The 140,456-nt window shown below is 51.5% G+C and overlaps 3 protein-coding genes and 1 long non-coding RNA gene across 7 annotated transcripts; 2 read left to right on the forward strand and 2 right to left on the reverse strand.

Annotated features, from left to right (window-relative positions):
• Positions 1-8,484: 8,484 nt before the first annotated feature.
• On the forward strand, positions 8,485-33,446 carry DDX17 (DEAD-box helicase 17). Of its 3 annotated transcripts, none has more exons than XM_063623066.1 (13): positions 8,485-8,791; positions 15,100-15,250; positions 17,204-17,303; positions 18,126-18,259; positions 18,559-18,624; positions 20,772-20,913; positions 21,661-21,821; positions 21,905-22,077; positions 22,581-22,691; positions 22,941-23,002; positions 24,587-24,646; positions 28,570-28,806; positions 30,438-33,446. In XM_063623066.1, exons 1-13 carry the CDS (start codon positions 8,766-8,768, stop codon positions 30,941-30,943), a joined length of 1,929 nt encoding a protein of 642 aa, XP_063479136.1. In that variant the 5' UTR covers positions 8,485-8,765; the 3' UTR covers positions 30,944-33,446. The 3 variants fall into 3 exon arrangements, with proteins under 3 accessions (XP_063479136.1, XP_055107839.1, XP_055107840.1); XM_055251864.2 differs by lacking the exon at positions 8,485-8,791 and adding an exon at positions 9,032-10,435 and having other exon boundaries at positions 28,570-28,812; XM_055251865.2 differs by lacking the exon at positions 8,485-8,791 and adding an exon at positions 9,032-10,435.
• On the reverse strand, positions 33,437-49,395 carry KDELR3 (KDEL endoplasmic reticulum protein retention receptor 3). 2 transcript variants are annotated; one of them, XM_055251867.2, is made up of 5 exons: positions 49,077-49,395; positions 42,449-42,549; positions 37,420-37,578; positions 35,401-35,653; positions 33,437-34,377 (listed from the first exon to the last, which is right to left on the reverse strand). In XM_055251867.2, exons 1-5 carry the CDS (start codon positions 49,165-49,167, stop codon positions 34,337-34,339), a joined length of 645 nt encoding a protein of 214 aa, XP_055107842.1. In that variant the 5' UTR covers positions 49,168-49,395; the 3' UTR covers positions 33,437-34,336. The 2 variants fall into 2 exon arrangements, with proteins under 2 accessions (XP_055107842.1, XP_055107841.1); XM_055251866.2 differs by having other exon boundaries at positions 33,437-35,653.
• A 469-nt stretch (positions 49,396-49,864) lies between these two features.
• LOC129468563 (uncharacterized) lies at positions 49,865-53,751 on the reverse strand. Its single transcript, XR_008652699.2, has 3 exons — positions 53,622-53,751; positions 53,178-53,317; positions 49,865-49,906 (listed from the first exon to the last, which is right to left on the reverse strand). It is a non-coding gene; the product is annotated as an uncharacterized lncRNA (long non-coding RNA).
• An 8,114-nt stretch (positions 53,752-61,865) lies between these two features.
• Positions 61,866-91,899, forward strand: KCNJ4 (potassium inwardly rectifying channel subfamily J member 4). The gene is made up of 2 exons (XM_055252979.2): positions 61,866-62,348; positions 89,780-91,899. The coding sequence occupies exon 2, from the start codon at positions 89,819-89,821 to the stop codon at positions 91,154-91,156; it is 1,338 nt and encodes a 445-aa protein (XP_055108954.1). The 5' UTR covers positions 61,866-62,348; positions 89,780-89,818; the 3' UTR covers positions 91,157-91,899.
• Positions 91,900-140,456: the final 48,557 nt, after the last annotated feature.

Here is a 140,456-nt window from a genome sequence, read left to right on the forward strand (position 1 = left end):
TATGCAAATATAAAGGCACACTTTAGTCCTAGGGAAAGGAAGGCTTTGTTACTTGATTCATTGTGTATATTTTAAATTTTCTGTGTATTATGCTGTTTTAACTTTTTGTTTTGTTTTGTTTTGAGACAGAGTTTCACTCTTGTTGCCCAGGCTGGAGTGCAATGGCGCAATCTCAACTCACTGCAACCTCCTCCTCCCGGGTTCAAGCGATTCTCCTGCCTCAGCCTCCCGAGTAGCTAGGATTACAGGCGCCCACCACAATGCTCGCTAATTTTTTGTATTTTCAGTAGAGATGGGGTTTCACCATGTTAGCCAGGCTGGTCTCGAACTCCTGACCTCGGGTGATCTACCTGCCTCAGCCTCCCAAAATGCTAGGATTACAGGCGTGAGCCACCACGCCCAGCGTGTTTTAACATCTTGAAAAATCTTTCTAGCTGGGGAGAGACTGCCCCTATCAGGGATAGCCAATTCTTAGAGATAGCAAAGGAACTAGCCAGGAGCATGCCTTTGATGCGCAAACTAACTAATCTACAGCCACCCTAGCTCTATCTGGCCCTTACACTCCAGAAGAGACTATTCCTTTGCCTTAATCATACCAGGCCCTGCTACCAGGCAACTAGGGGCCACCCATCTAATTTAGAGCCTATTGAAATTTCAGCCTGGGCAACATGGTGAAACCTGGTCTCAAAAAACAAACAAAAGTTAGCCAGGTGTGGTGGTACGTCTGTAGTCCCAGCTACTCAGAGGCTGAGATGGGAGAATCACTTAAGCCCAGGAAGTTGAGGCTGCAATGAGCCGTGATGGCACCACTGTACTCCAGCCTGGGTGACAGTGAGACCCTGTCTCAAAAAAAAAGAAAAAGAAAAAGAAAAGATTATTCAACTGGCCACTCCTCAACTGTTTAACCTGCCCTGCCTCAGGAACTTCAATAAAGGCCATGGCCCAAGCTCTCCCCCATCCCAGTGTTCTGCCTCCTGACTACCCCCACATTCCCCAGTGACCTCTGCATGGCATGTGGTGACCCCCTCTTTAGGACCTGTGAGTATAATAAACTTTCTTCAAGCCTCTCCTATCTTTCCTCCTGTGGCCACATCTGACTATCCTATAAATGTACAATTTAAATAGCTTTGACAACATCCTTGATAAAAGCTGAGCATCTTCTAGAGATTCCCTGGTATGAGGAGCCCTGGAGAGGGGGTGGACCAATTTGCATAGCAGCCCAGAGCCTTCTAGTAGGGACAGAAATAAAACTCTCAAGACTTGAAATTCAGAGAATTTTTCTGGGTTAAGCAGAGTACCTCTGACAAATGACAATTTACCAAGAAGTGGGCATTCGGGTTGGAAAACAGGGCCCAAAACAAAGGCCTAGAGTTCAGTGGAGAAGCTGGTTTCAATATGGCATCTGGCTAACGCTGGAAATCTCTCTGGGTCCAGCCACTCTTACATGTCCTGCTTTGGAGAACAGTGGCTGAGTGTGAGAATGTGAACTAAAAAGCTGTAACTTGGGGCCCAACTTTGGGACAGAACTGCAGATGATGCAGGTATCTGGGCCCGCAGGAAAATCACCAGTGCCCACCGAGCTTTTCTAGGCCGGGGTTCAATTTGTTACCTGTGAGCAAAGGACCATGGCTTTCCAGTCCTCCACTCTCCATTTGAGTGTAGACATAGGTCTGGTCTATTTCTGGCCTATATAGGGGAGAGGAGCACTCAAAAAAGAGGGTTTATTGGTTAGGACTCTTTTGGTTGCAAGCCACAGAAAAATACTGTTACCAGAAAAGGGTCCTAACCCAGACCCGAGAGAGTTCTTGGACCACACCCAAGAAAGAATTTGGGGTGAGTCCATAGAGTAAAGCAAAAACAAGTTTGTTTGTTTGTTTATTTATTGATTCATTTTTGAGATGGAGTCTTCCTCTGCTACCCAGGCTGGGGTGCAGTGGCGCAATCTTGGCTCACTGCAACCTCCACTCCCAGGTTCAAACGATTCTCCTACCTCAGCCTCCCAAGCAGCTGGGATTACAGGCTCCCGCCACTACACCCAGCTAATTTTTGTATTTTTAGTAGAGACGAGGTTTCACCATGTTGGCCAGATGGTCTCGAACTCCTAACCTCAGGTGATCCACCCACCTCAGCCTCCCAAAGTGCTGGGATTACAGGCATGAGCCACCGTGCCCTGCTACTTTCTTTTTCCCTTTTTTCTTTTTGTTTTTTTTGTTTTTTTTTTTGTTTTGAGAGGGATTTCATTCTTGTTGCCCAGGCTGGAGTGCAATGGTGCAATCTCTGCTCACTGCAACCTCCGCCTCCCAGGTTCAAGTAATTCTGCTTCAGCCTCCCAAGTAGCTGGGATTACAGGCATGCCTAACCTCGCCTGGCTAATTTTTTGTATTTTTAGTAGAGATGGAGGTTTCACCATGTTGGTCAGGCTGGTCTTGAACTCCTGACCTCAGGTGATCCACCTGCCTCGGCCTCCCAAAGTGCTGCGATTACAGGCATGAGCCACTGCACCTGGCCCCGGCTACTTTCTTAACAAACTTGCCTTCAGGCTAGGCACAGTGGCTCACGCCTGTAATCCCAACACTTTGGGAGGCCAAGGTGGGCGGGTCACAAGGTCAGGAGTTCGAGACTGGCCTGGCCAACAACGTGAAAACCCATCTCTACTAAAAATACAATAATTAGCCAGGCATGGTGGCTGGCACCTGTAGTCCCAGCTACTCGGGAGGCTGAGGCAACAGCAACTGTCTCAAAAAAAAAAAAAAAAGAATAAAAGAAAAATGGCTATTCCACAGGCAGAGCAGCAGCATGGGCTGCTCGACTGAGTATACTTACGGTTACTTCTTGAGGAAGTGCTAAACAAGGGGCAGATTATTTATGAATTTTCCAGGAAAGGGGTGGGCAATTCCTGGAACTGATGGTTCCTCTCCTTTTAGACCATACAGGATAACTTCCTGACGTCATGGCATTTGTTAATGTCATGGGGCTGGTGGGAGTGTCTTTTAGCATGCTAATGCACTATAATTAGTGTATAATGAGCAATGAGGACAACCAGAGGTCACTTTCATTGCCACCTTGGTTTTGGTAGGTTTAGGGCATTATATTTACCTATCCTGTTTTATCAGCAAGGTCTTTGTGACCTGTATCTTGTGTGACCTCCTATCTCATCCTGTGATTAAGAATGCCTGGTGGCTCGGGCCGGGCGCGGTGGCTCACGCTTGTAATCCCAGCACTTTGGGAGGCCGAGGCGGGCGGATCACGAGGTCAGGAGATCGAGACCACGGTGAAACCCCGTCTCTACTAAAAATACAAAAAATTAGCCGGGCGTGGTGGCGGGCGCCTGTAGTCCCAGCTACTCGGAGAGGCTGAGGCAGGAGAATGGCGTGAACCCGGGAGGCGGAGCTTGCAGTGAGCCGAGATCGCGCCACTGCACTCCAGCCTGGGCGACAGAGCGAGACTCCGTCTCAAAAAAAAAAAAAAAAAAAAAAAGAGAATGCCTGGTGGCTCACACCTGTAATCCTGAGGTGGGCATGGGCAGATCATGAGGTCAGGAGATCTAGACGATCCTGGCCAACGTGGTGAAACCCATCTCTACTAAAAATACAAAAATTAGCTGGGCGTCATGTTGCATGCCTGTAGTCCCAGCTACTCGAGAGGCTGAGGCAGAAGAATCACTTGAACCCGGGAGGCGGAGGTTGCAGTGAGCAGAGATCACGCCACTGTACTCCAGCCTGGCAACTTCATCTCACAAAAAAAAAAAACAAAAAAAAGAATACCTAACCTCCTGGGAATGCAGGCCAGTAGGTCTCAGCCTTATTTTACCCAGCCACTATTCAAGATGGAATCCCTCTGGTTTGAACACCTCTAATAATGCTAGCAAATGCAAGACAGGGAATTCATTGGCTCACGAAACTGAAAAATCCAGAGGAAGAGCTGACTTCAGCCACAGGTGAAGCCAAGGTGTTGAACAGCAGCCTCAGGACTCGATCTTGCTGCCTCCCTCTCCTGCTCTGCTGATTTCCATGCTGCTATTGTTTTCAAACAGGCCTTCCCCACACAGTAGCCAAGTTACTGCTTCTAACTTTAGTGGGATGCATCAAGTTAGAAAACTCACTAGAACATGCCTTTTTCCTCATAGATTATTCATTCTGGGCCAGGCGCGGTGGCTCGCACCTATAATCCCAGCACTTTGGGAGGCCGAGGAAGGCAGATCACCTGAGGTCAGGAGTTCAAGGCCAGCCTGGCCAACATGGCGAAGCCCCAACAAAAAAAATTAGTCGGATTTGGTGGTGCGCACCTGTAATCCCAGCTACTCAGGAGGCTGAGGCAAGAAAATCGCTTGAACCGGATAGTCGGAGGTTGCAGTGAGCCGAGATCGTGCCACTGCACTCCAGCCTGGGCGAGAAGAGTGAAACTGTGTCTCAGAAAAAAGACAGACAGAAAGAGAAAGAGATTAGATACAAGGGATATCTTTCATCATGGTGAGGAGAAGGATTGGACCTTAGACACCAAGCTGTGGCCAGTCAGGACTCCTTCAACTGACCCTGGCTTGTTAGTGCAAATGTTTCACATTTTTTGGTTGCACAGTTTGCATTTCTCCATCATAATGACACTTGTTTTCTTTCAAAGAGTCACCTCTCCCCAGTTCAGGTAGTGCATCCTGGGACACTGAATACCAAGTGACAGTCACAGGATGACAGCAGGGGTTAGAGGCCGCTCACACCTGCAGTGACAGCAGGGGGAGCAGGGTCAGCAGGGCCTAGCAGCAGTGGCAGGGGCCTGACCAGGCTGTTCCTGCTGCTAGACTGGGGTTTCCGGCTCCTAGACTGCCGAGTGGCTCATACTCCCATCCATGCCCAGGCTGTTTCTGCAGTCTTCTGCTAATTCAACGAACCCTAATGTCCTTTTTTTTTTGAGACAGACTCTAGCTCTGTCATCCAGCCTGGAGTGCAGTGGTGTGATCTTGGCTCACTGCAACCTCCGCCTCCTGGGTTCAAGCGATTCTCCTGTCTCAGCCTCCTGAGTAGCTGGGATTACAGGTGTGCACCACCCCACCCGGCTAATTTTTTTTTTTTTTTTTTTGAAACGGAGTCTCACTCTGTCGCCCAGGCTGGAGTGCAGTGGCACGATCTCTGCTCACTGCAAGCTCGGCCTTCTGGGTTCACGCCATTCTCCTGCCTCAGCCTCCCAAGTAGCTGGGACTACAGGCGCCCGCCACCATGCCCGGCTAATTTTTTGTATTTTTAGTAGAGACGGGGTTTCACTGTGTTAGCCAGGATGGTCTCGATCTCCTGACCTCGTGATCCACCCGCCTCGGCCTCCCAAAGTGCTGGGATTACAGGCGTGAGCCACCGCGCCCAGCATTTTTGTATTTTTAGTAGAGACGGGGTTTCACTGTGTTAGCCAGGATGGTCTCGATCTCCTGACCTCGTGATCCACCCGCCTCGGCCTCCCAAAGCACTGGGATTACAGGCATGAGTCATCACGCTCAGCCCCTAATGTCCTTCTAATAAGTTTCCCTTTGCCTTAGTTAGCCAGTTAGATTCTACCACTTGCCATCTAGAACTCCAACCAAGGTACCAACAGAGTACCTCTCTCAAGTTCCGCCTTCAGAGACTGGAGACAGGAAAGCCAGGAGGGGCTTGCTTAACACTCGGGTGGGACAGCTCTCATTATTCATACTCTTCACGTGCTTTCCTACGCCAGGCTTCAATATTTTGAGAGGGAAGTTGTTAAAGGGATAGCTTAGATTTTACTTGACTGAATATAAGAGAAAACCCCCAAAATAAGTGTCTTAAACAAAATACAGGTTTATTTTTCTCTCATAGAAAAGAAATCTAAAGCTAGGCAGTCCAGAGATGCTACTACGGTGGGTCCACTTTGTCATCAGGCCCGCAGGCCTCTGTCTTTCTGCTTGACCATCTTAATTTTTGACTTCCGTCTTCAAGGCCAGCTCATTGCCTAAGTTGGCAGCTGGAACTCTAGTCAGAGAAACCAAGTTGAGAGAAGAAAGATAAAAGGCAGTCTGGGCGCAGTGGCTCACACCTGTAATCCCAGCACTTTGGGAGGCTGAGGCAGGTGGATCACTTTAGGACAGAAGTTCGAGACCAGCCTGGCCAACCTGGTGAAATCTCATCTCTACTAAAAATACAAAAATTATCCGGCTGTGGTGGCATGCGCCTGTACTCCCAGTTACTCAGGAGGTTGAGGCAGGTGAATCGCTTGAATCCAGGAGGCAGAGGTTGCAGTGAGCCAAGATTGTGCCACTGCACTCCAGCCTGGGTGACAGAGTGAGACCCTGTCTCAAAAAAAAAAAAAAAAGAAAGAAAGAAAGAAAGGAAAAAGGCAGAAGGGCAAAAAGAAAAAATAAAAAGGAAAAGCTCCGTCTAGCTGAGTCAGCTCCTGTAAAGCAGCCCTACCATACAACATTTGTGCTTATATCTCATTGGCCATACCCATGCACAAAACAGGCAGGAAAATACAGACTTTTGTTCCAGACATTGATATGCCCAGCTAAAATTTGGAGTTCTGTTATTAAGGAGGAAAAGGAGCCTTAAGCATCAGTGAAGACTATCAAAGACCCAGAAGAGGACACAGGGACACATGGAGCGGGGGAACAACACATACTGGGGCCTGTTGGGAGTCGGTGTAGGGAGAGCATCAGGAAGAATAGCTAATGGATGCTGGGCCTAATACCTAGGCGAGGGGTTGATCTGTGCAACAAACCACCATGACACACGTTTTCTTGTGTAACAAACCTGTGTATCCTGCACATGCACCCCAGAACTTAAAATAAAAGTTGATGACAAAGAGCAGGTGCGGTGGCTTATGCCTGCAATCCCAGCACTTTGAGAGGCCGAGGCAGGTGGATCACCTGAGGTTGGGAGTTTGAGACCAGCCTGGCCAACATGCTGAAATCCTGTCTCTACTAAAAATACAAAAATTAACTGGGCATGGTGGGCAACTATAATCCCAGGTACTCAGGAGGCTGAGGCAGGAGAATCACTTGAACCTTGGAGGCAGAGGCTGCAATTAACCCAGATCATGCCACTGAACTCCAGTCTGGCCAACAGAGCGAGACTTTGTCTCAAAAAAAAAAAAAGTTGATGAAAGAAACCAATAACATCAACAAAAAAGAAGAATGCAACTGCTTGCCTCTTTTATCTACCCTCCCTATACCCGCTTTTTCCTTTCTTCCCTTTAAAAATTGAGGTTCCCCAGACTCTTCTCAGAAAAAAAACATGGACCACTGATTTTTCTGTGGTTCTGTGTTCTTTTTCCCCAAGTACGTTCTTAACATTGGCAAATGAACCTCTTAAAGTGATTGAGACTCGCCTGGGTCATATTCTTTTTTTTTTTTTTTTGGCTGGAGTGCAGTGGCACAATCTCGGCTCACTGCAACCTCTGCCACCTGGGTTCAAGCAATTCTCCTGCCTCAGCCTCCCGTGTAGCTGGGATCACAGGTGCTTGCCCCTGTACTTGGCTAATATTTGTAGTTTAGATGGGGCTTCACCATCTCGGCCAGGCTGGTCTTGAACTCCTGACCTCGTGATCCACCCGCCTCGACCTGCCAAAGTGCTGAGATTACAGGCGTGAGCCACCGCACCAGGCCTGGGTCATGTTCTTTTATTTACACTATTAACCTGCCCCAATCCTCATCATCTCTTGCCTGGATGACTGTGCTCGCCTCTTTTTAATCTGTCTGCTCCTGTCCTTGCTCACTCTGAATTTATTCTTCACATTGCAGTCATAGTGGTCCTCCTATTATGTCACTTTGCTTAAAATTTTCCAGAGGTTTCCACTTGATAGAAAAGACAAAGGCCTTACAGTGGCCTACAAGCCCTTGAAGATGCGGTCCTCTTCTGTCTTTCCTCCTTGTTCTACTCCAGCCACACTCGGCCTCAGGGCCTTTGCACTTGCTCTTTACTCTATGTCAGCAAGGCTAGATACCTCAGTTTAGGTCTGTGCTCAAATGTCACTAGATCAGGGAAGCCTCCCCAGACCCCAATGCAACACTGTGTAACCTGCATACTCTCCTTCACAAGTACACATGCATTCTTTCTTTTCCATTTTTCTTTGCTTTCATTTGAGTTAGCAACTGCTTGACATAAACACTTTCTGTCTCCCTCCTAGAGTGTAAAATCTGTGAGTGCAGGAACTTATTTGTTCACCACCGTGACCCAGTGCCTACCTGGCACAGTGCCTGACCTTTTAGCCATTCGACCACGCCATACCCTTGTCCAGTGAGTCTGTGACTGTCCCTTTGTGTTTCCGGGCCAACTGACATCTCAACGGCTTTTGTTTTTTGAGACGAGTCTCGCTCTGTCGCCCAGGCTGGAGTGCAGTTGGCTCACTGCAACCTCCGCCTCCCAGTTTCAAGCGATTCTCCTGCCTCAGCCTCCCGAGTAGTTAGGATTACAGGCGCCCTCCACCACGCCTGACTAATTTTTGCATTTTTAGTAGAGACGGGGTTTCACCACGTTGGCCAGGCTGGTCTGGAACTCCTGACTTCAGGTGATCTGCCTGCCTCGGCCTCCCGAAGTGCTGGGATTACAGGCGTGAGCCAACTTGCCTGGCCTCAAGGGCCTTTTTGAAGCTCCTTCTTATGCTATGTTCCCAAAAATTTGGGAAACAAACACTCAGCACCCACACTGAGGGGCCAAATCTCCCCGCTTCTACCCATCTGTTGAATTGAGACGTTAGATGGGCCCGTCTCGAGGGTCCTAACAGCTCAACAGTTGTGTGACGCCATTTGGCCAAGCTTGTGGGGCTTTAAAATGCAGTTTGAGAGGACACAAAGCAGGTAAGGAGAGGGAAGCCAGTCTGGAAGGAATTGAGCAGAGAACGTGCGCTAGCCTGGTTAAACACTTGTCCTTAGCCTTAGCCCTTTCTGTGTCTAAAGACCATCGCTCTGAAATCTTGTTCTCCCGAGAGTGCTGGGGTCTTCTCCGGGCCTTCTGAGGAGTGCCGTTCAACGGCAGCAAAGGGCCCACGGAGTCCCCTGGGGTTCCAAGCAATTTTTTTTTTTTTTTTTTTTTGAGACAGAGTCTCGCCCCGTCGTCCAGGCTGGAGTGCAGTGGCACGATCTCGGCTCACTGCGACCTCCGACTCCCGGGTTCAAGCGATTCTCCTGCCTCAGCCTCCCAAGTAGCTGGAACTACAGGCACCCGCCACCATGCCCTGCTAATTTTTGTATTTTTCGTAGAGACAGGGTTTTGCCATTTTGGCCAGGCTGGTCTCGAACTTGGGACCTCAGGTGATCCTCCCGCCTTCGCCTCCCAAAGTGCTAGTATTACAAGCGTGAGCCACCGCGCCTGGCCTCCAAGCACATTTTGTATTAGCGACAGCTGTGCTCGGCCGGGGACGGTGAAAATATACAGTTCAGAAAATGCACCTCAGTGTGAACCAAATGTAGCTGAGCGCGCTTTAACCTGGAGGGGACATCGCCACCTCACAAACTCCCGAAAGAAAGGGACACGGCGCATCCATCATGGCTGCCGGAGACAGAACAGCTAGAGGCAACGGAAAGGAAATGGCGCCGGGGCCCGCCGCCATTCTCAGCGGGCCCAGGGCGGCGGAGCGAGAGGGCTGGCGGCGCCATATAGGAAGGCCACCCAGGGAATTTAAGACACTCCCGGCCTCTGGCACCAGAGGACTCTGAAACTTGATAACAATATGGAGGACGGTTATTGTCTCTGCAAAGCAACTTCTTCAAGCCGGCCGCGGGGTCTGTCCCGAGATCGGAATCAGGCAAAATCCTCTATTCTCTAAACAGAATGCGTTACGCATACTGCGTATCTTCGCAACAGCAGGCTGGCTAACGACGCAAAGAATGTTACGTCGCACTAGAGGCGCTTCCTCCCACCTCACCCCACGTTCTAGTTCAGGTGGCGCGAGAACTCTACGCTCGCTCCGTACTTTATTTTTCTTGTACAGACCGCAAATACGCCCATCGTCGCAACTGACGTAAAGTGCTTCCAAGAATACCCGTAGTTCCCCGCGGATCCCTCGGGCTATTCCGAGACGCTGTTTACGTATCGTGTCCGCCGTACGTAGCGTTAAGTTGGAGCCGACTCAGCGGCGGCCGCCATTTTGTGCAGTCGCTGGGAAGGAAGGAGACGCCTAAACCGCGGCGCTGCCCGGTTTGAGCGTAGCCAAACCTGCCCACCGGCTTTGTAGCCCCGATTCTCTGTGTTTTGCTCCCGTCTCCGACGAGAGAGGCGGCGACGGTGGCGTCTGCGACGGGAGACAGCGCGTCGGAGCGAGAGAGCGCTGCGCCTGCCGCCGCCCCAACAGCGGAGGCGCCGCCGCCATCGGTCGTCACCAGACCGGAGCCGCAGGCCCTCCCGAGCCCGGCCATCCGTGCCCCGCTCCCAGATCTCTATCCTTTTGGGACCATGCGCGGAGGAGGCTTTGGGGACCGGGACCGGGATCGTGACCGTGGAGGGTAAGGGTGGGGGAGGAGAGGAGAGGCCTGGCGTGGGGGTGGGGGAGTTGCTTCTTGGGGAGGCCCAGCGGACTGCGAGCCTGGGAGCCTTGCTCCCGACCCGGGAGGCGAGGCGAGGCGACTCGAGGCGAGACAGAGGTTTCGTGCGCGGGCCTCGGCCCCAGGGTAACTCGGGACCCGAGGAGGGCGGCCGCTTGGCGACGCTGGGCCTCTCCGTGCGGACGGCCGTCGTGGCGCGGCCCGGCCTCGTCCCAGCCCCGCGGGGAATCGGGAGGGGCGGCCTGGCGGCAGCAGCCCAGACCCGGGTTTAGGCGCCTCGCCTGGCTTCCCGGCTCTGGAGCCGGGCCGCTTCGGGGGGGCTGTTCGATGTCTTCAGGTCTCGGCGTTCATCTGGAAAACACGGATCTTCCTAAGAGAAGACTTCAGCCCAGGAAAGCTTTAACACGAAATGGCAGCCTTGACGTTGTCTCCCCAGAGTTCACTGTTTTAAGGCACTGGAGACGAAAAGACCAACTTACCATTTTTAGAAATAGGTTTTAATCCTCTTCAGTTATATTTTAAGTCGGAGGAAATGCATTGGGATGTAAAGCAATGGCGTTGCTTGCCATCTAAGTGACCGTGTTTAGGGGAAGGATGGTTTTTTGGGTCGTTATTTTAGTTTTAATCTTAATATTTCAGCCTTTTTTCTCTAATTGGACTGCAGCGTCAACTATTCTGCCTCGCTAGAAAGTTCTTGGTATTGTGGGCCGGGCGCGGTGCCTCAGGCCTGTAATCTCAGCACTTTGGGAGGCCGAGGCGGGCGGATCACCTGAGGTCGGGAGTTCGAGACCAGCCTGACCAACATGGAGAAACCCCGTCTCTGCTAAAAATAACAAAATTAGCCTGGCTTGGTGGCGCATGCCTGTAATCCCAGCTACTCTGGAGGCTGAGGCACGAGAATCGCTTGAACCCGGGGGAAGGAGGTTGTAGTGAGCCGAGATCGCGCGATTGCACTCCAGCCTGGGCAACAGCGAAACTCCGTCCGCCCGTCACCCCCCACTTCCAAAAAGAGTAACGTGACGCCACTTTATATGTGTGTGTGACCTTGGTCAAGATCGGTAACTTTTGTGAGCCTGTTTCCTCTGAGAAACGTGATAATAATTGCCTTTACTTTGGTGTGGTGTCAGGAATTAAGAGATAATGGATGTAATAGTCTCACTGTGGTAGGCGCTCTGTTAACGATATTTTCTGCAAACGTTTTTGTCTTTTGTGGTTCAGATGCACAACTACTGGATTTACTAATCACAAGCCTTCAGTTACCACTTTTTACAAAATTATTTTGATTTATACCTTATTAGGAAGGAAAACATTTGATCTCATTGTTTAGAGGACGAGAGGTGGAATGTTTGCTTCGTGTTTGACAGTATTGCTAAGTTTAGAAGTGAATTTCAGTTCAATGACTTAGAAAAAGAATTTAAGATTATCTAGGAAAGTTGAAAACGACACAGCAATTCCTCCCTAAGCTTTATACGCTAGACTGTAATGCCTGGAGACATCTTTGCACACGTACCCCAGGATCCTTGTACAGAAAAGTTTACACACCAGCATTCGTGCTGACAGGATATTGGAAACAATGCAAATGTTCCCGTAAATTGTGGGTATTCGTGAAATTGAATCAGCCGTGAAAAAGAGAAAAGAACTTGGATTAATGTGGATGAGTCACAGACGTGTTGAGTTAAAAAAGCACGTTGTGGTAGGGTGACACATTTAAGGATATGTGCAAATATGATAGGAAAGGGAATGGTTAACAAAATTCAAGGTAGTGGTTATTAGGGTGAAAGTTGTAAACTTGAAATAGGCACATAGAGGGGCTACAAGGTACTAATAGTGTTCTATTTCTTTACCATGGGTTTTGGTTTAATGTTTCCTTTCACCATATATATGCTTTAATAAGTTATTTGAAAGGAAAGAAGTGAATTACTGATCCATACTTTGAGTATCAGATGACATTTTTTAAAAATTGCAGACCAACTGGCCTTCTTTCATAAAATCTATGCCCCAACTCTCCCTTTCCTAAGAAATGTTCTTGATTATTTGAATTGCTGTTGTTTTAACTCAATGTTACACAGTCGAAGTGGTTATTTTGAAAAAGGAATAGGTGAGGTCAGTTCATGTATTTCACATGTGTGATGCAAAAATGATACGCATTGTACATTTGAAGTAGTATGGTTTTTAATGTTAATATATGACTTCAAAGGTGAATTTTTTTGCAAAGCCAAATTAAACTAATTACTGACCGGATAAAAACATTTGAGCAGCATAGTATACCAGAGAGTACAGTGTGCGTATTTAAAGATGGAATGGATATGCTCAAAAGTAAAAGACTTTCTTGAATTTTGAGGTCATTAATTATGTCAGCATTAATTATAAACATGGAAGACGGCATATTTTCCAAGAACCCCATGTTTCAAATTAAATGTTTAGTGTAGAATAGTATGTCTTGAATAAATAGCCAGGGAAATAAGAGGAAAAAAATACATAAATGATAATCATCAGTTTAAAGCCTTAACAGGAATCTTCTTTTCAAGTTTTATTTTTTCCTGAATCACTAAGGTTTGGGTAGCATCGCAATGTAGCAATAACAATGAAGTCTTTTGTAATTTGCAAGAGTGATAATCCAAAGACTTTTTCTACCTCTTGAAAAGTACCTTATTTAGCTACTTCATTTGCAAGTGTGGCGGGAGCGGCAATTGAGGTGGCCTTTTTGGTCTGTTCAGTATTGAGCCTTAAGCTGAGGGGCATATTAAAGATGTCGCTGACACGGGTGTCCCTATGCTATGTGCTCTTCCTGTTCTGATTCTTAATTTGTCTTACTGCCTCAGTAGTGGTATAAATGGAATTAGCCAAGTTCTGCCTGTTGAGTGTAGGTATCCAGTAAAATCTCCTGCCATCAATTTTTGTTACCTGTGTATTTAAAGGAATGTCTAGCTGGTTAAGCCAGAGTTCTAATGGCTTCGAATTGCAGGAAATTGAGGCCCTGTAGAATAATACACCTACTTGCCTATCAATGATAAAGTGGAACTTTATATAAGATGAAGTTACAAGTGGGTTAGAGTGGGAAAAGGAAACTAAATTCAGTACAATATTTTACAAGGAGTAAAGAAACTGAGTGAAAATATGCTATACAGTTTGTACGCCAAACAAAGACCTGTACTTGACAAGATGGAAATAGGGAAAATTAAGGCCATCTTAGTGTTAAGATTCTTCTAGGAAAAGTAGCTTCTGATTTCTTAAATATTAGCTTTGGCTAGTGGTCATATTTGTATTCCCCTTGAGCTTGTCTGTTGTGAAAGGTATATAAAAAGCAAGAAGTTGATCTTAAGTAATTAGTTGACTGTTAAAGCCTTAAGTAAGTCTTGTTAGTGTTTTTTTCTCTGTAAATTAATAATACCATTTGGGAACAAGAAGGAGATAGAAGGTAAAAGTAGAGACCAAAGAAGAAGGAAAGGTCATAAATCTATGTTCAGCTTTTTTTTTTTTTTTTTTTTTTAAACCGACCCTCCCTCTGTCTACCAGGCTGGAGTGCTATGGTGCCATCTCAGCTCACTGCAACCTCCACCTCCCGGGTTCCAGCGGTTATCCCGCCTCAGCCTCCCAAGTAGCTAGGGATTACAGGCATGCACCACCACGCCCGGCTACTCTTTTGTGTTTTTAGTAAGAGATGGGGTTTCACCATGTTGGCCAGGCTGGTCTCAAACTCCTGACCTCAAGTGATCCGCTGGCCTCCGCCTCCCAAAGTGCTGGGATTACAGGCTTGAGCCACTGCCCCCGGCAGGCTCAGCGCTTTTATTAGCGTAAGCTAAAAATGAAGACCAGTCTACCAGTCCTTTCCAAGACCCAGTTTTGCTTTGCAGATAAGCAGACAAGTGGAGTGCTTATCACAGTTTAATGGGGGAGCGGGCCCAAGAAGCTATTCTAAGATTGAGGGACTTGCTTGGAGTGTATTTTCCTCCTTGTCCACAATCTTGCCTTTAATTGAAACTTAAACTAATGTCATCCTTTGCCTGCATGTCTGCTACACAAAAGTAGAGACTTGTGTCTGTTTTATTTAGTAACTCCAGCACAGCACCACTTCAAACAGTAGCCGATACATACTTGGTGCCTAATAACTTGGTACCTAATAACTATTTGTTGAATGAAATGATGCTAACTTGTACTGAATGCTGGCTGTGCCAGATACTTTTATAGCACATTACACATTATTAGGTCATTTTCTCAGCAGCCTCTGAAATAGGTGGTATTATTTCTACTTTGCATAGGAAACTAAGGTGTGTAGAAGTTAAATAATTCTCTTTGAATTATACAGTAAGTGGCAGAATCAAAACTCAAACCATGTCTGGATCCAGAATCTGTGATTGTAATCCCTAGGATGTATTTCTCTCAATAAAGGGATTTTTAATTTTTCACCTATTGTAGCTATATTCATAAACAGTATTTATTGTTGTGTAGTAAAGGAAGTTTTACACAGTTCTCCATACCTTTAAATCAGATTAAATAAAATGATCTTTTTGGAGGTAGGCTGGTAGTATCCCTAGAACTCCATCCTTTTTGAATGTTCTTATGGCATGCATGATACGTTGCTTTAAAAATACTGATGAACTAACTGAAAGTTCCGTTGTTCCTAGATTTGGAGCAAGAGGCGGTGGTGGCCTTCCCCCGAAGAAATTTGGTAATCCTGGGGAGCGTTTGCGTAAAAAAAAGTGGGATTTGAGTGAGCTCCCCAAGTTTGAGAAAAATTTTTATGTGGAACATCCGGAAGTAGCAAGGCTAACACCAGTAAGTTTATGTGTATGTTTTAATGTGCAGATTATTGAACCAAGTAGATATATTGGTTAGAGTTTATTCATACGCTACTGTTGCTGTTTTACATTTTATTCTAGTATGGTGATATTTTTCTTTAAAAAATTTTTGATTAATTTGTTTTCTTCCTTTTTGTAGAAGACTGGGTTTCGCCATGTTCCCCAGGCTGGTCTTGAACTCCCTAGCTCAAGCAAACTACCCGCCTCAGCTTTTCAAAGTGCTGGGATTACAGGCGTGAGCCACTGCACCCAGCTGATTTTTTTCTTTTTTTTTGAGGTGGAGTTTCGCTCTTGTTGCCCAGGCTAGAGTGCAATGGTGTGATCTTGGCTCACTGCAACCTCCGCCTCTTGGGTTCAAGCAGTTCTACTGCCTCAGCCTCCCGAGTAGCTGGGATCACAGGCACCTGCCACTATGTCTGCCTAATTTTTTTTTTTTTTTTTTTTTTTTTTTTGAGACGGAGTCTCACTCTGTTGCCCAGGCTGGAGTGCAGTGGCGCAGTCTCGGCTCACTGCAAGCTCCACCTCCCGGGTTCATGCCATTCTCCTGCCTCAGCCTCTCCGAGTAGCTGGGACTACAGGCGCCCGCCACCGCGCCCGGCCAATTTTTTGTATTTTTAGTAGAGACGGGGTTTCACCGTGGTCTCGATCTCCTGACCTCGTGATCCGCCCGCCTCGGCCTCCCAAAGTGCTGGGGATTACAAGCGTGAGCCACCGCGCCTGGCCTGTCAGGCTGATTTTTTGTATTTTTAGTAGAGATGGAGTTTCACTGCGTTGGGCAGGCTGGTCTCGAACTCCGGACCTTGGACCTCAGGTGATCAACCTGCCTCGGCCTCTCAAAGTGCTGGGATTACAGGCGTAAGCCACCACGCCCAGCCTTTTTTTTTTATTATTATTTTGAGACGGAATCTTGCTCTGTCACCCAGGCTGAAGTGCAAGAGGCAGGGTTTCACCATGTTGGTCAGACTGGTCTCCATCTCCTGACCTCGTGATCTGCCCGCCTCAGCCTCCCAAAGTGCTGGGATTACGGGTGTGAGCCACCATGCCCGGCCTTTCTTATATTCTTAACTAAGACCCCTAATACTCATAAAAGGGGACCAGTTTAAATATGCATTTAATTTGTTCTCATTTGTTGATAATGCTTACTAATCTGTTTATTATACTTGATTGAAACTATTGTATATTAGGTCATCATGTCTTTTCAACTGTTAGTGAAAAAGATAGATTGGCGCTTTTTTTTTTTTTTTTTTTTTTGAAGTGAAGTCTCACTCTGTCCCCTAGGCTAGAGTGCTGTGGCATGATCTTGGCTCACTGCAACCTCTGCCTCCCAGGTTCAAGCAGTTCTCCCGCCTCAGCCTCCCGAGTAGCTGGGATTACAGATACATGACACCACGCCTGGCTTTTGCTTTTTTTTTTTTTTTTTTTTTAAGTAGAGACGGAGTTTCACCATGTTGGCCAGGCTGGTCTCAAACTCCTGACCTCAAGTGATCCACCCACCTCCCAAAGTGCTGGGATTACAGGTGGGAGCCACTGTGCCCAGCCAACATTGTCTATTCTTGTACCTCATTACCATTGTTTTTTGACTCTACACATGAAATGGTTGCTCTTTCAGAAGAAAGTGTAATGGAAAGAGTACTTGGGTCCAAGTTCCACTTTTTTTTCCTTCTCCTCATTCTGACCTTGGGCAAGTTACTTATCTTTTTTCTCCTATAGGAAATGGAACACTTAATCACCTACATCATTAATTAACTTATAAAATAAATAGGAGCCTTGCAAAGTTAAAGTGATACACATGAAAGTACCATGTAAACTATTAAATATTTGCCATCGTAGCTGTGGACTGGATAATTGCTCAGCTAGGTTGGAACATAAATTCTGAATGTTTAGAATAACTAGCTTATTAACCTGTCTTATTTCATTTTTTTTTCCATAGTATGAGGTCGATGAGCTACGCCGAAAGAAAGAGATTACAGTGAGGGGCGGAGATGTTTGTCCTAAACCCGTGTTTGCCTTCCATCATGCTAACTTCCCACGTAAGTGTTCTTCAGTCTAGAACCTTAATTTGTTAAATTGGGTTGAATGGGAGACAAGGGTAGTAGGTTAAACTCTTTGAGCCAGGCTTGGGGTTTTGTTGAAAGGACAAGAGATTGTTTTTATGGTCATCAGTGCTTCTGTTCTAGTATTTAGATGGAGGTTTTTTTTTCGAGGTTTTTATCTTTTTCTAGGGTTTTGCCCTCTGCCTTTTAGAAAACAGCAGAATGAAATTGCTTTCTAGCTGGATATAATGTGAATTTGGTAAACAATAAATGACTACCATGTTCCCATGTCCTGTTAGATGCTTTTGGGTAACGGTTTTTCAAATTTCTGGAACAGGTAGACTATTGTAGCAGCTTTTTTTTTTTGAGTGTGGGGAAACCGAGTCTCAACTTTGTCACCTAGGCTGAAGTGCAGTGGCGCGATCTCAGCTCACTGCCTCCTCCTCCTCCCAGGTTCATGCGATTTCTGCTTCACCCTCCCGAGTAGCTGAGATTACAAGCGCCTGCCACCACTCTGGTTAATTTTTGTATTTTTAGTAGAGACAGGGTTTCACCATGTTGACCAGGCTGGTCTCAAACTCCTGACCTCCACTGGCCTCAGCCTCCCAAAGTGCTGGGATTACAGGCGTGAGCCACCTAGCCTGGCCCTTAGCAGCTTAACAGTAAGCTGGTCGGAGATCTAGTAGATAAAGGAAAAGCACTTTGGAGAGGTGAAGCTGGGTAAATCTTATCTTCAGTGAGCTTAAAAGTTTTTTTTAAAACTCTTTTGGTTTGTGTCTTTAAACACAATAAAATGTGCAAAATAAAATTCTCTTACAGAATATGTAATGGATGTGTTGATGGATCAGCACTTTACAGAACCAACTCCAATTCAGTGCCAGGGATTTCCGTTGGCTCTTAGTGGCCGGGATATGGTGGGCATTGCTCAGACTGGCTCTGGGAAGACGTTGGCGGTATGTATGAGCAAGAGAAGATCCTTGATATTGTGGTAACTTATTTTGCTATTCTAATTGTCATACGCTCTCAGTTCTTCATAGAAGTGCCTTTCAGTAGTTACATACTATTTTAGTTATTAAATATATGGAAGCATTTTATGTTCAAATTTGTATTGCTTCCTGTATATAGCAGTGGTAAGTTCTGTTTTTCACTTTCCTATTTATGCATTAATTCAGTAATTACTAAGATAATATTAAGTATCTTAGTAAGATTGTACTTCTAAGCGTAAGGTTGTCATTCTTTCCCCCCTCCACAGTATCTCCTGCCTGCAATTGTTCATATTAACCACCAGCCATACTTGGAAAGGGGAGATGGCCCAATCGTAAGTGTGTTTCAGTTTCTTTGTAATTCTAAGAACTGCAATTTAGCGACTATTTAGGCATGGTGCTTTACATTATCCGTTTGTACTCTTAACCACACCCTCCATACGTGGAAATGGTTTCATTCTCATCTTGCTTGAAATTAAATGATTTACCCAAGATCACTCAGCAATTGAATAGCTGAGCTTACATTTGAACCAAAGTCTTACTCTTAAAGAAACTATGCATGCTATATGGGCACTTACTGTGCAGTAAATTCAAGTGTTTTCTGTTCTTGGGGGTTTTTTCTTTTTTTTTTGAGATGGAGGTTTTCTCCGTGTTGGTCAGGCTGGTCTCAAACTCCTGACCTGAGGTGATCAGCCCACCTTGCCGTCCCAAATTGCTGGGATTACGGGCATGAGCCACTGTGTCCAGCCTTCTTTCTTTCTTTCTTTTTTTCTTTTCTTTTCTTTTCTTTTCTTTTTTTTTTTTTTTTTTTTTTGAGACATATTCTCACTCTTGTTGCCCAGGCTGGAGTGCAGTGGCGAGATCTCAGCTCACTGCAACCTCTGCCTCCCAGGTTCAAGCCATTCTCCTGCCTTAGCCTCCCGAGTAGCTGGGATTACAGGCGTGCACCACCACTCCCCGCTAATGTTTGTATTTTTAGTAGAGACGGGGTTGCGCCATGTTGGCCAGGCTGGTCTGGAACTCCTGACCTCAAGTGATCTGCCTGCCTCGGCCTCCCCAAGGTGCTGGGATTACAGGTGTGAGCCACCGCGCCTGGCATTGAATGTGTACTTTTTTTTTTTTTGAGATGGAGTTTCACTCTTGGTTGCCCACGCTGGAGTACATTGGCACAATCTCGGCTCATTGCAACCTTCACCTCCTGGCTTCAAGCGATTCTTCTGTCTCAGCTTCCCAAGTAGCTGGGATTACAGGCATGCGCCACCACACCCAGCTAATTTTTGTATTTTTAGTAGAGATGGGGTTTCACCGTGTTGGCCAGACTGGTCTCGAACTCCTGACCTCAGGTGATCTGCCTCGGCCTCCCAAAATAATGGGATTACAGGTGTGAGCCACCACGCCTGGCCTACTTTTTAACTTTTTTAAGAATTAAGCTTGCATTTGTCCTATATATTTATGAACATGTACGGTATGTCTCAAGATATTCACAAAAAGAAATAATGCACTAATTATAATATATAGTATATGTCTGACAGCATTATTATTAGTTGATACCTAACGGATCAGTATATAAAGCAAGTTGCATGATTTGAATGGTATATGATACCTTGATTTTTGTATTATTTGGCTAGATTGTACACAGTCTTGTCAGATTACATGTAAATTTTCATTGTTTTTGCCTTATCTGCCTGGTGAAGTGTTTAAATTAGAGGTCAGGAATTGTCATTCTGCCAGTTTTGTGACTTCTAGTTTAAGTCAGGTTGACCATCCAAAATTTCAAATTTTAGGCCAGGCACGGCGGCTCACACTTGTAATCCCAGCACTTTGGGAGGCCAAAGTGGGCAGATCACATGAAGTCAGGAGTTCAAGACTAGCCCGGCCAACGTGGGGAAACCCCATCTCTACAAAAATACAATAATTAGCTGGGCGTGGTGGTGCATGCCTGTAGTCCCAGCTACTCAGGAGGCTGAGGCTCAGGAGAATCATTTGAACCCAGGAAGCAGAGGTTACAATGAGCCTTCATTGCACCACTGCACTCCAGCCTGGGCGACAGAGTGAGACTTTGTCTCAGAAAACAAAACAAATCGAAATTTTGAGGACCAATATGATCCTCAAAGTAAATGCTTGCTGGAGCATTTTGGTTTTTCAGGTTTAGGATGCTCAACCTGTAAATGAGAGTTGTATACTTACAACCAGGTAATATAATCTATATCTCCACTTCAACAGTATATATAAACTATAATGATTGATAATGTGTCATAGTAAAAGTGACGAGGATACCAGTATCATTCCAAATGCTAAACATGAAGTTCTAATAATTTTTTTCTACATTCCATTGTACTAATATTCCCTCCTTCCGATCTTCACCCCATCACTTTTAATGTGCTAGATTAGACAACAAAGAATTAGATTAGCTTTTTGTATTTTTTTTTTTTTTTTTTTTAAACCTTGGATGATGTCTCAAGTGTCTTTTTGTTGGTTTCAGTGTCTAGTTCTGGCTCCTACCAGAGAGCTTGCCCAGCAAGTACAGCAGGTGGCCGATGACTATGGCAAATGTTCTAGATTGAAGAGTACTTGTATTTATGGAGGTGCTCCTAAAGGTCCCCAGATTCGAGACTTGGAAAGAGGTAATAAAAGAATTGTTAGTTTATCTTACTTTACCAATTCCTGTGGATGAAATTGGAGAAAAAAGTGGGTTCTTGTGAAAAACTCAGAATTTCAGCAGCTTAGAAATTCTCAGATGTGACTAAAATAGCTATTTTGAGAGAGAAAGTTCAACATGGCTGGAAACTTTGTGAGGATTTGGTGATTGTACATAAATCCTGACATCATGCTTTTGCGGTTACTTTATTAAAATTTAGCTTCTCTGGGCCAGGGCAGTGGCTCATGCCTGTAATCCCAGCACTTTGGGAGGCCGAGGTGGGCCGATCACGAGGTCCAGAGATTGGGACCATCCTGGCTAACACGGTGAAACCCCGTCTCTACTAAAAATACGAAAAATTAGCCAGGCGTGGTGGCGGGTGCCTGTAGTCCCAGCTACTGGGGAGGCTGAGGCAGGCGAATGGCGTGAACCCGGGAAGCGGAGCTTGCAGTGAGCCGAGATCGTGCCACTGCATTCCAGCCTGGGTGACAGAGCGAGACTCCATCTCAAAAAAGAAAAAAAAAAAAATTTGGCTTCTCTGCAGCATTGAGTACAGCCACCAGGGCTGCTGCTGCTGCATTTTTGTAGAGTTGGGGTCTTGCTATGTTGACCAGGCTGGTTGTGAACTCCTGGCCTCAAGCGATCTTCCCGCCTCCGCTTCCCAAAGTGCTAGAACACAGGTGTGAGCCACTGCACCTAGCCGATTGGCTTGATCATTGGTTTTGTTTTACAGGTGTTGAGATCTGCATAGCCACTCCTGGACGTCTGATAGATTTCCTGGAGTCAGGAAAGACAAATCTTCGCCGATGTACTTACCTTGTATTGGACGAAGCTGACAGAATGCTTGATATGGGGTTTGAACCCCAGATCCGTAAAATTGTTGACCAAATCAGGGTGCGTAAAGCTAATAATAAGCAGTCTTTATGCCATTTGTCCAAGTTCCTTAGCCTGAAAGAAAGCCTTTCCTTTTTTGATAGCCTGATAGGCAGACATTGATGTGGAGTGCAACCTGGCCGAAAGAAGTAAGACAGCTCGCAGAGGATTTCCTTCGTGATTACACCCAGATCAACGTAGGCAATCTGGAGTTGAGTGCCAACCACAACATCCTCCAGATAGTGGATGTCTGCATGGAAAGTGAAAAAGACCACAAGTATGAAAGATATTTTACTCTCTGATTTGATAATGCTGATAAACCTTTTCTAATAACCCTCCAAAAGTAGTACTGCAGAAACCAGTATATTTTGAGGCCTGAAAACATTAAAAGCATTGCTAGCTTTCTGATAATCCATCTTCATATCATTTGTCAGAGCATTATGGTTAAATGCAAGGATTCTGAATTCTTGAGTTTGAAACTCAGCTCTGCTGATTACCAGCTGTATAATTTTGCACAATTTTATGTCTTGGTGCTGCAGTTTTTTCATCTGTGAAATGGGAATAATACCACTCACATGAGACTTGCTGTGAGGATGGTATGAGTTAGTATTTCTTGAGTACATAGCAGAACCTGACTCAGTACTCTATATATGTTTATTAAAAATTTTAATAGCACAATGTGCAAAGAAAGTACTGTAGCTTTGGGAGTTGATATTGCAGACATAATCTTCCACATAATAACTTTCTGTGTGATGACTGCATTGTTGGTCTTGTTTTCAGGTTGATCCAACTAATGGAAGAAATAATGGCTGAAAAGGAAAACAAAACAATAATATTTGTGGAGACAAAGAGACGCTGTGATGATCTGACTCGAAGGATGCGCAGAGATGGGTGAGTATAGCACCAAGGCAATTAACGGCTGGTTTTATAGTTAAGTGGAAATTTCTAAATTGGTATTCCAAATGTTGTATAATATTTCAATAACGCCTATCCATGCAGTTTGCTCTTTTAATGAGCACAGTCATCTATTCATGAAGCCTGACAAACCTTACAAAAATTGCATGATAGCATTTGGCTTTAAAGTTTGATTTTCTCCACTTTAAAAGATTTTAAAAATATTGGTCGCTTTTCTTCTGATAGTTGGCCAGCTATGTGTATCCATGGAGACAAGAGTCAACCAGAAAGAGATTGGGTACTTAATGGTAAGTTTAAAACTAAGCATTTTCTGTTGATTCCCCAGCCCCCGCCCATAAGTGAATGTCCATGCTGTGTTTCAGGGATAGGCAAACTTTCTGTAAAGGGCCAGATAGTAAGTATGCTTGGCTTCGTAAACCAAATGGTGGTCTCTGTTATAGCCACTCAGCGCTGCTGTTTTAGGACAAGAGCTGTAGGCTATAGGTAATATGTAAAGAAATGGCCTGGACTGGGCACTGTTGGTGGCTCATGCCTATAATCCCAACACTTTGGGAGGCCGAGGCACGTGGATCATATGAGCCCAGGAGTTCAAGACCAGTCTGGGCAACATAGTGAAATCCTGTCTCTAAAAGAAAAAGAAAACAAAACAAAACTTAGCCAAGCTTGGTGGTGCACGCCTGTAACCCCAGCGACTCTGGAGATTGAGTTGGGAGGATAGCTTGAGTCTAGGAGACAGAGGTTGGAGTGAGCCAAGATCGTGCCACTGCACTCCAGCCTGGGTGACAGAGTGGGACCCTGTCTCAGAGATAATGTGGCTATGTTCAGACAATATTTATTTGCAAAAATAGGCGTTGTGCCAGATTTGGCCCAAAGGCCAGTTTGTCTTACCCTTGTTGTATAGTTGATTGAATTACTGAGGGTACTTTTAGCGTGTGCTCATGGTTCTTTAAGGTCCACGATGCTGGCTCTTTAAACTTTTTCATAACTTTCACCACCCTCCCTTAATTAATAAAGTCTTCAATTTTTTCCTTCTGATTATAAAAATATAACTACCATTTGGGGAGAATTAAACTGTTAATGAAATATTTAAAGAAAAATGTTTCTTAATGAGTCATATTTTAGCATATTTCCTTTCAGTACTTTTCTTCAGGACTACTCTTAAGGGAAGCCATTGAGAAATGGAAGAGGCCATATTTTGTTTAAGAAATAAAATGTGGCTGGGTGCAGTGGCTCACGCCTGTAATCCCAGCACTTTGGGAGGCCGAGGCGGGCGGATCACCTGAGGTTGGGAGTTCGAGACCAGCCTGACCAACATGGAGAAACCCTGTCTCTACTAAAAATACAAAATTAGCCGGGCGTGGTAGCATATGCCTATAATCCCAACTATTTGGGAGACTGAGGCAGAAGAATCGCTTGAACCTGGGGGGCAGAGGTTGCGGTGAGCCGAGATTGCGCTATCGCACTCCAGCCTCGGCAATAAGAGTGAAACTCCACCTCAAAAAAAAGAAAGAAAAATAAATAATATGCATACCTTTTGGGGGGAAATTCAGTTCTTTTCATTCCACATCTTTTGAACTTGTTTCCTACCGACCCCCAACTTTTGGTTGTGTCTCATTTGGGAAATAACTTTAAGGGGAAAAAATTCTAGCTCATATTAATTATGTAACAAATGTATTTCATTATTAGTAGAGGTGACTCTTTATTGTCCTGCTGAATATAAGTGTAATAAAGATACTCAAAAGAATCACTGTCAGTCATTACAAGAGCTTGGGATTTTCTGACACCATTATTTGAAATTTTAACATGGTTATGTAAACAGATCAGATAGCGAGGAATGCTTATTTGATGGTGATTATTGTTTGTTTTTACAGAGTTCCGTTCTGGAAAGGCACCCATCCTTATTGCTACAGATGTAGCCTCCCGTGGGCTAGGTTTGTATAGATAGGTGTCTCTGTCAATGGTATATGTATCTTTTGGTTTAAAGATTTGTCATTTCAAATTCAAACTTCAAGTTTAGAAAGTTGTATATACATGTGGTTAGATAAATATTTGAAAGAAAAGAATACAAAGCGTGATTCTCCCCATTCCCCGCCCCCCCCATACTTTTTTTTTTAACTTTGGTATCCCCCACCCCCTTTTATTTTCAAAGTCTCTTCCTGCTCCTAACAAACAGGCTTTGGTCTGCAGCAAGGCCTAGGCATGACTGTTCAAACAGAGGGAGAGGAGACAGACAGTTGAATGCTCAGCTTCTCTCTGGTGGTGGTTTCTGGCTGGATAGAATAAGCCTGACGAAACCTAGCTATTGTAAGCTAGTTTCTTCAGTTATTATTTTCCCTGTTCCTGTCGAAGCTAGATACATACAGAGAGGTCCAGTTTTATGAAGGCTTATTAGATGGAATTGTATAAGTCTAATGCAGTATCAGAATAGCAAATGTGTGTATTGCCCAGTTTAATTTACTGAGGTCAAATTATCTTGGGCACTTGGCTATCCCCTCCTCCTACCCATGCGCTTATCTGTAGGTGTGTTATCAACTGATGATTTTCTGGAGTTTTTGACCCATTACCATTTAAGATATACAGAGAATTTTATGGTAGTTTAGCCCACTATTCTGAGCTAAACAGGTCTAACTCAGAACTTCTATATTTTAAAAAAAGATTATTTGTATTACAAGGAAATCCTTAAATTATTGACAGGTATTAATTTGCCCAGTAAGGTGAGAAGTACCATATTATTCCCTTATACTATTTAATATAAAGAGAACAGGTATTCAAACTGGAATACAAAAGTAATGAAGCCTTTTTATGCATTGCACTCATCATTCCCTCCTTCAGAGGTGGTGACCTGCAGCCATGATGGAAAGTTCTCTCTGCCCCTCTGCTCTCTGAGGTCATGTCTGGATCTGTGCCATTAAAACTTGGGCCTGTTGGGAGAGGAGGCGGAGGCCTGAAAGCAGTTTACATAAAGCTTTCAGTAATGGTTTTTAAACAGGCTTGCTATGTGCTGGTAGCTTCTTTGTGCATCTTGCCTAGACAATTAAAAATATTTGCTCCATGTCCCCTTGCATTTCTAAACCAAATTAATTGGCTACCATTAGAATAACTTAGACTCTTCATCCCACCCCCACTCATCCAAGTGAGGGGAGAGGGAAGGTACCCGAGTCTGTTTCTTGTTACTCAACATCAGTGCTTGTTTTGGGCCCCTTTGTTTGCTGCCTTGTAAAAAATCAAAAGAGGGAGAAAACCCACCAAAATGGCAGAATTCTGACCAATGTCCTACAAGATCCTGGAAAGTGAAGGCTTCTACCTCATAGACAGGGGTGCAATTTTCAGCTGAGTCACCAGGCCTTTTTTCACTTCCTGTCAAGCGATGGTCTCTTAAATGTTCCCTTCAGGTAAGTTCTTTGATTCCCATAATTTTATAATAGTTATCCTTAGGCTACCACTTCCCTTTCCACTGGGATATTTTTTATTTTTCCTTTTTTTTGTTTAAACTACACACTGTTAAACTAAAAGTATTGAATTTATTTTGTTTTGTTTTTTAACAGAAGCTTTGATATCAGCTGCAGATCACTCAATACATGGCCGAGACAAATCTACATTGGCCGGAAGCAGCTCTAGATGAGCCTCTTGGCTAGACTTAGTCCCTCCTAATTAGTGATTGGAGATTCAGGCCATGTCATAGGGCCTTTCAGACAAAAGGTTCTTATCCCAGTCAGCTAGCCAAAACATTAACTTTTGATTTCTTACCCTGCTACAGCATCTTCTAGAAAGGCAGCAAGATAATATTGTGGCAGTACACAGATAACATCAGGGTAGACTTGACTGGAGAAAACCAGATTCTGCGCTTGCTCCTATGTGCCCCCATCCAGCTGTGTGTGCACACACAGGACACCTTTCTAGTATGAAGAACTTGCATCATGTCTGCCCTCTATTGAACACCCCCAGAAATACTTCCAAGTATTAGCATGTGAACTGTTGACTCCAGCCTCTGGTGCTTTCTGCTAGGAAAGCACACTTACGCATTCAGTGTAGTAATTGAACTTGTTCTGCTGCCATGGTCATATGCAGTGGGATTGCGTAAGGAGCATTATCCTAGCTCTGAAGATACCATGGAGTAGAATTTCCCACCCCCTGTCTTACATCCACCCTGGCCCTGTAAATTCTTTTTTCCTTTGTTGCGTCAACGACCCTAGCCGGAGACTCAAGCTGCCCCCTGTGATAAGTGCCTTCTCGTCTTTCTGGTGTGATTCAGGACTTTAGGGGTCAGTAAAGACCGAGGAGCCTTTATTGTAATAAGAAACAGACATAATGCCCCTTCTTCACAAGCCCTGTAACAACAGCTAATTTTTTTTTTTTAATCTCCCCTTTCTCCCTTGAAATTAATCCAGTCTGGGCAATAGATGCAGTCTGACCCTTTGGATGTAACTTACATTTTTTTATTAATTATTTTTTTCTACAATCGCCCCAATTATCCTTGGGGGAGGCGTTGGAGGACCTGAAATTTTTACCCAAACCCAGGTTCTCCGGCGCTTGGCAACCAAATGGGGCTACAGAGAAGCATCTAAGCCAGTTCACAGAGCGAGCGTGTGTGGGGACTTCTCACTGCCACGGACCCTTGATGCATGCTCCCCGCGCTCCAGTGGTCCCGTGTCAGAAGGCGGAGTTTTCGAAAGGAGGCCGCCAAAAATAAAAGGCAAAGAGACGGGATCGGCTGCAGCGGTTTCCCAAAGGAGGAGGGAGTGTGCATCGGTCTGGTAACAAACAGAGAATGTTTTTTAATTATTTATATCACAAAAATCTGTGTTTTATCTAGGATATTTTCTGAATATTCTTTGTAAAATGCAGATTTTTTTCCACAAAACAGTAGGATTCTTTGTTATATTCTTAAAATTGTTTGTTTAAGTAGGTAAAAATATACATTCAGCTGAAAGCATTACACTAACATTTACATTTGAAGCCTTAGGAGGTTATTCAGCCCAATTCTCAGCAGTAGAGAGAATACTAAACTTGTGTCTCAAGGTTTCATGGTTTTCCCACATTCTTTGGCTATTAATTTAATTTCCCAGGTCACGTAGACAATCGTTGATAATTGAAACAAGTCCTGAGTTGAAATAACCTTGAGTTGAGCAAAAATATCCTCATTTTGGCAGAAGCTGGGCTTGGTAGTACAGTAAAATTTTAGTGTAATGTGCTCTTGTAATTGAAAGGGGATAGATAATCTGGATGTTTTTGCAAAGGAAAATAGGTGCATACTTAACAGCTTTGGCTCTACTCAGTTTCTTAAAAAGATAAGAGCAAAAAAAGTTAAATGTTTTGATTAAGTTTCCTTTAAATTGTAGTAATAAAATATATGAAGCTCCTTTTTTTACTTTGCTCTGTGACTGGTTTAAAGGTAAGTTTGTTTTGTTGTTGGTAGATTTTGCCAGGCTTCTCCCAACAGAGTAGAAGTGATTTGGCCTCGCAACTTAACAGTGGTTTACCACTTCGTTCTACGTTCCAGTTTTGTAAAGGATAGTACTGGAATTTGCGTCTGAAGACCAATCTTGGTATAACTCCTGTCAGTATATTGGTAAAATGTAGCAGAGGCAGGAGTTTGGATGTTTGGATGGGATTCCCTTAGGATTCTACAGCCAATAAAGATCCTACTTCCCATGCATGTCCCAGGAATCAGTAATCCTCTTTTACTCTGTTGGGATGAGTCTTTTTTTGTTTCTGTTCAGAGTGGTTACTAACTTCACCTTCTTTCCTCTTGCTGTCATCTGCATTCGTGCTTCCCACCTGTTGTTGGCATGTCCTTTACCTTCTCTTTCCCTGCCACATCAACCTACACACTGACTCATCATTGACGTGGAAGATGTGGAAGATGTCAAGTTTGTGATCAACTATGACTATCCAAACAGCTCAGAGGATTATGTGCACCGTATTGGCCGAACAGCCCGTAGCACCAACAAGGGTACCGCCTATACCTTCTTCACCCCAGGGAACCTAAAACAGGCCAGAGAGCTTATCAAAGTGCTGGAAGAGGCCAATCAGGCTATCAATCCAAAACTGATGCAGCTTGTGGACCACAGAGGAGGTGGCGGAGGCGGGGGTAAGGGTAAGTCCTGGAGTTTTCCAGGTACTGCCAAGGTATCTCTTTATGCCTTCTGTGCCTTGCTTTTAGTTGCTGTTTTTAACCATGCAAAGGCTGTAAGTATGTTGCTTAATTGCAAAGGACACTGCCTAATGCTTTTTATAACCTTTTTCACTAAGAAAACGTGAAGTTTGTTGTGATAGTCCTATTAAGCTAAATTGTGATTTTTTTCTAAGAGACTGGTCTGAGGTTTGGTTTTGTTTGTTTGTTTTGAGACGGAGTCTCACTCTGTCGCCCAGGCTGAAGTGCAATGGCGCGATCTCAGCTCACAGCAACCTCTGCCTCCCAGGTTCAAGTGCTTCTCCTGCCTCAGCCTCCCAAGTAGCTGGGATTACAGGCGCCCACCACCACACCCGGCTAATTTTTATATTTTTAGTAGAGATGGAGTTTCACCATATTGGCCTGGCTGGTCTCGAACTCCTGACCTCAGGTGATCCACCTGTCTCGGCCTCCCAAAGTGCTGAGATTACAGGAGTGAGCCACCACACCTAGCCGAGGCTGGTCTGAGTTTGTTTTTGTTTTTTTTTTTTTTTGAGACGGAGTCTTGCCCTGTCGCCCAGGCTGGAGTGCAGTGGCGCAATCTCGGCTCACTGCAAGCTCCGCTCGCTGGGTTCACGCCATTCTCCTGCCTCAGCCTCCCGAGTAGCTGGGAATACAGGCGCCTGCCACTACGCCTGGCTAATTTTTTTTTTTTTTTTGTATATTTAGTAGAGACGGGGTTTCACCATGTTAGCCAGGATGGTCTTGATCTCCTGACCTCGTGATCCACGCACCTCGGCCTCCCAAAGTGCTGGGATTACAGGCGTGAGCCACCACTCCCGGCCAGCTGGTCTGAGTTTTAATGTGGTTGCTTTGGTGGGGCGGGGGCAGAGACAGAGTCTCACTCTGTCGCCCAGACTGGAGTGCAGTGGCACGACGTCAGCTCACTTGAACTTCTGCCTCCGGGTTCAAGTGATTCTCCTGCCTCAGCCTCCCAAGTAGCTGGTACTACAGGTATGTGCCACCATGCCCAGCTAATTTTTGTATTTTTTGTAGAGACAGGGTTTCACCATGTTGGCTGGTCTTGTAACTACTGACCTCAAGTGACCCTCCTGCCTTGATCTCCCAAAGTGCTGGGATTACAGGAGTGAGCCACTGTGCCCCCCGTCATGGTTGCTTTTTTAATACTTTCAAAAATGCTTAGTAGTATATTAGGTTTCCAGTTTTCCATACAGAGGGATCAGTCATTTTACACTGTTTAGTGGTGGGTAGAAATTGAGACATAGCAGTTGGATCTACAGTTGCAGAATATCCTAGGATCTGGGCTTCCTGCCTCAAGGTTTCATATTGTAATACCGTGTTTCTTGATCATCCTCAAGTAAAGGGCCTAAAAGGGTGAAAAGGTCTAGTGTCCTTTACTGTGCTTTTGAATGTGCCCCATTAAAGAATCAAATTATGAGCATATTTTTACAGTACTAATTTGGAGGCTGGCCAGCATAACTAAATATCAGGGAGACATGCTTAATACTTTTGTACCCAGTAGAATTTTTATATTGTTATGTTTAGGTCATATATCTGGCATTAAAAATTTCCTTGTATCTTCCCATTAGGTGGTCGTTCTCGTTACCGGACCACTTCTTCAGCCAACAATCCCAATCTGATGTATCAGGATGAGTGTGACCGAAGGCTTCGAGGAGTCAAGGATGGTGGCCGGAGAGACTCTGCAAGCTATCGGGATCGTAGTGAAACCGATAGAGCTGGTTATGCTAATGGCAGTGGCTATGGAAGTCCAAATTCTGCCTTTGGAGCACAAGCAGGCCAATACACCTATGGTCAAGGCACCTATGGGGCAGCTGCTTATGGCACCAGTAGCTATACAGCTCAAGAATATGGTGCTGGCACTTATGGAGCTAGTAGCACCACCTCAACTGGGAGAAGTTCACAGAGCTCTAGCCAGCAGTTTAGTGGGATAGGCCGGTCTGGGCAGCAGCCACAGCCACTGATGTCACAACAGTTTGCACAGCCTCCGGGAGCTACCAATATGATAGGTTACATGGGGCAGACTGCCTACCAATACCCTCCACCACCTCCCCCTCCTCCTCCTTCACGTAAATGAAACCACTTAAGTGGTAGTGACTCCAGCAGACTTAATTACATTTTAAGGAACACTGTCTTCCTGTTTTTTTTCCTCTTCCCCTTTTCTTTTTTTTCTTTTTTCTTTTTTTAATTCCTTTTTTCTTTTCTTTTTTTAATTTTTCCCCCCAACCATCGTGATTTGTCTTTTCATGCAGATTAGTTAGAATTCACTGCCAGGTTTCTTCTGCCCACCAAAATGATCCAGTCTGTAATAACATTTTGTATAAAAAAAAAAATTATATATATATATAAATATAGCTGACTGGAAGAGATTAATTTCTTCCCCCAACTTCTTGCATGTTGAAGATATTTGAGCTATTTTTCATCTTAAAGAGTAAGGTACTAGGCCCTTTTGTGGGAGCCCATCTTTTGTTTTTCTGAGTTGGTGGGGAGGGAGGGAGGGGAGGGCTGAATTGTTTTGCAGAGGAAGATGGCATCTGTGCTTTAAATTTCTCATTACTGGGTTAGAAAACAGAGGGATTGCCCTGCACATTTTCTTTCATGCTTTTAAATGTTTCTCAAGTTGGAACAGGTTTCCTCGGGCCTGTTTTGACTGATTGCTTGAGTGCATTTGACAGTTAAAAATTACTAATTGGTTTCATCTCCCTTTACACTCTGCCTCCCCACTTCTCCCCCCATTACTGAAAAATAACCATTTTAGTGTCAGGCTAGAAATTGAATTGCTGAGTCTTGTGTATCCTTTAAATGAAAAACCACAAGTGTTTATTGCAGTGGTTAAACTGTAGCATCTCAGCATCTGGGTGGAAGCTGCCTATATTTCTTCCCAGTATAACTGGGGACCATCTGTGAAATTAATTTTCCATCCAGACAGCTGCTGTGAGCAAATGAACATAAATGCTCACTGGAAATTTACTAACCAGTTTTTACATTGACCTGCAGTGCAAAAAGCACATTTAATTATAACCAATATATTCAAAATGGACAAATTTTCTTTTCAAATGCAGCGTAGAGCTAGAATAAAAGGAACTCTTTTGCCAGCTACTCTGCCCTTTTGGCAAAGTTACCTTGAACAAAGAATCTTAAGGGTTTATTAAGAACTCTTATTTTCTTCATACCCTGTTCTCTGCAGTGCTTCTAACAGCTTCTGGGTGCAGATTTTCTTCGGCATCCTTTTGCACTCAGCTTATTACAGGTAGGTAGTGCTTAAGAAAAGTCATGGAGGACTAAAGCCTAAGTCCTTTTCACTTTTCCTCCATCTGAAGGTAGGTGAGTTCATCCTCTTCATAGTAATGCTGTTTTACCAAGACTTTATAGCAGATGGACCCAGAATTTTCTGCTATTGTGTTCACTACAACAGGATAGGGACATCAGACAGCCCCAGAAACCCCTTCCAGATCTGATATGGGACTATTAATTTTTATGCTGTTAATTGGTATTCATTCACAATGCAGTTAAAGGGGGACGGCTCCACTGCATTCTTTGGCTAAGGCCCGAATGCTTGCTGATCTGTAAGATCTATACTCGAGGTTTGTTTTCCTTTTAAAATTCTTTAGGGAGAGAGGGATGGTTTCTGAGGGGTTCTGAAAGTATGATTCAATGTGCAACATAACAGGTAGGTCTTCAGCATAAGCTGAAATATATGCATGTAAAAACTTTGACATCTCTTTTTTTTAATTTTCCACTTTCTTCTTAACTTTACTTCTCTTTTTGTCCCCCCCATCTTATAGAAGTTGAGGCCAAGGGAGGATGGTAGGCACAGAAGAAACATGGCAAACTGCTCTGTGCTTTCAAACCAAAGTGTTCCCCCCAACCGCAAATTTGTCTAAGCACTGGCCAGTCTGTTGTGGGCATTGTTTTCTACAACCAAATTCTGGGTTTTTTTTTTCCTTCTTTAAATATAGAGGTTCCACCACAAGGGATGCCCTACTCTCTCGCAGCTCTTGAAAGCATCTGTTTGAGGGAAAAGTCTCTGGGCAAGCAAGTGGTTATTTGGATTGCTTGCTTCCCTTTTTCCACCTGGGACATTGTAATCATAAAATAACAGTAAATTCCAAACCTCAAAAACTATTATGGCCTGAGCACAGTTGAAATCTAGCAGAGTTTAACTCTTCTGCCTCCATGTCTGTCACTTATAATTCAGGTTCTGCTGTTGGCTTCAGAACGTGAGCAGAAGAATCATTTTGTGCTAGTTACTGCATTCATGGTTGAAACTCAACTTAGGGAAAGGGTTTCAATGTATTAAGCAATGGGCTGCTTCTCCCCAATCCTCCCTAACAATTCGTTGTGTGGACTTCTCATCTAAAAGGTTAGTGGCTTTTGCTTGGGATCAGTGCTCTCTATTCATGTTCTTGCTGGTCTCCAAACACATTCCTGTTGCATTAAGACTTGAAAGATTTGTAGATGTGTGATGTTCAGGCACAGGATGCTGAAAGCTATGTTACTATTCTTAGTTTGTAAATTGTCCTTTTGATACCATCTTGTTTTCTTTTTGTAGGTATAAATAAAAACACTGTTGACAATAAGGTGTGAGCTTTTATTGCTTAATTCTCTGAATAGTTCAACGTAGATGTCTTAAAACAGTTTTTGTTTCAAGACAAAGGTGGGGGATATTGGATTGACTGATTACTTTAGCACCTAAAACTGAAAGGAAAAAATACAAGAATTGGAATTGAAAACCCTAGCAGGATGCCTAGTAGGTAAGGGTTTGGATATATCTGTATCTGCTCATAAGTAAAACAGTGATTCTGCAAATGATACTCACCTAAGTACCATTAGGTTATTGGTATTAAGGTATTAAGTATAAGGCAGGTGTCAGCCACTGGTTTGAAAAAATTCAAACCAGTAAAAGATGAGGCACAAAGCTCCTCCAGCCAAACCCAGTAAATTTGTTTTGCTTCTGGCCTGAAGGCAGTGTGAAGGTGAAATAAGTTTCACACTTAAAGCTAGCTGTCACCTTTATATGTTGACCACCTAAATTTGGTCATCTGCCTGGAAAGTGGAAATTCACAGGAATGTACTCTAATGTTTTAACTGGTCTTTAGTTGGAACATTCTTAAGAGGAGGGATGTCGTTCCAGATTGGGGTTGACTTGCTCATCATGAGTCTTGCCCTCAGGCCTTAGAGAGCAATCATTTATTTGGTCTATTTCGTCGGTAAGGCACCTTAAGGTTTCTTGCAGTGAGGCACCATCTTTGTGCAGTTGGCCAAGGTTTTTTATGACCTTACAATGGGTCTTTAAGGGCGATCTATTGATGAGAAGGTCTTCTGGGTGGGATCAGGTTTTGCTGAAATCCACACTAAGCATTTTTCTGGTTGTAACATTTGATCCCAAATTACAGACAAGTTGCCAAAGAACATTCAAAATAGTTTTCTTCATGTGCTTGTTGAGGTGTAGACTATCTCTGAAGGGTCCTCAGATTGGCATTGGAAGACTCAACTTCTTTCCCTTAAGGACTGGAAGAAAATGGAGATGAAATGAGAATTTACCATCTGATGAAAGGACTGCTTTATAACTTGATGGATAATCTTGGTATCATCTCTTAATGGCCGGCTCACAGTATATGTTTGATTGTTAAAGCAAAGGGGGAGTCTTCATCTCTGGTTGACTGTGGACCTACTGATTCCCGACTTGGTTATGGGCACCTTTCCCCCCAGCTGTAAACTTAGCGATTGGCCTCAAATTGTCTATTGTACATCTCATACAATCAATCAGCAGTCCCTCTCAAGTCCCAGAACTTGTGTCCACATCTCTTTCCACCTAGAGCCTTTTTCCTGAACGACTGCAACTGCCCCATAGCTAGTCACTGTACTTGGACTGCTTTTTACCCTACATAGCAGCTAGTGGATTGGGTTAATGACCCAGTACCTGCCCTTGCAATTAGAATATAGTGCAAACCCCTTACCCTGGCCTATGAGGTACTAGGTCAATCTTAACCCAACCCGTGGCCCAGGATGGCTTTGTGGCCCAACATGAATTTGTAAACTTTCTTAAAACATATGAAGTGTTTGTTTGTTTTTGCTCATAAGCTATCAGTGTATTTTATGTGTGGCCCAAGACAGTTCTTCCAATGTGGGCCAGGGAAGTCAAAAGGTTGGACACCCCTGCCCTACGTGAACTGGTCTTGGTTAACTGTTATCTCCAGGTTTATAGATTTTGACCCCACTAGCCTTTTTGTCCATCACACCAAGCTGGTTGTCGCCTTGGGGCTTGTAATAAGTTCTGGAATGTTTTTCACTATTAACCAAGTATTCTGTCAAATGTCATCTCACAGCTGTCTTGCATAGTACACATAACCTATTGGCCTGCATGTTTTTATGGCATTTGTTTCTTGAAAATATTTGTCTTCTTGCATTAGAACACAAGCACTGTGAATGGCAGAGACTTGACTGTTCACATCTGTATCTGCTGGAATACTTATTAAATGGATGAGTAACTCAGGCCAGTGTCAGCATCATTGCTGTCATCCCAGGACCTACCTTTGGTCACATACAAGTAGAAGAAGTCACAGTAGAAGATGGTTTGTACTACTCCAGACACCACTGCAATTTGGTCATAGAAATTCTCAGTCTGATACCGCCTGATCCAGTTAGCCAGGTAGAGTGCCCGGTACAGACCCAGAAAGAACAGGTAGTGAGTAGTTATGGTCTCAGCCTCTCCAGTCTTGCTGATCATGAAGAGCTGGGGCAGAATAGCCACTGATTCCAGGTAGATAGAGAAAGTCCAGAGGATCTGAGTCAAAGAGAAAGCGGCCAGAGACTGAGCAAGGCCAAGAAGAGGCCCATCTTAAAAGAACATAATTACTAAAACAATAGCTTGCCGGGGAAGGTACAGTAAGGAGGAAAAAAAGTTCTCAATAAAAATTATAATATTTTAATCAGTTTACCATCTCTAGGTAAATATAAGGTTTTTTTTCTAATTTCTGAAAGATTATACAGTACACTGCTTTTTTCACAGTGTAGCATGAGCATTTATATGGAAAACTACTTTTAATTTTTTTTTCAAAGATAGGGTCTTGCTGTTGTCACCCAGGCTAGAGTGCAGTGGCATGATCATAGCTTGCTGCAGCCTCAACCACCTGGGCTCAAGCGATCTTTCCATCTCACCTTCCCTAGTAGCTGGGACTACAGGCATGTGCCACCACACCCAGCCAAAAATAGCTTTTTTTTTTTTTTTTTTTTTTGAGATGGAGTCTGGCTCTGTCTCCCAGGCTGGAGTGCAGTGGTGCGATCTTTTTTTTTTTTTTTTTGAGACGGAGTCTCGCTCTGTCGCCCAGGCTGGAGTGCAGTGGCACAATCTCGGCTCACGGCAAGCTCCGCCTCCCGGGTGCAAGCCATTCTCCTGCCTCAGCCTCCCGAGTAGCTGGGACTACAGGCGCCCGCCACAGCGCCCGGCTAATTTTTTGTATTTTTAATAGAGACGGGGTTTCACCGTGTTAACCAGGATGGTCTTGATCTCCTGACCTCGTGATCCACCCGCCTCGGCCTCCCAAAGTGCTGGGATTACAGGCGTGAGCCACCGCGCCCGGCAGTGGTGCGATCTTGATGTTGGCTCACCGCAAGCTCCACCTCCTGGGTTCACGCCATTCTCCTGTCTCAGCCTCCCGAGTAGCTGGGACTACAGGTGCCTGCCACCACGCTCGGTTAATTTTTTTTTTTTTTTTTTTCAGTAGAGACGGGGTTTCACCGTGTTAGCCAGGATGGTCTCGATCTCCTGACCTCGTGAGCCACCGTGCCTGGCCAAAAATAACTGTTAAATGATAGTTTCATAGTATAAAATCATAATTGAAGCCACAGTTTCTTAAAATCTAGTCATGTTGCCAGGCTCACACCTATAATCCCAGAACTTTGGGAGGGGGAGGTGGGTGGATCACTTGAGGTCAGGAGTTGGAGACCCGCCTGGCCAACGTGGCGAAACCTCATCTCAACTAAAAATACAAAATTAGCTGTGTGTGGTGGCTCGTGCCTGTAATCCCAGTTACTTGGGAAGCTGAGACAGGAGAATCACCTGAACCCAGGAGGCAGAGGTTGCAGTGAGCTGAGATCCTGCCACTGCACTCCTGCCTGGGCAACAGAGCACAAAAAAAAAAAAAAAAAAAAATTAAAGTCATGTCCATAAACACCACCATCAGAATTTCCCATGATGCTTGTTGCCTGCAGATTCATGGGCCACAGTCCAAACTTACTGAGTTGAAATTTCTGGGCCTGGACTGTGCTACAGGGATACAGGGATCTGCTAATCATCTGTTGAACAGAAGATCTCAACAGCCAGAAGTAGGGCTGTGATGCCTGCTTGGTTTATGGGCATCATGACTATTGAGATGTGCTCATTTCCAACTAAAGCATTGTAAATAGCTTGTCAATTTCTTCTCAACTTATAGCTGAAGGATACATGAGTAATGGTCACAGTTGTAAGCAGAAGGCAAGCCCAGGGTCTGGAGGGAAGGATGCGGGGAGCATATTTCCCTTTGAGAATTGGTACTCAGTCCCTTCCCTTACCTCCAGCGGAGTGAAACTGTAGTTTTCAAGGAAGGAAAGGCCAATGACTGGGACCAGAAGAAACTCCAGGCGGAATGTGTCATTCTCACTGTCAAAAGTTTTACGGAATTTCCCATATATCATGTACACTGTAACATAGGCACAGAGGAGAAAAACCACCTAAAAAGGGAGAGAGACATGGGAATCTATGAAGTCATTTCCTAGCCTATTTACTAGGCTCCTAGCCTACCAAACCTAAGGGTCAGTGTTCTGCCATAATGTAACATGAAGAGGTTAAATGAGTTTGCAATTTCTCTTGGGTCCAGTTGCCTAGAATTTGAAGTCAATGACCCTTTCGTTAAATAACTCCATGCTTCTATACTGGGACTGACAGTGCTGCCATGAAGAGTCAAAGGTGCCCTTGTCGTCCCCTTCATTTGTGGAGCATTAGGTGAAACAGGATTGGTCTATTTCAGGGGATTTACCAGAGGCATTCCAGGGCTCTTGAAACAATTTTAAAACAATTTTAAAACAATTTCCTGGATATGCATCAGTGACTTCTGAGCATTCTTCCACAAGGACTAGCATTTTTTTTTTTAATGTTTCCCAGTCTGGCCTCAAATCCTGGGGTCGAGTGATCCTCCTGCTTCAGCCCCCCTAGAAGCTGGGACTACTTATGGCCTGCTAACCTCCCTTGAATTAACTGACCATTGCTCCTTCAGAAAAGCTCTCCTTCTAATCACAGTAGCTGTCCTCTAGCATATAATGATTTCATTCTGATATGGCCTCTAACCTTCCAGGCCAGCAGTTCTCAAATGAGTGGCTGGGCGTGGTGGCTCACGCCTATAATCCTAGCACCTTGGGAGGCCGACGTGGGCGGATCACCTGAGGTCAAGAGTTCGAGACCAGCCTGGCTAACATGGTGAAACCCCGTTTCTACTAAAAATACAAAAACTAGCAAGGCATGGTGGCAGGGGCCTATAATCCCAGCTACCCAGGAGGCTGAGGCAGGAGAATCGCTTGAACCTGGGAGGCAGAGGTTGCAGTGAGCCGAGATCACACCATTGCACTCCAGCCTGGGGGAAAAGAGCGAGACTTCGTCTCTAAAAAAAAAAAATAATCACAGATGCTGTCTCTTCTCTTGCCCCAAGAGCTTTTGATTTTTTGATTACATAGGTCTGGATGGGCCTGAGAGTTTGTTTTTCTTTTTTTTTTTTTTTTTTTGAGACAGAGTCTTGCTCTGTCACCCAGGCTGGAGTGCAGTGGTGCAATCTCAGCTCACTGCAACCTCCGCCTCCTGGATTCAAGCAATTCTCCTGCCTCAGCCTCCTGAGTAGCTGAGATTACAGGCATGCACTACCATGCCCGGCTAATTTTTGTATTTTTAGTTTCACCATATTGGTCAGGCTTGTCTCGAACTCCCAACCTCAGATGATCCGCCTGCCTCAGCCTCCCAAAGTGCTGGGATTACAGGCATGAGCCACCGCGCCCGGCCTTAAAGTTTGTATTTCTAACAAGTTTCCCAAGTGACACTGATGCTGCCGGAGCAGGACCACACTGGTGTAGAGCACTCCTATTTGTACTCCTATTTGGAGTTATTTCTTCGAAGCAGTCTTTTTTTCACTACAATGAGGCACACATTCTGTCGCCATAGTTCCATGTGAACATATTCATTTTAGCCCGTGATCACATGCTCTGTAAATGTCTATGTACAAGTCCATCTCCCCTCTAAGAGAGGACTCCATGGCAAGGTCCACCTCCTAATCCCCAGCTCCTAACTCAGTCCCTGGCACAAAACAAATGCTGGAATGAGTGAGTGAGGTGGTCACTTTTTCATTTCATAAATGTAGAAACTAGCCTCTTTGAGCTTCCTAGACCTCATTCAGCTATGCCAAGGGCTGAGTCTGCTGTCTCTGCCAGGAATGCCCAACGCTGACTTGGGCTGAGAAATGAACTAGGCAGGTGATGTTTGATACATGTGTGAACTTAAGTAGACGGCGATTTCCAGTCCTCAGATTCACATTCACTAAATCTGAATGAGTTCAACACCTCACAAGTAACAGCAGCCTCCACTCTACCAACTAGTAACAACATGCCTGAAATCCCAAAGGGATGTCTCTGATATGGAAGAAAAGGACAACTCACTTTAGTTAAATATTTTCTAGGTGCTATGTGTTATCTCATGTGATCTTCTCAATAGCCCTGCAAGACAGAATTCCCCCATGGAACCCTTATTCCTTAGAAATAAGACTCCTAGGCCGGGCATGGTGGCTCTCGCCTGTAATCCCAGCACTTTGGGAGGCCGAGGAGGGTGAATCATGAGGTCAGGAGTTCGAGACCAGCCTGACCAACATAGTGAAACCCCGTCTCTACTAAAAATACAAAAATTAGCCAGGCATGGTGGTGCGCACCTGTAATCCCAGCTACTCAGGAGACTTGAGGCAGGAGAATCGCTTGAACCCGGGAGGCGGAGGTTGCAATGAGCCGAGATCACGCCACTGGCACTCCAGCCTGGGCAACAGAGGGAGACTGTCTCAAAAAAAAAAAAAAAAAAAAAAAAAAAGGCTGGGCGTGGTGGCTCACGCCTGTACTCCCAACACTTTGGGAGGCTGAGGTGGGCAGATCACCAGGTCAGGAGACCATCCTGGCTAACATGGTGAAACCCCGTCTTTATTAAAAATACAAAAAAAAAAAATTAGCCAGGCATGGTGGCACACGTCTGTAATCCCAGCTACTCAGGAGGCTGAGGCAGGAGAATCGCTTGAACTTGGGAGGTGGAGGTTGCAATGAGCCGAGATCACACCACTGCACTCCAGCCTGGGTGACAGAGCTAGATTCCGTCTAATAAATAACTTGAACCCAGGATGCAGAGGCTGCAGTGAGCCAAGATCGTGCCACTGCACTCCAACCTGGGTGACAGAGTCTCTGTCTCAAAAGAAAAAAAGGGGGGGGCTGGGTGCAGTGGCTCACACCTGTAATCCCAACGCTTTGGGAGGCCGAGGTGGGCAGATCACGAGGTCAGGAGTTTGAGACCAGCCTGGCCAACATAGGGAAACCCCATCTCTATTAAAAAATACGAAAAATTCCATCCTGGCTAACACGGTGAAACCCCGTCTCTACTAAAAATACAAAAAAATTAGCCGGGCGAGGTGGTGGGCGCCTGTAGTCCCAGCTACGCGGGAGGCTGAGGCAGGAGAATGGCATGAACCCCGGGGGACGGAGCCTGCAGTGAGCCGAGATCACGCCACTGCACTCCAGCCTGGGTGAAAGAGCGAGACTCCTTCTCAAAAAAAAAAAAAAAAAAAAAACGAAAAATTAGCTGGGCATGGTGGTGGGCGCCTGTGGTCCCAGCTACTCGGGAGGCTGAGGCAAGAGAATGGCGTAAACCCAAGAGGTGGAGCTTGCAGTGAGCGGAGATTGTGCCACTGCACTCCAGCCTGGGCAACAGAGCGACACTCCGTCTCAAAAAAAAAAAAAAGACTCCTAGCTGAGCATGGTAATTCCAGAACTTTGGGAGGCTGACACAGGCAGATTGCTTGAGCCCAGGGGTTTGAGACCAGCCTGGGCAACATGGCGAAATCTTGTCTCTATTAAAAATACAAAAAACTTAGCCAGGCATGATGATGCATGCGTGTAGTCCCAGCTACTCAGGAGTCTGAGGTGGGAGGACCCCTTCAGCCCGGGAAGTTGAGGCTGCAGTGAGCCATGATCGCACCACTGCACAAGAAATAAGATTCCTATTAGATAATGTGTCCAACTAAAATCTACATTTTGGCTGGGCACAGTGGCTCACACCTGTAATCCCAGCACTTTGGGAGGTCGAGGTGGGCGGACCACTTGAGGTCAGGAGTGTGAGACCAGCCTGGCCAACATGGAGAAACCCTGTCTCTCCTAAAAATACAAAAATTAGCTGGGCGTGGTGGCAGGTGCCTGTAGTCCCAGCTACTTGGGAGGCTGAGGCACAAGGCAAGCTCCCGGCTTGAAACCAGGAGGTGGAGGCTGCAGTGAGCTAAGATTGCGCCACTGCACTCCAGCCTGGGCAACAGGCAACAGTGAGACTCCGTCTTAAAAAAAAAGAAAAAAGGTGTGTCCTTTGATCTTTACATGGCTGGTTCCTTGTTGTCACTAAGCTGTCAGCTTACATGTCATCTCTTTGAAGAAGCCCTGACCACACTCCCTGAAGTAGCTCTCTAATCCTTCTCTGTCACCTAAACAATTTTTTTCTTGAGACAGGATCTTGCTCTGTTGCCCAGACTGGAGTACAGTGGCATGATCGTGGCTTACTGCAGCCTTGATCTACCAAGATCAGGTGATTGTCCCACCTCAGCCTCCTGAGTAGCCGGGACCACAGATGAGCACCACTACGCCCAGCTAAATTTCTTAAATTTTTTGTAGAGGCGGAGTCTCACTGCATTGCCCAGGCTGGTCTCAGACTCCTGAGCTCAAGCGGTCCTGTTGCCTCGGCCTCCCAAAGTGCTGGGATTACAGGTGTGACTCTTTATTGAATGTTTAATATATGGCAGGGTTTTTTACATTTACATTTATTATCTCATTTAATGTTCCCAACCAAACCCTCTGAGCTAAGTAATGGTATTGTCTTTTTTTTTTTTTTTTTTTTTTGAGACAGAGTCTCACTCTGTCACCCAGGGTGGAGTGCAGTGGCGCGATCTCGGCTCACTGCAACCTCCGCCTCCCAAGTTCAAGCAATTCTCCTGCCTCAGCCTCCCGAGTAGCTGGGACTACAGGCATGCGCCACCATGCCCGGCTAATTTTTTGTATTTTTAGTAGAGACAAGGTTTCACCTTGTTAGCCAGGATGGTCTCCATCTGCCCGACTCGGCCTCCCAAAGTGCTGGGATTACAGGCATGAGCCACAGCGCCCAGCCCTGTCCTCATTTTTGCACGAGGACACTGACATACAAAGAGGCCCAAGATGAGGTCATACAGCCACTAAGCAGCAAAGTCAGGATTCAAACCCAGGTCGGCCTGGTTCCACAGACTGAGTCTCCAAGCAGGCCACCTCCCCCAACCATCATCACCCGGCCCCTCACCTTCATTACTGTGTTGTAGATGGAGATGAAGTTGGTGAACAGGTCCAGGTACCTGGTGGTGAAGACGAGAGCAAACAGGATCTGGCTCTTCCCAGAGATGCCTGTGGCCAAGGGTAGACGGGAGACAATTAGGACACAGACTCTCAAGCCTGCCCACCCTGAAGAAGTGCACAGCCTGGAACTGGGGAAGCCTCCAGAGTGGCCACTCCCACTCAAAGACCTCCTGTCCAGGGCACTGTCGCTCCCTAAGGGCCAGGAAACTCACCCTTCCCATCAGATCACTTGAGTCGTTGTTCCTCTCATTAAGCTCTAATCTGTCTCCCAGTCTCCAAATAAAGACACGAACACCGAGTTCCCAGTCCCCCTGCGTGTGCATGCCTGGGCTCTTGCTCTGGGGAGGATGTCGGGGGTGGTGTGAGTCGGGCTTCGTGGGGGTTGTTGAGGCTTCTCTTCTCTTCACTCCACCCCCAGAGTTCCACTGACAGTCCCCAAAGCTCAGTCTTAGTAGGAACAACTCACTGACTTTACAAGGTGTTGATTCACCAGGGAGACCAGAGCAGGCAGAGGAAGCTTCAGGGCCAGGGGAGCATTCTATTTTATTTTTCAAACTGTAAGATTTAAAAAGTCTCTTTTCTTTTTATTCTTTTTTGAAACGGAGTCTCACTCTGTCACCCAGGCTGGAGTGCAGTGGCGTGATCTCGGTTCACCACAACCTCTGCCTCCCTGGTTCAAGTGATTCTTCTGTCTCAGCCTCCCAAGTAGCTGGGATTACAGGCGTCCGCCACCACGCCTGGCTAATTTTTGAATTTTTCGTAGAGATGGAGTTTCGCCAGGTTGGTCATGGCTGGTCTCAAACTTCTGACTTCAAGTGATCTGCCCGCCTTGGCCTCCCAAAGTGCTAGCATTACAGGCATGACCCACCACGCCCAGCCAAAAAGCCTTTTTTCTAGTTACAAAAATTATGCCTATATTTACTCTTTGCAAAACAAAAATCAAACAATATATAAAGATGCAAAGACAAAAATTTCCCAAACCCCTAGTGTTCATCCTTCCAGATCTTTGTGAACATGTACACACGACACCTATATGTACACATATGATGCACATGGATGCACTGAGTTGACAAAAAAGGGTTCATACTCTCCATGCTGTTTCTTTTTTATTTTTTTCTTTTTAGAGACAGGGTCTGTCTCCCAGGCTGGGGTGCGGTGGTGCAATCATAGCTCATTGCAGCCTCGATCTCCTGGACTCATAATTCTCCTATCTCAGCCTCCCGAGTAGCTGGGAACTACAGACACAAACCATCAGACTGGCTAATTTTATTATTATTATTATTATTTTTGTAGAGACGGAGTTTCACTATGTTGCCCAGCCTGGTCTCAAACTCCTGGGCCCAAGTGATCCTCCTACCTCGTTCTCTCAGTGTTGGGATTATAGGCGTGAGTAACCGCGCCCAGTCTAACTGCTGTTTCTTGACCTACTTTGGTCTCTTTCTTTTTTTAACTTTTTATTTTGAAAGAATGTTAGATTTACAACAGAGTTGTAAAGACAGTACAGAGAATCCCACATATCCAGCTATATCTAATGTTAACATCGTATTTGGGCCGGGGGCGGTGGCTCATGCCTGTAATCCCAACACTTTGGGAGGCCGAGGCGGGCAGATCACCTGAGGTTGGGAGTTTGAGACCAAGCCTGACCAACTTGGAGAAACCCCATCTCCACTAAAAAATACAAAATTAGCTGGGCGTGGTGGTGCATGCCTGTAACCCCAGCTACTTGGGAGGCTGAGGCAGGAGAATCGCTTGAACCCAGGAGGTGGAGATTGCAGTGAGCCGAGATCGTGCCATTGCACACCAGCCTGGGCAACAAGAGCAAAACTCTGTCTCAAAACAAAAAACAAACAAAAAAAAACATCGTGTTTAATGACAGTACTTTATCAAAACAAAGAAATCAACATCAGTAGAGCACTGTTGACTGAACTCCAGGCTCTATTCTGATTTCACCAGTTTTCCCACTGCTGCCCTTTTTCCATTCCTGGATTCCATCCAGGAATCCATGCTGCATTTTGTTGTCATGCTCCTTAGGGTCCTTTGGCCACTTTTTATTTATTTATTTATTTTTTGAGACAGAGTCTCACTCTGTCACCCAGGCTGGAGTACGGTGGCGCGATCTCCGCTCACTGCAACATCTGCCTCCCGGGTTCAAGTCATTCTCCTGCCTCAGCCTCCCGAGTAGCTGGGATTACAGGCGCCCACCACCATGCCTGGCTAATTTTTGTGTTTTTAGTAGAGATGGGTTTTCACCATGTTGTCCAGGTTGGTCTTGAACTCCTGACCTCAAGTGATCTGCCCACTTTGGCCTCCCAAAGTGCTGGGATTACAGGTGTGAGCCACTGTGCCCGGCCAGCAGTCTTGGTTATCAGATGGAAGAAACAGTATATATATAGGGTTTAGTTTAACCCGTGGTTTCAGGCATCCACTAGCCTGTGGTACATATCCTCCGTGGATAAGGGGGAACTACTGTGCTGTCTGATTCAGGGTCTGGTTCCCCTGTACCCCTGAACTGTGCCTTCTCTAACCATTCCTCTGGTTCCAGACATTTGGGGTGGGAGAACATTTTTTTTTCTTTTTTTGTGAGACAGGGTCTCACTCTGTCACCCAGGCTGGAGTGCAGTGACACAATCACAGATCCTGCAGCCTCAACCTCCCCAGGCTTGGATGACCCTCCTACCTTAGCCTCTTGAGTAGCTGGGACTATAGGCACATGCTACCATGCACGGCTAATTTTTATATTTTTTCTAGAGACAAGACTTTGCCATGTTGCCCAGGCTGGTCTCAAATTCCTGGGCTCAGGTGATCCTCCTGCCTCGGCTTCCCAAAGTGCTGGGATTACATGGGTAAGCCACTGCACCCAGCCTGGGGGAACATTTTTAATGAGCAAGAAGGAACACCCCTGAAGTCCCTAACATTCTGGAGAATGTGCTGGCTTTAGGGCGACTCTGGGTATCACATTCCTCACCTGCCAAACAGTCCCTCAGGCAGAGTGGCAGGACTGAGCTGAGGAATACACAGCACTCAGTGAGAACCTGAGTCCCTCTGGGGGGTCTCGCATGCGCGCACGTGCACTTGCCGGGGTGAGGGCAACAGTAGGGCTGGCAGTGGGTAACGAACCCCACTGGGGGAGGCCATACTGACCCGAGTCCAGCTCTGGGATGGACTGATGTTCATCTCACTGAGCCCTCACACAGACTTTGACAGAGAAGCCCTCAGCCCCATGTAGGACTGCCTGGGAGGCAGCCCTGGTGGGGGATGCTTGGTCACCCGCTTGGGCCTTCCCCTACCCCTCTTTTCTCTTCATCCTCAGCCTGCCAGTCCCCTGGGTTTTACTCACATTCTCCTTAGTGCTTTGGGAACCCTGGTGATCTTTTGTTTTGTTTTGCTTGTTTGTTTGTTTGAGACAGAGTTTCGCTCTTGTTGCCCAGGCTGGAGTGCAATGGTGCAATCTCAACTCACTGCAACCTCCGCCTCCCAGGTTCAAGCGATTCTCCTGCCTCAGCCTCACGAGTAGCTGGGATTACAGGCACCCACCACCACACCCAGATAATTTTTTGTATTTTTAGTGGAGACGGGGTTTCGCCACGTGCCAGGCTGGTCTTGAACTCCTGACCTCAGGTGATCTACCTGCCTTGGCCTCCCAAAGTGCTGGGATTACAGGTGTGAGCCACCGTGCCCAGCCCCCCGGTGATCTTGAGCACAATAGTTTTCACACTTTTGAAAACAATCATTTCCAGGCCGGGCGCGGTGGCTCACGCTTGTAATCCCAGCACTTTGGGAGGCCGAGGCGGGTGGATCACGAGGTCAGGAGATCGAGACCACGGTGAAACCCCATCTCTACTAAAAATACAAAAAAATTAGCCGGGCGTGGTGGCAGGCGCCTGTAGTCCCAGCTACTCGGAGAGGCTGAGCCAGGAGAATGGCGTGAACCCGGGAGGCGGAGCTTGCAGTGAGCCGAGATTACGCCACTGCACTCCAGCCTGGGCGACAGAGCGAGACTCCGTCTCAAAAAAAAAAAAAAAAAAAAAAAAAAAGAAAACAATCATTTCCACCAGGAAGCTAGCTGCACATGGACACCGGGACACAGAGGTGCAGGAAGCTGCACCGGGACACAGAGGACAATGTGAGCCTGGACTGGCCAGAATCCCTCCGGGGTCCACCGAGCACAGGTGGACCCCATTGCCAGGGGCAGCCCTCACTCCCATTTGACAAATGAGAAAACAGAGGCCCAGGGTCACACAGCGAGTCAAGGGGAGGAGCAAGAGTGAAGCCCAAGTCTCTGGCCTTTGGGGCTGGGTCTGTTGAGGTCACACCAGGCCCTGCCTCCATCCAGGCACCTCACCTCTAACTTCTCTCTGCGCACACACAGGCCCATCCCTGCCACCCAGCTGCCCTTTTTCTGTTCCCATAGTACTCACTATGGCCTCTAACAAACCGTGTCATTTGCTCAGTTTCCTAGGACTATTGTTTACTGATGGCTTCCTACCACTAGAAAGTCAGGTCCACCACTTGGCCGGGCATGGTGGCTCACACCTGTAACCTGAGCCCAGGAGTTTGAGACCAGCCTGGCCAATATGGCGAAACCCCGTCTGTACTAAAAATACAAAAATTAGCTGAGTGTGATGGCGGGCGTCTGTAATCCCAGCTACTTGGGAGGCTGAGGCAGGAGAATAGCTTGAACCCGGGAGGCAGAGGTTGCAGTGAGCCGAGATTGCACCACTGCACTCCAGCCTAGGGGATAGAACGAAACTCTCTCTCAAAAAAAAAAAAAACAAAAAAAAACGGTGGGTGCAGTGGCCCATGCCTATAATCCCAGCACTTTGGGAGGCCGAGGTGGGCGAATCACCTGAGGTCAGGAGTTCAAGACCAGCCTGGCCAACATGGCAAAACCCCAGCTCTACTAAAAATACAAAAATTTGCCGGGCGTGGTGGCGCGTGCCTGTAATCCCAGCTACTCAGGAGGCTGAGGCAGGAGAATCACTTGAACCTGGGAGGCAGAGGTTGCAGTGAGCCAAGATGGCACCACGGTACTTCAGCTTCAGGGACAAAGAGAAACTCTGTTAAAAAATAAAAATAAAAAATAAATAAAAGAAAGTCAGCTCCACCAGGGCTGGGCCTCTGCTGTCCAGACTGTATTCCAGGTGCCCAGCAGTGTCTGGCAGACAGCGGCCAGGTACCAGTGTCCCCTCTTGGTCATTGTTGCTCACTCCGTTCAGGGCCCTCTGCAAAAATGCAGGGAGAGGTCAGAGCTGATTCTCCCCTCACCAGGGCCTGCTGCTCCAGGTCCCCCACTCAGCATTCCTGGCCACCTCCCCTGAGGAAGAACCTGAAGAGACACTGTCTCTGTACCTGTCTCTCCAGAGACCCCAAACCCAAATGGCCTCCAGGCCTAGAACCACTCCCTCCACACCGTACTGTTGCTTATGTCTGCACCAACCCCCACCCTGCCAGGCCTCCCCCTGCTCTCTGTGCCTTCTCTCTCAAAGCTTCCAAAGCAACCTGTTCAGGCCCCCTTCCAGGCCCCTTCCCGGCTCCCAAACCATGAAGGGCTCCCCAGACCCAACTCCCTGGCCTGACAGAAAAGGCCCTTTCACATCTGGACCAGCCTCCCTCCTGGACTCATCTCCCTCCAGACCACCCCAAATCTGGCTGCCCACCCTTCCCGGGGGATGCCCGGTGCTTGGTGACCTCCATGCCTCTGCATCCCCAGAGCCCTCCACAGCACACATTTCCTGGATTGACACCTGCTCATCCTCCGGGACCAGCACCGAGCTGCTCCTTCCACAGGGCCTTCGGGGCCCCCTCTCAGCCTCCTCAGCCCCACGAGGAGCCTGAGCTCACTCCTGCCTCTGCACACCCAGTGCCAGGCACAGGGAGGGCACCACGAGGACACTGGTGGACAAAGATGGCTGGAGGAGGCTCTGGCAGCCTTTTGTGGCTCTGGATCTGTTTGGCCACCACGAGTCCAGCCTCAAAGCTTCTTCAAACCCCCAGCAGGGCAGCCAGAATGCAAACAGGGTACCCCTCCAGCCTTCCCCGGCTTCCGTTTAGGGGCAGCTCCACACCCACCTAAGCCTGGCTGGTGCCCTCCTGCCACATCACAGCCACCGGTGCCACACATGCAGGCAGGGGAGGGACGAGGGCTCACTTTAGGGGGTGGGATGGGGTCTGGGAAGGGGCAGGGAAGAGAAGACCTTGAGAATCGTGGGCCGTTCCTGAGTGCATACCTGCTTCTCCCCCCAATTGATGGCAGAAGGAACAATGGGTGTAACTGGTGGGAGGGAGGGGTTGTCACCTCCCTTATACTCCTCCTCTTCCAACCAGCAGTGACACTGCCAACCTGAGGGGGCGTCTGTGCAGGAACAAACCCACCCTCCTCCCATCATCTCGAGGGGTCCTCCTCCTTTGATTTTATACTTTACATTGTTTTTGGAAGTGGAGCTCTGCAAAGTTTCAAGGACCCCCACGCCGGAGTCCCCACCCTGAGCAGACACCTGGAGCGCCCTGCCCTGCACGCAGGGGCATGAGGCTGGCCAGAGAGGGGGTCCCGCACCTCCCTGCCCAGCGCCCCTCACCCGTGCAGCACTTGGACCTCCAGATCTTCCCCAGCAGCAAGATCATGGCCAGGAGGTGGCTCAGGTCGCCGAGGATTCGGAACACGTTCATGGTCCGGCTAGTCAGTCGTGCGCCCGCGCCCAGCAAACTTCTAGGAAACTTTCTGGCGGGCAGGGCGGCTGCCACGTCCCCGGCCCCGGTCTCTAGGTGCCCCAGAGCCCTGCCTGCGCCTCACAGCTCCGCGCTCGCACCCGCGCGCCGCCGCCCACACACTCTTGGCCCGGCGGTGACGTGGCCAGGGCGGCCGCCGGCGCAGGGTGGGGAGCCAGGAAGCGGCGCGGCCCGGAGATCCCGCCTCCCGCCCATCCCAGCGCCCGGCTCCCGGACTGGGCGGCCCGGCGACGCGGGGGGCTTCTGGCCTGCGCCCGGCTGCCGTGTGCGCCGGGTGCCCGCCACGACCCATGCCGCCCATGCCCCAAGTGCCCTCTGCCTTCCCTCCGCAGAAACTGGAGGCCTGCCACCAAGCCCCAATCTCTGCCTCAGTTTCCTCATCTGTACACAGGCCCCATAACACTGGTGCCAGCGCTTGGCAGGAGCCAACACGTGGAAGTACCCTGTGGGGCGATTGCTGCTATTGTCTTCATCTTCCCGGAGCTGGAGCTCCCTCCCTGGGAGCGTGAGGTGGGGCGGGGCGAGCCGGAAGCGGAGTCCTCGGGACCTCCGTCTGTTAATTTGGATTTGCTGCAGGTGGACAATGGTAATGGCGCACCACTCAGCAGTGGAATCAGACTGACCTGGGCTGCAGCCTGGGTCGGTGGGCCTTCCTCTCTCTTGGTCTCAATTTTCTCACCTGTAAAATGGGGTTGTTGTGAGTAGGAAGGAGGTCAAGTTGGTCAGGGAGATCCAGGGCCCTCGTTCGTGCCTCCCTCTTCTTGGTGTTACCAGCATATTAAACGGACACACAGGCCAGCAGAGACCCAGGAGGGCTGGAGAGACCCAGGAGGGCTGAGCAGCAGGAAGGGTGGGGAGTGAAGGGTCCCTGGTGGGAGGGAGTCCTCCCAGAGCTGTGTGGTCTGAGCAGGTCCACCACCCTCTCTGGACATAAGTCTCTGCGTCTGAAAGAGTGGAGCATGTGAGCTGAGGGCCTTGGCCTCCCCTCCTTGACCTGAACAAGCCCTCCTCCCACTCAGCGCCCTCATCTCTCTCTAAATAACGGACCTCCTCCCACTCCCACCTCCTGCCACAGATAACCAGAGAGGCTTTTCCACGACAAATGTATTTAAATAGAGATGGGGGTCTCACTATGTTGCCCAGGCTAGTCTCGAACTCTTGTGCTCAAGCCATCTGCCTGCCTCAGCCTTCCAAAGTGCTGGGATTACAGGCATAAGCCACTATGGCCAGCCCCTTTTCTGTGACAAAAATCTGTCACATCAGTGGTCAAGACCCTTCTATGGCCCCCTATGCCCCCTACTTTCCCTACTTTGTCTTTTTTTTTTTTTTTTTTTGAGACAGAGTCTCGCTCTGTGGCCCAGGCTGAGGTGCAGTGGCACAATCTCGGCTCACTGCAATCTCTGCCTCCCGGGTTCAGGTGATTCTCATGCTTCAGCCTCCCGAGTAGCTGGGATTACAGGCACCTGCCACCACGCCAGGCTAATTTTTGTATTTTTAGTAGAGATGGGGTTTCACCATGTTGGCCAGGCTGGTCTCGAACTCGTGACCTCAGATGATTCGCCTGCCTCAGCATCCCAAAGTGCGGGGATTACAGGCATGAACCACCGAGCTCAGCCAAGGCAGTCCTTTGAGACCCCAAACGCAGTCCAAAGACCAGCAGCATTGCTACCGCTTGGGAATACAGAATCTCAGCCCCTCCCCAGGCATTCCGGGGTGAATCAGACTCTGATGTGCACACGAATCTCCTGGGGATCGTGTTTAACTGTAAAGTTCCAAAGGCACTCATCTAAACAACACTGTGAGGAAGCACTGGCCTCATTCTCATTTTACACATGGGGAAAGCGAGGCAGGGAGGGTAAATAACTTGCTTGAGGTCACACAGACACTAAGTAGTCCTGTAGCCCAGATTCCAACACACGGTCTGCCACGAAATCATTCCCTTACACTGTGGGTTGCCATGGCAGGTGATGAGCACCCCGTCACGAGAGGTGGGTGAGCAGCAGGTGGACGCTCGTTTGTCAGAGACTCAGCAGCAGGCCCTCCTGCCCTGGCAGGGAGGTGGTGATCATAATAGCCATCAAGTACTGAGCATCTGGGTGCCAGGCATGGGTCAGGCCTGTTACTCAGGTTCTTTCCATCGCCTCGCTTTGCAGGGGATGAACCTCGAGGTCCAGGGAGGTGAGGTGCCTGGACCAGGTCCCTCTGGGAGGAGGAGCCAGGCGCTCATCCCCGAGCCGCGGCAGGTTCCGAATGGCCCTTCTGTTCCCTGCTCCCCTCCAACCCTGCCCAGATGCCTCCCCCTCAGCCGGTGCCCAGAGAAGGCGGAGGCTATTTAAATCCCTCAGGTGTGGCTGCAGTTCTCTCTGCCCAACCAGCTGGCATTTCCTTCTCAGCGCCCACCTCCTCCCCAAGCCAGAGAAAAGCACGTGCAAGTGCCATTTGGCGAAAACATCTGTCCTCCTGGGAAGCAGCCCCCACTAGTGTGTGTTGGGGGGAGGTGGGGCTGGAATGAGGCTGGATCCTCCCCTTCCCTTTATTTCCTCAAGACCACAGGGAAACTGGCCAAGGCCAGGGACAGTCAGAGGAGGGACCATGGTGCTGGAGGGGAAGGAACCCAAGCTGGATAGCTCCAGGGGCTAGACCTTGTCCCAGGCCTGCCACTGTGGCCTTGAGCCTGCCACGTCCCTTCTCTGGGCCTCAGCTTTCTCATCTGCTAAATGGGAAAAATAAAGATAGATGTAGGCCAGTCACGGTGGCTCACACCTGTAATCCCAGCACGTTCGGAGGCAGAAGCAGGGGGATCACTTGAGGCCAGGAGTACAAGACCAGTCAAGGCAACACAGCAAGACTCGTCTCTACAAAAAATTAAAAAAACAGAAAATAAAAAAAAAGATTAGCCGGGCATGGTGACAGAAACCTGTGGCTCCAGCTACTTGAGACACTGAAGCAGGAGGATCTCTTGAGCCCAGGAGTTGAACGCTGCAGTGAGCTATGATCACATCACTGTATTCCAAACTAAGTGACAGAGTGAGACCTTGTCTCAAAAAGAAAAAAATAAAAAGAGCCAGGCGCAGTGGCTCATGCCTGTAACCTCAGCACTTTGGGAGGCCAGGCGGGCAAATCTCTTGAGCTCAGGAGTTTGAGACAAACCTGGGAGACCTGGTGAAACTCTATTGCTACAAAAAAAAAAAACAAAAAACAAAAATTATGGCCAGGCACAGTGGCTCACGCCTGTAATCTCAGCACTTTGGGAGGCTGAGGTGGGAGTTCGAGACCAGCCTGACCAATATGGTGAAACCCCGTCTCTACTAAAAATACAAAGATTAGCTGGACTTAGTGGCGTGTGCCTGTAATCCAAGCTACTTGGGAGGCTGAGGCAGGAGAATCGCTTGGACCCAGGAGGCAGAGGCTGCAGTGAGCGAACACCAGGCCACTGTACTCTAGCCTGGGTGACAGAGTGAGACTCCGTCTCAAAAAAAACAAAAAAAAACAAAAAAAACAAAAACACACACACACACACAAATTAGCCAGGCGTGGTAGCACATGCCTATAGTTCCAGCTTCTTGAGAGGCTGAGGTGGGAGGATCACCTGAGCCTGGGAGGTCAAGGTTGCAGTGAACTGAGATTGCGCCACTCTACTCGAACCTGGGCGTGGGTGACAGTGAGACCCTGTCTCAAAAAGAAATGAAGTATTGCAGATGCTTAGTCATTGCTCTTTGCATCCAGTTTTCCTAATGTCCCTACGAAATGGATACTATGTCCTTATTTTACAGACGAGGAAATCGAGGCTCAAATTTGTCTCTTGCTCCCCAAGGTCACATGGCTCTCCTCTCCCCAAAGTCCTAAGGCTCTGTCCTCAGTAATTAGCCCCACCTCTTTTGTGCCCACTAGGCTCCCAGGTGGAGACTTTCAAAGCTCCCCATGGAGAAAAGGGGAAACCCTTTACTCACGGAAAACATTTGGCTCTAGCCCCTGGCAGCACTCTGGCCACCTGCACGGTCATTCACGATCTGTCCCTGCTGCTGGGTGGATCCTGGCAAGTCCCTCACGTCTCTGAGCCTCAATTTCCCAACACTCAAAAATGTGCCTGCTGCAGGCGAAAGCAAAGAGGGAAATTTTCCTTTAGCTCAAAGGGCAAGGACCGTTTTCTTCTCACTAACAAAGCAAATTCTACGTTCAAAGTCAGATTTATGGAAGAGAGAATGGGGGACTTGCTCAATTATTTTTTAAAAATAGGTATATATAATCTCTCTCGCTCGCTCTCTTTTTCTGGTCCTAGCGCTTTCTTATATTTCACCACTGTTTGGAATATCCTGCAAACTGCCTCCAATTCTGTGTGGAAGGAAAGAGGGGTGTAAAGTGAAAATCACTCCACTTAATTGGCTGTCTCTCACCGGGCAGGGGCCTGGAAGGAAAGCTATGTCTCGGGCTTCCGGGGCTCCCTAGAGCTTCCTCTAGGCCGCCAAGTCTTCCTCTGGCCTAGGCGAGTGGACGCTCTCCCGTGGAAGGAATGACCTCTTCCCAGGCAGCCCCTGAGGTCCCGCCCGCCCGGAGGCGCGGACGAGTCCATTTCCTAACCGACCGCGGGGTGGGCCCAGCCTTCCTCTCCCTGCGGTTCCACCCCAGGTGTTCGGGAAGCTCTTTCCCCAGCTCAATATCTTTTGAGTGACAGGAGGCAGGGGCAGCGCGGGCCGCATTTTACTGAGACACCAAGGTTATAAACACCAAGGGTCAAAACCTCTCTTCCCGTTTTAGTTACAAGCATATTTACTGAAGACTAGCTGGGCACCAGGCGCCTTGCGGATTGAACTTAGGTGCAGCCTCCAGGAGCCTTTCCGGTGCTGTGGGAGGTGGGTGCCTGTGCACGGACTGGACCGCACAGAGGAAAAACGGCAATCACTGTCGGTTGGAGGGAGTTCCTGGGAGGATTGCCCTTAAGGAAGGCTTTAGGGGAAATGATGCTCTAGTGGGCTTTGGAGGGTGAGTAGGAGCTGGCCTCGGAGACAAAACCTTGGGGAAGAGAAGAGAGTCCCCAGTGGAAGTTACTAATTGCACAAAGGCGCGGAGATAAGACGTGGCCTGCCCCCGCTCCCCCGCCCCGGCCTGCCCAGTGCCTCTTACTTGTACCATTCTTTATTATTATTATTATTATTATTATTATTATTATTATTATTATTATTTTCAGACGGAGTCTCACTCTGTCACCCAGGCTGGAGTGCAGTGGTGCGATCTCAGTTCACTGCAACCTCCACCTTCCGGGTTCAAGCGATTCTCCTGCCTCAGCCTCCGGAGTAGCTGGGATTACAGGCGCCTGCCACCACGCCCGGCTAATTTTTGGATTTTTAGTAGAGACAGGGTTTCGCCATGTTGGTGAGGCGGGTCTCTTAACTCCTTACATCAGGTGATCCACCCGCCTCGGCCTCCCAAAGTGCTGGGATTACAGGCGTGAGCCACCACGCCCGGCCTGTAGAGGCCAAGGAAGGGAAGAAGGAAAAGATGAGCGTCAAGGTTAGACAGATGAGTTAGGCCCTCAAACTCCACCACCTAAGAGCTATCTGAATTTAGACTAGCTAATCTCTCCAAGTTATGGTGTTCACATCGTTAACCTGGGTATAAACCAAGTACTGACCTCATACAATAGTTATCTGGGTTAAAGTTAGCTAAATATCTAAAGCGATTTGCAAGATATAAACCACGTAATGCACGTCACCTCAGCTCCTTGCTTCCCTTCACAGGCAACTGAGGCCCAAAGAGGGTCTGCCAGAGCAGAGAGGGGCAAAAACAGACAACTCCAGGGTTTCAGATGGTGACCTCTCCCTCACCGGTTTATTCCTGAAAACGTGAGACTTCTAGGGCCTGGAAGTCTTCTGTGTCTTGATCACAGTGGTGGTAACACGAGTTTTATGAGTATGTCTGAAAAATTAATCGAGCTGTACCTTTTATTTTTCTTCTTAAGAAACAGGGTCTCGCTTTGTTGCTCAGGCTGGAGTAGGAGTGCAGTGACAGGAATGACAGCTCACTGCAGCCTCGAACTCCTGGGCTCAAGCCATCCTCCCGGCACGGCCTCCCGAGTAGCTGGGACTACAGGTGCACGCCATTACACTGTTATTTTTTCTAAAAGACAGAGTCTCGCTATGTTGCCCAGGCTGGTCTCGAACTCCTGGGCTCAAGGGACCCTCCCGCCTCGGCCTCCCAAAGTGCTGGATTATAGGCGCGCGCCACCGCGCCCCGCAGAGCTGTACTTTTAAGATGTTCGCTGTACTATTTGTAAGTTACACCTCAATTAAAAAGAAAAGCATAATAACCCGGGCCGCGACGCCCCCACCCCTCGCCGCTGGAGACAGGTGTCTCTCGGTGACCGAAACGCGGCTCTCAGCGCGCGGAGTCGTGCGCCGCGCCGAGGCCCTGGCGAGGTTCCTACGGCAACCGCAAGCCGCTCGCAGCGTCTCCAGAGTGACGAGGCGCGAACGAAGACCCGGAGTCCGGATTCAGGAGTCACAGAGCGAGGCTGGAGAGAGAGCGCGGCTGGCCAAACGAGGAGGGGAGCGGCTGGGCCACCGGTGCTTCGTCCTTGCGCTGGCATTCCGAGGACTTCCGGCAAACACCACTCCCCAGCCCTGACGGTGGCCACAGGCCGCTGCTTGAAAACACCCCTGGGGATTCATTCTCAGCTTTCCAGGTGGGAAGATGGAGGGCCTGGTTGCCCCCCAGTAACTCGGGGCTCATCAGGGGCAGAGCTAGGCCCTGCACCCGGTGGCCTCCTTCCAAGCTCGTGCAGTGCAGCCAAGTGCAAGGCACTGGGGCTGGGTGCTGGCACCCCCTTGGGTTCTGGGTCCAGCTCTGCTAGTAACTTACTGTGTGGTCGTGGAGTTCTCTCTCCTCTTTGAGACTCAGACATGGGGACACCTCCACCAGTATCTCAGAGTGGCTGTTACCAAGTGTGTGAAATAATGGAGGGTAAAAGCGGCTCACCAACTGGAAAGTGCCTTGCGCATGCCACAGACCATCACAGTTGCCACCCAATTGCCATCTTGTCCTCTTTATTGTCCCAGCCCCTGGGGCTCAGAAATCTCTGTGCCCAGAAGTTTCAAGTCTGCAGGTGAGAGTCTACTCCACTTTCCCCTTTGAGAAGTGGGTCCAGGGCAGCTCTCCTGAGCACCAGTCATCATCTGGTCCCCAGACTTAAAGGGGTTCACAGAGACACAACCCTGCATCCACCTGCCTGCCACCTCCTCCTTACCCTCTGCCCTGTGGTTGGATTGTAGAAGTTCCCCACTAAGTGAGGATTTCTGGAAACCCTAAGACACAGCACCCCAGACAGAGCCTACTGGGTAACACCACTGATTGCCCTTTAGATGCCACAGGCTGGGCATGTGTTTGGACAGTTGTGTGTATCTGTGAATATGTGTGTCCATGTGCTGTGAGGGTATATGTACATTGGTGTGTGTGTGTGTGTCCGTGTGCCTGGCATGCATATATTGGTGTACATGTGTATTTGGGATGGGTGTGTGAATATGCGGATATAAAAGCATGTCTTTGCGGCTCCATGGTGTGTGTGTGCAGGTGGATGTTGTGTAGTTGTGGCATATGTTTACCCGTGCATCTAATGCATCTTTGCTGATGTGTGTGTACCCCTCGGTGGGCATGCGTGGGACTGTATTCGTGGTGTGTACAGTGGATGTGGAGAACTGTGATAACCTGTAATTGTGTATCTGTGGGAGTGTGCTGGGGGGTCTTGGGTGTGGGGGTTCTGCTCCCCCCTCTCCTATCACCTGAGTGACCTTCTTCCCTAGCTGAGGACTGTGACTGAGATCACAGGCATGCATGGGACAGCTCCTGCCCTTCCACAGACCTGTGGCTGCCCAGGTCTTGGGCCAGGGTGGGCACCAGGGGCCAGGGTGGGTGGGTGAGCCTAGGACGAACACTCATGTGCCACCCCCTCCCTGCCTGGTCTCCTCCCCTCCCCACAGCAGGAGCAGCAGCGGGAAAGGTTGGCGGAGGGGGGCTATTTTGGGAGCGTCTCCTTAGCAACAGCTGCCACGGCCGTCTGTGGCGGTTTTTCTATAGGTGCTAAAATATTCCACCCTGGTGACTACTGAGTGCTGGGGGGTGGGCCAGGGTGGAGGTGGAGGGCAGGAGAGACCCCTACAGTCCTCTGTTCCCAGGGCACAGCCTGCTGGGATGGGTTCTGGGCCTCTGGCCCCGCAGTGTCCCTTTAATCACCTCTGGACCTCACCCCCTGGGAGCTCCTGGGACTTTAGAGCTCCGAGGCAGGCCAGCTGTGTCCTGATCTGATTTCTAATCTAAGTATCTGGGCTACCTCAGTTTGCCTCATCTGCAGAATGGGCTGGCTGGACTTTTTTTTTTTTTTTGAGATGGAGTCTTGCTCTGTAGCCCAGGCTGTAGTGCAGTGGTGCGATCTCAGCTCACTGCAACCTCCGCCTTCCGGGTTCAAGTGATTCTCCTGCCTCAGCCTCCCGAGTAGCTGGGAGTACAGGTGCGAACCACAATGCCTGGCTAATTTTTGTATTTTTAGTAGAGTCGGGGTTTCACCATGTTAGCCAGGCTGGCCTCGAACACCTGACCTCAAGTGATCTGCCCGCCTCGGCCTCCCAAAGTGCTGGGATTACAGGCGTGAGCCACCGCGCCCGGCCCTGGCTGAACTTTAAGACACTCTCTAGGACAAAAACCTCTGGACTCTGTGACTCTAGCATTTTGAAGTGGCCTTTTCCCTCTCCTCCCCAGCTGTCCACCTGCCTGGCCCAAGTTGCCCTCCCTTCCACTCCTCTCAGCCATCTACACAGGCTCTCAGGGCCCCTGTAGGACCCAGGAGGTGTGAACAGGACCCCAGAGTAAATCGGTTAGTGAGTCCTCTGCTAGCCTGGAATGACCTTTCCCCAGAAAGTGGAAGTTGAGCCTGGTTCAAATCCTGGCCCAGACAGTTGCTTACTGCCTGACCCCAGACAAGCCACTTCCCCTCTCTATGTGTCAGGTCAGAGTCTTCACCTGTGAGGTAAAGACAGGCATAGCCCGTACCCCACGGAGATCTTGTGAGGATCAAAGGAGAGAATGGAGAATGGAGATGGCCAGGACGTTTTACCAAAGTGTATGGTGGACAGAGGTTTTACCAGCATTCTCCTCCAAACTTCAGAGTGAACCTCCTTCCTCCAGACCATTGTTCCTGGCCACCCCGGCCCTGCCACTCATGGCATTACTGCCTGTGCCTCAGTTTCCCCATTGGTAACAGGTGCCTGGAGAATTCTTGCAAGAATCAAAGGAGACAATCCCTGTGAAGGTCTGGATAGTGCTGAGCTAGGGGTACGAGCTCAGGGGAAGCGGGTTGTCCTCATTCCATCTGGGGGGGCGCATCTGTGGTGGGTCATGACAAAGCCCACTTACCCTTGGGAGACCCAGTCCACACTGTCCCACTACAGACGAGGCCTCTGAGATCCAGAGAGGACACGCATCTTGTCCAGGGTCACACAGGTTCTGACACCCAAGCCTTTCCTCAACTCCCTCACACTGCCCCCAGGCCTCTGCACACCCATTTCCATCTCCGCCCCCACCTCACACGGGGCTAGAAGCTACTCACACATAAGGTGAACAACGTGAAATCTTCCTTTAGTCTTTGATTATCCTCAAAACAGCTGCTCGACCACGTGCGGTGGTTCACACCTGTAATCCTAGCATTTTGGGAGGCCAAGGCAGGTGGATCGCTTGAGCTCAAGAGTTTGAGACCAGCCTGGACAACATGACAAAACCCCGTCTCTACAAAAAATACAAAAATTAGCCTGGCATGGTGGCACATGCCTGTAGTCATGTGCTACTCGGGAGGCTGAGGTGGGAGGATGGCTTAAGCGCAGGAGGCAGAGTTTGCAGTGAGCCGAGATGGCGCCACTGCACTCCAGCCTGGGCAACAGAGCCAGACCCTATCTAAAAACAACAACAACAACAACAACAAACACACACACACACACACACCCCGATGCTCAAAGTGGGTATTATATTTCTCACTTTACATATGAGGAAACAAAGGCCCAGAGAGGACAGTTGAGCTGCCCAGGGTCACACAGGGCTGGAGAGGAGAGAAAGGGCTCTTTCCTGGGGCCTCCAAACCTCTCCCTGCCTGGAGCTCCTCTGCTTGCCTCTCCCTACTTCCTCCCAGTCCAGTCTCCTTGCAGGATGAACAGCTGCCCCAGGGTGCGGCCCAGGCCCGGCAAGGTAACCCTCCTTGCCCCAGAGCCCCCATCCCATCTTCAAGTTGGTGCCCAGGGACTTGGCATCAGGAGACTGATTCTGTGACAGTAGATGCTTTGGATCTACAGACATCCCTGTCTCCATTTTCCCCTCCTTCCTGCCCCTTCCTCCTCTCCCTGCACCCCACACTCCCAGGATGGCTACCAGGTCAGGCCTGTGGCCAGGCAGGTCATTTGTCTCACCCGCATCCTCCCACTTTCAATAGATGGAAAAGGTGAAAAAGACCAGGCACACATCTCTTGCCCACAGGGCACTCAGGCTGCTTGAGTCTGCCCTGCATCCACGCACTGAGCATTCATGTGATGGAACATCAGTCCTGGCTGTCTGCCTGTGAGGACACAGCAGGGTAACCAGGGAGAGGCGTGGAACAGGACGTGCGTTCTGGAGGTCTGCACAGTCGGAGAGAGCTGTGAGAAAGGATGGCCACATTTATTGAGTGCCTACCATGATCTGTGTATTTCTTGTGCATCCACCTCACTTAATCTACCCCTTGGGAATGGAGGACGGTAGGGTCCTCAATTTACAGACAGATTAAATAAAAACTTGTTCAAGGTCAAGTAGCTCCTAGGTGCTTTTGGGCCTAGGTAAGCCTGAATCCTCATCCCACTAAGCAAGAACCATACTTGTGCCCAGCTGAGGGGCTGGTACATGGTGAGTGCCTAGTGCTGGTTGAATGAATGAGTGGGTGATAAATGACTTCTGCTGGGGTCATCAGAAGGCCTTCTCAAGGAAGTGGCACTGAGGCTGGGCTTGGGGAGCAGCAGGAATTCTCTGGGCAAAAAAGGTGGAAGGGCATTTTAGTGAGGAGGAACAGTGCGTGCAGGCAGAGAGGTGTGGAGACCTGTGGCGTGTTCTGGAATCTGTGGAATCAGGGTGTGTCTGTGGATTTATGGGATGTGGGATGCTGGATAAGGTGGGGCCTGACTATACCACACTGAGGAGTTGGGACTGGATCCTTTTGAGTAGGGAGAGCCCACGAGGAAGGGAAACAGTTGTGGTGATTTGTGTGTTGCTGTTCTTATGCTGACATCCTCGAGGCTCAGGAGAGCCAGAGGGGATTTCAGATTTCATCAGTTCTCCACCTGGCTTTGGGGTGCCTCAGTCTCTCCCTCTCTGTAATGGGGCTAGTCGGTGATGGCCAGACTCCCAGGGAAGTTCTGCTGGCTAACTGCAGGTGTTCTCTCATCCTACCACCCTGGAAGAAGGAGCGCTTTCCCTCCTGTCTCCTTGGAGGGCTAGAGTGACGTGGCAGGATGGTCAGGAAGTAGCTGGCTAGACAGGTGCTGTGGGTGCTGGGGGTTCCCTGACACCCCAGAGTGTGGGGCCCAGGCCTGACAGCTTGGGGTAATGGAGAACGACAGAGAACAAGAGAGGTTTGGCCTGGCTTTGTCATCTCTGGGTGGCCTTGGCCGGTTTCTAACCCTCTCTGGTACCCAGTCTCGCCACCTGTCAAATGGGGCAATGGTGACTGAGTGATGGTGAGGGTCCCTCCAATAGGGCCCCCTCGGACTCCCGGAGTGAGGTGCTTCGGGTCCTTAACCGGCGGTACTTTGGAAGAGTACGAGGACCGCCAAGGAGAGGGGCCGGACTCCGTGGGACCCCAGAGGGACCAGCTCCCACCCACCCCCTTCCCGGCTCGGAGGAACCCTCTCCACCTGCCCCCTGGGGGGGGCACAAAACCCGGGAGCGGATCCAGGAACGGGTTCTGGGAGGAGCGCTCCTGGGGCGAGGAGGAAAACCCGGGCAGGATCCAGGGCAGGAGCGGGGCCAGCAGCCCCCCGCCCCAGCCCCTGCTCCGCGCCGCGGGCCCCGCCGGAGGGGGCTTGAGGCCAGGTTAGGCCGAGGCGCGGGCAGGGCGGGGTCCCGCAGGCAGCCGGGCCTCCGGGGCTGGGGGGCGCGCGGCCTCCGCAGTGGGGCGCGGGTCACGTGTGAGGAGGGGCGAAAGTCTCGCAAAGCGGGGCGGCGTGCCGCGAGTTGGGAGTTCTCGGCGCGCCGCGGGCGGCGGGAGCTCGGGCTCCCGGGCGAGCCGGGGACGCGGCCGAGGCGGGGGCCGGGGTCCGAGACAGAGGGGGCCGCACGGAGAGTGGGAGGGGGAGAAACGGAGAAGGACAGAGGCCGCGAGGGAGACGGACAGAGACGCGCAGGGGAGAGAGGCAGCGCGGGCAGAGGGAGGCGGGGGGAGGCCGGCGGGGGACCGCGACGGAGACGGAGACCCCGCGGGCAGAGGGCGAGCGGGGCCGCAGGAGGCAGGGAGGCCGGGAGAGGGACGGGGACGCGAGCGCGGCGGAGACCCCGGCGGCGGGAGAGGGACGCGAGAGCGGTCGGGGAGGTGGCGGCAGAGCCCGGCCGGCGGGGGCGGGGAGGGCGACCCCAGGCCGGGAGGCCGAGGGGTCGCGGGGCCAGGAGCGGAGCGCAGGGCCGGGGGCAGAGCGCGCGAGCAGGAGCGGGTGACAGCGAGGGAGCCGGGCGCAGCGGGGGACGGCGGCGGGGAGGGCGCCTGCAGCGGGGGTGGGGGGCGCGGGCGGCGGGGCGCCCCGGGCCCCCGGACCCCCGCGCTCTGAGCCCGGCCGGGCCCGACGATGCTGACGCCGAGGCGGCGCCGAGGGCGCGGCGCGGGGCAGCGCTGAAAGTTGGGCGGCCCGCGGGGAGCGGCGCGGGACGGCCGGGACGCGCGGAGACCCCAAGACCCACGCGCAGACCGAGCGGCAGCCGGGGAGGGGAGCGCGGGCCGGCCGGCCGAGTTCGCGGGCAAGAGGCGCCGGGACTCCCCTCTCCGCGCCCGGGACGCCGCCCGCCGGATCGCGCCGTGGGATGTAGCGCCCGCTCGCCGCCTCCCGGACTCTCGTCGGACCCTCCGCCCAGCGGTAAGCCGCGCTCGCCCACCCCGGGCTCTGTCCGTCAGTTTGTCCCGCCGCGTGAGTGTCTGTGTGTCCCGGGCCCGCCGCTCCGGCCCCGCCCGCTCCGCACCTGATCCGGAGCCGGGTCCCGGCTGCCCGGCGCCGCGCGTGCGGTCCCGTGACGCCCCGTCCGTCTGTCCGTCTAGGAGCGTCGCGGTCTGGGTTGTGGCCTGGAAAGGGGGAAAGAGGTGGGTGGAAGGGGTCTTGACCTCCTGCCCCGGCCATGACCTTTCCCTGCCTCCACCCACCCCAGTTGTCATGCCGGGGAGCTTCAAGGCAGGTGACTTGTGGCAAGGTGGGGGATGCCGCCTTTCTACCTCCCCAGCTGCATCCTCGTTGCAAATGGCCCTGTGATCTGAAGAACGAAATCCCACTTCTCCTGTTTTGAGCACCTACTTTGCGCCACACGACCCCAGGGCGCAGGGGCAGGGATTGGTAGAGGAGGCGCTGCACATTCACAGTGATAGAAACTGAGGCTGGGGAGGGAGGCAGAGGCTGCTTTTTCCTCCGCGTGTAGGGAGCACCCCAAGGCAAGAGAGGTCTCAATGAGCCTCCCGCAGGGAGAACTTCCCCTGCAACCTGCCAAATGTCCCCCCACCAGTGTCAGCCTCCCTGCCCCCTACCCACGCTTCTGCCCCCATCCTTCAGGATGGACAGGATGCAGGGAGTTGGGAGGTGGCAAGCTGGGTGGGGTGGAGCGGAGGGCTAGAGGCAGGGCAGCCTGGCCAGCTGACAGAGCAGGGCCTCAAGAGCAGTAGAATGTTCAGCAGCAGGTTTGGGGGAAGTGGGGGAACTCAGGGAGGGAGGCCCAGAGAAGGGCTGGAGCCGAGTGTGTGTGTGTGTGTGTGTGTGTGTGTGTGTGTGTTCTCCGCCACATCCAGTCCCATGACCTCCATGGCTTCAGGCCTTTTGGGAGCAGTTAGCAGGACTTTAGGGGCCTAAGAGCCTTGCTGTGGCCCTGGCTTGGCCTGTGATGAGGGGAGCAAAAGGTGGACCAGGGCAGCTGGGGTAAGAGATGGGTGCAGCATGGTGGGAACAGAGACTGTTGGCCACTGAGCTGACCCATATCCCAGCGAGTTGGAAGGGCTGAGCCTAGAACATTCCACTCCATTCTCATTGGGAGGAGGGACTCTTTCTGGGGTTTTCCACACTGGGCAGTGGGTTTCATATGTCCTCCATTCAGCCTCCCAGAAATTAGCTCAGCTGGCTGGGAGAGTAGCCCCCTGGGCTGATCACTCTCCTCCCAACCGTCAGCTTCCACGTCTGTGTCATGGGGACGTCACTCCCTGCCCCAGTGACCTCCAAGGCGGGCCCTGGGCTCAGCGAGCAGAGGGCTGTTCACAGGCTGGGGAAAGCGCTGGGGAGATGGGAGTAAAGACTCACTTTACCTTAAGAGAGATGAACAGCTAGTGGGTGGAGGTGGGCATGGGGCAGTGGGAATATGGCGGAAATAGCTGACCAAGGAGGAGTGTCCAGGATTAGAGGGGGAATCTGGGGTACTATTCCTCATGGCCCTTTGGGTTATCCTTGAAAAGAAAGCTCTTCTCTCAGAAAATCCTGTGGAGTGGCTGTGACCAGGCAAAGCCGGTTGAGTTTCTGCTGGGTGACCTTGGGTGGGTGGCTTGACCTCTCTGAACCTCAGTTTCTTCAACTGGAGAATAGGGATGATGATACTGACTTCATCAGGGTGTTGAGCAGTTTCCAGACTGTGTCAGGTCTGTGAAAGCTGCGTGCGCCAGCCTGGAGCATAGTAGGTTCATAGACATTTGCGAAAGACAGAATGAAGTAGCTCTGGGAGATGCTGTGAGAAGATAGCTTAGCTTAGGATGAGAAGGAAGGGGAGGAGGAACAGTGTAGGCTTACAGGGCGGGCTGGTTCTTAATGTGGATCTGGGGGAGGCGGGGGCGCGTGCTAAGGGGGGTGTGAGGAGGAGGGGGCCCCTCTGCGGGGACCACTGAGTCACGAGGACATGTAAGCGACATGACAACCAGCAACATGGTAACCAGGAAACTAGCGGCGGTGGGAAACAGAGCTAGAGCAGTGTGGGGTGGGGGTGGCGGGTAGGCCTGGCAGCGCCGGGCTCAAGGGGTCCAGGGAGCAGCCAGGCTGGCCCCTAAGAGTGAGGAGGGGAGGCCCCCAGGGCCAGGCTACCTGGGGAGGAGATGGGGGCCCTGAGGAGAGGGAGGGGAGGCGCTTCAGGGCTGTAGGGCAGGGGGCTCCTCTTGCACCACCCCAGGCTCCTCTCTGCTCCTCCACATCTCCACTTTTCATGCCTCTCCCCCTAGGATGCCAAATTTGGCTCACGCAATCTGTCGTCTCTCTTCTGAGATTGGCACCGGGACGAAAGCCGAGTGCATTACATCACCACCGCCGCCGCTCCCCCTGCACGAGGAGAGCAGGAGGGGAGGGCCAGAGGGCCAGGGGCAAGTGGCCAGCCCTCAACTTTCTTTCCTGTCTTCCTGCTCACTCTTCCCATCTCAGTCCTAGATGCTGGGGGGCTTCTGGGGGCAGCGGCTAGAGGCAGGACGTGGGTTCCAGTCTTGGGGAGATCCCAGGACCAGGGCAGAAAGTCAGGTCATGTTGCCAGCCCCCTGTCTGGGTAGAGCCTGGGGGCAGGGAGGCTTGGTTCAGGACCCTGGTCTGTCAGTGCCTTGCTCTGTGACCTTGGGCAGCCCCTTGCCTCATGCGGAGTCCACATCTGTATAGAGAACGGCTGGCCACTTAAGATCTTGGTGATTCTCCTGAAAGAAGGTGCCCTTAAGTTCTGTGGCTCTCCTGGGCCCAGAGGAGGGAGCCCTGGATTTCAAATCACCCTCTGTGACCTTGAGCAATTGGCTTCAATGCCTCATGCCTCCATCTCCCCACCTGTAAAATGGGGATGACAGACTCCTCAAAGGCAACAGCTATGAAGGCAGGAGACAGGGGTAGAGATAGGGCCTCTGACTCTGAAACTATAGACACTCAGGGGCCCGTGGATCCAGCATGCTGGGCAGGGGGTGGACAGGGTAGAGTGGGAGGGTGCCTGGATTCAGACAGAAGGTTTGGAGCTTAAATCACTGGTCTGATGCCTTCGTTTTACAAAAGTGGAAACTGAGGCCTGAGGGGGAAGTAGACCCATCAGGGTCACAGTGATGGTTTAGGGGTGGAGGAAGCAGAGCCAGGGCCATCATTTTACAAAAGTGGAAACTGAGGCGTAAGGGGGAAGTGGACCCACGAGGGTCACAGTGATGGTTTGGGGGTGGAGGAAGCAGGGCCAGGGTCTGAATCCAGAGCTCCTGGCTCCCAGCCCTACCTGGAAGCAGACAGACAGATGTCCCTGTGTAACACTGTGGCAAGCCCAGACAGGACCCAGGAGCTTTGAGGGCCCAGCTCTGAATTCAGCCACCTCCTTTCTCCCTCCCTTCTCTCCAGATCCCCTCACCCCTACTGTCCTTGGGCACTAATCCCCTCCCTCTATTGGTCTCTTTGAAGAACTCCTTTCAGTCTCATTTTAAAGCCAGTTTCAGGCAGTCCCAGGCAAGGACAGGTTGGATTTGGGGTTAAGCTGGAAGCTTATGCTCCATTCTAGAAAATTCCCAGAGCTGGAGGTGGAGCAAGATAGGGAGCAGCTGTGGATGTTTTGTGAGATAGTGAGCTCCTCAATCCTAGAGGTATTCAAGCAGAGCCAGATGAGCACCTGCCAGGTGACTCTCGCCTTACGGGTGAGGCCGAATAACATCCCCACTTCCAAAATCCTAGGAGTCTTTGGTGTTTCCCAAAGAGGAGCTGGGAAGCAGTGCCCATCGCTTCCCCGCTTCCCAGCGAGGAAACACATTTGCTCGCCAGGCACTGGGCTAGGAGCTTTTGCAAATTCCCATTTAATTCTCCATGGCAATGTTGATTTGATGTTCCCGTATTACAGATGGAAGAGCCACAGCTCAGAGAATCTATGTGATTTGTCCAAGGTCACACAGCAAGACAGCAGAGGAGCCTGGGTGTGAGTTCAAACTAGTCTGATTCTCGGGGGCTGTCTCTGGGGCTTCCCTGGGGAAAGAGTGGAAAACGTTCCTCCCCTGGGCTGGGGCTTGGCAGGAGATGGTCTAGACGCCCCAAAAGCATGACGCCCCCACAGCGTGACACCCCCTCAGGGATCCTCTGGCTCCTCTGGGGGCTCCATTCGGAAGACAGATACCACCATGCATCTTAGGGGAGAACTCATTTCATAGATGGGAAGACTGAGGCTCAGAGACAAGGAATGACCTGCCCGAAGGTGCCCAGAGAGTTAGATTAGGGCCAGGCTGCCTGTCTCCTGGCCCAGGGCTCTGTCCCCTGTGCCAGTGAGTGAGGAGGGGCCTTTGGGCTGACGGTGGTGGCATGAGGTGTGAGGTCGGGGATACAGAGGGCTGAGAGAGGGCTGGCTTCAAGCTAGGGCTGCAGGAGGAAAGTTATCGGCTCAGGGCACAGGGAGAGGGGAGCGGAAGGGAAATGGCACACGTGTTACAGAGCCCAGTGAGGTCAGTGGGACCTGGCTGGCAGGAGAGGGTCTTGGAGACAGCTTCCTTGGGTGGCTGTCTGTGTGACCTTAAGTCAGTCCCTCACCCTCTCCAAGTGATGTCCACCCATCCGTGTGAACCTGGGCTGAACGATCTATTTCCACAGAGTAGCTGTGGTAGGGCTGCTGTCAAAAAGCGCTCCTCCCAACGATGGGAGGACTCTGGGTCCTGGGCAAGGGGCAGGCACAAATCCTGGGGGTTGGCGTAACCTTTAAGCCTCCTCTTTGGACTCAGCCCTCCTTGGGGTGTGGGGGATCGCCAGGCACAGCCCTTCTTCTCCTTTTCATCTTTATTTTTCTCCTGTTCCCTCTTCCCCTCGCTACGTGGGCTGATCGCTGCTCAAACTTTTAATTCAGATGGTAATTGAAATAATAATATGGGCTGAGGCCCCTCTGCTTGTGACGCTGCAGCTGGTGGAGCTCGGCTATGAATAGACCTTGAGTCACACACGCGCGCTCCTGCAGGCGCGCACACGGGCGCTCACGTGGTGGTGGGTGGGGTGTAGCATGGGGAGGAGGGGTGGGCTCACACTCTGGCTTGCTCTGGTCTTGGCCCCCCACTCCCAAAGGTCTTGACCAATCCTGGCCCCACGGCCCAACACGGGGTCCCTGTTGTGAACCTGGAAGACTTTGGACATAGATGATTCTCATTTACAGAAGGGGAAACTGAGGCTCAGCAAGTGGAAGTGCCTGGCTGGAAACGGGCTGGATTTGAATGGATGGGTTTCGCCTGATTCTAAGACCACTGTTGTCTGTTGGGACACACAGGGTGGGAAACCGGTGGGGGGGAGTGCTGGGGTGTGGCCCCTGCCCCTCCCTTTGCACCCTTTGTCGCACCTGCTCGCAGCCCCCTCTCAGCCTGCGCATGCATGCTCAGGCACACACACAGGCACACGCGCATGCGCATGCATGAGGGCTGCTCAGATGGCTGGTGCAGTTGCTTGGTGGCTGGGGTGAGAGCAGTGTTCTCAGGGTACTGCTGCAGGAGGGAAGCTGAGTGCCAGGCTCTGCGCTGGGCTTCATATTCATGATTTCACTTAATCCTCCACCACCCTGGGAGAACCATCACCCCACTTCTCAGATGAGAATACTGAGGCTCAGAGAGAAGCAAGGATTGGTTCCAGGCCCCTGGGTAGAAACAGCCACAGATGCTTTGTCCTACAGTGCACCCAGTGCCAGCCCCTCCAGGACGCTCATTGGCCACCTGAAGGGAGGTGGGTACATGTCTGCCAGCCTAGGCCTCCCCTTTCCTTTCCTGCAACAGCTCAGCCACTCCTCCCTATGGCTGCTGGCCAGTCCCTGACCAGCCCTGGTGCCAACAGCTGGGACGTCTGGCCTTGGCAGGCAGGGGAGGGTGAGGTGCCCCAGAGAGACATTGGCAGGTCAAGAGGTCCTTAGGGGCTACCAGGAAAGGGGGTCCTTGGTGTTCCCGACCCCAGCAGGAGCTGTGGAGGGAGAAGTCAGTGTTGTCATGGTGACCTGTCAGCTGGGAGCTTTGGTCTAGGCCTGGGCAGGCCCAGTGGGGGGCCCCCAGCAGGGCAGAGGGGAGCTGGGGCATGGGAGGTACAGTTGGGCGGAGGAGCTCCCTGGGACTGGGATGGAGGAGAAGCCCCCACCAAGCTCGGCCCAGCAGCTCCTGTCTGCCCCTACATTGGCCTTCTCCCCATTACCTCTCCTGGGAGATGGAGAAACCGAGTCCGGACACCACCAGGGTTTGCCCAGGGTCACACAGCAATGGTGGCAGAGCCTCTCAACCCGGAGCTACTCCTGACTCCTCTGTGTCCTGATGGCCCCCAGGGCTGCCGGCCCCTCCTCTCTCACTGACACTCCCCAGAGCTGTGGGGTTTGGGGGAGGGGAGCAGGGTCTGGGTCTCTTTAAGCTCCCTCTCCCCAGAAAATCCGCAGATCGGAGCGAGGGGAAGGGCAGCAGTCCCTGGTCACAGCAGTAGGAAGGGTGGCCTAAGTCAGGGTCGTGGGATCGAATCCCAGCTCAGCCCCTCACTGGCTCCACATGACCTTGACTAGGCCACTGTCCATCTGGGGGCCTCTGTTTGCCCCTCTGTGTATCGGGGGCCACCCATGGGGATGGTGGGGCTTGCTCAGCCTTTTCCTGTTTTGCCTGTCCTGGGAGAAGCTCATGTGCCAGCGACCTGGGCTGCAGGGGATGGGAGGGTTCTTTTTGTTTTGTTTTGTTTTGTTTTAAAGACTGAGTTTTGCTTGTCACCCAGGCTGGAGTGCAATGGCGCGATTGCGGCTCACTGCAACCTCCGCCTCCCGGGTTCAAGCGATTCTTCTGCCTCAGCCTCCCAAGTAGTTGGGACTACAGGCATGCGCCACCACGCCCTGCTACTACTTTTTTCTTTTCTTTTCTTTTCTTTTCTTTTTTTTTTTTTTTTTTGAGACGGAGTCTCACTGTGTCTCTCAGGCTGGAGTGCAGTGGTGCAATCTCGGCTCACTGCAACCTCCGCCTCCCAGATTCAAGTGATTCTTCCGCCTCAGCCTCCCGAGTAGCCGGGACTACAGGCGCGTGCCACCACGTCTGGCTAATTTTTGTATTTTTAGTAGAGACGAGGTTTCACCATGTTGGTCAGGCTGTTCTTGAACTCCTGACCTTGTGATCTGCCCTCCTCGGCCTCCCAAAGTGCTGGGATTACAGGGGTGAGCCACTGCACCCGGACGGGAGGGTTCTTTAGCTGGGCCACAGCAGGGGGTGCGTGTGCTATGGGGAGCTGACCCCATTTTACTGATGGGGAGATTCAGGCCTAGGGGAGGGGTGTGCCCATCTTCAAGTTGGTGGCAGAGTTGGCCCCTGGGACACCTCAGTGAAGCGTTCCCCACCCCTCTGCAGCTCCTCTCCCAGCCCCCACCCTAGACTCCCCCAGGAGCCTCCCCTCTCCACATAGGCCTGAGAAGCCCAGGACCCTTTGCCCTGTGAGTGTGAAGGTACCACTCAGCCTGGGAGACAAATGGGATGGGGTCTGTAATTAGAGGCTCCTTGGGGCCATACAGGGGAGGTGGTGGGCACAGTCTGGAGGGGCCCTGGCTGGGGGTGAAATGGAGCAGGCAGAGGGGCTTTGGGCATCCTTCAAACCTCGTGCCCATGGATACCGTTCTGCAGTTATCCTGACAAATGGGCCTCAAGTCCCTCCTCACTATTCCTCACGAGGAGCTCTCCACCTCCATCTCCAGGGAAGCCCACTCGTGTCAGAAGGCTCTGCTGATTGATCCCTGCCTCCCCCTTTCCTTCACCCTGCCCTCTGGGGCCGAGAGACCCAGCCTGCTCTCAGCAAGACAGGAGCGGCCTGCCTCCCACTCCCCTACCCCAAGGCTCCTCTGGCCTCAGTTGTCCCAGGTGAGGCCCATGACTGGGAAACAGAAGATCTGGGTTCACGTCCAGCTCCACCCCTGAGCAGCTGTGGAATCTGGGGCAGCTTTTTCACCTCTCTGAGCCTTCATCCCCTGCCCCGTAAGGGTGGGTTTTTACCTCTGTTTCTTTTTTTTTTTTTTTTTTTTTTTTTTTGAGATGGAGTCTTGCTCGGTTGCCCAAGTTGGAGTGCAGTGGCACGATCTCAGCTTACTGCAACCTCCACCTCCCGGTTCAAGCAATTCTCTGGCCTCAGCCTCCCAAGTAGCTAGGATTACAGGTGTGCACCACCATGCCTGGCTAATTTTTGTATTTTTAGTACAGACAGGGTTTCACTGTGTTGGCCAGGCTGGTCTCGAACTCCTGACCTCATGTGATCCATCCACCTCGGCCTCCCAAAGTGCTGGGATTATAGGTATGAGCCACTGTGCCTGGCCCTTTGCGTCTGTTTCTGAGGGTGACTGGGAAGATCCCGTGAGCCTGTGAGTGAATGAATGTATCATAGCTCATTGATATGAACTACTTTGTGGCCCAACCACTCAAGGGCACTGCTGGGCCTGATTTCCAGACCCCCATCAGCAGCTACTGCCTTGGGGTACCACTTCTCTGGACAGCTGAGCCTCCCCCGGCCCTCCCTCCCCCAGACCCCCAGAACTGCTTTGGTGGGGCAGGGCTGGCTGAGTGCCAGCCCTGCCATGAGGCTGCAGATCCTGAGCCCACCTGACCTTGGAAAGGGCCTCTCTCTGGCTGGGCTCCAAGTCTGCCCCCAACAGACACCAGGCAGTGCCTGGGCAGCAGAGAGAGAGAACTGGGTGGGGCAGAGAGAGGACCACTTGCCAGAGCTGTCCCGGGTCCCTGAGACAACAGGCTAAAGGACAGAGGAGAATGGCCAGCTAGCCCCGGGGGGGGCCCACTTAGCAGCTGCATGAGCAGCCCAGCAGAGCTTACTCCTCACAGTCAAGTGGGCTGCCTGAGAAGGGGGTGAGCGCCCTGTCCTGGGAGATGTGTAAGCAACTGCTGAATGGCATCTGTTAGCAGGGCAGGAGGGGGCTCTAATACAAGATCAGGGGAAGAAATTGGACTCAGAACCCAAAGAGTCCCTGTTATTTGGGCTGCAGAGTGGCGGTCCTGTGAGCTGGGGGGTCTAACAGGCTTTTCCCAGTATTCCCCCATAACATCCAAAAATTCTCCCCTTGGTTGTGTGTCACAAAGCCCGGAGTCCAAGCACCGCCTGTCACAGCTTCAAGACACACGCTGGATCCCGTTTCACAGCTCCTAACCCCCACTCAGGCCAGTGCTTTAAAATTGCACACAGGTCCTGCCCCGTTAGTGGGTTGGGAAATTGATTTAGTGAGTTGCACTACTTGTTTTCCGAAAATGAAATTAAAAAGAAAATTTCAAAATACTATGCATGCAGTGAGGGTAAATATTATTTTGTGACGCTCTTACTTCAGCTTTAAATATACAGCCGGGTGCAGTGGCTCACGCCTGTAATCCCAGCACGTTGGGAGGCCGAGGCGGGAGGATGGCAAGAGCCCAGGAGGTTGCAATTGAGCTGTGATCGCATCACTGCACTCCAGCCTGGGCATTGGAGCAAGACTCTATCTCTAAAAAATAAATATAAAGTAAGTTAAAGTAACAAACAGGATGTTTGCTTTTACTATGGATTTTGGTCAAAAAACTTGAAAGCTACTGTCCTGTATAGAAATCCAGGAGGCGCCCTGATAGAGGCTCTGACGCACAGGTTCCTATTTCCCTGGATGTTTGGTTCCTAAAGACATAAGTGCCACAACTTCCCGGGTGCTGCTGTCCTGCCCTCAGAAGTAGCCTCTTGTCCCTTGCTCAGTGGATTACCCAGGTCCAGGGCCCCACACTCCCCCAGAGCCACCACCTCTCCCCAGGGCCTAGATCCCAGGCTGGGCCAAATTCCCTGCTTTCCGCTCAGCCCAGGCCCAGCCGTGCTCTGTCCTTGTGCTCTCCTGCTTGCCCTCATCTTCCTAGGACCTTCTCTTTATGCCCTTTCACACACACACATGCACACACACGCATGCACGCACACATGCGTGCACGGAGCTCAGCAAAGCCGGTTTGTGACTTACCTGCTTCCCTTCAGCATACAGTAGGTGCTCAATAAATGTTCACTCAATTATTTACAGAGCACCCTCCAAGGCAAGGCAGTGTGCTGTGTTGAGACACATCTGGCACCTGGCAGGAAGGCAGATCCTGTTCCAGCTCAGGGGACATTTAGGGTGATTAATGAATGAATGGATGGATGGGGGTCGGCTGGAGTTGGAGATTCTCTGGCCTGAGGAGCCAGTGGCGAGGTGGTCAGAAGTAAAGAGGGGCACGAAGCTCGTGGCCCCCCCATGGCAGGCATTCTGTCAGTGACAGTCCCTTGGGGCTGTGGCCCAGCATTGAGTCATGGGCAGGGGCTGACTGTTCCTCCTGCTGTCTCTGGTCCTTCTGAGGCCTCTGTCTGCCATGCCCTCTCCCACTAGGTCCTGTACACATGTCCCTGCCACCCATCTCTGGTTGAGGCCAGGACATTCCCCCCCCGCCGAGCCCCTGACACCTAGGGGACACCTGGGAAGAGAAGCCCATGCTCCGTTGGAGGGTGAGGCAGAGGCTTGAGCCCTCTGACATCCTGTCCTCTCTCCCCTCTGCTCATGGCCACTGTGCTGGTGTACAGTGACACAGAGGGTCTCCTGGTCACTGCTCAGAGGCCACCTCTGCTGGGAAGTTCTCCCTGACTACCGTGTCAAAAATAGCTTCTCCTTGGTCACAATGTGTCACATGGCCCAGTTAGACCCTTCCCGGGAATTGTGACGGGCTGGGTCATCTTGTTTGTCAGTCGTTAGATATTTATGAAACAGCTACTCTGTGCCAGGCTCTGGGAGTCGGGGTGAAGTAGGGAGGCAAGGTTCCTGCCCTTAATGATGTTGCAGATGAGACTGGTTTGACTGCTAAGGGCTGTCAGGAAGATCTGAGAGCTGGATGGGGAGGGAGGGCCTCGGGGCCTCTTGGAACAGGCAGCCTTTGAATCCAGACCTGAATGGTAGGAAGGCACAAGCGGTGGAGTCTTGGAGAAGAGAATTTCAACCAGAAAGAACAGCCAGTGCAAAGGCCCAGAGACGGGAATAAACTTGGTGCGTTAAAGGGACGGGAAGGAAGGTCTCTTCCCGTGGTTGGAGAGTGGAGGGGGTGCGGTCAGAGAGGGCAGGACCTCCCTGAGGCCAGGCGTTCATCCCGAGTGCCCTGGGGAGACCGAGAGCTCTGAGCAGGGAGTGATGTGGAGATGGACCGCGGGAGGTGGGTGGAGGCTGTGGGCTGCAATAGTGATGTGGCTCTTTGGGGTGGATGACTGGGTGAAGGGACGTGTCCGGGGCCCCGAGGTTCACCCGCTTTGGGCAAGCTCCCAAGCCCGCTGTGGGATGATGATAATAGCACCTGCCTTGCAGGTGTGGACCAGTCAGTGCATGGCCCTCAGTGAACACTAAGTGCGTGTTAGTTATTATCCCATTGTGATTGTGGTTGGGCTTAGGGAGGGCTGGAGGATGATGCCTAGGTGTCAGGCCTGAGCGACCTCTTGGGAGGAGTCACAGACTGAGACGGGGAAGGCAGAAGAGGGGAGGACGGGGACATGGCTCGGGCTTGGCAGTGCCGGGTTCGCGATGCCTCTTCACTGTCCAGCAGACACAGGGAGCAGGAGCCAAGTGGGCTTGTAGCTGCCTGGGAGGGAGGCGCAGGCTAGGTGGTATTTTAAGCCACAGGACTGGATGAGATCACAGGGAGGACTGGGGAGAAGAGAAGGGAGGTGGGATGGCAGAGCTGGGCACTGCACGGTGTGGGTCATGGAGAGGCCAGGGGCAGGAGAGCGAGGGGCGACCTGGAGAAGGACCCTCAGGCCTGGAGGACTCAAGGAGGAAAACGAGGGCCAGTCCGGAGCCTCCATCAGAGCTGCTGAGAGGGAAGGGGGCACAGAGGAGCCCTGGAGGGGGCTGAGGGGAGATTAGGAGGCGAGGAAGAGTGGAGAGTAAGTCATGCTCTTAAAGAAGGGCTGCAGGCCGGGCACGGTGGCTCACGCCAACACTGTGAGAGGCTGAGGCAGGAGGATCACTTGAGCCCAGGAGTTTAACATCAGCCTGGGTAACATAGGGAGGCCCTGTCTCCACAAAAAATTAAAAAATTAGCCAGGGACGACGGCACACACCTGAAGTCCCGGCTGTTTGGGAGGCTGGGGTGGGAGGATCGCTTGAGCCTGGGAAGTCAAGGCTACAGTGAGCCGTGATAGTGCCACTGCACTCCAGCCTGGGTGACAGAGCGAGACCCTGCCTCAAAAAATAAAAAAAGAAAGAAAGAAAGTCTTCTGCACTTTACAGTTTACAAACCCCTGCCCACACTGTTCGCCTTGGCAGCATGCCTGTACACTGGGTGTTATTCCTTCCCATTTTACGGATGTGACTCAGAGAGGTTAAGAAATTTTCCCAAAGCCACGCAGCCCATAGGTGAAGTGTTCTCAGACTTTTGGGGTCACAGTCCTTTTTTTTTTTTTTTTTTTTTTTGACAGAATCTCGCTGTGTCACCCAGGCTGGAGTGCAGTGGTGCAACCTCAGCTCACTGCAAGCTCCGTCTCCCGGGTTCACACCATTCTCCTGCCTCAGCCTCCGGAGTAGCTGGGACTACAGGTGCCCACCACCACGCCCAGCTAATTTTTTGAATTTTAATAGAGATGGGGTTTCACCATGTTAGCCAGGATGGTCTCGATCTCCTGACCTCGTGATCCACCCGCCTTGGCCTCCCAAAGTGCTGGGATTACAGGCGTGAGCCACCGCACCCGGCCACACAACCTTATGAATGCCTTCTCTGGAAAATATGCATGTGTACACATTAATTTTAAAACTTTTCATATGCATTTTCCCACAGGTAATACATTCATATGGTTCTAAAATTTAAAAAGACACAAACGGGAATACAGTGACAGTTCTTCCTCCCACCCTGTCCCCAGCCACCTGCTTTCCCTCCCCGGAGCAGCCAATGTCACCAGCTTCCTGGGTCTCCATCCACAGACAAGCAGAGACAAGCAAATATGTGTATCTATAAATTTCTTCTCTCTCCTTTTTTACACAAATGGTAGCTACTATACTCACCGCTCATCACTGTTGCCTTCTTTTGCTTAAAAATACATCTTGAAGACCTACATTGCTCCTCACAGAGCTCCCTCCTGGCTTTTTCTGTCTGTGTGCTGTGCCATTCGTGGATGGGCATTTGGGCCGCTTCCAAGCAGCGCTGCTGAAGGCAAGGCTGCTCATTCCCCACGTGTGAGTCTCGGGCTGGAGTCCCAGGAGGGCCCAGGAGGCGTCACAGGCGATACCACCCAGTGGCCTCCACTGGATAAGTGAGGGAGTGGGGCTCGAACTCAGCCCTGACTGTTCTCACTCCTCCCTGCTCCCACGCCACTTCTTTAGGGGGCACCTGCTGGGCCCAGCCGAGCATCCCAGAGAAATCCTGTGTATGTGTGAGAGGGGCACATTAGCCCCCATCCCCCAAGGTTCTGGGAGACACCCCCCACCAGCCGGCGGCCCCAACTCCTGGAGTCTTGTTTGCTGACAGCTAAGGATGAGGCAATGGGATGGGGGAGCAGCAAACACCACCCCCAGCCCCACCCATGCTGGAGTGCAGGGATGAGGGTCAGATGATGATCAGACATGGGCTGTGCCGAGGTCACCTCTGCTGCAACTTCCCTGACCCCCGCCCAGCACAACTCCCGGCCCCTCCTCAGCACCTCCCCTTCTGCCCAGCCCATGAGGAGATTTCCCCCTTTCTGGCTGGGGAGGGAGGGAAGCCAAGTGGAGGAGGGACTTGTGGCTGCCAGAGTCAGGCCTCAGGTGCTCCAGGCTGGACAGGGCCTACCGGGCAACTCTGCTGAGCGCTCCCTCTCCTGGCTGTGAGCTGGCCTCCCTCCCCTGCTGCTCTTGCCCTCTGGCTGGTCCTCCTCATCTGCTCCTCAACTTCTTCCCCAGCTGTGGGGCTGCTGGGGCCGGGTCTGAGACCCCCTCTCCTTTTCCATGCCCTTGGCCCAGCCGGTCTCGTCCACCCTCACAACTCAACCTGTCACCAGCATTCACCATCTCATGCACCCAGCTCTGCCCGCTCTCCCTCTGGAGGCTCGGGATCTGACGCCGGGTAGACATCTGCATTTGGACGTTCAAAGCCACTGCACACTAGAAACCGTCGCTCCCGAAACCTGGCCCCGTTTCAGTCTTCCACCACTACCGGCCACTCTCGACAACCCCCTTCCACTCCCAAACCCTGCGGACTTTTCACCCAGAATGCATGTGTCTCAAATCCATCTCCTTTTGAGCTCCATGGCCGCCATCCTGGTAGCTCCAAGCTACCATCATGGTCTTCTCCCCAGCCTAATATACCTCATCACAGCGACTGGCGCTGCACTCTGGACAGTGCAGGCTTCAAAGGCCGGCTGAGGCAAGGGCCAGGGTGCCACTAGGATTATATTGGGAATGTTTATCTTTTATTTTTATTTTTTATTATTATTATCTTTTGAGACACAGTCTCATTGTGTTGCCCAGGCTGGAGTGCAGTGGCAAGATCTTGGCTCACTGCAACCTCTGCCTCCTGGGTTCAAGCGATTCTCCTGCCTTAGCCTCCCGAGTAGCTGGGATTACAGGCACGTGCCACCATGCCTGGCTAATTTTTGTATTTTCAGTAGAGATGGTGTTTTACCATGTTGACCAGGCTGGTCTCAAACTCCTGACCTCGGGTGTTTGGAGAGGCCCGCGTCAGCCTCTCAAGGTGCTGGGATTACAGGGGTGAGCCACCATGCCCAGCCTACTTTTTATGTTTTAGGGAAAGAGTTTCACTATGTTGCCGAGGCTGATCTGAAACTCCTGGGCTCAGGCAATCCACCTGCCTCAGCCTCCCAAAGTGTTGGAATTACAGGCATGAGCCAATACACCTGGCTAGGAATGTTTTTTTTTTTTTTTTTTTTTTTTGAGACGGAGTCTCGCTCTGTCACCCAGGCTGGAGTGCAGTGTGCAGGGGCGCGATCTCAGCTCACTGCAAGCTCCGTCTCCCAGGCTCATGCCATTCTCCTGCCTCAGCCTCCCGAGTAGCTGGGACTACAGGCGCCCACCACCACGCCCGGCTAATTTTTTGTACTTTTTAGTAGAGACGGGGTTTCACCGTGGTCTCGATCTCCTGACCTAGTGATCCGCCCGCCTTGGCCTCCCAAAGTGCTGGGATTACAGGTGTGAGCCAATACACCTGGCTAGGAATGTTGTATTTTTTTTTTTTTTTTTTTTTTTTTGAGACAGAGTCTCGCTGTTGCCCAGGCTGGAGTGCAGTGGCACAATCTCGGCTCACTGCAGGCTCCGCCCCCCGGGGTTCACGCCATTCTCCTGCCTCAGCCTCCTGAGTAGCTGGGACTAAAGGCGCCCGCCACCTCGCCCGGCTAATTTTTTGTATTTTTAGTAGAGACGGGGTTTCACTGTGTTAGCCAGGATGGTCTCGATCTCCTGACCTCCTGATCCACCCGCCTCGGCCTCCCAAAGTGCTGGGATTACAGGCGTGAGCCACCGCGCCCGGCGGAATGTTGTATTTCTTTTTTTTTTTTTTTTTTTTTGAGACGGAGTCTCGCTCTGTCGCTCAGGCTGGAGTGCAGTGGCGCAATCTCAGCTCACTGCAAGCTCCGTCTCCTGGGTTCACACCATTCTCCTGCCTCAGCCTCCCGAGTAGCTGGGACTACAGGCGTCTGCCACCACACCCGGCTAATTTTTGTATTTTTAGTAGAGACGGGATTTCACCGTGTTAGCCAGGATGGTCTCAATCTCCTGACCTCGTGATCTGCCCGCCTCGGCCTCCCAAAGTGCTGGGATTACAGGCGTGAGCCACCACGCCCGGCCGAAATGTTGTAGTTCTTAAGCCTGGTGGTAGATACACAAGGCTTTATTTTATTTTATTTATTTGAGACGGAGTCTCACTCTGTCACCCAGGCTAGAGTGCAATGGTGCGACTTCGGCTCACTGTAACCTCTGCCTCCTGGGTTTAAGTGATTCTCCTGCCTCAGCCTCCTGAGTAGCTGAGATTACAGATGCCCACCACCGCGCCTGGCTAGTTTTTGTATTTTTAGTAGAGATGAGGTTTCACCATGTTGGCCAGGCTGGTCTTGATCTCCTGACCTCGTGATCCATCCACCTTGGCCTCCCAAAGTGCTGGAATTGCACCTCACAGGTCCAAGCAATCCTCCCACCTCAGCCTCCTGAGTAGCTGGGACTATAGGCATGCACCACCACACTAGCTAACTTAAATTTTTTGTAGAGATGGGGTTTTACCATGTTGCCCAGCATGGTCTTGGATTCATGGCCTCACGTGATGCTTCTGCCTCTGCCTCCCAAAGTGCTGGGACTATGGGTGTGAGCCACCATGTCTGGCCTAAAGGCTTTATTGTATTAGTCCTTATTCCTATTTGTCTTAAATATTTCACATGGAAATTTAAAACCAGACCAGGCAAAGCCTGACAGCCCGCCGGCCCTGAGGGTGACACCCGCAGCCCTTGCCACCTCCAGCCTCTGTGGCCTCATCCTGGTCCGCTCACTCCCAGGCTCACCTCACGGCCACAACCTGGCCTTCCTGCAGCTTCTCAACACCAGACTCAGACTTTTGGAGTATTCTTTTTTTTTCTTTTTTCAGACGAAGTCTTGGTCTGTTGCCAGGCTGGAGTGCAGTGGCGCGATCTCAGCTCATTGCAACCTCTGCCTCCCGGGTTCAAGCAATTCTCATGCCTCAGCCTCCCAGGTAGCTGGGAGTACAGGCGCCTGCCACCATGCCCAGCTAATTTTTTTGTATTTTTAGTAGAGACAGGGTTTCATCGTGTTAGCCAGGATGGCCTCAATCTCCTGACTTCATGATCCACCCACCTCGGCCTCCCAAAGTGCTAGAATTACAGGCATGAGCCATCGCACCATGTCCTTTTTCTTTCTTTTTTTGAGACAGAGTCTTGCTCTGTCACCCAGGCTGGAGTGCAGTGGCACGACCTCTACCTCTGCCTCCCAGGTTCAAGCAATTCTCCTGCCTCAGCCTCCCAAGTAGCTGGGATTACAGCCACCACACCTGGCTATTTTTTTTCTTTTTTTTTTTTTTTTGAGACAGAGTATCGCTCTGTCGCCGAGGCTAGAATGCAATGGCATGATCTCGGCTCACTGCAACCTCCCCCTCCCAGGTTCAAGTAATTCTTCTGCCTCAGCCTCCCTAGTAGCTGGGACTACAGGCGCCTGCCACCACACCTGGCTAATTTTTGTATTTTTAGTAGAGACAGGGTTTCACCAAGTTGGCCAGGCTGGTCTCAAACTCCTGACCTCAGGTGATCCACCCCCCTCGACCTCTCAAAGTGCTGGGAATACAGGCGTGAGCCACCATGCCTGGCCTAATTTTTGTATTTTTAGTAGAGACAGGGTTTCACCATGTTGGCCAGGCTGGTCTCGAACTCCTGACCTCAAGTTATCTGCCCACTTCGGCCTCCCAAAGTGCTGGGATTACAGGCATGAGCCACTGCACCCGACCTCCTGGAGTATTCTACACCCCACTTCCACAAAGATATACAGTTCTCCTGACAGACTCCCACTTACTACCCAAGTCTTGGCTCTGCCATTTTCTCGCAGAGGCCTTTGGAGATGCCCATCAAACCAGAGCCCCGCCCTCTGTCTCACTCCATGTTGTACTTTTCCTTCAAACTGCTTAACGCCACACACATCCGGCTGCCCGTGATGGCAAATGCCTACCATCCAGAGCGTCTCTCCCCAGCCCTTCCATATGCCGGCCGAGTCCAAGGCCTGCGTCTGGCCCACAGTTAGCGTGCGGTCCATAGTAACTGAGCGGAGGCCCCAGCGAGGCCTGGGGTGTTGAAGCCCCACCCGCCGCCACTGAGGGAGCTGCGGTTGTTCTGGAAAAGAGAAGCTTCAGGGATCCACTGGCCTTCACACCCCTGTGGGGAAGATGGGCACAGGTATTTGTGGAGGGTGGGAAGCTCTCCAGGGAGGGCAGAGGCCTGGCGTCAGCAGTTCAGCAAAGGGCACACCTGTGGGTTGAAACAGGTGGCCTCTGGGTCCTCCAGCCCCCAGCACCTGTGATGTGGCCCCGACCAAAGGTCCCTCTGGACATTGTGGGGAACTTGCTTGTCAGCCTGCTCCCCCGCCCCGCATTCGCCGGCCAAGTGGTTGGGAGGGCCCGGTGGGGTGCAGAGTGGGAGGAATGAGCCGGTTCACCTCCCGCTGCTCCAAGCCCCTGTGGAGCCCAAAGCTTGGTCTCCAGGGTTTGGCTGGACCTGAAATCAGGAACCTGGGTCCTGGCTCCAACTTACCCTGTGATCCAGTTTCTCCTTCCCCATAGGACTGACTTCACAGAACCTGGCACGTAGTAGGACTGGATGTGTACCGGGTGGAAGCAAGCGTGTGACAGTATTTCTTCGAGGCAGGACAGTAGCATGCCTTGTTAGCATGCTTTGATGCCCATTGCCCAGGCCCACATCCTGGCTTTACCACTTACAAGCTGTGTGACCTTGGGCAAGTTGCTGAACCTCTCTGTGCCTTGGTTTTCTTACTTCTAAAACAGGGGTAATGATAATTTCCTCTGAGATCATTGTGAGGATGATAGGAATCGATCGGTGTAAAGTATTGAGTAAATGCGTGCTCAGTGCTCAAATGCTCAGCCTGGATTTTTGCGATGTCAGAGGGTTGCCTGGTGAGGGAGGGGCTAGGTGTGCCACAGGATTTCGTGGTCCAGAAGAAGGTGGGGAAGGGGACAGCTTTCTTGAGCACCCACCATGTGGCATGCGCTTTTGGGACAATCCACATCAGGCCCTGCAGGTAGGCACTGCGATGTTCCTTTCACCAATGGAGATACCGAGGCTCAGAGAATCCAGTGACCTGCTAGAGCCAAGTGGGACTCAGCTTGGTTCCAGCCCAGCTCTGTGTGATCCCAGGCTGCTGTTCTTGCCCACTTGCTCCCTAGTGCAGTGAATGAAGACAAACTGGGCAGGGCCCTGTGGATGGGGCCCAGGCGGGCTCTGGGATGCTGCATCTGAAATTCCGGGGAGGAAATCGAGAGGGAGCAATGTTCAGCCTTGAGTAAAATGCACCTTATCGATCACTTACGCTGGGCTGGGCACGTGGCGTGCATGATCCCATTTGTCCTCATTACAGTCCTAGGAAGTCTGCTCTATTATTAGCTTCTCCTACAGATGGGGCATGCAGGGACTAGAGAGGTTAAGTGCCTCTCGCATAAGGTCACATGGGCACAAAGTTGTTTAGAGGCTCCAGAGCTGAAGCTGCTGCACCAGGCGGGGGGTTCCTGAGACTCATGAAGAGGAGGGAGTCAGGCCTCCCAGGGACAGGGGACTGCAGGGCCTGCAGAGGGCAGTGGCAGGTGGGGACCCTGCCACAGTTTCCCCTGTGGCTCAGTCTGTCTTTGGCTCCCCTTACTCTTTGAGGGGTACAGCTCAAAGAGCCATGAGCCTGGGCTCTTGAGTTCTCTTCCTCCCTGCAAAGCTCCACTTGTTGGAGTGGAAAGCCCCTCCACTGCAATCAAAGCAGACCTGAGGACCTCAGCTGGAGTGGGGCAGACGCTGTGCTCCTCAAGGGCTGGGAAATGGGACAGTGCTGTTAATTCTGTCTACTTCTTTTTTTTTTTTTTTTTTCCGAGACAGAGTCTCGCTCTGTTGCCCAGGCTGGAGTGCAGTGGCACGACCTCGGCTCACTGCAGCTCCTGCCTCCTGGGTTCAAGCGATTCTCCTGCCTCAGCCTCCCAGGTGGCTGGGATTACAGGCACCTGCCACCACGCCTGGCTAATTTTTGTATTTTCAGTAGAGACGGGGTTTCACCATGTTGGCCAGGCTGGTCTCAAACTCCTGACCTCAGGTGATCCACCCGCCTCGGCCTCCTGAAGTGCTAGGATTACAGGTGTGAGCCACCGCGCCCGGCCAATTCTGTCTATTTCTTCCAGGGAAATCCTCCACCCTTCAGGACCTGTCCTGAGTGCACTGAGTTATGCCCTGGGCTGCGTCCTCTGACCTCCACTGCCCTGTGCTGGCTCCCTCTGGTAGGACACTTGCTGGAGAGTCAGCCTCCCCATCTAAGCCCAGGAGGGCTCAGGGATGGCTGGGGCTAAGGAGACTCAGGAGCGCCCCCCATGTGTCACCTGACTCCAAGCTCTGTCTGGGTGCCTTGTTTTGTACATCTTCCCACCTCTCCTGCCAGGGAGCCATGATGGTCTCCCCATCTTGCAGACAGAGGGAAGGAACTTCTGACCAGAGCATGTTAGTGGTGGAGTCAGGAGTGGAAGGGATTCCCCAGCTCCCAGTCCAGCATTCTTGGTCATCAGCATCTGCATCTTTGTCATCACCATTATAACATCAGTTTTTGCACTTTACCTGCAATGTAATAACGCATGGTGGTTGTCATGTTCACTCAGCAGCGGCCTGGTGAGGAAGGTACCAGTATCGTCATCTCCAGTTTGCAGATGAGAAAACTGAGGTTCAAAGAGGATATGCTGGGAGGTTACAGAGCTGAGACTGAGAGCCAGGTCTTGCCACCCAAAACATATGGGTTTAACCCGCACATTTTCTCATATTGAACAGAGGCCAAGTGCTGCAGATAGACAGTGAGGCCTGAGGGCTCAGAGTAGCAGGGTCAGAGAACCTCAGGGGCTCAGGGTAGGTCTGGAGGGATGGGGAGAGCCTGGGGGTCCCAGGGTGAGCGGGGCGATATGGCAGGAGAAGGGGTCCCGAAGCCAGAGGCTGAGGACCAGGGTGAGCCAAGGACCTGGAACCAGTCAGACTCAAGTTAGATTTCCAGCTTTGTCACTGCTGCTGTGTGGCCCCCAAGCTCAGCATCACCCCTCAACCCCCCGGCATCTCTGTAGCCTGCAATTCTTCAGCTGGGGAGGAGAAATAACAACCCTTCTTGTTACTGTGGTAGGTGCTTAATAAATACTTGTTAAATACACAAAGGATAGAGTGATGCTTCAGTGAGAGAGAGGAGGCAGTGCCTGGCATGGAGTTGGCAGAAATTCTGTGAGAGGGGCTGGAGAGAGAGGATGACTGGTTCTTCAGATCCCCAAGGCTGAGCTCTGTGACCTCGAGCAAGTCACATCACCTCCCTGGTTGTCTCACCCAATAACAGTCACCTCGAAGTCTGGTGGTGGGATGACATGAGACGCATGACAACCCGGCAGGCTGGCACTGGCCACTGCTCCCTAGGCGTGAGCTCCCCGCTCCTGTCTAAAGGAGTAGAGTTTCAGGCAGGGCTGGAGCTGCTGCCTGGCTCTGGCAGGGCCTGGCGGAGGTGCCCCTGCAACGGCCATGGTGTCTCTGGTCAGTGGCACGGGTCTCGGGAGGAGATTTGCCCTCGAAGCCTTCCAGGTAGCTGGGACCTGCCGAGGCTGCTGCAAGCTGATCAGCTTTTCTTTTGCAAAGGGGGTTGTGGGCAAGGACAGATAAGTTAGTGTCCTAAAATTGTCGGGAAAACCTAAAAGTTGACAGGGTTGGGGTGGGCTTCCCGCCTCTTCTGGACCCCCAGGAGGCAGAGTCTCCAGCCCCTCCCTAATTCCTCAGGATGGGGCAGGATGGCTGGCGTCAGTGGTGAGGCCTGAGCTTCCTTACACAGCTGTTGACTTACTGTGCCACCTCGGACACGGTGCCATGCCCTGTTCTTGGCCTCGTTTTCCCCAGCTGGCTAATGAAGTCTGGACTAGAGATTTGCAGATTTTGGATGTTTACGGCACAGTAAAATTAAAAGAAAGCCGGACGCAGTGGCTCGTGCCTGTGATCCCAGCATTTTGGGAGGCTGAGGCAGGAGGATAGCTTGAGACCAGGAGTTTGAGACCAGCCTAGGAAACACAGTAAGACCCCATCTCTATAAAAAATAGTAAGAATCAATTTTTATGTTTATTTTTATGTATTTATTTTTTGAGATGGAGTTTCACTCTTGTTGCCCAGGCTGGAGTGCAATGACACGATCTCCGCTCACCACAACCTCTGCCTCCCAGGTTCAAGTGATTCTCCTGCCTCAGCCTCCCAAGTAGCTGGGATTACAGGCACACACCACCACACCTGGCTGGTTTTGTATTTTTAGTAGAAACAGGTTTCTCCATGTTGGTCAGGCTGATCTCAAATTCCTGACCTCAGGTGATCCACCCGCCTTGGCCTCCCAAAGTGCTGGGATTACAGGCGTGAGCCACCGCACTCGGCCAATAATAAATTTTTAAAAATTAAAAGTCTGGTAACTGGTGTAGCATTGTCACTTCTTCATTTTGCCAGAAAAAGACATTAACATTTAAAAAGCAGTCAGCATCTCCTATGTCCATCACTTTCTAAAAAAATGTTTGCCACTGAAAGAGTCCCAGGATATAAAGGACAGCAGTACCATTGATCTTTTTTTTTGAGATGAAGTCTTGCTCTGTTGCCCAGGCCGGAGTGCAGTGGTGTGATCTCGGCTGACTGCAACCTCTGCCTGCTGGGTTCAAGAAATTCTCATGCCTCAGCCTCCCAAGAAGCTGGGATTACAGGCGTGCGCCACCATGCCTGGCTAATTTTTTTGTATTTTTTGTAGAGATGGGGTTTTGCCATTTTGCTCAGGCTGGTCTTGAACTCCTGGCCTCAAGAGATCCACCTGCCTCTGCCTCCCAAAGTGCTGGGGTTACAGGCGTGAGCCACCACGCCTGGCCCATTGATCCTTCTTAGGCTCATTTTGCAATGGGCTAGTGGCCTGCACTGGGGGTTTCGGAAACCTCAGGCCCTACTTCACCAGTCCCTCTGGTCCTATGTCAAGCTCTGTGACCTTCAAAAAATCTGGGGAGGATGAGTAGTCCCTTAATTGGAGGAGGACCTGACTCCAGGGAGAGGAAGAACTTGTTCAAGGTCACATACCAGGGCTGTGACAGAGGGCCTCTCCACCTCCCGGGGCCTCCATCGCAGAAAACATGCTTCAAACTGCATTCTTCTAGTGCACATTCCATGCAGGCAAATTAGGCCCTGCATCCCTGCATCCACAAAAGTGGTTTAATCATAGGGATAAAGCAGACACCTAAACAACCAGGGCTCTTTTTTATTTTATTATTTTTATTTATTTATTTGAGATGGAGTCTCACCGTGTCACCCACCCTAGAGTGCGGTAGCTCAATCTTGGCTCACAGGTTCAAGCAATTCTCCTGCCTCAGCCTCCCTAGTAGCTGGGATTACAGGTGCCCGCCACCACGCCCGGCTAATTTTTTTGAATTTTTAGTAGAGACAGGCTTTCACCAAGTTGGCCAGGCTGGTCTTGAACTCCTGACCTTGTGATCTGCCTGCCTCAGCCTCCAAAAGTGTTAGGATTACAGGCGTGAGTCACCTAGCCCAGCAGGGCTCTTTTTAAAATATATATATATCTCTAGTCAGAGGAGGATGGTACTGAATTGTCAAGGCCTCTTGACCCTCTCCTGGCATCGTCAGCCTTCCCCAGGAAGCCCCATGTGACAAGGAAGAGAAAACCTGGCCATCTCCTGGTGGTTGTCACATGAGAACACAATGCCAAGCTCATACCCTTCACTTTTTGGCCAGGCCTTGCACGGGTCAGCCTCGAATTAGCAGCTGAACCTCTCTCTCCTGCTAAAATGGTCTGTGGTGGCAGCAGCGTGCACTTACTTGAGCAAGTCACTGCAGACCAAGGGTTTTCAGGGGGATGGGATGTCACAGAGGCTGCTCCATGGGGAAGGGTGCCAGGTCTGAGGAGTGCCAGGGAAGCAGCTTTCCTGCTAAGCTCCAGGATGTGCTGGGGGCACTGGGAACCCAAGACAGGGCCCAGCACATAGCAAGGGCTCAGGACACCTGCTGTGGGCTGTGGGGGAGGTGCCGGGGTGAGGGGTAAACTATGTCCCCATCGGGCTGCACTGTGGAGGCCAGTGGGCTGGTGGGGCTGGGGAGTGAGTGTTGCCGATGGGGCTGGGGATTGTGGAAGCTCAGGATTGACCCTGGGCACTCGCTAATGGGGAGGAGTGGGCACTGCTGGTGAGGGGACGCCCAATCTCTGTAGCCATCAGGGGATTGGCTCCCTTACCCCCAAGGCCCCTCCAGAGGTGGGGAAGTCCATGAAGAGATCTCCTCTGCAGCACCAGGTGAACTCGCCAGGTCAGGAGCCAATCTCACCAGGCAGAGAACTAGGGATCCCCTGGAACCCTGGGCTTGTGTTTGGCCTTGGGCAGGGCCCCCCACCCTCTCTGGAGCTCAGTGACCTCACCCGTTGAAGGCCTGGGCCGCCACACCCTTTCCCCTCTGCCTCTATCCTGCACACTTGTGGATGGTGGTCCAGTTTGGATTGGCTGGCTTCTTCTCTTCCCTTGCCCCAAAACCCACTCCAGCCCCCTGCAGGGAGGAAGTGGATGAGGAGCTCTGGGGTGGGGGTGAGGCCTTGTTCAGGGCTGGCCCATCTGGCTCCACTCTGGGACTCTTAGGAAGTCCTTCCTATCTCTGGATTTCCTTGGTCTCAGACATAAAATGAGGGTCCTGAACTCAGTGACCCTATGCTCCTCCTGTCCTGACAGTCCGCGGTGCCCCTGGAGCCATTTCAGGCAGTGGGACAGAACAGGGGGAATATGTTTAGCAAAGAAAGGCCTCCCTGAAAACTCTATAGAGCAGAAGGTGTGCCTGGCCCCAGAACCCCAAGGCTTCCTCCTGGAGCCCTGGCTGCTGGGATGCTGCGGGAGGGGGCAAAGAGGGTCTGGGCCTCCCAGCTCTAAAGGGCTGGCATCGCGTTAGAGGCCACGCCTGCATGACCTCTCAGGTCTCCAGCATGATAGCTCATTGGCCCAATTTTCTCATTTTCTTTTTTTTTTTGAGACAAAGTCTCACTTTGTTGCCCAGGCTGGAGTGCAGTGGCGCGATCTCAGCTCACTGCAACCCCCGCCTCCCAGGTTCAAGCGATCCTCCTGCCTCAGCCCCCCGGTAGCTGGGATTACAGGCACACGCCACCATGCCCTGCCTAATTTTTGTATTTTCAGTAGAGACGGGGTTTCTCCATGTTGGTCAGGCTGGTCTCAGACTCCCAACCTCAGGTGATCCACCTACCTCAGCCTCCCAAAGTGCTAGAATTACAGGCGTGAGTCACCGCACCCAGTCAGCCCCATTTTCAAGATGAGGAAACTGAGGTTCAGAGTAGTCAATAGCTCGCCCAAGTCACACAGTGGATCTAGGACTTCAACCCAGGACTGTAGGAGCCAGGGAGCTCTTTGAGAACCAGGGGAATAGGGAGAAGAACCCGGAGTCAGGGTGGGTGACCGCGGGGGAGGAGGTGGGGGCAGGGCTCACTCTCCCTGGGCCCGGAGAGGGAGTTTCTCTTGGGAAAAGGCAGGCTCTGAGGCTGTTGATCTCTAAATTATAGCGTTGGCGCGTACCGGTTGCTGCGGCAACCGAGTTGTCCTGAACCAGGGAAGTGTATAAACATTGCCACAGATGCACAATTAGATCAGGAAGAAGAATAGAACAGAAAATAGAAACTTCCAGCCTTATGTAATTCTGGGCCAAAATGTTATTGGGAACCCAGGCCCAGTCCTGGCCCTGCCAGCCGCTGGGGCCCGGGCAGCACCATGTCTTCCCTGGGGACCCAATGGCAGAGAGGAGTGGAGAGAAGGTCTGTCCTCTATGGGCCCCAGGCGCATCCCGCCACCCAGTGGGGTGAGGGGCCTCTTCTGCTGCAACAGCTGGGGATGCTTGACAGGCAAATCCTGCCTGTCAGCTCCTGGGAAGTGTGGGAAGGAAGGCAGGAGGGTGATGGCTTTACCCCAGCGCCCTGCTGTCCCCGTAGGTCCCGTGAAGTAGGGAGTTTTGGTGCCCATGTTACAGATGAAGACATGGAGGCTCAGAGAGGTGAACTGAGTTGCCCGAGGTGTGTCCTCCCCTCCCACTCCCTGTCTCCCCGCCATCGACTCATTCATGTTGGTGCCACGCAAGTTTGTATCCACTGCCAGCTTTGTGGCTGGCAGGTGGCTTTCCCTCTCTGAGCCACCTGGGACATGGGAATAGCGATGTCTACAGAGGAGTCAGAGCTGGGGCCCCCCCTTCCTCCACCCTGACTGTCATATTGGATTCTCCCCTCACCACTGCTCCTAACAAGTGCGGGCACTGGGCAGGAATTTGGGCTCAAGGACTCAAAGCAACACTGGGAGGGAAGAATCTAAGCAAGGAGCTCAGACCCAGGTGGGGCTGCGGGTCCCGGTAGAACTTTGTCTTTCTTTTTGACATGGGGTCTTGCTCTGTGGCCCAGGCTGGAGTTTAGTGGCATGATCACAGCTCACTGCAGCCTTGACCCCCTGGGCTCAATAGATCCTCCTGCCTTAGCCTCCCGACTACCTGGTGCCACAGGCGTGCACCACCGTGCCTGGCTAATTTTCTTATTTTTTGTAGAGATTGGGTCTCACTCTGTTGCCCAGGCTGGTCTCAAACTCCTGGCACAAACGATCCTTGCATCTCGGCCTCCTAAAATGCTGAGATCACAGGCATGAGCCCCTGTGTCCAGCCAGAAATTTCTCAGTGATAGAACTCTCCTGTGTCTTCTCTGTCCAGTGTGTTGGCCGTTGACCACATGTGGCTCCTGATCACTTGAAATGTGGCTCATGCAAGGAAGGAGCTGCAGTTAATATTTTATTTAGTTTTTTTTCTTTTTTTTTTTTTTTTTTGAGATGGAGTCTCGCTCTGTCACCCAGGCTAGAGTGCAGTGGCATGATCTCGGCTCACTGCAAGCTCTGCCTCCCGGGTTCATGCCATTCTCCTGCCTCAGCCTCCCAAGTAGCTGGGACTACAGGCGCCCGCCACCACGCCCGGCTAATTTTTTTGTATTTTTAGTACAGAAGGGGTTTCACTGTGTTAGCCAGGATGGTCTCGATCTCCTGACCTCGTGATCCACCCGCCTCGGCCTCCCAAAGTGCTGGGATTACAGGTGTGAGCCACCGCGCCCGGCCTGTTTAGTTTTAATTAAATGTAAAGAGCCACAGGTGGCCAGTGGCTATCATACAGGAGGAAGTCCAGCCCCCGAGAAGCCCAAAAGTGCAGAGATGGAATCCAGGGAGAGGAGCGGGCTCAGAGCCTCCGTGGCTCCCTATGCTCAGGGCAAGCAGGACAGAGGGACAGGGAGGAACCAAGATGGGCATCAGGAAGCTTCCAGAACAGTGAGCATAGGCGGGCCAGAGGGGCAGTGTTGAGGGGCAGGGACTAGGACCTGGATCCTTGTGGCTTTAGCTTCCTGGTCTGTGGACCCCAATCTCTAAGCTGGGCCAGACTGGGTGGCACTGGCTCAGACCCTGTCATCAGAACCACCTCTGCTGCCACCCTCCGCCTGCCGGGGCAGAGGAAGTCTTAGGTCCTGGTCCAGGCTCACCTGCTTCTGAGAGTCTTGGGGCTGAGTCTGAGTTGCCCCAAGGGAGCCCCTCGCTCCCCAGCATCTCACCTGTCCGGCTTCTCCTCCGCAGGCCCTGCGTCTTCCCAGGTGACCACGCCGGCTTCAGGACATGCACGGACACAGCCGCAACGGCCAGGCCCACGTGCCCCGGCGGAAACGCCGCAACCGCTTCGTCAAGAAGAACGGCCAATGCAACGTGTACTTCGCCAACCTGAGCAACAAGTCGCAGCGCTACATGGCGGACATCTTCACCACCTGCGTGGACACGCGCTGGCGCTACATGCTCATGATCTTCTCCGCGGCCTTCCTTGTCTCCTGGCTCTTTTTCGGCCTCCTCTTTTGGTGTATCGCCTTCTTCCACGGTGACCTGGAGGCCAGCCCAGGGGTGCCTGCGGCAGGGGGCCCGGCGGCGGGTGGTGGCGGAGCAGCCCCGGTGGCCCCCAAGCCCTGCATCATGCACGTGAACGGCTTCCTGGGTGCCTTCCTGTTCTCGGTGGAGACGCAGACGACCATCGGCTACGGGTTCCGGTGCGTGACGGAGGAGTGCCCGCTGGCGGTCATCGCTGTGGTGGTCCAGTCCATCGTGGGCTGCGTCATCGACTCCTTCATGATCGGCACCATCATGGCCAAGATGGCGCGGCCCAAGAAGCGGGCGCAGACGCTGCTGTTCAGCCACCACGCCGTCATTTCGGTGCGCGACGGCAAGCTCTGCCTCATGTGGCGCGTGGGCAACCTGCGCAAGAGCCACATTGTGGAGGCCCACGTGCGGGCCCAGCTCATCAAGCCCTACATGACCCAGGAGGGCGAGTACCTGCCCCTGGACCAGCGGGACCTCAACGTGGGCTATGACATCGGCCTGGACCGCATCTTCCTGGTGTCGCCCATCATCATCGTCCACGAGATCGACGAGGACAGCCCGCTTTATGGCATGGGCAAGGAGGAGCTGGAGTCGGAGGACTTCGAGATCGTGGTCATCCTGGAGGGCATGGTGGAGGCCACGGCCATGACCACCCAGGCCCGCAGCTCCTACCTGGCCAGTGAGATCCTGTGGGGCCACCGCTTTGAGCCCGTGGTCTTTGAGGAGAAGAGCCACTACAAGGTGGACTACTCGCGTTTTCACAAGACCTACGAGGTGGCCGGCACGCCCTGCTGCTCGGCGCGGGAGCTGCAGGAGAGTAAGATCACCGTGCTGCCCGCCCCGCCGCCCCCTCCCAGTGCCTTCTGCTACGAGAACGAGCTGGCCCTTATGAGCCAGGAGGAAGAGGAGATGGAGGAGGAGGCAGCTGCGGCGGCCGCGGTGGCCGCAGGCCTGGGCCTGGAGGCGGGTTCCAAGGAGGAGGCGGGCATCATCCGGATGCTGGAGTTCGGCAGCCACCTGGACCTGGAGCGCATGCAGGCTTCCCTCCCACTGGACAACATCTCCTACCGCAGGGAGTCTGCCATCTGACCTCCAGGCCCAGCCCTCACCACTGCCCACAAGAGCCTCTGCCGGGGGTGGGATGCCAGGACACCCCCTCCCACACTCAGGACAGAGCCAACCCTGGCTCCGTGGACCTTCTGGAGGAAGGTGGGGGTTTCAAAGACTGGGGGACCCCTTCCTCCTGACTCCAGCACCCAGGCCTGGGAAGAGCTCAGCCCGATCAGCCTGAGTTCCCCCAGCGCCTACTCCTGGTGGCTCTGGGTCCCCGGATCCACCACCCTTCCCCCACTGACTCTTCAAGGACGTGCCCTCTTTGCTCTCAGAACCTTGGGGAAGGTGGCTGGACTGCTGGGCGGGGGACATCTCGGGGTTTCAGGGTGGGCAGGGGGTTAGTTTGGGGAGGGGGGATGCGTTTCTTTTGCATGACTGTGGCCTGTTGCTCATGACTTTCTTTTGTAAATATCTATAAATGGAGACAGATGGAGACACCAAATTCACTTTCTGCCGTTTTTACCTGCCGGACAAGGAGATGCAGTCCCTCTCTGTGCACCCCTCCCCACCCCGCCCATCAAGCCTAGCGCCTTCCCCTGCCCAGCTGGCTGGACCCTTGAGACCCTCGCCAGCCACCTTGGCCCTTGGATGGTGTTGGGTTTGGGTGCAGAGGAGGGACTCTGAGGGGTGGGATGAGGGACCATCCCTCCCTCCCTGCAGTCCCTCGGGCCCCGGGCCCAGCCTAGATTGACAATAAAGTTTGTAACAATATATATATATATTTTGTTGTTGTTGTTGTTGTTGTTTTTTCTTGAGACGGAGTTTTGCTCTTGTTGCCCAGGCTGGAGTGCAATGGAGCAATCTCGGCTCACTGCAACCTCCGCTTCCCAGGTTCAAGTGATTCTCCTGCCTCAGCCTCCTAAGTAGCTGAGATTACAGGCATGAGCCACACCATACTCAGCTAATTTTTGTATTTTTAGTAAAGATGGGGTTTCACCATGTTGGCCAGGCTGGTCTCGAATTCCTGACCTCAGGTGATCCACCCGCCTTGGCCTCCCAAAGTGCTGGGATTACAAGTGTGAGTCACCGCGCCCAGCCATAACTATATATTTTTAATAAAGTATATGGTCCATTAAGGGTAGGCTGAAGATGGAGGGGTGAGGAGAGAAAGAGAGTGAGCAAGCACACATGTAATTGTGCCTGTGTGTGTCATGTGTGTGCATGTGTGTCATGTGTGTGCCTGTGTGTTATGTGTGTGCCTGTGTGTGCCTCTGTATGTGGCCCTTTCTGAGTGACTGACCCTTGGAGGGAACTTTATTACCTGCCATTCTCCTTCCTGCGAGTCAATAGAAGGATCTGGAGTTAGCATCAAAGAACCAAAAGCTTTGATGTCAGAGCTTTGTTACCTAGTGGCTGTGTGACTGTCAGCTCTTGGCCTCAGTTTCATCCTCTGCAGAATGGGATTAACCATCCCTCTCGCCTGCAATGATGGGCAGGACAGCCCTGTGTGGACGTCAGCCAACCCTTCCTAACTGAGGTGGAAGTGGGAAGGGCCCACCCAATCTGCACCTCCCTACATACATGCAGATCCACACACCGCTGGTAGAGCTGGCGGCAGGACACTGATGGGAAGGGCACAGGGGCCGGGAAACCTGGTCACAGACTTGACCAAGACAGGCTTGGTCTCTGCTCTCTGTGGGACCTTGGGTAAGTCCCTTCCCTTCTCTGGCTTCAGTTAGCCTATGCTATATAACCAGCCAGCACAAAACAGAGACCAACGATGCATCCTCTCTTAGGGTCCTGTGGGTGGGCTGGGGTTCCTAGCTGATTTCTCCTGGGCTTACCCAGCAGCTGTGCTCAGCTGGAACGTCAGTGGGCCTGGAAAACCCCCGATGAGCCCATGCACATGTTGGCAGCTGGTATGGCTTTCGGCGGGGGGGGGTTTGGTTCTCCTCCAATAGGCTGCATCACATTCCTTCATGGCGACTCCAGGCAGCAACCTAAGAGGGCGAAGGTAGAAGCTGCAAGGTCTCTGGAGGCCTAGCCTTGAACTTGGATAACATCACTTCCACTGCAGTCTATCGGCCAGAGGCCAGGTCACGAGGCCAGCCCAGATTCAAAGGGTGGGAAATTAGACTCCACCTTTTGGGAAAGAGGCAAAGTCACATTGCCAAGGACATGCCGAGCAGGAGGGAGCTGTGGCCATAGTTGGTCATCTATCCCAGAGCCTTGGAGTTTGAGGGTTCCTCCCACCCGAATTCTACTCTACAGGCCGACTGTGTGCCCCGGGCTGTAAGGAAGCAGAAGGCACCCTTCTGGGTCCCAGGGATCTTCCACACAAAGGTGCCAGCTGCCTCGAGAAACAGGGAACCAGCAGGCAAGCTTACCTGCTATGAAGCACAGCGAGCTGCCTTGTGAATGACCACGTCTCACCAGCCCCAGCAGCATAGCTGCCGTTTGGGTGGATCACTGTGCACCCCGTATGCTGTGCTGCTGCAGAAGGAAACTTGAGGCCTCTTTCCTGGAGACAGAGCCAAGCTCAGGATCCAAGCCTCTCAATAGATAACTCAATGTCTCTCATTTGCATAACACCTTTCACGTCCTTGGGTTCATTGAACTCTTACAAAACTCCAAGAGGAAGCCAGGACAAGGATTATGGCCTCCTTTTACTGATGAGGAAATAAATAGAGGCCCCGAGAACCAGGGGGCTGGCTGGAAACAAAGTGAGGACGGTCAGAGGCCTGGGAGCCTGCTTCTCCTTCACGCCATCCTCTCCCAGGTGGGGGCTCAATGAGGGGGAGGGGCTGCTTCCTTTCCTCCTCTGCGCCCTCCCAGATTTCCCAGAGTGCACCTGTGGCATTTGCCCCCCTCCCCCGGCCCAAAGAGCCTGTGGGGGCCGCTCAGCAAGAAAGAAATTCAGTGGCGCATCTGCCCACATTCTGGAAGGACCCCTGGTCCCCTTCTGTCAGGTGAGTACCCCAGGGTCTCAATCCTGACCCTGGAGGCTCATAAGAGATGTCCCTCTATCCAGCCCTGCAGGCCCTGGGTGGGTCTCGCCAGGTCTCCCCACTCCTCCCACCACATCCCCAGGATGCCACGGCTTCCTGGGCTACGAGCAGTAACTGAAGAGGACTCAGGCTCAGGCGCTCCCAGACTCAGAAGCCCCCACCTAGAGCGTCTTAGGGGATGTCTACCCTCCTCTAAGATGTGAGAGAGGCCTGGATGCAGGGTGGGGAAGGGGTACATGTGGGGTTACCCCCAAGAGGGCCCATCATCCACCATCCAGAGCAACATGGGGCGTTCCAAGGTCCCTCCAGGCCCTTCACCAGCTTGCGGCTTGCTCATATGCTTGTGGTAGTTGCTCTTTTGGGAGAGGCCTGGTCTCTCTGGTCACATGCAAGGTGACCTGTGGCAGGGTCACACAGAAGAGGCAAGTGAAAGCCCAAAGCCAGGACTTCTGGAGTGCCAAAGGGCAATGCCAGTGTGGGCACTGGGGGAGGGGGCCACGCGGTGCCGAGAGCCCGCAGCTGCAGGGAGGCTCCCAGGCCTGGCTGCGCTGCAAACTCCTGCTGGCTCAGCTCTGCTCGGGGCTGACTCACCTTCCCTCTCCCACCTGTTCCCCTTTCACAGCCCTCCCACCTGCCTCCCTCCTCGTGCCGCTCCTCTGATCCCTCACTCCACTCTGGCTCCTGTGGCGCTGATGGGGGGCGGGGGATTGCTGCGTCTGGGGGTGTAAGAACCTTAGATGTCACGGAGCTTGGAATTGTGCCAATGGGCAGGCTGAAGGGGCCTTAAAGTGCTGCCAAGCCCTCCTCATGCCACACCAGCTTCCCTGCAGAGCCAGGGTAGGGAGACCCCCTCTGCCCTGCCCTACCTTCTCTTCCCCATTTCTGTCACAGCCTCTGGGGGAGCAGGAGTGGTGGGCGGGATGGAGAGAATGAAGAGGGTATCATGCATGCGGAAGAAAAAAAGGAAGACAGGGAGAGAGGAAGAAAGAGAGGAAGACAAGGAAGGAGGAAGAGGAAGAAAGGGAGGAAGACAGATCGGGGCAAGAGGGCGGGTCTAATGGGAGCAGAAAACCCCGCCCTCATCTGGCCACACCTGCCTGCCTGCCTGGAATTCCACGGTTCAGGCCTAATCCTTACAGATTCACCATGGCTTCCTTCCCACCAGCTTCTGGAAGATTTATCTTCCTTCTGAACTCAAACAGCTCACAGAAGAATAGAAAAGAACTTAGGAGGCATCCGACTCAGCTATTTCACCTCATTGCGTTCACCCCTGTCTTTGTTAGATCCCATGGCTGCAATCAGATGACTGCTTCCTGCGTCTAGCTTTTCTCATTGCAGTTTTTTCCAGGTATTGACTTTTCTGGGTATTGACCGATTCTATATCTTTTCATTTTTTTTTTTTTTTTTTTTTTTTTTTGAGATGGAGTCTCGCTGTGTTGCCCAGACTGGAGTGCAATGGTGCAATCTCGGCTCACCACAACCTCTGCCTCCCGGGTTCAAGAGATTCTCCTGGCTGGGCATGGTGGCTCACACCTGTAATCCCAGCACTTTGGGAGGCTGAGGCGGGCGGATCATCTTGGGTCGGGAGTTCGAGACCAGACTGACCAACATGGAAAAACCCTGTCTCTACTAAAAATACAAAATTAGCTGGGCGTGGTGGCACATACCTGTAATCCCAGCTACTTGGGAGGCTGAGGCAGGAGAATCGCTTGAACCCAGGGGGGCAGAGGTTGAAGTGAGCCGAGATCATGCCATTGTATTCCAGCCTGGGCAACAAGAGTGAAACACCGTCTCCAAAAAAAAAAAAAAAAAAAGAGAGGTTCTCTTGCCTCAGCCTCCCGAGGAGTTGGGATTACAGGCGCACACCACCATGCCTGGATAATTTTTTGTATTTTCAGTAGAGATGGGGTTATGTTGGCCAGGCCAATCTGGAACTTCGGACCTTGTGATCCGCCCTCGGCCTCCGAAAGTGCTAGGATTACAGACGTGAGCCACTGCGCCCGGCCTTCAATTTTTAATGACTATAGAATGTTCATCAAATTATAGAGGATCAAAAATTATACACCATTATGGATCATCAAGGCAACCCCTCATCTACAGATAGAGAAACTGAGACCTGGAGCAACGCAGTGATGAACATCTTTGGTCACTATTTTTTCTTCTTGTGCCTGTTTGCATAAGCTGAGTGCAAGGTTCAAAAGCTAACAGAATTCTGGGCTCTGTTTGGCAGGCTGTAGAAATGCACCCTTCAGCCTTTGAATCTTCCTACAAGGACGATGTAGACCTGGGTCCCAGAATTGGAAAGCGAAGGAGCTTTAAATCCGATATCCTGGCCGGGCACGGTGGCTCCTGCCTGTAATCCCAGCACTTTGGGAGGCCAAGGTGTGTGAATCACAAGGTCAGGAGTTCAAGACCAGCCTGGCCAACATGGCGAAACCCTGTCTCTACTGAAAATACAAAAATTAGCCGGGGGTGGTGGCATGGGCCTGTAATCCCAGCTACTCGGGAGGCTGAGGCAGAGAATCGCTTGAACCCGGGAGGCAGAGGTTGCAGTGAGTTAAGATCACGCCACTGCACTCCAGCCTGGGTGACAGAGTGAGACTCTGTCTCAAAAATAAATAAATAAATAAATAACCAATATTCCCCTCCACAGCCACGCAAGGGGCTCCTAGTCAAGAGAGTGAGTGCAGATGAGGAAGAATGGCAGGCAATGGGCACAATAATGGGACCGGGGCATGGGGCTGAGAGCACTGGCCTCTATGTGCCTATTCACAGAGAGGAAAGATCACGGGTGTCAGAGCCAGAGGGTCCTAGATTTGAATCCTGCCTTTGCCACTTACTAGCTGTGCAACTTTGGGCAAGTTAATGGATGTCTCTGGGCCTGTTTCCTTATCTGTAAAAAAGAGCCATTCATAGCTATCTCACATGCTTGCTGTGTGCGTTAAATGAGATCCCATATGTGACCAGGCATGGCATGGTGTCAGGTACATTACTGGACCTAAATAAATACGAATTGCCCTCTGGAAGGGATTTGGATTGGCTTACAATATAAGACACACAATTTGAAAATGGACCTCTGAGCTACCTGGCAGCCATGGAAAAAGGGACACCTGATGGTTACTTCACTCTCAGTCTATGAAAACTGGAAGGCTAGAGAGAGAGCTTGGGTTTGACCACTGTGTGATCTTGGGTGTTCTCTTTTCTTTCCTGGGCCTCATTTTCCCCATCTTCAAAGTTAGGAGCTAGGCCGGGTGCAGTGGCTCACGCCTGTAATCCCAGCACTTTGGGAGGCCAAGGTGGGTGGATCACCTGAGGTCAGGAGCTTGAGACCAGCCTGACCAACATGGTAAAACCCCATCTCTACTAAAAATAGAAAAATTAGCCAGGCATGGTGTTCGTGAACACCGGTAGTCCCAGCTACTCGGGAGGCTGAGACACAAGAATCACTTGAACCTGGGAGGTGGAGGTTGCAGTGAGCTGGGATCACGCCACTGCACTCCAGCCTGGGCAACAGTGAGACTCGGTCTCAAAAAAAAAAAAGGAGCTGGGACCTGATGACCTCCAGGGTCCTGATGTGCCTGACCACCTAGGATTTTGTTCCTGTGACCTTCAGAGGCTGGCAGGAGGTCTGGGGGAGAGGTGAGGACAGACAGAATAGGCACTTAGCAAAATTGGCCAAGCCTAGCTTTGCCCCTCCCCCAATCACTGGCCACCCCTCACTCCACTTACTGCCTGGAACCTGGCAGGACCTTCCCACACAGCCTTATGGGAATCCCATAGCCAGAAGCAAGTGCCTGGATCCTGGCCCTCAGCTCACACGCCGGCCGCACCCACTACAGATTCTAAAGGGCATCTCAAGGTCGCACAGCGAATACATGTTGAGCACCTTCCATGAGTAAGGAAGGCCTGTTTTAGCAGAAAGCATTCAGCACTGAACCAAACCGACAAAGATATAGCTGGGACCCCACCCTTCAGCCCTGGGCTGAGAGTCCTGAAGCCGGCCTCTGGCCTGGGCCCTGCCACCGACGCCAGGTGGGACCATGGGCAAACCCCTGCCACTACCTGCTCAGGCTTGGAACAGCAGCCAGGGCCCCTTGGTCACGGTCGCTGGAGCTGTCCACTGCGGTTGCAGGGGCTTTGATAATGGGGCAAGTAAGCCAGAGCCCCTGCTGGGTGGAGGTTGCTTTCAGCTCTCACAGTGCCCACAGCCAGAAGGAAGCCAAGAAGAGACCCTTGGTTGTCCCCAGTTCAGAGGAAGAGAGGGGAGGGTGGGGGAATTAGAGACATCACACAGAGGAACAGCCACAGAACCCTATCCAGAGCCAGGCTCCTGACCCTCCGCCTGTCGCCAGGGTTACCTTCTGGGATGTAGCCCCTTGGGATGAGGGTCTGGATGCCAGCACCTGCCCCTCTGGCCTCCTGGGGCTCCTGCTAAGCAGGGCAGAGGCTCAGCTCACTGTCCTCCCCTTGCCATCCCTGGAACCTCCCCCAGGCCTGTCTGAGCCCCTCCTGCCTCACCTCCCCCCGGGGCCTCTGTCTACACCTGGTGCAGGGCCTAAGGGTGAGTGCACACAGGTGGGAAGGGTTCAGGGAGAGGCGACAGAGCTGTGAGGATGGAAGGGATATTACACACTGATGTGGGAGGAGGTGACAGGGATAGGTTGTGACAGAGATGGGGAGAGAGAGGAGAAACACAGAGACACCGAGAGAGTCAGAGACGAAGAACGACAGAGAGACAAGGGCTGAGGGAGGGAGGCCTGCTGAGGCCCAGGGGCCAAGAGCGAGCCCGAGGGAGGCAGAAGGGAACGCAAAACAGATCAAGTGGAGCTCCGGTAGAGGAGGCACCGGCTTGTGGGTCCGGAGACACCACGCTGAGTCACAGGTGGACAGCAACAGGTGCTGGGGCACAGACAGAGGGGAAATGATGGCCTCCCACCCACTACAAGGCCTGGCATGTCTGTGGGGAAGCGGCTAAGTGCTCAGGGACCCCAGGATGGCAAAACCCTAGGCCCGCATGCAGCCAGGCAGAGAGGAAGGTGGGCATTAGAGAAAAGGAGCTGGGGCCGAAGAAGGGATGGCCCTGGGAGAATGCCTGGGGGGCGCTGAGTGGTGGGGGAGCTGCACGGAAAAGCTAGAGGAGGCTAAGGAGATGCAGAGACCGAGACAGCCCAGCAACTACAGCAGCGGCTGGAACCCAAATCAGGGAGATGAAGGCCAGGCGCGGTGGCTCACACCTGTAATCCCAGCCCTTTGGGAGGCCAAGGTGGGTGGATCACCTGAGGTCAGGAGTTTAAAACCATCCTGGCCAACATGGTGAAACCCCGTCTGTACTAAAAATACAAAAAATTAGCCAGGTGTGGTGGCTATAATTCCAGCTACTTGGGAGGCTAAGGCAGGAGAATTGCTTGAACCCGAGAGGCGGAGGTTGCAGTGAGCCGAGATGGCGCCACTGCACTCCAGCCTGGGTGACAGAGTGAGACTCCATCTCAAAAAAAAAAAAGAAAAAAAAAGGAGATGAAGAAAATCCGGAGGCTGGAGGGGACAAAGAAGCCCCGCTGCATGCGTGTTGGGGGCAAAGGACAGGCCTGTCGCCAATGCCAGTTCCACTTGGCAGCTGTGTGCCTCGAGCTTCCTCTCTTCTTCTCTGCAGATGGGGACCCTGATGTCTGCCCTGTGGGCTGGAGCAGGCGGCGACTCTGTCCCGGCTGTGAGATCTCCTCCACCGCCCCTGACTCCTACCCTGTCAGGCCCACCCCCAGTCTCTTATCACCACTGGAGGGGAACCTGAACAATCCCCTACGGTAAGGGTCACAGTGAATGGTGCACTTTCCAGGTGACAGAGCCCTTACTCTCTGATTTCTCATTTGACATCCCCCATCTGCCCTGTGAAGGGGGTTCTGTGATTCCCCCATTGTACAGATGAGGAGGCTCTGAGGGGTGACACGTCTTGCCCAAGGCTTTTTGGCCTTAAGGTTGAAGACTCTTCAGCCTCTGCACCCTGGCAGAGGTTGGCTGGGAGGCGAGTGAGGCTGAAGGGGGGTGCATGGCATGGGTGGGGCCGTACTGGGGGCTGGGCCAGGTGAGTAGGTGAGGATGACAGACTAATGACCTGGGACCTTTTCCTGTAGGCAGTGGGGAGCTCTGGGCAGTCTGGGAGCAGAGGAGTGGGTGATGGAGGTGGCATTCAGGAGCTGCACGTGGCAGCTGAGTGGCCTGGAGCAGGGGCTGGGCAGGGGCGGGAAGCCAGCAGGCCCGGGTGGGCAGAGTGGCAGCCTGGACAGGGCCAGCCTTCTCGCAGCCTCTGCCAGTCTCCAGGTGTCTGGGGCTGCTGTGGGACATTGAATGGGAGGGGCAGGAATAGGAGGGGCCACTTTGGGGTTCCGAAACCAGTCAGGGAGGACCTGGGAAGCTGCCAGAGGCACCTCAGTGGGCAGGAGGGCGCGAGACAGATGAATGACCGGGAAATGGCAGGTGAGAGGAGGGAGGATATGGGCAATTGAGCATGGGGACGGCAAAGGTGGGGCCGTGGAGAGGACGGTCCACGCTATTCACAGCCCAGTCACTGCAGGGAAGGACTGGGTGTGGAGGGGGCCGCAAATGGCCTTGCCACCTCCTGGCAGCCAAAGACCAGCTTGGGGGTCAGGGGAATAATGAAATCAGACTTCGGCTTTGTTGCGTCATGAAGGTGGCGGCAGAAGGGCGGGGCCTGGAGCCCGCAGCCTGGGTGAGGGGCCCAACCATGACCTCCCTCTCGGGTGGTCCTGGGCCCAGCGACTTCCTGGCCCTGGGCTTCAACTATAAAAACGGGGTGATAACAACAGTCCCTCTCTCACAGGGGTGACAACCTGCAACTACATGGCATCGGGCACGTGGATCCACCGCAGCATGGAGCGGGGTCTGCATCAGGAAAGACACTGCTCCTCTTCCCCTGGCTGCAGGTAGGCCTCACCGAGAGACCTGGAGAATGGGTTTGCTGGGGAAGGCAGGCTTCGAAAGCCCCCGGTCATTGCAGCTGCCTCCCAGCCCAGCTCTCCGCCAGCCTCCCCATGGGACATGTTATAAACATCAGAGTTGGATGGGTCTTGGCCAGGCGCGGTGGCTCACTCACGCCTGTAATCCCAGCACTTTGGGCCGCCAAGGCGGGTGAATCACCTTAGGTCAGGAGTTTGAGACCAGCCTGGCCAACATAGTGAAATCCTGTCTCTACTAAAAATACAAAAGTTAGCTGGGCATGGTGGTGGGCGCCTGTAATCCCAGCTACTTGGGAGGCTGAGGCAAGAGAATCGCTTGAGCCTGGGAGGCAGAGGTTGCAGTGAGCCAAGATCGCGCCACTGCACTCCAGCCTGGGTGACAGAACGAGCGGCCCCATCTCAAAAAAAAAAAAAAAAGAGTTGGATGGGCCTTTTGGGACTGTGGCCTGATCTCCTGGAAGTACGGATGGGGACACTGAGGCCCAGAGAGGAAAGGGGCTTGCCTGCATTTGGGCAGTAATTCAGACACCCACCTGAGGCCGGAGCTTCCCAGGCCTGCCTTCTTGGCTTCAGGCCTGTCTGTGAGAAGGGGCGAGGCTGCAGCCTCCTGTGGGGTGGGACGCAGGGCCTCCCTGAGCTGTTGCGCGTGCAGAGGCACCTGGCAGGTGGTCAGGAAACAGCTGTTCCTTCTGCCTGTGGAGGTCCCGCTCATGCCCACTGCTGGGGTTAGGAGCACATCTCAGGCGTCATCCAGACCTGGCCGAATCCTGGCTCTGCCCCTTGCTACTGACTGACCTTGGAGAGGTGACTTGGCCTCTCTGAGCCTCATCTGTAAGATGGGGAAGCCCCAGCTCCCACCTCACACGGCTGCCCTGAGGACGGAGGGAGATGATGTCGGTGGGCCAGGCCCCCAGCCCCTCAGCAGCCACGGTCCTCTCCCACTCCTTGGCCCGCGCCCTCTGCCTCAGGCCGCACTCACAGGGCCCACCCCCCACCACTCCGGCATAGGGGAGGGCCTGCCCTTGTAGAGACTGGAGCAACTTCTCACTTCTGGCAGGGAAATGACTTCAGTTCGCCTCAGGCCCCCAAAATAGAGTCCTATTTTAGCTTCCAGCTCCTCCATGGGGAGGCCCAGAGTGCAGCGGGAGGGTGTTCACTGCTGAAACCTGCACCAGCCACTGTCACCCGCCCTCCTGCGCCCTGCCCTGCTCCGTCAAGCACTGCCAAGTGGTGAGCTTGGGCCTCTCCTGCCACCTGGTTACGTCCCTGTCACCCAAAACCCTCCACCAAACCCTGGGCTGCCTGTTCCTCCTGGCTAGGTTCCAATTCCAATTCCAATCCAGGGTCTTCATTCCCCCCGATCCTTAGGCCCCAAGATCATCGTGCATATCAGAATCTCAGCATCCCCCTTTGCATTATTCAAATTAGGTCACCTGGACCCACGGGCCAGTCCACCCTTCCACAGCCCCATTCCAAGGAAAGCAGAAGTTCTCCCAGGGGCAGAAGGAGGGAGACAGGACTGCTGAATTAGAACTTGAGCCAAAAAAATGTATTCGTCTAGCCCCACAGAACCTTCCCCCTTAGCTACCCATGCCTTCCCACTCCAGAGGCCTCGCACCGGCAGTTCCCCCAGCCCAGAGCGCCCTTCGTCATCTCCAGCTGGGACTGGATTGCAGACTGCCTGGGTCCAGTCATGCTCTCACCCCTTCTAGGGACGCTAAGGAAGGACATCCAAGCAGAGGGACGGCATATACAAAGTCCCCTTATAAAAGAGGGGGCTGGGCCAGGCACGGTGGCTCACGCCTGTAATCCCATAGCACCTTAGGAGGCCAAGGCAAGTGGATCACCTAAGGTCAGGTGTTTGAGACCAGCCTGGCTTCAAACACTGTCTCTACTAAAAATACAAAAATTAGCTGGGCATGGTGGCAGGCACCTGTAATCCCAGCTACTCAGAAGGCTGCGGCACAAGAATCGCTTGAACCCAAGAGGCGGAGGTTGCAGTGAGCTGAGATTACGCCATTAAACTCCAGCCTGGGCGACAGAATGAGACACCATCTCAAAATAAATAAATTTAATTTAAAAGGGGGCTGCCATCATCGGGCAGGGTGTTTCTGGCTTCCAGAGGAGCTAGGGGGCTTTCAGCCCTTTGCCACATTTTACAGACAAAAAACAAAGGCAGGCCGGGCACGGTGGCTCAGGCCTGTAATCCCAGCACTTCGGGAGGCCAAGGCAGGCAGATCACAAGGTCAGGATATCAAGACCATCGTGGCTAACACGGTGAAACCCTGTCTCTACTAAAAATACAAAAAATTAGCCAGGTGTGGTGTCAGGTGCCTGTAGTCCCAGCTACTCGGGAGGCTGAGGCAGGAGAATGGCGTGAACCCGGGAGGCAGAGCCTGCAGTGAGCTATCGCGCCACTGCACTCCAGCCTGGGCGACAGAGCGAGACTCCGTCTCAAAAAAAAAAAAAAAAAAAAAGAGTGGAGCCAAGCCTTCCTTTCTGGAGGAGGCAAGGGGTTATGAGGGACCCTTCAATGATCAGATTCTAGATCTGGTGAGTCAATGTGGGGAAGGGGTGCAGATGGACAGGAGGGTGGGAGGCAAGACTGCGGGCACAGACCTGGGGTTGCGGGCAGGTGGAAGGCTGGAGGTGCTTTGGCTGCATTCCAGAGCACAAGACCACAGTCAGCAGTTCCTCCATTAAAGGGGAAGCCAAGTGGGGCGCAGTGGTGCACACCTGAAGTCCCAGCTACTCAGGAGGCTGAGGTGGAAGGATGGCTTGAGCCAGGAGTTCGAGTCTGATTGCCCCTGTGAATAGCCACTGCCCGCCAACCTGGACAACATAGTGAGACCCTGTCTCTAGAAAAATACAAAATAGAAGGTGAAGACAAGACTCCAGCAAATCTCCCAAGGTCTGCAGGCTCCAGGCTCCCAGCCCCTAGGCCTCCAGGCAGGTTTCCCAACTGCTCTAGGCGCCAGAGTCCCAGCATCCAGCCACACTGGCCAGGCTTGAGTCCCATGCCTGTCTTGAAACCACCGTTACGGCCAGAGGACCACTCTGACTGGCTAGGCCTGAGCTGTGGGCATGGAGAGGCTTCTGATCTTAATGGGGAGACTGGGGGTCCTGGCTGTGGGCCCTGGCATCCTTTGGGGAGGGGAGGGAAGGCCAGAGGGTCTGGGAGTCCAGGAGGGGAGGGAGGAAAAAGCCATGGGTTGGGGGCGGGGGGTGTGCAGGAGAAGATTGATCCGAACCCGTCTAAGCCAAGGTCTGGTCAGAAGGCAGCACAGAACCCTGGAATCAGGGTCCCACTCTGCTGGGCCAGGTAAGGCCACACTAGACCTTGGAGGCCCAGCTACCCCATCTGTCAGATGGGGGCAACAGTCATACCAACCTCACCGGGTGTTAAGAGAGTGCAAAGAACAGTAGGCATTTAGCTCAGCACGGGCAGCTGTTATTTTTATCCTCATCTCTCAAAGTTCGCCTCTCAATCCCAGGCACGCACTGACTCTGGCTCGGCACCAGACAGTTGGCAACGCCCCTTTGCAGCCGGCATCGCAGGGAGGCACAGGTGTCCTCGTCTACAGGTGGGAGACCAGGCCGAGCAGCCCGAGGTCCCTCAGAGGTCAGAACCAGGACCTTACCCAGAACCCCTGACTCCAAACCCGGATCCTCCCATGGCCGCAGTGTTGGCCGACTTGAATTACGGGGGTTGGGTGGGGGATGGGCTTCTTCGCCTGTTTTCCCTCCTGTCGCAGAGGGACCAGAGTGACCTCATTCTCCCCTCCCCCGGGAAGTGCACCCCGGACAGGGGCGGTTACTAATTATTCTCGCTTCTCCGTGGGCCCCTGCGGGCCCCGGGGTCCCTGCTCCACAGCGCCGCCCCGTGGCCGCCTCCGGAGCTGCCGGCTGCTGCAGGCGGACTGGCGTGGCCCCGCGGAGCCCCCGCACCCGGAGCCCTTCTGGTTCCCCCGGCTTCAGTTCTTGCCCCCACACCCGCCCGCAGGCTTCACGCCTTCCTGCCGCGAGCACCCGGGGGCGCCTGACTCCCCGCACGCGTCTCCCCACGCGCACCACCGCTGCTGCCAGCAGGAGTCACCACGCCCGCCCGTTTCTCAGGTGTACAGGTCAAGGCTCTGGAGGCGAAGGGACTCCCAAGGTCACGTGGCCAGGACGGCGCGGAAGGGCCTTGGGGCAGACAGCCAGGAGTGGGAGGCGGAATTGCAGTCCAGGTATGACTTTGTTCCCTCATTTTGTTTGGAGAACCGAAGTCTGCCAAAGTGAGTTTCACAGACACGATCCAGCCCTGCGCTGCTCCCAGCGTGGCCCCCGGGCTACCCCATCAGCCTCCCGGCTGCGCTGTCCAACACAGTAGCCCCGACTCACACTGCGCACTCGAAATGTGGCTGGTGTAACTGAGGTGTGCTGTGAATGTAAGATACACACCGGATTTCAAAGACTTAGTAGTAAAGATTGCAAACTATCTTTAAATTATTGGTTACTTTTTTTTTTTTTTTTTTTTTTTTGAGGTGCTGTCTCTCTCTGTAGCCCAGGCTGGAGTACAGTGGCGCGATCTCTGCTCACTGCAACCTTGGCCTCCCAGGTTCAAGCCATTCTCCTCCCTCAGCCTCCCGAGTAGCTGGGATTACAGGCGCCCACCACCACGCCCGGCTAATTTTTTGTATTTTTAGTAGAGACGAGTTTCACCATGTTGGCCAGGCTAGTCTCCAACTCCTGGCCTCAAGCCATCCTCCTGCCTTGACCTCCCGAAGTGCTGGGATTACAGGCGTGAGCCTCCGTGTCTGGCCTTCTTTTTACCTTTTATTTATTTTTATTTTGAGATGGCGTCTCTCTCTTATTGCCCAGGCTGGAGTGCAATAGCGCTCACTGCAACCTCTGCCTCCCGGTTCAAGCGATTCTCCTGCCTCAGCCTCCTGAGTAGCTGGGATTATAGGCATGCACCACCACGCCCAGCTAATTTTTGTATTTTTAGTAGAGAGGGGGTTTCTCCATGTTGGTCAGGCTGGTCTCGAACTCCCAACCTCACGTGATCCACCCGCCTCAGCCTCCCAAAGTGCTGGGATTACAGGTGTGAGCCACCATGCCCGGCCTTCTTTTTACTTTTTAATGTAATTGCTGGAAAATTTAAATTGATGTGATGTGGATCATTTTGTGGCTTACATATTGTAGGACAGGGCTAGACTCAATTGGCAAAAGGTGCCCACTCCTGGTCCCCACCTCACACCCCTGACATCCTGTGTGAGATGGGTCCTGGGACCTGCATTTTAACAAGCTCTCTTCAAGGATTCTGCAAACTACCAAATCTCAGATTGAAGCTCCAGGAATATGTCGGGCCTGTTCACCATTATATTTCTCAGGATCTGGCATGGGGCCCGGCATATGGTGGGGTGCTCATTAAATATTTGTCAAGTGAATTGTCTCATCTAATACTCATAGTAGGTAAGTAGGGGAGAGAAGACTTTTTTTTTTTTTTCTTTTTTTGAGACGGGGTCTCACTCTGTCACCCAGACCAGAGTGCAGTTGCGCAATCATGGCTCACTGCAGCCTCAACCTCCCTGGGCTCAGATGATTCTTCCACCTCAGCCTCCAGAATAGCTGGGACTGCTGGCACACACCACCACACACAGTTAATTTTTGTATTTTTTTGTAGAGACAGAGTCTTGCTATGTTGCCCAGGTTGGTCTCAAACTCCTGAGGCTCAAGCAATCCACCTGTCTCGGCCTCCCAAAGTGCTGGGATTACAGACTTGAGTCACTGTGCTCGGCTGAGAAGACATTTTAAAAAATAATAACTGTAGGCCTGGTGCAGTGGCTCAGGCCTGTAATCTCAGTACTTTAGGAGGTTGAGGAGGAGGACTGCTGAGCTCCAGAGTTTGAGAGCTATATATATATATATAAGGAAATTAATATATATTGTATAACAATAAAATAAAATATATTTTATATACTTATTTTTAAAATCATTAAAAATTTTTATTTTAAAAATTGACATAAAAATTGTAGTCATTGTACACAACATGTTTTGAATTATGTATGCATTGTGGAATGGCTAAATCGAGCTAAGTGATGTAGGTGTCACCACATATTGTTTTATGGTGAGAACACTTAAAATGTACTCTCAGCAATTTTCAAGAATACAATACATTGTTATTAACCATGGTCACCATGTACAATAGCTCTCTTGTACTTATTCCTCCCATCTAACTGAAATTTTGTATCCTTTGGCCAACATCTCCTAACACCCCCACTCCCTCTGCCAGCCTCCGCACAACCACCATTCTCCTCTCTGCTTCTGTGAGTTCAACTTTTTCTTTTTTTGAGACGGAGTTTCACTCTTGTTACCCAGGCTGGAGTGCAATGGCGCCATCTCGGCTCCTCTGCCTCCTGGGTTCAAGCGATTCTCCTGCCTCAGCCTCCCAAGTAGCTGGGATTACAGGCGTGCACCACCACACCCAGCTAATTTTTTGTATTTTTAGCAGAGACGGGGTTTCTCCATGTTGGTCAGGCTGGTCTCAAACTCCCAACCTCAGGTGATCTGCCTGCCTCGGCCTCCCAAAGTGCTGGGATTACAGGCGAGGGCCACCACGCCTGGCTGAGTTCAACTTCTTTAGATTCCATAGTTTAAGTGAAATCACGCGTACTTGTCTTTCTGTGCCTGTGTTATTGCACTTAACATAATGTCCTCCAGGTTCGTTCACGGCGCTGACAGTGACAGGACTGTCTCTTTTTTTTAGGCTGAATAGTATTCCATGGGGTATGTATACCACATTTCCTTGATCCATTCATCCTCCGATGGACATTTTCAGTTGTTTCCACAGCTTGGCTATTGTGAATAAAACTGCAATGAGCATGGGGTGCAGATGTCTTTTTGACATACTGATTTCATTTCCTTTGGATACACACCCAGTAGTGGGATTGCTGGATCATATGGTAGTTCTATTTTTATTTTGTTTTTGAGGAACCTCCATACTGTTTTCCATAATGGCTATACTAATTTACATTTCCACCAACCATATGCAAGGATTCCCTTTTCTTCACGTCCTCTCCAACACTTGTTACATCCAAGATGTATTTCTAAAGATCATTATCTATATAATTTCATTAAACAAAATATTTTTATATAAAGGACAAATGACCTGGTTTCCCCAACTAACAAATTGCAAGGAAAATAAAAGAGATACAGTAGGAACCTATAGATTGAATGAGATTTAAGAGACATTGAGGCCGGGCACGGTGGCTCACGCTTGTAATCCCAGCACTTTGAAAGGCTGAGGCGAGGGCCAGGCACGGTGTCTCACGCCTGTAATCTCAGCACTTTGGGAGGCTGAGGCAGGCAGATCACCTGAGGTCAGGAGTTTGAGACTAGCCTGACCAACACAGAGAAACCCCGTCTCTACTAAAAAAATACAAAATTAGCTGGGCGTGGTGGCACACGCCTGTAATCCCAGCTACTTGGGAGGCTGAGGCAGGAGAATCGCTTGAACCCAGGAGGCGGAGGTTGCGGTGAGCTGAGATCACACCACTGCACTCCAGCCCAGGCAACAAGAGCGAAACTCCGTCTCAAAAAAAAAAAAAAAAAAAACATTAAAATCAAAGATTTTTCATTGTATTAATAACAGACAAACTAGGCTTCAAGGCAAAAGTATTATTAGAAACAAAGAAGGAATATATAACTCCAGGAAGATAAAACAATTCTGAACTCTTATACACCTGATAACACAACCTCAAACTATATAAAGCAAATCAAGGAGAAGCTAACAAATCCATTATTCTAAACAGAGTTTTTTTCCTTTCTTTTGATAATACTGCTGCCAATGTAATTAGAGATTTTATGACAAACATTCAGTGACTGACACATCAAAATGATGAAAGAATCACTAAGGATATAGAAGATATAAACAGGGGCCAGGTGTGGTGGCTCACGCCTGTAATCCTAACACTTTGGGAGGCTGAGGCATGCGGATCACCTGAGGTGGGGAGTTCAAGACCATCCTGGCCAACATGGAGAAACCCTGTCTCTACTAAAAATACAAAATTAACTGTCATGGTGGCGCATGCCTATAATCCCAGCTACTTGGGAGGCTGAGGTAGGAGAATAGTTTGAACCCGGGAGGCAGAGGTTGCAGAGAGCTGAGATCACGCCATTGCACTCCAGCCTGGGCAACAAGAGCGAAACTCCATCAAAAAAAAAAAAGATGTAAACCAGACGGATATTCAATACCATTAGTAATAAGGGAAACGTAAATTAAAGCTGCAATGGGTTGGGATTTTACTCTCACTGGCTTGGCAGATATTATGAAATTGAACGCTTTCAGATTTGGCAAGGAAATGAATCAGTGAGGACTCTCATCTGCTTTGGGCGGGAGTATGAACTTGTTCAATCTGCAACTTTGATTGTGAACTGGTTCAATCTGCAACTTCAATCAGCCTTGCCTAATCAAGTTGAACATGTTGCACACGCAATAATTGAGCAATTCTCATCTTACACTTATTATTTAAGGAACATATATGTGGCCAATAGTAAGAAAAAAGAGAAATACAGCTAGGCGTGGTGGCTCACACCTATAATTCCAGCACTTTGGGAGGCTGAGGCGGGTGGATCACCTGAGATCAGGAGTTGGAGACCAGCCTGACCAACATGGTGAAACCCTATCTCTACTAAAAATACAAAAAATTAGCCAGGTGTGGTGGTGGGCACCTGTATTCCCAGCTACTTGGGAGGCTGAGGCAGGAGAATCACTTGAACCTGGGAGGCGGAGGTTGCAGTGAGCTGAGATCACGCCATTGCACTCCAGTCTGGGCAACAAGAGTGAAATTCTGTCTCAAAAATAAATAAATAAAAGAGAGAAAGGAGGAGGTGCAGGCATAGAGACTTACAGGGGTATAATTCAGGTGTTAGCAGTTTTTATGGGTGGTGAGTACATGGTATCTCTATTTTTTTAAATTGTATCATTTGTATCTCTTTTGCATGTATATCTTACAATAAAAATTCTGTCTATATATTTGTATATATCATGTCTGTAGGTCAATGCACAGTAGGTCTGGAAGGAGACCCCAGACTGTTCACTGTGGCTCTTCCCACAAAGTGTTACTGGGAGGCTGGGCGCGGTGGCTCACCCCTGTAATCCCAGCATTTAGGAAGGCCAAGGTAGGCGGATCATGAGGTCAGGAGTTCGAGACCAGCCTGACCAACATGGTGAAACCCCATCTCTACTAAAAATACAAAAATTAGCCAGGCGTGGTGGCAGGCGCCTGTAATCCTAGCTACTCAGGAGGCTGACACAGGAGAATTGCTTGAACCCAGGAGGCGGAGGTTGCAGAGAGCCAAGATCGTGCCATTGCACTTCAGCCTGGGCCACAGAACAAGACTCTGTCTCAAAAAAAAAAAAAAAAGAAAGTGTTATTGGGGGACAGGTGCATTCAAGGGGGATACTCATATTTTACCCAAATATTCCTGGATGGTTTTAATGTGTGTTTTTTTTGTTTTGTTTTGTTTTTAATAGACAGAATCTAACTCTGTCACCCAGGCCGGAGTGCAGTGGCAGGATCTCGGCTCACTGCAAGCTCCGCCTCCTGGGTTCATGCCATTCTCCTGCCTCAGCCTCCCGTGTAGCTGGGACTACAGGCACCCACCGCCATGCCCGGCTAATTTTTTGTATTTTTTCAGTAGAGACGGGGTTTCACCATGTTAGCCAGTATGGTCTCGATCTCCTGACCTTGTGATCCACCCTCCTCGGCCTCCCAGAGTGCTGGGATTACAGGCGTGAGCCACTGCACCCAGCGGTTTTAATGTTTTTACAGTAAGTGCATATGACTTGCATAATTTCAAAGACCTAATTACAGCAAGTGAAGCAAAACAAAACCCAAATAACATTCACTTGAGATGAGCGAAAATGCCACGGGGACATTTTCAGAGGCAGGCTGGTGGGGTGGAAAGAGCCGCCACTCTCTGGCAAGTGATGGGACCTTCCTGAGGCTCAGTTTCTTCATCTGTAAAATGGGCCCAGTGGAGTCCTGTCTCACAGAGTCCCTGGAGGACTAGGGAGAATGAGATGGGCAAGGGGCCTGCCTTAACCCTGGGTGCTCGGTTGATGTTGAGGAGGACACAGAAGCACTGAAAAGAGGGGGACCGGGCCGGACGCAGTGGCTCACACCTGTAATCCCAACACTTTGGGAGGCCAAGGCAGGCAGATCACCTGAGTTCAGGAGTTCGAGACCAGCCTGGTCAACATGGCGAAACCCTGTCGCTACTAAAAATACAAATTAGCCAGGTGTGGTGGCGTGTGCCTGTAATCCCAGATACTCTGGAGGCTGAGGCAGGAGGATCCTTTGAACCCGGAAGGTGGAGGTTGCAGTGAGCCAAGACTGCACTATTGCACTCCAGCCTGGGCAACAACAGTGAAACTCCATCTCAAAAAAAAAAAAAAAAAAAAAAGAGGGGACCAGTGTTTTGGGAGTTCAGAGGAGGGGGTTAAAGATTGTGAGACTGGGCTGGGCATGGTATCTCACTCCTGTAATCCAGCACTTTGGGAGGCCGAGGCGGGCAGATCACTTGAATCCAGGAGTTTGAGACCAGCCTCAGCAACATAGCGAAACCTTGCTTCTACAAAAAATACAAAAATTAGCCAGGCGTGGTGGCGAGGGCCTGTGGTCCCAGCTACTCAGGAGGCTGAGGTGGGAGGATTGATTGAGCCCTGGAGTCAGAGGTTACAGTGAACTGAGATCATACCACTACACTGCAGCCTGCACAACAGAGTGAGACCCTGTCTCAAAAACAAAGCAAAACAAACAAAAAAAACGAGTGTGGGACTGAGAACAGGCTTTCGGCTGTGGGGTGGGGGAGGTGATGTGTGTGTGCCAGGCCTTGGGGGACTAGGAGAAAGTGGAGATGGGGTCAAAGGATGACATATTTGACTGGGACTAGGAGGTGAGGAGGACGGGATTAGTCCAGGCCAGCCAGATCTGGGCGGGGGCAGTGCTAGGGGAGGGCGGGAGGGAAGAAGCTTTGCTCAGCACCCAGCAGAAGTGAGGATAAGGACTAACAGGCTTTATTTGGAACCAGGGAAGTCATGCAAATATATGCAAAAGATCATGCAAATGAGCCTGGCTGGGTGGCCGGTGGGAAGAGGACCCAGCTGGCGATTTTGTTCCTAAGTGTGGTCCAGGGCCACCTGTGACAGAATCACCCAGGAGCTCATCCTGGCCCCTGCCACCCACAGCCCTGCTGCTTCCTCCCTTTGGGGCCGCAGCCCAGGAGTCCACATGCCCAGGGAGCTCCCGGGTGACGACTGACTTCCGCATTCATTCATGGACCTGCGCATGGTGACACATTATAATGATACCACATTATAATATATAACACAGACATTCAAGCAGAAAAGTACGTCTCCCTCCCACCCCCATTCCCAGACGCAACCCCCGGTGCCAATTCCTTGTGCGTCCTTTTTTTTTTTTGAGACAGAGTCTCACTCTGTTGCTCAGGCTGGAGTGCAGTGGCGCGATCTCAGCTCACTGCAACCTCCGCCTCCCAGGTTCAAGCGATTCTCCTGCCTCAGCCTCCCGAGCAGCTGGGACTATAGGCGCACACCACCACACCCGGCTAATTTTTTGTATTTTTAGTAGAGACAGGGTTTCACCATGTTGGCCAGGATGGTCTTGATCTCTTGACCTCGTGATCCGCCCACCTTGGCCTCCCAAAGTGCTGGGATTACAGGCACGAGCCACCGCGCCCGGCTGGACTTGTTTTCTTGTCCTCCTCTCAGGCAGAGCTCTCTCTGGCTGTGGTTCCAGTGCTCTGGGGCCTGGGTGGGCAGCTGTGACAACAGCAGAAGGTCCACAGCCCTTGGCCTGTGTTCAGGGGCCCCAGGGGGTGGGGGAGCCCCGCAGTCTCTCCCGTGCTCATTCTGAGTCTCTCTGAATCAGCCCTTACCTTCAAGGCCTGCCTCCTCCAGGCAGCCTTCCTAACTGCTTCAGCCAGAAGGGGAAAGGGAAGACATGGTCACCGCCCGCCGGGCTAAGTACCTGCTGCTGGGTCCAGTGCTATGACATTAAAATAAATAAATAAATAAAAATAAACTCTAATTTAATCCTTCCAACCCTTATGGAAGGAGGCATTTCACGCCCATAGGTGCGGCAACTGAGCCTCAGAAAGGTGAAGAGACCTGCCCGAGGCCGCCCAAAGAATCAGCCTCCATGCGGGCTCTGAGCCTGCGCTGTTCCTGTCTTTGGGACTCCCGCCCAGAGAGCCTGAGCCCCTCAGCAGCAAAGTCCCAGGGACCGTGGAGGGACCAGGATAGTTGGACTCCTGTCGGCAGGGATGCTCATCACTGGGTGGCCTTGGTGACATGGCCCGCTGTCCTTCCTCCCTGCAACTCGATGATCTCATCTATCAAACAGTGCCTGGCCTGCGACCCAGGGAAGCTGGAGGCATGTCTTGTCTATACCTCCAGTCCCTCTGGACCCCTCTCCCTGCCTCCACACACTTCTCCAGCTCAGAGGGTGCCAAACAAGCTCAGCACCCCCTGCTCCTCCCCACTAGGCCCCTTCCAGTCCCACAGTCCCCCATTTCCTGGGCTAGAGTCCTGAGCAAACCCTTGGAGTCTTCCTTTTCTTGCCCCCACATGCAGGCACCAGGTCCTTTAGCTTCTCCCAACAAAGGGCCTCAGCTGGCATCTGTCTCCACCAAGCTTTGGGCTCCCCACAGGCAGGCTCAGGTTGACTTAGCTCAGAGGAAGTTAACTGCAGGACAGGCGCACAGCTCAGCAGCAGGAGCTGGCGGAAGGTGCTGACCCTCCTAGTCAGCTCTACCTGAGGCATGGTGGGAGTCTTAGATCACTTTCAAATCCACACCAAGTGAAGACTCTGTGCTGGATGCGTGGAGCGCAGCAGGCCGGCTCTAGGCCTTCCTGTTCCTGGCTCCGCCACCACCGGGCACGCTCAATTCCTTCCCCTCACATTCATCCAGAATGGGTCTATGTCCAGCCTGGTGGGAACCATGCCTGGGCTGGGGACTTGTCTCCCCACCAAAGAGGAGACACAGCAGGTACAGGCTCCAGCACGTGGCGGGGCTCAGAATATCCCCACTGGATTGAATGTGTGACTTCGGTCCATAGAATGAGAGACTCCTGGCCAGGCGCAGTGGCTCATGCCTGTAATCCCAGCATTTTGGGAGGCTGACATGGGCAGATCATGAGATGAAGAGATCGAGACCATCCTGGCCAACATGGTGAAACCCTGTCTCTACTAAAAATACAAAAATTAGCTGGGTGTGGTGACACGCGCCTGTAGTCCCAGCTACTCAGGAGGCTGAGGCAGGAGAGTCACTTGAACCCAGGAGGCAGAGGTTGCACTGAGCCAAGATGGTGCCACTGCACTCCAGCCTGGGAGACAGATGGAGACTCCGTCTCGAAAAAAAAAAAAAAAAAAAAGAATGAGAGGCTCCTGGCCCAGCCTCACCTGCTGATTAGCGGGATATAGAGGCTTTCTAGTGCTGGCTTCGGATCTTGTCACTCCACTGTCACCTTTGTTGTCTCCAGTGCGTGCCTCTATACTATTTTATTAAAGTTATAGAATAACATGTTTTTAAATCAACTTGCTTTTTTTAACTTGAACAATTTTATTATTTTATTTTTGAAACTGAGTCTCTGTCTGTCACCCAGGCTGGAATGCAATGGCGCCATCTCAGCTCACTGCAACCTCTGCCTCCCAGGTTCAAGCAATTCTCATGCCTCAGCCTCCTAGGTAGCTAGGATTACAGGTGTGTGCCACTACGCCCAGCTAATTTTTGTATTTTTAGTAGAGACAGGGCTTCACTGTGTTGGCCAGGCTGGTCTCAAAATCCTGACCTCAAGTGATCCGCCCACCTCGGCCTCCCAAAGTGCTGGGATTACAGGCGTGAGCCACTGTGACTGGAACAATTTTATTTTAAAAGGAAACTTCCTATCCCTACATAAGTGGAAACCAGTATTAACTTGCCACATATGGAAGGTAAAAGTGAAAAGAAATACAATGAAGTCAAACAAGGAGTTTCTATTCTAACCAGGTACTCCTGCTGGTCAGTGCTGGGCCCAAGGCCCAGGACCTGCCTCTCTGGCTTTTGTTTTGTTTTGGTTTGGTTTTTTTTAGAGGGACAGGGTCTCACTCTGTTGCCCAGGCTGGAGTGCAGTGGTGCGATCTTGGCTCACTGCAACCTCAAACCCCCGAGCTCAAGCAATCCTCCCACTTCAGCTTCCCAAGTAGCTGGGACCACAGGCATGCACCATCATGCCCGGCTAATTTTTGTATTTTTTGTAGAGAGGTTTTCACCATGTTGCCCAGGCTGGTCTGTAATTCCTGGGGTCTTGTGATCTGCCCACCTCAGCCTCCTGAAGTGCTGGGATTACAGGACCACAGCCGACCTCTGCCTCTCTGTTGACGAAGTTGATAAGAAGGTGTTGTAGACGGCTACCACTCGATGGAGACCTCCTGACCCCATCAAAGGGAAGGGGAGAACACAGGAAGCTCTCCCACTGTGTGGTCAGGGCTAGTTCCAGCTCTATCCCTGGGCCTTGGCAGGGCCTGGAGACACCTTTGGGAGGAGCAATTTCAGCCCAAACTCCTGCAAGGGAGGGATGGAGAGAGGGGAGGCTGAACACAACCCACCTACAACCCAGAGCTGGGCCCGATGCTTTGAATATCAACTTAATTAATCTTCACAACAGCCTGTGAAGGGGGTGTGTGTGTGTGCGTGAGCGTATGTGTGTGTGTACGTCAATTTCTTGCTGAGAAAAAGGAGGCTCAGAGAGGTTAAGGCATTCGCTGGAGTCCACAGCAACCAAGCCCCTGGAACCCCTCTGCCAGGTTCCGAAGCCCTCACAGGCCAGCGCAGAATTCGGCCCTGGGCTGGACTCCTCCAGGTGGGGCGCCCGGAGCACTCCCGACCATCTGTTCCGAGGACACTGCCTCCTGGAAGCGTCCCTGGTTTCCCTTTGGAGGTGAACTCGTTCAGGGCACTTCTCGGAGTCGCAGGCTCAGGTGGCCAGGGCAGGCCTTCTCCCTATGGGTGCTCCCTATGTCCGCCCTGGGCTTGGCAAGGAGAAGCAGCCCCGCCCTGCGTGACCAGGACCCACCTGCAGCGCCCGCGGCGGCCACACGGGGGCAGCAGGCGAGCGCCGCCCGAGTTCCCGGGTCCCAGCCTGGGCTGGACCGGAGGGCGCTGGCGGGTCGCCTCGCCCCAAAAGCCTCAGTTTCTCTGTCTATATAATGGACTAGACTGTCTGCCAGGGCCTTTTTGGTCCTAGCAATCTGACCCCAAGCGAGCTTTATTAACAAATAGAAAAAAGAAGACATAAAAGCAAACAGCCGGGCTCGGTGGCTCATGCCTGTAATCCCAGCACTTTGGGAGGCCGAGGCAGGCAGATCACCTGAGGTCGGGAGTTCGAGACCAGCCTGACCAATATGGAGAAACCCCGTCTCTACTAAAAATACAAAATTAGCCGGGCGTGGTGGCACATGCCTGCAATCCCAGCTACTCGGGAGGCTGAGGCAGGAGAATGTTTGAACCTGGGAGATGGAGGTTGCAGTGAGCCAAGATCGTGCCATTGCACTCCAGCCTGGGCAACAAGACCAAACTCTGTCTCAAAAAATAAATAAATAAAATAAAAATAAAAAATAAACAAATGCAAAGGGACGTTTGCTGCGTGGCCCTGATGGCAGTGGGGTCCCACCTGGGTCCCACAGAAAAGTCCAGGCCCAGGTGGAGACCAAGAACCAGGAGAGCACCACGAGTCCCCTGAGGTCACACCTGACTCCCAGCCCAACTCTGGGCCAGTGGAAACCCTCATGTACAGATGGGGAAACTGAGGCCCAAATGGTATGGGAACTTGCCCAAGCCCTCAAATGGAGGACAGGGCAGAGCTGAGCCTGGGACTCTGACCCGCAGTCTCCAGAGGCCTCCCTCTAAGTCTAAGGACTTAGCAACCCCTTCGCTCATGTTTTTTGGATTTTTTTTTTTTTAAGGCAGAGTCTCTCTGTCGCCCAGGCTGGAGTGCAGTGGCATGATCTCAGCTCACTGCAACCTCTGCCTCCCGGGTTCAAGTGATTCTCCTGCCTCAGCCTCCCGAGTAGCTGGGACTACAGGTGCTCACCACCATGCCTGGCTAATTTTTGTATTTTTAGTAGAGACGGGGTTTCACCATGTTGGCCAGGCTGGTCTCGAACTCCTGACCTCGTGATCTGCCTGCCTCAGCCTCCCAAAGTGCTGGGATTACAGGTGTGAGCCACCACGCCCAGCTTGTTTTTTGGATGTTTAATGGAACCAGAACTGGCGGTCCCTTCTGTTTATGGACCCGTGCACACAGCAGGAGGGAGAGGCTCCAGAGGCGCTGGACTCAGGGAACAACCCTCGCTTCATCACCTCCTGAGGGTCCACCGCAGCCAGCCCTGGGCCTTCTGCCCCTTTCACTCCAAGATCTCTGGGCTGACCTTCACCAACCCCTTCCACCTGCCTCAGGAGGTAGGGACAAGGCTGGGAGTGGCCTTTGTAGCTTCTGAGAATGAATATTGTCCTGCATACACAGCCCAGTGGCCACGAGAGGCAGACGAAGATACTGAAGGTCAGAGAGGGCCAGAGGCAGGGCCAGGACTTGAGCCACCCTCTCTCCAGGCCTGTCTATACCATTGGGCTGCCGCCTTCAGACCTCCGGGCAGGAAAAGAAGGTAGAGGGGATATTCGCTGAGCCCCCTCCTCGAGCCTGGGCCTGACCTGGGGTGTTTGCCTTACTGGCCACTCCAGCCAGTGTGAGAGGCTGCACTATCATGCACCCTACTGACAGGTGAGGAAGGCGCTGTGACCACCAGAGGAGTGAGCAGATTGGAATTTGAGCCCAGGTCATTCCAGGTCTGCTCGGCTCCCACACCCGGCACTGAGCTTCAGGTCTGACCTGGCTCTTGGGCAGGGGCCCTGCAGGCTGCCTCCCTATGTGGCCCCAGAATCCAGAGAGCAGCAAGGAGAGTGGGTTTCTAGGCTGACCTGGACAAATGAAGACACTACCCTGTGCCTCAGTTTCCCCAGCCTTTCCCACTCACAGCACAAAAAGAAACACTGAAGAGGGCCCTTCAGCCCACGCGGGTCCCATGTTCCAGTGCTGATGTTGGGGACAGCCTGGGGCCCAGCCTCAGGCAGACTGTGTGAACAGCTTCTTCGGCTGGGAAGTGAGGGCAAGACTGGGAAGGCCCTCCAGCCATTGGATCTGGGGCCATGTTGGGGGGCCAGTGAAGGGGGCACCCCAGGCTAGCCTTCCAGGAGCTCCCTGGTTGGGGGGACAAGGAAGGACACAGGCAGGGACAACCAGGGCCACATTCAGGGCCATTGTGAGGGACAGGGATGGGGCTGTTGCCATCATAGTGACAGAGCTGTGGTATGCTCCTGCCACCCTGCATTCCAACCCAGGCTGGTCCCACCTTTGGCAGAGGGTGGGAAAAGTCATGATCCTGCCTTCCAGAGACTGTCCTGGTCAGAGAAGGACATCAGCAGGAGAGCCAGAGATTCTTCCTTCTCTCCATCATCACCATCACCATTATCCTCATCACCATCACTGTCATCATCCTCATCATCACTACCATCGTCATCACCACTGTCACTGTCATCATCATCACCATCATGGACTTAAAAGAGGTTTAAAGAATTTCCTCCTCTGGCCAGAGTGAATCCTGTTCTGTGGAAGCAGGAGGCTGGGTGGGAAGCCCTGTGGAGGCTCCGCCCGTGTTTGGGTTCTGGGCAGGTATCTGGGGACAGGCGAGGCCTAATGCTTATTGCAGAAATTCTCTGCCTGGGAAGTCAGGACCATTCCTTGGAGGAGGCAGCCTGTCCTCTGAGCTTTCAGAAAGGAACTGGTTGTGTGGTTCCCTGTAAGTTCTGGAGATGGGGCGGGCAGTAGGGGGAGCAGGACAGCAGTGTGGATGTATTAATACTTAGTGCCGGCCGGGTGCGGTGGCTTACGCCTGTAATTCCAGCAGTTTAGGAGGCCGAGGCAGGCAGATCACCTGAGTCAGGAGTTCAAGACCAGCTGAGGCAGGAGAATCGCTTGAACCCAGGAAGCAGAGGTTGCAGTGAGCCGAGATCGCGACATTGCACTCCAGCCCTCCAGCCCGGCAACAAGAGTGAAACTCCGTCCCCCCACCGCAAAAAAAATACTTAGTGCCACAGAACCTACACTTAAAACCAGCTAAAATGACAAATCTTATATGATAGGTATTTTACTGCAATTTTAAAAATTAATTATTTCCTGACCAGGTACGGTGGCTCACATCTGTAATCCCAGCACTTTGGTGGCCATGGCGGGAGGATCCCCTGAGGCTAGGAGCTTGAGGCCAGCCTGGGGAACATAGTGAGACCCCGTCTCAACAAAAATTTTTTAAAAATTAGCCAGGTGGGGGCCGGGCACGGTGGCTCATGCCTGTAATCCTAGCACTTTGGGAGGCCGAGGTGGGTTGATCACGAGGTCAGGAGATCGAGACCATCCTGGCTAACACGGTGAAACCCCATCTCTACTAAAAATACAAAAAATTAGCCGGGCATGGTGGCGGGCGCCTGTAGTCCCAGCTACTTGGGAGGCTGAGGCAGGAGAATGGCGTGAACCCGGGCGGTGGAGCTTGCAGTAAGCCAAGATCGCACCACTGCACTCCAGCCTGGGCAACAGAGCAATACTCTGTCTCAAAAAAAAAAAAAAAAAGTGAGCCAGGTGTGGTAACGTGCGCCTGTAGTCCGGCTACACAGGAGGAGGTTGAGGCTGTAGTGAGCCATGATTGCACCACTGCACTCCAGTCTGGGTGACAGAACAAGACCCTGTCTCCAGAGTAAATAAATAATTTTTTTTTTTTTTTTTTGAGACGGAGTCTCGCTCTGTCACCCAGGCTGGAGTGCAGTGGCGCGATCTCGGCTCACTGCAACCTCCGCCTCCCGGGTTCACGCCATTCTCCTGCCTCAGCCTCTCCGAGTAGCTGGGACTACAGGCGCCCGCCACCACGCCCGGCTAATTTTTTGTATTTTTAGTAGAGACGGAGTTTCACCGTGGTCTCGATCTCCTGACCTCGTGATCCGCCCGCCTTGGCCTCCCAAAGTGCTGGGATTACAAGCGTGAGCCACCGCGCCCGGCCAATAATTTTTACTTAAAAAATTAAAAAGAGGCCAGGTGCAGTGGTTCATGCCTTTAATCCGAGCCCTTTGGGAGACTGAGGTGGGTGAATTGCTTGTGTCCAGGAGTGTGACACCAGCCTGGACAACAGAGTGAGACCCTGTCTCTACAAAAAAATAAAAATATTAGCTGGGTGTGGTGGTGTGTGCCTGTGGTCCCAGCTACTTGGGAGCCTGAGGTGAGAGGATTGCTTGAGCCTGGAAGGATGAGGCTACAGTGAGCTGTGATCACACCACTGCACAGCCTGGGTGACAGAGTGGGACCCTGCCTTAAACACAACAACAACAAAAAAAATGAGGTCTTTCTGCCCAGGGGCCCATTATCCTATCTCCCAGCCCTCCCCACACAGAGTCATGTGGACAAGATGCTACACGCTCACAAGGCCTCTTGGTCACTGTAACTCAGGGAGCCTTAGAGTCTTACCATGCCCCCTGCGCCTACCCCAGCTGTCACGCACATCCCTGCCATCTGGGAAGACCCTGAGCTCTGTCCTGTGCTAAAAGCCTCCTAGGACCCCTGTGGTCTGCAAGACACAATCCAGAGGCTTTGGTCTGGCATTTAAGGCTCCTGGCACTTGACCCGCTGACCTCTCCCATCACTCCTTGTGCAGGCTCTGCCCTAGCCCTGTGGGCACCTGTACCCAGCTCAAGGAGCAGCTTCAGAGCAGCCTCCCAGCAGCCTCTACTTCCATCTAGACCTCCATGCCTTGCCCGTCCCTGCTACCCCTTGACCTTTGCCTTCCCTTCCTCTAGGAATGCGGTTCCCCAGCCTGGCAGGCTGACCCTGCTCCCTCCTCTGCCTCCTGGATAGCTCACAGGGGCATCCTCTGATGGCCCTGTCTTGACAAATTCCAGGCCCTTCCTGGTGCCAACGCAAAGTAGGGGCTCAGCTGGAATCGGCCTAGGGATTGGTACATTGCAGCCTTCCTGCCCAACCTCTGAACTCCATGGAGGAGGTGGGACTGGTAGGGACAACTCGACAGAGTCAGGACCCCTGGGTTCCTGTCCTGCTCCAGCTTCGTTGTGTGACCTCAGGGAGGTGTCTCCCCTTCTAGGAAATGTGGCCTCCTGGGCAGCCAATCCCACAGGATGTGCTCCATCAGAGTAGCAAAGGCGGGGACAGAGGGAATTATCAAGGTCGTGACCCAAGGGTGGGGCATGGTCAGGTGACAGAGTGACAGGTGCATCGTCCCCATAGCAGAGTTAGCTGGGTGCCCACACTCACTCACCGCCTCCCACCTCTCAGAGCTATGCTCAGCTCTTAGCCAAGCCTGTCCTGGCCTGCCTGAATGTCAGGGAGTGACCAGAACTTAGTCGCCAGAATTACCCTCTTCGTCACCGCCTTCATACTCATACTGCCGTCACCCCCGTGCCATCAGCATCTGGAGGTTCAAAGAATTTCCTTCTCTGGAGGATGCCTCTGGCCAGTGACAAGGCTGCTCTCTGTATACAAGGTGGCCTGGACTAAGAGACCTTTCCAGACTCTGTCCCTGACCTCCCCAGGGGTGTGAGTGGGGACAGGAACCCACTTTCCTGAGTACCTGGTATACACCAGACATTGGGTTTTGTCTTCATAAGCTTCAAGGCGGGAATCTTAGCCCCATCTTATAGACTGGAAGACTGAGGCTTGGAGAGGTGGAGCCACACAGTCGGGAGTTCACATGGTGGGGACTCAACTGAGTCCGCTCACCTCCAGCTTGCTCTTCCCTCCGCTTTTAGGCAAAAAGCAAAAATGAGCGAAAAGCCTGTCCTCCGAAAGCCACCCCTTCACAGCCCCATGGGCTTGCTCTTGCTGTCCCCTGCCTGGGGGTCCTCTGTGCTCCGAGGCAGCTGGGGTCAAGAGCCAGGCCCTGTAGCCCCCTTGCCAGGGTTCAAGACTAGCCATGTGACCTTGAGCAAGTCACTGACCTCTGCCACCATGGTTCTCCAGCCATTGTTAAGTGGGGATGCTAATAGCACCAGCCTCCCAGGGGCAGAGTGTGAAAAGCATTTAGGACAGAGAGGGGCATGGGTTGGCCAGGAGAATGATCATTTCCCCACCAGGTCAACGCTGCCTCCTCTGCACTGCCTTCCTGGCCATCATCCCAGGTAGAGCTGCCCTCTTCCTTCTCCGCAGCCTTTCTCATCCTGCAAAGCAAGGGTGAGTGGCCTCCCTGCCTCCTCCTCACCCCTGGCCCTGCATCTCTTGAGGGCAGCAGTCTGGGGGCGGGGGAGCCGCCAGGCTCCTGCTCATGCCCCTGGCAGGCCCTCGGATCTGCTGACGCTTGAATGAACAAGTCCTCTTCCGTTTCCCCTTCCCACTCCTGTGGCCACCTGTCACCTCCTGGGAGTGCTGGGCATCCTCTCTGACCTTCTACCGACCCCAGCTCAGCTGAACCTCATGCTCCGTGAGCTGAGACCCTCCAGCCCTCCTCCCTCCTTGCTTCTAGCACAGGATGAGGATCCCCTATGATCTCTGCACACCTCCTGGGCTCAGCCTGGAGTCCTGATATTCCCTGCCCACTGGCCATGTGACCTTAGGCAAGGCCTTGCCCCTCTGGGAGCCCTGGGCCATTCAACTGTAAAAGAGGGAAGAGACCCCCTTGCCTTCATGGACCGTTCTGAGGATTACAGAGAGAAGGTGGGAGCTCTTTGTAAACTGTAAAGCCTGGTGCACTTTGGAGATCTGGCCTTGTAGGTGCTCAGTGCTGGCCAGAATGGGGTGGGGTGGTGGATGACTGGAGTCAACTGGGAAGCACCTGCCTTCTCTGAGAGAAGAACTAAGCTCGATGTCCCAGTGGGGCAGAAGTGTGAATCCCTCAGCCTTGGAATCAGAAGGCCTGGGGTCGGTTCCACTGAATTCACTCCCATCCTGCCCCAGCCCCTGCTCTGAGCTAAGACCTCTGCCCAGCGCCCAGACCCAGATGAGCCCCACAGTCCCTGTCCCGAAAGAGCCGAGAGCCTGATGGGGAAACAGTTCTAGAAACACCTCGCCAGCACCCAGTGTGGACCCGGAGGAAGGGGCTCCTAGGAGAAGTGGCCCAGGGCCCAACTCGGAGGGAAGCAGCCTTCGGAATCAGCCGCTGAAGCTGCGGGACTCCCCCACGGCCCCCAGGACTCCCTGGTATGGTCCACGGAAGCTTCGGGGAAGAGGCAAGTGAAGTCTTCCAAGAAACTGCCATAATTCAATCAGAAAAAGAACACTGTTAATTTAGTCAAAGAACCAGTTAATTGAATTTCTTTCCAAATCCAGGCCTATTCAGAAAGCCAGTGAATTCAATGCCTACTAAATTTAAAGTCAACTCTCCAAGTAATCTAATGAATGGCATGGCCAGCTGAGTCAAGTCCCCAATAAATCTGCTTTGAAATTGTCCAGTCCCGTGACCATCATTCAATTGGCTTTGCCTTTTTTTTTTTTTTTTTTTTTAAAGTGTAATTTGGGGAAACAATGGTCCACTTTGGTCAAACGACCAGAAAGTTGACGCTGAAGAAGGCCGGCGCCAGTAAAATGAGAAATTGGTCATGCCTAGCTGGGGGTGGCATTGTGTGGTGACAGGGCTCAGGGAGGGTGTTAGGTTCCCACTGTACCCCAGCCAGTGAGCCTGGGGTGTCCTTCTCGCACTCTGTGCCTCCGTTTCCACATCTGCAAACTGGAGAGGCACCTGAGCATTAAATCAGGAAACCAAGGGGAGCGCCCTCCCGAGGATGCTTGGTGGCAGGTCCCCTTCCCTCACCATTCTGCCATCACCCTGGGCCTTGTGGGAGAGGAGCCTGCAGATTCTGTTGACCCAGTTTCCTTCTCTGTAAAATGGGGAAATTGGTCATTTAATTTAATTCAATTTATGGAATGGAAAATATTTTCACATAGATCAAAATTCAAAAGTTGGCCGGGCACAGTGGCTCATGCCTGCAATCCCAGCACTTTGAGAGGCTGAGGCGGGCAGATCGCCTGAGGTTAGGAGTTCGAGACCAGCCTGGCCAACATGGTGAAACCCTGTCTCTACCAAAATACAAAAAGTTAGCCGGGCGTGGTGGTGCACACCTGTAATCCCAGCTACTTGGGAGGCTGAGGCAGGAGAATTGCCTGAACCTGGGAGGCGGAGGTTGTAGTGAGCCAAGATCGCACCACTGCACTCCAGCCTGGGTGACAGAGTGAGACTCTGTCTCAAAAAAAAAAAAGTTACCAAAGAGGATATCGTACAGTCTCCTTCCCTCTCAGTTTCTCTTCTGCCCTGTCCCCAACCTTTGTATTTTCTTTCCTAGGAACAGTCTCTTACTATTCTTAGTCATTTTTATATTATATTGTTAGTATTTTTCTTATTGATTTGTAACTGCTTTTTATATACTAAAGAAAGCATGGGCCAGGTGCAGTGGCTCACGCCTGTAATCCCAGCACTTTGGGAGGCCGAGGCGGGCGGATCACAAGGTCAGGAGATCAAGACCATCCTGGCTAACATGGTGAAACCCTGTCTCTACTAAAAATACACAAAAATTAGCCGGGCGTGGTGGTGGGCGCCTGTAGTCCCAGCTACTCGGGAGGCTGAGGCAGGAGAATGGTGTGAACCCGGGAAGCGGAGCTTGCAGTGAGTCAAGATCAGGCCACTGCACTCCAGCCTGGGCGACAGAGCCAGACTCCGTCTCAAAAAAAAAAAAAAAAAAAAAAGACTCCTTTCGAGAAGGAGTCTTGCTCTGTTGCCCAGGCTGGAGTGCAGTGGTGCAGTCTCCACTCACTGAAACCTCCCTCGCCCAGGATCAAGTGATTCTTCTGTCTCAGCCTCCCAGGCAGCTGGGATAACAGGCACCCACCACCACGCCCTGCTAATTTTTGTATTTTTAGTAGAGACAGGGTTTCACCATGTTGGCCAGGCTGATCTGGAACTCCTGACCTCAGGCGATCCACCGGCCTTGGCCTTCCAAAGTGCTGGGATTACAGGTGTGAGCCACGTCACCTGGCCAAAATATTCTTGATAACATCATTGAATTCAAATGAAATCAAGCTACCAGCCTCTAGCGTCTACACTTGATTACCAGCTTAAGGGAAATATGGGGGTAGTGGAGCACGTTTAAAAAAAAAAAACCCGAGGGCTGGGTGAGGTGGTTCACGCCTGTAATCCCAGCACTTTGGGAGGCCAAGGCCAGTGGATCACCTGAGGTCAGGAGTTCCAGATCAGCCTGGCCAACATGGTGAAACCCTGTCTCTACTAAAAATACAAAAATTAGCTAGGCATGGTGGTGAATGCCTGTAATACTAGCTACTTGGGAGGGTGAGGCAGGAGAATCTCTTGAACCCAGGAGGCAGAGGTTGCAGTGAGCCGAGATTGCACCACTGCACTCCAGCCTAGGCGACAGAGCAAGACTCCGTCAAAAAACAAAACAAAACAAAAATACCCACGAGGGCTGGACGCGGTGGCCTGTAATCCTAGCACTTTGGGAGGCCAAGGTGGGCAGATCACTTGAGGTCAGGAGTTCAAGACCAACCTGGCCAACGTGGTGAAACCCTGTCTCTACTAAAGCTATAAAAATCAGCCAGGCGCGGTGGCAGGTGCCTGTCCCAGCTACTTGGGAGGCTCAGGCAGGAGAATCGCTTGAACCCAGAAGGCAGAGGTTGCAGTGAGCTGAGATCACACCACTGCACTCCAGCCTGGATGACAGAGTGAGACTCCATCTCAGAAAAACAAAACAAAACAAAAAAACCTCCAACAAGGACGCAGTCGATTAAATCCAGACTGTGGGGCTCAGTCTAGAATCCAACTTGGTGACGAAAAGGAAGGACGACCTGACACACATTACAACATGGATGAATCTTGAAAACATGATGCTGAGTGAAAGAAGCCGGATGCTGTCTCCATTTACATGAGCTGTCCAAAAGAGGCAAATCCAGAGACAAAAGTCCATTAGCGGTCCCCAGAGGCTGGGGGGAGGGCTGAAGTGGGGAGCGACTGTGAGTGGAGATGGGGTTTTGTTTTGTTTTTTTTTTTTTTTTTGAGATGGAGTCTTGCTCTGTGGCCCAGGCTGGAGTGCAGTGGCACAATCTCAGCTCACTGCAGGCTGTGCCTCCCGGGTTCACGCCATTCTCCTGCCTCAGCCTCCCGAGTAGCTGGGACTACAGGCGCCCGCCACCATGCCCGGCTAACTTTTTGTATTTTTAGTAGAGACGGGGTTTCACCGTGTTAGCCAGGATGGTCTCGATCTCCTGACCTTGTGATCCACCTGCCTCAGCCTCCCAAAGTGCTGGCATTACAGGCGTGAGCCACCACGCCCGGCTGGGGTTTTTTTTTTTAGGTCAATAAAAATATTGGGAATTAAGCTGGGCATGGTGCCTCACGCCTGTAGTCCCATCGCTTTGGGAGGCCAAAGTGAACAGATTGCTTGAGGTCAGGAGTTCAAGACCAGCCTGGCCTACATGGTGAAGCCCCATCGGTACCGAAACTACAAAAATTAGCCAGGCATGGTGGCAGCTGCCTGACCCAGCTACCCAGGAGGCTGAGGCAGGAGAATCGCTTGAAGCTGGGAGGCGGAGGTTGCAGTGAGCCAAGATGGCACCACAGCACTCCAGCCTGGGTGACAGAGTGAGACTCCATCTCGAAAAAAAAAAAAAAAATTAGGGAATTACATAGTATTAGTGCTTGCAAAACCTTGTGAATATACTAAAAGCTACTGACATTTTCTTTTCTTCTTTTGAGATGGAGTTTTGCTCTTGTTGCCCATGCTGGAGTGCAGTAGTGCAATCTCGGCTCACTGCAACCTCTGCCTCCCTGTTTCAAGTGATTCTCCTGTCTCAGCCTCCTGAGTAGCTGGGATTACAGGCTCCTGCCACCATGTCCATCTAATTTTTGTATTTTTAGTAGAGACAGGGTTTCATCATGTTGGCCAGATTGGTCTCAAACTCCAGAACCTCAGGTGATCCACCCGTCTCGGCCTCCCAAAGTGCTGGGATTACAGGCTTGAGCCACTGTGCCCGGCTATATATAAAATATATATTTTATATATTATATAAAATATATATTTTATATATTATATAAAATATATATTTTATATATTATATAAAATATATATTTTATATAATATATAAAATATATATTATATAATATATAAAATATATATTATATAATATATAAATTATATCTATTATATATATATATAAAATATATAATATTGGTGGATGGGCCTGATAGCTGACCTCTCAGTCTTGCAGCTTGACCTCTGGGAAGCTCTGTCCTCCCTGGGTCCTTCCTGGGTGGGCACTGCCAGCCTCAAAGCCTCCTGGGTGGGAGGAAGAGGCTCCCCCTCAGGAAGAAGGCACGGTGGGACTCCTGCCCCTCACACTCTGGGTTTCCTTCCACACTGCCTTTTTTTGAAGCTGTTGCCCAAGGGTAAACAAACTCTGCTCCTTGGCTCCCTTTAGCCCAGTGGGGGCTGGTAGCCTTTTAGCCTGGTGGCTGACCAGGAGTCTGCCTAAGAGACCCTGTTGGGCTTAGAACAGAAAGGCCTCTGGCCCTTTCTACACATGTGACTTTGGGAATCAACCTCTCAGACCCTCCTTTCCTCATCTGTAACATGAACAAATAAGAATCCCTACCCCAGGGCTATTGCAAGGATTACATGAAAGGGGCTTATCCTAGATTACAGTAGGTGCTCAACTAATGGGAACTTTTTTTTTCTTGAATCTCGCTCTGTCACCCAGGCTGAAGTGCAGTGGTGTGATCTCAGCTCACTGCAGCCTCCACCTCCTGGGCTCAAGCCATTCTCCTGCCCCAGTTTCCTGAGTAGCTGGGATTACAGGTGCCTGCCACCATGCTCAGCTAGTTTTTGTATTTTTATTTTTACGTTTTTATTTATTTTTATTTTTTAGATGGAGTTTTGCTCTTGTCACTCAGGCTAGAACGCAATGGCGTGATCTCAGCTCACTGCAACCTCCGCCTCACGGGTTCAAGCAATTCTCCTGCCTCAGCCTCCTGAGTAGCTGGGATTACAGATATGTGCTGCCGTGCCCGGCTAATTTTGTATTTTTAGTAGAGATAGGGTTTCACCATGTTGGCCAGGCTGGTCTCAAAGTCCTGACCTCAAGTGATCCACCTGCCTTGGCCTCCCAAAGTGCTGGGATTACAGGTGTGAGCCACCGCGCCCTGAAACTGGGAACTTTTTTTTTTTTTTTTTTTTTTTTTTTTTTTTTTTTTTTTTTTTTTTTTTGAGACGGAGTCTCGCTCTGTCGCCCAGGCTGGAGTGCAGTGGCGCAGTCTCGGCTCACTGCAAGCTCCGCCTCCCGGGTTCACGCCATTCTCCTGCCTCAGCCTCTCCGAGTAGCTGGGACTACAGGCGCCCGCCACCACACCCGGCTAATTTTTTGTAGTTTTAGTAGAGACGGGGTTTCACCGTGGTCTCGATCTCCTGACCTCGTGATCCGCCCGCCTCGGCCTCCCAAAGTGCTGGGATTACAAGCGTGAGCCACCACGCCCGGCCGAAACTGGGAACTTTTTAAGGAATGAAGAAACTCGGCTGGGCGTAGTGGCTCACGTCTGTAATCCCCGCACTTTGAGAGGCCAAGGCAGGCGGATCATCTGAGTTCAGGAGTTCGAGACCAGCCTGGCCAATGCAGTGAAACCCCGCCTCGACTAAAAATACAAAAATTAGGCCAGGTGTGATGACTCATGCCTGTAATCCCAGCAGTTTGGGAGGCCAAGGCAGGTGGATCACGAGGTCAGGAGATCAAGACCATCCTGACTAACACGGTGAAACCCCGTCTCTACCAAAAATACAAAAAACTAGCTGGGTGTGGTGGTGGGTGCCTATAGTCCCAGCTACTTGGGAGGCTGAGGCAGGAGAATGGCGTGAACCTGGGAGGCGGAGCTTGCAGTGAGCCAAGATCGTGCCACTGCACTCCAGCCTGGGCGACAGAGCGAGACTCCATCTCAAAAAACAACAACAACAACAACAACAACAAAAAAAAACAAAAATTAGCCAGCATGGTGGCATGTGCCTGTAATCCCAGCTACTTGGAAGGCTGAGGCAGGAGACTCGCTTGAACCCAGGAGGCGGAGGTTGCAGTGAGCCAAGATTGCGCCATTGCACTCCAGCCTGGGCAACAGAGCAAGACTCTGTCTCAAAAAAAATTTTTTAATTAAAAAAAAGAAATGAAGAAACTTTATAAAAGTGATATAAGCTTATTAGACGTTGAAAAAGCAGGAAAACAGAAGGATAATAAAGAAGCCTCATAGTGCCACCACCCAGAAATAGTCCTAGTGAACATTTTCCTTCCAGACTCTTCCTTGTGCCTAAATTGTTTTGCTTTTAAGTATAGCTGTGACCCTGCTGTCACCACACATTGACATCCTGCTTTTATTCTCTTAATATTATCACATATTTCCTCATATTATTATAAGCTGTTTGTAAACATAACTTAATGCTTGCATAATATTCTATTGTGTGTTTGCTCTGTTAAAGAACCCCCTTCTCTGGACACTTAGACCAGCCCCAACCCTCCCCATTATAAAGAACTCCACAATGCCTGGGTGCAGTGGCTCACGCCTCTAACCCTAGCACTTTGGGAGGCCGAGGTAGGTGCATCCCTTGAGCCCAGGAGTTCAAGACTAGCCTGGGAAACATGGTGAGACCCCATCTGTTTTTTTTTTTTTTGAGACAGGATCTCACTCTGTTGCCAGGCTGGAGTGCTGTGGCGCGTTCTCTGCTCACTGCCACCTCTGCCTCCCAGGTTCAAGCTATCCTCCTGCCTCAGTCTCCCAAGTAGCTGGGACTACAGGCATGCACCACCACATCCAGCTAATTTTTGTATTTTTAGAACAGACGAGGTTTCACCATGTTGGCCAGGCTGGTCTTGAACTCCTGACCTCAAGTGATCCACCCACCTCTGCTTCCCAGAGTGCTAGAATTACAGGCATGAGCCACCACACCTGGCCAGAGACCCCAACTCTACAAAAGATGGAAAAATTAGAAGGGTGTGGTGCTCGCCTGTAGTCCCAGCTACTCAGGAGTCTGAGGTGGGCAGATGTCTTGAGCCCAGGAGTACGAGGCTGCAGTGAGCCGTGATCACATCACCGCACTCCAGCCTGGGCTACAGAGCAACACCCTCCTTGCTTTAGAAAAAAGAAAAAAAAAAAGGAAATAAAAAGATCTCCACAATGAACAGGTATTCTGCATGACTTCCTTGGAAGAGATTTCCAGAAATGGAATTGCTGCCCTAAGGCAAACGCTAATTTAAGACTCTTGGGCAGCTGGAACCTGTCCGACAGAGCGGGGACCCTTATCTCTGCCACTACAAGCAGGCTGATATTTTCAAGAAAAAAATTTGCCAAATACAAGCAGTCTCAGATGATATAAAGAAGATGGATACAGTTTCCCGAGCGCAGGTGTCAGATCCAAAGATAACTTGAGCCAAACACCCTGATCTCCATGTCCCTATCTCTCTCTCAGGGATTGGAGCGGGCCCGAGAAAAGTACAGAGGGGGCTGCGAGGAGAAGGAAACAGGGATTTCAGAGGCTACTCATCCCTCCGAGGTCATCCCTTACTCCAGGTGATCTGAACCTGAAGTCCGAGGCCCCAAGAGTTCTAAGTAACCCAGGGGTGGAGGTGGGGTGGGGGATCCCAGCTCTTTCCGATCTGGGAGATCAGAAAGATGCTCATCTGGGAGAGTGGGACCTCCCCTTTCAGTCCGCCCACCCCCGAGGGCCGCACTTGGAAGCTCCCTCCAAGGCAGGCGCAGCTGATGCCCAGGGCCCAGGCCCTGTGGGGCGTGCGTGCTGGGAGAAGTGTCCCAGCGCCTCACCCCGCAAGCATGAGAACCACGAAACCCCCGGGGCCTGGAAGCCGGGGCGGGGCGGGGCGGGGCGGGGCGGGGCCGGGAAGCGGCGCGGGGCTGGGCCGGTGACGTCGCGGCCCCGCCCCCGGCCGGCTCCCTCCTCCCGGAGCGCTCCCCAGCGGAGTCCTCACCTGCAGGCACAGGTGTGCGCACTTCGCATCTCGAAGGCCGGCCAGCAAGCTTCAGGTGAGCGCCAGCAGGAGCTGGGGGTAGGTGCTGGGAGGAGGGCCCGGGGTGGGGGTCCTCATTCGACGGAGAGGAGAACCGGGTCAAAGCAGAGGAGGAGGAGGTGGGCGTGGGTCTGTGGAGATATTGCCTGCTCCCCGCAATCCTCCCGTGTCTCTGGGTTATAGTCACGTTGTCCTGAAAAGGTAGACTTTGGAGGGAATTGAAGGAGAGGAAGTTGAAGAGGAAGCAGCAGGTTTCCAAATATTTCAACCACAAATGTATTGTTATCATTCTTCTTCTTATTATTATTTATTTGTTTGTTTTGTTTTTTTGAGACGGAGTCTCACTCTGTTGCTGGCACGATCTTGGCTCACTGCAACCTCTGCCTCCCGGGTTCAAGCAATTCCCCTGCCTCAGCCTCCCTAGTAGCTGGGGTTACAGGCATGCACCACCACGCCCGGCTAATTTTTGTGTGTTTTTAGTAGAGACAGGGTTTCGCCATGTTGGCCAGGCTGGTCTCCAAACTCTGACCTCAGGTGATCCGCCCTCCTCGGCCTCCCAAAGTGCTGGGATTACAGCCATGAGCCACCGCACCCGGCCCTATCATTCTTTTTATTATTAACATTATTATCACTGGTGCCTTTCCTTTATTGTAAAACTGTATGCTGATTGACTATTTGGCAAATGTAGAAAAGTAGGAAAGAAATCATCCACAGTACCAGGACACAAACAATCACTCTGGATATTTTGGTGTGTTTCCTTTCAGTCTTTTTTCCATGCACAACCATTTTCATATAATTTTATCATATTGTATCTGCAACTTTTATGTCATGCTTTTCCCTTGAATATTGTGTCATAAGCATTTTCTCGTTGTTGTGAGTCATCTGTGTATGTGGAATCATTGTTTTAATGGCTGCATAATGTAACATTTGAGAGATTGGCCATGGTTGGGTACCATTCTGAACACTCCATGGAAGATTATGAAGGGAGACAGGGAGATGTAACAGAAAAAAAACAGGCCAAGACCTCCACCGCCAACACTGGGATCTGGAGAAAGACCTTTGCTCTCTGTAACCATGAGTTTCCACATCTGGAAAGTGGGTATATAGAGCTACCTCCCCGGGGTGTTGTGAAGATTAAATGAGCTAAATTATGTAGGCCCTGTCCCCACAAACACCACCATCATGGGTCTGGCAGAAAAAGGGTCTGCATGTTTGTGTGTTTGTAGAAAGGACTTGGACCAGCTGAAGGTGCTGAGGGACCAGAGAACGGGAAGCGCTGGGGAGAGAAGGATGGGGATGAGCTCTTGGGAAAACCCCGAGAATGGAGACATCTCTGAGTCTGGGCCAGTGGACATGAACCACTAGGTCAGTCCATATCCGCTTTGTGTGGGCCGGGAGCAGACAAGATCCCTGAGCCAAGGCCAGTGACCTCCAGGCCTCCAGATGGGTTCACCCCCTTGGGATGAGCTTCTGGGCAAGCTTCAGAGTGAGGGGATTGGAAGAAAAATAGGAAGGGGTGAAGGTGGGGCATAGTAACCAACCCCTTATACAGATGAGGAAACAGGCTCAGAAGACAGGTGGTTTGTTCAAGATCCACATGGGAAACAGTAACTGAGTCCGTTTGGCCCCCAGGGCTCCTAACTCCCTCAGGGGTGTCTACACCAAATGCCTGGATGGGGGAGTTGGGGAGAGGAGGATGTCAGGGCTGGGTCATCAGCTGTACTTGTACCAGGCTAATCTTTGCTTAGAGAAAACAGAAGTCTCTCTGCTTTGGGCCTCCGTTTCCTCAAGTGTGAAATGGGAATAATAACTCCCCAGCTACCTACTTACCAGGCCCTCCTCCCACTTTGAAAGGCCTGCTCAATCTCTGACTGTCCACGCCCACCCTGGCCCCTCATCTTCTTAACTCCCTGGCCATCTTCAGAGGTGGTCTGGGTACTGGGAACCTGTGGCCACACCTCAGTGGGGTGGGAAATCTGCATTTCCCAGAGCCATCCATTTCTAGACCCTGGGGGGCTTGCTCTGTTTCTCTATCCGGGCTTTTTTGTAATATGCACCCACAGCACGCTCTCACTGGCTGAGAGAGAAAGGGCTCTGACCCCTGGTGGGAGTGTCTGAGCATTAAGATAATCTTGTAGAAAGGGTCTGTGACCCCCCCTCAAGGTCATCCCTTTCTGCCTGGCTTGCCACTCCAGGACAGGAATCTGGCTAGCAGGCTCCCCTAACAATTGGGTATCCAGGGGTCTCTGATGTTCTGAAACAGAATTAGGACAGTTATCTTCCAATTCACAGAAAATTGGAAGTGGTTCATTACATAGTCACAATGTTAGTCATTTGGAATAACAGCACCAGGACCCAGAAGCAAGTCGCTGCCTTGGGCCTGGGAAATGACACTTTCTGAAACTTTCACAGCCCCACAATATGCCTGTTCAAAAATCAGATAGCTAATACTTATTGAGGGCCTCGTGTGGCTGTCTCTTGTTCTAGGCACTTTAGAGTCATTCTGTGAAATAGATACATATTATTTAATTTAATTTAATTAATTAATTTGTTTTTGAGATGGAGTTTCCCTCTGTTGCCAGGCTGGAGTGCAGTGGCGCGATCTTGGCTCACTGCAACCTCCACCTCACGGGTTCAAGCGATTCTCCTGCCTCAGCCTCCCAAGTAGCTGGGATTACAGGCACACGACACCACGCCTGGCTAATTTTTTAATTGTAGTAGAGACAGGTTTTCACCATGTTGGCCAGCCTGGTCTCAAACTCCTGACCTCAGGTGATCCACCTGCCTTGGCCTCCCAAAGTGCTGGGATTATAGGCATGGGCGACAGAGGGAGACTCCGTCTCAAAAAAAAAAAAAAAAAGATACTGAAACTGAGGCACAGAAAGGTTAAGTAAGTTGCCCAAGGGAAGCCAGGATTCAATCCCAGCCTGTCTTAACTCCAGGCCCCCTCATCACTAGGCTACACTGCCTCTCTAACCTAAGAGGGTGTCTGACACACATCTGTGTTCTCAAAGACATCTCTCTGTTGTCTTCTGCACAAAGCATCAGAGCTTTCCCGGAGAATCCCTGCACTCTGTCAGTGTCTACTGACATCCCTGTCTCTGTCTTAGCCCTGCTCACACTAATTTATAATGACCAGTTCCTAGGTTTGGGTCTCCTTGAGTAGGTCAGCTCCACCATGCAAGACCCATGTACATTTCACCTCTGGACCCACTGAAAGGCCCAGCCAGGCCCAGCTCTGTAGCTGAATTAATAACTCTAGCCAGGCCAAGGCCCTGTAGCTGAATTAATAACCGCAGCTAGTATTCACATGCCAGGCTCTGAGGTACAGGCTTTATGCACAGCAGCTCTTTGATTTATTATTATTATTTTTTGAGATGGAGTCTGACTTTGTCGCCCGGGCTGGAGTGCAGTGGCACGATCCCGGCTCACTGGAACCTCTGCCTCCAGGGTTCAAGCGATTCTCCTGCCTCAGCCTCCCAAGTAGCTGCGATTATAGGCACCTGCCATCATGCCCAGCTAATTTTTGTATTTTTGTAGAGATGGAGTTTCACCATGTTGGCCAGGCTGGTCTTGAAATCCTGATCTCAGGTGATCCACCCTCCTCAGCCTCCCAAAGTGCTGGGATTACAGGCATGAGCCACTGCGCCTGGCCACAGCAGCTCTTTTAATCCCCACTGAGGTGGGTGCTATTGCCACCGCCATTTCTTAAATGAGGAAACTGAGGCTTAGGAAGGTCCTATAAACTCATCCAGCCACATAGCCTGGAGCTTAAAGTAGCCAATTAAAGATTTGAATCCAGCCTCTTGAAGCAGAGTATTTTTCTTTTTTTTTTGAGACAGGATCTTGCTCTGTTGCCCAGGCAGGAGTGCAATGGCGCGATCATGGTTCACTGCAGCCTCACTGCAGCTGAGTCATGGCTCACCGCAGCCTTGACCTCCTGGGCCCAGGCGAGTCTCCCACCTCAGCCTCCCAAGTAGCTGAGGCCATAGGCATGCACCACCATGCCCGACTAATTTTTTTTATTTTTGTAGAGAGAGTCCCCTATGTTGCCCAAGCCTGATCTTGAACTCCTGGGCTCAAGTGATCATCCTGCCTCGGCCTCCCAAAGTGTTGGGATTACAGGTGTGAGCTACTGCACCAGCCTGAAGTAGTCTTTACCATTGCTGCCCCTCAAGTGAGAACTCATTCCAGGGGTCTCCAACACTAATGCAAACTGTGGTTGCATACCCCATCTGGGAAAATATTTTTGATCTGCAGGACTACATATGAAAGGAAACAAAATAAAGACCAAAAACACCCACAAAAATATATCTGAGCATTCATTTTGTATTTAATTTTATATTTACTATTTATAACTTAGGTATATATGTTCTGCTATGTTCATAAGCGCATTATAAAACATATATTAGGGGCCGGGCACAGTGGCTCATGCCTGTAATCCCTGCACTTTGAGAGGCTGAGGCGGGCTGCTCACTTGAGGCCAGAAGTTTGAGACCAGCCTGGCCTACATGGCAAAAACTCATCTCTACTGAAAATACAAAAATTGGCCAGGTGCAGTGTCTCATGCCTGTAATCCCAGTACTTTGGGAGGCCGAGGTGGGTGGATCACCTGAGGCCAGGAGTTCCAGACCAGCCTGGCCAAAATGGCAAAACCTCATCTCTACTAAAAATACAAAAATTAGCGGGGCGTGGTGGCTTGCGCCTGTAGTCCCAGCTACTTGGGAGGCCGAGGCAGGAGAATTGCTTGAACCCGGGAGGCGCGGGTTGCAGTAAGCTGAGATTGCGCCATTGCACTCCAGCCTAGGAGACAGAGCCAGACTCCGTCTCAAAAAAAAAAAAAAAAATAGCCAGGTGTGGTGGCACAGGCCTATAGTCCCAGCTACTCGGGAGGCTGAGGCATGAGAATCACTTTAACCTAGGAGGCAGAGGTTGCAGTGAGCAGAGATAGAGCCACTGCACTCTAGCCTGGGCAACAGAGCAAGACTCTTCTCAAAAAATAAATAAATTTTTAAAAACCTACATTGAAGTAGAATATTTAGAATATTTAGTGGGCTCAGATTAAAAACTAAAGAATACAAATTCTGATTTTTTTTCTTCTTACACCCCACTGGATTAGTTAGTGAACCTACTGGGGTGCAGACATCTGCTTGGGAGTCAGCTACCTTAACGGTCACCAGAATCCCTGTGCTTCTGGAGTGGTGATCCGACTTGTGGTTTCCTGAGAGGGGAGTCCGGTTACCATGCACTGAGGGAGACAAAGGCAGAAGGTGCCCAGTCCCCAAGGCAGGGTGAGGCTCCAGGCTAGGTCTGGAGAGGTAAACAGAAGTCCTTCCTAAGCGATTTTTTTTTGAGATGGAGTCTCACTCTGTCACCCAGGCAGCTAGAGTGCAGTGGTGCGATCTTGGCTCACTGCAACCTCTGCCTCCCGGGTTCAAGTGATTGTCCTGGCTCAGCCTCTCGAGTAGCTGGGGCTACAGGCACACGCCACCACGCCCGGCTAATTTTTTGTATTTTTTAGTAGAGATGGGGTTTCACCATCTTGTCCAGGCTGTTCTTTTTTTTTTTTTTTTTTTTTTTTTTGAGACGGAGTCTCGCTCTGTCGCCCAGGCTGGAGTGCAGTGGCGCAATCTTGGCTCACTGCAAGCTCCGCCTCCCGGGTTCACGCCATTCTCCTGCCTCAGCCTCTCCGAGTAGCTGGGACTACAGGCGCCCGCCACCACGCCCGGCTAATTTTTTTGTATTTTTTTTTTTTAGTAGAGACGGGGTTTCACCGTGGTCTCGATCTCCTGACCTCATGATCCGCCCACCTCGGCCTCCCAAAGTGCTGGGATTACAAGCGTGAGCCACCGCGCCCGGCCCAATCCAGGCTGTTCTTGAACTTCTGAGCTCAGGCAATCTGCCCTCCTTAGCCTCCCAAAGTGCTAGGATTACAGGGATGAGCCACCGCACCTAGCCAGCTTTTTTTCTTTCTTTTTTTGAGACGGAGTCTCTGTCTCCCAGGCTGGAGTGCAGTGGCATGATCTTGGCTCACTGCAAGCTCCGCCTCCTGGGTTCATGCCATTCTTCTGCCTCAGCCTCCCGAGTAACTGGGACTACAGGCGCCTGCCGCCACGCCCTGCTAATTTTTTGTATTTTTAGTAGAGATGGGGTTTCACTGTGTTAGCCAGGTTGGTCTTGATCTCCTGACCTTGTGATCCACCCGCCTCTGCCTCCCAAAGTGCTGGGATTACAGGCTTAAGCCACTGCACCCGGCCATTTTTTTTTTTTTTTTTTTTTTTTTTGAGATGGAGTTTTGCTCTTTCACCCAGGTTGGAGTGAAGTGGCACGATCTTGGCTCACTGCAACCTCCACCCTCTGGGTTCAAGCGATTCTCCTGCCTCAGCCTCCTGAGTAGCTGGGATTATAGGTGCCCGCCACCATGCCAGGCTAATTTTTGTATTTTTTTTTAGTAGAGACAGGGCTTCGCCATGTTGGCCAGGGTGGTCTCGAACTCCTGACCTCAAGTGATCCACCCGCCTTGGCCTCCCAAAGTGCTAGGATTACAGGCGTGAGCCACTGTGCCTGGCCAATTTTTTTTTTTTTTTTTTTTTTTTGATGGAGTCTCGCTCTGTCACCCAGGCTGAAGTACAGTGGCACAATCTCAGCTCACTGCAGCCTCTGCCTCTGGGGTTCAAGTGATTCTCCTGCCTCAGCCTCCTGAGTAGCTGGGACTACAGGTACGTACCACCACGCCCAGCTAATTTTTTGTATTTTTAGTAGAGACAGGGTTTAACCATGTTAGCTAGGATGGTCTTGATCTCCTGATCTCCTGATCTGCCCACCCCGGACTCCCAAAGTGCTGGGATTACAGGCGTGAGCCACTGCACCCGGCCCTTCCTAATTTTTATGCATTATTTGGTCAGATTCTCTTAAACTCCCTGAGCCTCAGGTTTCCTCCTTTTTTTTTTTTTTTTTTGAGACAGGATCTTATTCTGTTGCCCAGGCTGGAGTGCAGTGGCATGATCTTGGCTCATTGCAGCCTCCATCTCCTGGCCTCAAGCGATCCTCTCTCCTCAGCCTCTTGAGTAGCTGGGACCATAGGCATGTGCCACCATGCCCAGCTAATTTTTTTATCTTTTGAATAGAGACAGGGTCTCCCTTGTTGCCTGAACTGATCTTGAACTCCTTGTGAACATCAGGTTTCTACCTGCAAAATGGGCGGGGTGATCTCCAGCTCACAGGATTCCTGTGGCATTAAACCAGATTCAGTGCTGAGTACCCAGTGTGGAGCCTGCACGCTGTCCATCCAGTAAATCCTAGTTTTTTTCTCTCTTTCTGTCCATGGGCAAAACTCTAAGTTGTTCTGAGCAAAGCCATTGGATAAATCTCCTAGTCAGCTCCTAGGATTAGAAATCCTCTTACCTCTCCCATCCTCTTCAGCCTTCTCCCCTGAGGGAGGCCTGGGTGCCATTTGACTGATCTCCCCACAGTGGGCCTCTCCCACCCCCAGCTATTGCTCAGGGCTGTTCCTTCCCCCAGCCAACCACCATCCAAATCCCACCTACATTTATTTATTTATTTATTTTTTATTGAGACCAAGTCTTGCTCTGTCACCCAGGCAGGAGTGCAGTGGCACAATCTTGGCTCACTGCAACCTCTGCCTCCCTGGTTCAAGTGATTCTCCTGCCTCAGCCTTCTGGGTAGCTGGGACTACAGGCGCCCGCCACCACGCCTGGTTAATTTTTTGTATTTTTAGTAGAGACGGGGTTTCACCACCTTAGTCAGGATGGTCTCCATCTCCTGACTTCATGATCTGCCTGCCTTGGCCTCCCAAAGTGCTGGGATTACAGGCGTGAGCCACCATGCCCATGCCCAGCCTGCTTTCTTTTTTTTTTTTTTTTTTTTGAGCCAGAGTCTCACTTTGTCACCCAGGCTGGAGTGCAGTGGCGTGATCACAGCTCACTGCAACCTCTGCCTCCCAGTCATGCTGAGGAGTGCCTCAGCCTCCTGAGTAGCTGAGATTACAGGCGTGCACCACTACCACGCCTGGTTAATTTTTTTGTATTTTTAGTAGAGATGAGGTTTCACCATGTTAGCCAGGCTGGTCTTGAACTCCTGGCCTCAAGCAATCTGCCTGCCTTGGCCTCCCAAAATATTGGGATTACAGGCGTGAGCCGCCACGCCCGGCACCCATCTACTTTTTTTTTTTTTTTGAGATGGAGTTTCTTTCTTGTTGCCCATGCTGGAGTACAATGGCGTGATCTCAGCTCACTGCAATCTGAGGCTGGAGTGCAATGGCATGATCTTGGCTCACTGCAACCTCCACTTCCCAGGTTCAAGCGATTCTCCTGCCTTAGCCTCCCAAGTAGCTGGGATTACAGGCACCTGCCACCATGCCTGGCTAATTTTTTGTATTTTTAGTAGAGACAGGGTTTCTCCATGTTGGTCAGGCTGGTCTTGAACTCCTGACCTCAGGTAATCTGCCCGCCTCAGCCTCCCAAAGTGCTGGGATTACAGGCATGAGCCACCGTGCCCGGCATCCCACCTACTTTCAAGTCCTGCCTCCTCCCTTCCACCCCAGTGTCAACTTCAGAATTTCTCTATAGACAGGGCTTAGGGAGACAGTCCGATGGCAGGGGAAGGAGGGGTCGGAGACTTGTCTCGATGCTGTATTTGTGTAGCACTTCACATAAAATTACAAGAATAGCAACTGCCCACATCACAAAATGCCCAGGGCGAAGGGGAGAGGGCTGCTTGCCAGCCATTGGTACCACCACTGGCCCCAGACACTGACTTTCCTGTAGTGGTCACTGTCTAGCGTATTCTCTCAATACTGTAGGTCCCTCTTTTTTCTAGTGTCTCTTCAGCCTCTCCTGTCGGATCGTCAGCTCCTGGCAAGCTGGGGCCAGCGTAGACCTCTGAGGCCCTGCAAGGAGTTGGCATCAGGAAATGCTTGTGGGTGAACGTGTGATGTGGCAGGATGATGAGTCGCACCAACTATGCCGAGCGAGGAGCGCTGCTGCGGGCATCGGGATTATTAGTTGCAGCAATCATCCTCATTCCCAGAGCCCAGCTAATGAGTGGTTGTGTGACCTGGGAACGGGAAGCCCTGGCTTCTCAGAGGACAGAAGGAGCAGGTTTGGGCACTGGTTGACTGCAGCACAAACAAGGGATGTTGTGATGAGCAGAGGGGTCAGAGGAGCCCATAGGGCCGGGGGTGACAG

This window comes from Symphalangus syndactylus, chromosome 18 (assembly GCF_028878055.3).
Source record: "Symphalangus syndactylus isolate Jambi chromosome 18, NHGRI_mSymSyn1-v2.1_pri, whole genome shotgun sequence".
Classification (NCBI taxonomy): Eukaryota; Metazoa; Chordata; class Mammalia; order Primates; family Hylobatidae; genus Symphalangus; species Symphalangus syndactylus.

Excerpts from the sequence above, each read along its gene's own strand:
- DDX17 (XM_055251864.2), top strand. The coding sequence starts at position 10,386 with ATGCGCGGAGGAGGCTTTGGGGACCGGGACCGGGATCGTGACCGTGGA. Across the intron at positions 23,003-24,586 it reads AAGAGATTGGGTACTTAATG|AGTTCCGTTCTGGAAAGGCA; the intron begins GTAAGTTTAAAA and ends TTGTTTTTACAG. Across the intron at positions 28,813-30,437 it reads TGGCGGAGGCGGGGGTAAGG|GTGGTCGTTCTCGTTACCGG; the intron begins GTAAGTCCTGGA and ends TCTTCCCATTAG.
- KCNJ4 (XM_055252979.2), top strand. The coding sequence starts at position 89,819 with ATGCACGGACACAGCCGCAACGGCCAGGCCCACGTGCCCCGGCGGAAA.
- KDELR3 (XM_055251866.2), bottom strand. The coding sequence starts at position 49,167 with ATGAACGTGTTCCGAATCCTCGGCGACCTGAGCCACCTCCTGGCCATG. Across the intron at positions 42,550-49,076 it reads GAGGTCCAAGTGCTGCACGG|GCATCTCTGGGAAGAGCCAG; the intron begins GTGAGGGGCGCT and ends CCTTGGCCACAG. Across the intron at positions 35,654-37,419 it reads ACAGTTTCACTCCGCTGGAG|ATCCTCTGGACTTTCTCTAT; the intron begins GTAAGGGAAGGG and ends TCTTTGACTCAG.